At 33.8% G+C, this 144,179-nt stretch overlaps 9 protein-coding genes, 1 long non-coding RNA gene and 1 other non-coding gene across 11 annotated transcripts; 5 read left to right on the top strand and 6 right to left on the bottom strand.

Annotated features, from left to right (window-relative positions):
- Positions 1 to 14,842: 14,842 nt before the first annotated feature.
- On the top strand, positions 14,843 to 19,439 carry LOC120081913 (proline transporter 1-like). The gene is made up of 8 exons (XM_039037093.2): positions 14,843 to 15,262; positions 15,385 to 15,580; positions 15,955 to 16,179; positions 16,261 to 16,355; positions 17,427 to 17,616; positions 17,956 to 18,077; positions 18,449 to 18,664; positions 18,776 to 19,439. Exons 2-8 carry the CDS (start codon positions 15,505 to 15,507, stop codon positions 19,151 to 19,153), a joined length of 1,302 nt encoding a protein of 433 aa, XP_038893021.2. The 5' UTR covers positions 14,843 to 15,262; positions 15,385 to 15,504; the 3' UTR covers positions 19,154 to 19,439.
- Positions 19,440 to 20,619: 1,180 nt separating this feature from the next.
- Positions 20,620 to 22,735, top strand: LOC120081024 (uncharacterized). Its single transcript, XM_039035704.2, has 2 exons — positions 20,620 to 21,877; positions 22,065 to 22,735. Exons 1-2 carry the CDS (start codon positions 20,620 to 20,622, stop codon positions 22,733 to 22,735), a joined length of 1,929 nt encoding a protein of 642 aa, XP_038891632.2.
- A 5,295-nt stretch (positions 22,736 to 28,030) lies between these two features.
- Positions 28,031 to 28,972, bottom strand: LOC120081768 (17.8 kDa class I heat shock protein-like). Its single transcript, XM_039036924.2, has one exon. It carries the CDS (start codon positions 28,636 to 28,638, stop codon positions 28,159 to 28,161), a length of 480 nt encoding a protein of 159 aa, XP_038892852.1. The 5' UTR covers positions 28,639 to 28,972; the 3' UTR covers positions 28,031 to 28,158.
- A 9,420-nt stretch (positions 28,973 to 38,392) lies between these two features.
- Positions 38,393 to 39,265, bottom strand: LOC120080789 (17.6 kDa class I heat shock protein 3-like). Its single transcript, XM_090315156.1, has one exon. It carries the CDS (start codon positions 39,046 to 39,048, stop codon positions 38,569 to 38,571), a length of 480 nt encoding a protein of 159 aa, XP_090171282.1. The 5' UTR covers positions 39,049 to 39,265; the 3' UTR covers positions 38,393 to 38,568.
- A 12,189-nt stretch (positions 39,266 to 51,454) lies between these two features.
- Positions 51,455 to 51,573, bottom strand: LOC150035115 (5S ribosomal RNA). Its single transcript, XR_016531011.1, has one exon. It is a non-coding gene; the product is annotated as a 5S ribosomal RNA (ribosomal RNA).
- A 9,740-nt stretch (positions 51,574 to 61,313) lies between these two features.
- On the bottom strand, positions 61,314 to 62,165 carry LOC150035116 (17.6 kDa class I heat shock protein 3-like). The gene has a single exon (XM_090315149.1). It carries the CDS (start codon positions 61,967 to 61,969, stop codon positions 61,490 to 61,492), a length of 480 nt encoding a protein of 159 aa, XP_090171275.1. The 5' UTR covers positions 61,970 to 62,165; the 3' UTR covers positions 61,314 to 61,489.
- Positions 62,166 to 72,944: 10,779 nt separating this feature from the next.
- Positions 72,945 to 112,104, top strand: LOC150035117 (uncharacterized). Its single transcript, XR_016530877.1, has 4 exons — positions 72,945 to 73,129; positions 102,581 to 102,687; positions 102,769 to 102,854; positions 111,845 to 112,104. It is a non-coding gene; the product is annotated as an uncharacterized LOC150035117 (long non-coding RNA).
- A 604-nt stretch (positions 112,105 to 112,708) lies between these two features.
- LOC120081805 (17.8 kDa class I heat shock protein-like) lies at positions 112,709 to 113,370 on the top strand. Its single transcript, XM_039036974.2, has one exon. The coding sequence runs from the start codon at positions 112,851 to 112,853 to the stop codon at positions 113,289 to 113,291; it is 441 nt and encodes a 146-aa protein (XP_038892902.1). The 5' UTR covers positions 112,709 to 112,850; the 3' UTR covers positions 113,292 to 113,370.
- Positions 113,371 to 113,587: 217 nt separating this feature from the next.
- Positions 113,588 to 114,239, bottom strand: LOC120081804 (18.1 kDa class I heat shock protein-like). Its single transcript, XM_039036973.2, has one exon. It carries the CDS (start codon positions 114,237 to 114,239, stop codon positions 113,760 to 113,762), a length of 480 nt encoding a protein of 159 aa, XP_038892901.1. The 3' UTR covers positions 113,588 to 113,759.
- Positions 114,240 to 132,876: 18,637 nt separating this feature from the next.
- Positions 132,877 to 133,796, top strand: LOC120081738 (17.8 kDa class I heat shock protein-like). The gene has a single exon (XM_039036840.2). It carries the CDS (start codon positions 133,149 to 133,151, stop codon positions 133,626 to 133,628), a length of 480 nt encoding a protein of 159 aa, XP_038892768.1. The 5' UTR covers positions 132,877 to 133,148; the 3' UTR covers positions 133,629 to 133,796.
- On the bottom strand, positions 133,768 to 135,618 carry LOC120081737 (7-deoxyloganetic acid glucosyltransferase-like). The gene is made up of 2 exons (XM_039036839.2): positions 134,904 to 135,618; positions 133,768 to 134,826 (listed from the first exon to the last, which is right to left on the bottom strand). The coding sequence occupies exons 1-2, from the start codon at positions 135,397 to 135,399 to the stop codon at positions 133,871 to 133,873; spliced, it is 1,452 nt and encodes a 483-aa protein (XP_038892767.1). The 5' UTR covers positions 135,400 to 135,618; the 3' UTR covers positions 133,768 to 133,870.
- Between the last annotated feature and the right edge of the window lie 8,561 nt (positions 135,619 to 144,179).

Raw genomic sequence — 144,179 nt, forward strand, 5'->3', positions numbered from 1 at the left:
TTTGGAGGAGGAAGACGATTGAAAAGAAAAGCACTATCGCACAGAGTTTCGTTCAATCGTGTAGGCAATCAAGTCTATTGCATAGACTCTCTAAGTTGATCGTATAGTCTCTCAATCGTGTAATTCACATTATTATAGAAAAAAAATAAAATCATATTTTATTTATCCCAAAAGCCACAAAAAATCGATTAACCTCCCACCAAGGTGGTTAGAGAGAAAAAAAGAAATTAATTATCAAATAATTAATAATTATAAATAAATATGATAACTAACTTATATACTATATTTATAACCTATAGTTTTAATATTGCATCATATACAATATAAAATATAGTTCTTTTTATCTATTTTATGACATTTAATATAAATCATATTTATATTAAATTTAACAACTATGAATCTTATTCATAGAAAATATATTTGAATTATATTCAAATATTTGTTCCACCAATTAAACTATAATGTATCATATACATTATGTTAATTATATCATATATAATTGAATCTATTTAAATATATCACATATAATTAATTCCCTCAATTAATTTGAACAATTCAAATTAATCCAAAAACTGATTCTCATTAATTCCGGGGACCTCATGGACCTGTAGCTTGAAGTACCAACGGTACGTGAATAATTAATTAAACTTCTTTAATTAAATTATTCACCATCCGTTAATTGTCGGACACTCCACTAAATGCCGACAGTTGCACTCTTCACCCTACAGATATATTTCTGTGTCCACTGAATATAACCAATCAATAGTACAATAAACCTTCACAAATTACTTGAAATTATAGTTGGGCCAAGTACAGTTAGGCCAATATTACCGTTTTGCCCCTGTAGTTATATCCAACTCCTTAAGTATCACTGATCCCTATAATGAACAATAAATCATAGTTCAATTATGACCAAACCCCTCTCGGGCCAGGTGAGGGTGTTACGCCACATTGTTCAAGCCTCGAAATCAGCCCTTAAGGGAGCAATTTATCTAATTACCCCGACGTTGGGGAAAAAGTGAATTTCTTTTTGTGTAGCTATGTTCCCAACTCCCCAATCAGACAAATCTCCACAATGGTAGGTTTGTTGAATAGACGATCTGACCACTCTCACCCATACAAATCAAAGGACTGCCTTTATAAGCAGGAGTTCACAACTCACTCAGGATTCAGATCATGTTAGCTATGGTTATCATGCTGAAATATAAGTCTTTATTATGAACGACGTTATTTAATGAGACTAAATATTTCGTGGTTCGGTCTTATACAAACTTCTTTGTATAGAATATCTCCGCTCACATGTCTCCACATGAATGATCATGATCAGATCATTTGTAACACTTTACAACAATTGTAACATCTACAAAACGAGTCATATTCATAGTGTCACCAGTATAAGGTATCCAGCCTTATCCATCCACTACAGACCATTTAGGTTATCACTTAAACATGATCCACTTGTATGTCTCTACATACATGTTTAAGCTACAAGATAACTTTGGATGTTAGTTTTTTGGTCTGTGGTTAATGCAACTAATTTTAAAATAAAACATCATATATTTTATTACATAAATAAAATGTTTGTACAATATAATTACAAATTATAGAACCTTACGAGATTTAGGACATCAACCTCAACATAGATATGATTCAAAATTAATTTATGAGAGAATTAAATATTTAAAGGAGTTCAAATATTAATTTAATATGAATTGGATTCAAGTTAAAATTATCGGTTAAAATTAATGCATATTGGATGCATACTAAAACAATAGGTTGTGAGAGAAATACAATTGAATATGATTCAAATAGGTTAAACTAAATATATGATATTTAATTTGGTAATTAATTAATTAATAGAAGAATTAAATTAAAACTATAGATTATGTGAGAGATGTTCATTAATATGATTTAAATGAAATTATTAACTTAATTAGATTTAATAATTAATTAATTAATAGAAGAATTAAATTAAAACTATAGATTATGTGAGAGATGTTCATTAATATGATTTAAATGAAATTATTAACTTAATTAGATTTAATAATTAATTAATTAATTAATATTGATTTGATTTAATTTAATTTAATAAATTAAACAATAATAAAATTAAAAACAACTCATATACGTGAGAGTTATGAAAGACGTGGAACATTGTCCACGTTTACCACTTTGTCTCTCCAATAACCTCTCACGCATGATATACCTGTAAAGGTGAAAAAAAATTTATATATATAAAGAAAGATTTATTTGAGAAACAATGACTCTAGAATTCTCTTACAAATATCACATCATTCTTGTGAATTTGAATCCCAAAAATTTGAGATTGGTTTCTACAAACCAATAGCCTCATTTCTCAGAGAATAGGAAGGTTCTCGAACGGTGGTGTTCACGTTTTTTTTTTTTTTTTTGTCATCACACAGTACAAAGGGGTTCGTGATTTCTAGCCCAAGGAGAATTAGTGATTTCATTTGAGTTGTCAACGAGAGTAAGTGAAGACATTCTCTTCTCTGTAAGATTAAATCATAAAAAGATAAAGCATGTTTAACTTGAATTATACAGTAGATTGAGAATTTTAGTTCTTTGTTCATATTCTATATGTTTTACCAGTGTATTTGTATTTTGAATTCTAAAATTAATTACGAGTTGATTCTTGGTTTTTCCGTTGCATTAGGCCTTCTATCCCTATAGTTCCATCCAAGATTGGTGGACGCGAGGTTGAACCGCCTTCTTTGATTCTTTCCATAGTTAAACACCAGGATCACAATACCAAAGATAATGGTGGCCCATTGTTATACTAATTGAAAATAATATAGAAGTACCTACCGCAATTAAGGATGTTACAAACTATGTCAGAAAATTCACTGAACATTCAGCAAACAAAAATTCCAAAACAGAAATAACATCAGATATTGTTAACCCAATTTGGTGAGTAAAACCTACGTTCGCGGGGCAATGTGCTTGTGGAAAGATAACTTCATTAATATAAATGATAAGTGATTACAACATAGTACTTATCTGTATTGACGACTCGAATATAGTGACCTTTGTAAAGCTTAACAACTCAACCGTTCACCTGGACTTCTCCTAGATGTGAGACTCCCTCTCTAGAATATTTAGGCTCTCCCTAAGCAATAATATAGTGAAGAATGTCTTAGGCTCCCCCTAAGGCCGAGATTTCCTCTCGGCTACACTCAAGCTCTCCTTAAGTCGTGAGAATCCTTCTCACTTGCATTCTATCTTTTCCTTTCAAGCAAAGACCACTTCACTCGTTTAGCTTAGGCTCCCCCTAAGCTTGAGAATCCCTTCTCATATGGTATACTGATGAAGCACACAATTATCTTGGAGTAAGTAAACGACACTATAAAATCTTTCTTCAGAACAGCCAACCCTAAACCAAAGGCTAAGTGTTTTTATATACACATAGCTTATCAAAAAGACCAATCCTAACTTTCAAAAATACTTATAACGGAGAAGGAAAAGGTCTGCAAGAATACTTAGAATATTCTACATAAGGAAAATATTTTGCAGTGTCAACATTTCCAAATAACAACGGTAACCCATCAAGATCAAATGTAGAGACATTCTTAATGACAACAGCCAGACTTAAACAAATATTGTCAATACACAAAGTGTAATAATTATGTACTTTTTATCAATGTTTTGAAAACTAAAAAAATAGTTATTAAAATTTTATTTTTATTTTTAGAATTGTGGTTAATTAAAAAAGTCAACTCTTTTACTAAGGATGAGTCAAACCACTCTAATAAAATCAAAAGAAATATACCTAATTTTCAAAAATAAAAACTAAAAGCCAAATAGTTGGAATTTGCTATTTTAAATGGTTATCAAATGAAGCCTTAGACTAATGGGAATCATGAATTGTAACCTGACTTGATGTTTCGATTGGTTGGTGAAAAGCATATTGACTTATGTTTCAATGCATATCGAATCCGTTCCCACACGCCATTCCATTTTCCTTTTTCATAAAATAATTTATTTAATTTTACAGGGATCAAGGTATAGATCTTTTTAGAAAACTTCGTTGAGATCAGGTTTCTCATTGGAAATTTTTCTTCGTCTTGATTTTTGTTTAAAAAAAATTCGATTAATTAAAAACTACTATTGAAGAGTTTAATTAAATAGTTACCTTTTTTTAAATATAATTTTATAGTAGAAAGAAATAATTATCTATCAAATTATCCTTATATATAAACTAATTTTAAATGTTCAATTCTAACATATTCATTACATTGACCATTAAATAATACAATTTAAAATTTAAATATCATATTTATATAATAGGATAGTGAGAAGATGGGGAATGTTCTCCATCCTTTATATTTACCATTTATATTTACCCTTAAACGTTGCGCCATCAACTATAACGACAAAAAAGTCCTTTATATTTACCCTTCAACATTACACCGTCAACTACAATGACAGAAAATGTTGAATCGACCTTCTCAAAACATTTTAAAACCACACTTCTACTTAAAATCGGGATAGGGATTTGCAGATCTAGTCGGGCTAGATTAAGCATCCCTATCATGACATGAAGGTGAGAGGTTCCAAATTGTTCTTTGAATGTATAGGGCTCAATTTCTCATGTTGCATTGACTTTTTGAATTCAAGTTAGGGCTTTGCAAGTTTCATCGGACTAAGTGGAATATCCATATCGTGATCGAAAGGTGCTTCATTGGTGAACATATTTAGCCATCGAGCTACATTATTGAAATCGAACCAGGGACTCATTAAATGCGTCAGACTTGCGTGATCCTCCCTATTGCGAGTGACAGTTCATGACAACAACCGTTAAAGATTGAAGTTCACGATTGGAAATGTTATCGAGCTAGGGACAATCCATCGTTGGACTGGAAATTTTAGTCCAAATGCAATGGGCCCTTTAATGCGGAAAAGTGCCTATGATGTCAACGAAAGGTTAGATAATATACATTAGTGGGGAAGTTAAATTTCAATAGCGCGTTTGAGAGAAGGTCATCCGTACAAAAAAACTTCATCTCTAAGGGTAAATCTAAAAAAGGAATTGAGTTCAAGTTGATCGTTTTCAATGATACTGATTTGATTGTTGCCCGTTTTTAACTGCTATTGTTATGATTGCTAATAGAGTGGTTTGTTTCCTACCAAGTTTTAATTAAATAGGTAAAAAAATTAACCAATAAAAGAAACAAATTAATCTAAATGCTCAAATGCAAATACAATATTATTGGCAAAAGAAATTCGAAAAATGATGCGGATAAAGTGAGAAATCGAATAAGATTCGTATAGAATAAAATCTTAGGAAAGGAAATTCAAAGAATGGTCCAAATTAAGTGGGAAGTCGTCCCAAGTGAGAACACTTGGCCCTTTGACATTTTTGCCTGCCATTAAAATGGATCAAAATAATAATAATAATAATAATAATAATAATAATAATAAGCCGAAGAAAAGAAAAACGGGCATTATCGAATATTTTTTTTATTTTTTTTATTTTTCACATGAGTCGAATCGTATATTATAAAGCAAAAGTCTAGAATATAGCGTCTTTTTTATTTTCATTTGACATGCTTTTTTGAAAATTGTACAAGTTGTTAGTTTGAAGGATGAGCTACCAATTTTTGCTGAGCTATGCTTCTCCTCCAATATTTTTACCAAAGTAACAATTGAGTTTTGACAAAATATTAGAAGAGCAAATTACTCCACATCGGTTAAATTAAAAAATAGGGATAGACTCCAAGCCTATAAAAAGAGTTATGCCTCTAATTTCAAGTCATTCCAATTAGAAATACTTTAAATCTAGTGTTTTAACTCTAATTAAATTTCTTTTGTATTCTCTAGTTGGAGATCATTGGAAAAAATGTGTGAGTAGTCAAAAGTTTTTAAAGAGATCATTGTTCTATGTGATTGTAACAATTTTTTACATAATAGATTTATTTCTGGTGGGTCGTGGTTTTTCTCCGGGTTGAAAGTTTTCCACGTAAATTATTGTGTTTTTAGTTTTATTTATTTTTTTTATTTCTCTGTTATTTTTGCTTATTCCTATGATAAAAGTGGAAGGTTTTTTTTTTCCAACAATAACAACTTTAGTTTTTGTATTTGTTGTCGATGAATTTGGACTTAACGAAATATGCCAAAAATCACACGAAAAGATAAGTGAAGATAAATACAAAATAACGTAGACTTAATTCAAATAAGTCCAAGTGTAAATTAATCAATTATCTTATCATATCTAAACCTAACTTATTAGGATTAAGATTCAAGACGAAAAGGTAAAACTTTATTTCATTATTCCTATAAATATATCATTATATTCATATGAGATAACTTGATATGAGAGCTAGATTTTAAGCTAGAACTAAAACTTCTCATCTTTGACTTTGGCATCAGAGTTTTTTTCCCTTTGTTTTGCAAGTCATCTCTTCCTCAAATTATAAATTAACTGTTGCTATCACATGAAAATCAAATGCATTTTCTCCAATCCAAAATTGGCATTAACAATACTTTTATGGAAAGTAACAATTAATTAGTCTATAATAACTTAATTTTCAAAGTTTTAAATTTAAAATAATTTAGTCTTTACTGTATAAATTCTTTTTATAACTTTGGGAGTTTTTTTTACCTACATAAATTTATAAGCTACCTAAGATCAAATTTGTATATAAAAAATACATAGATCAAATTATTTAGAAAAAGAAAAATGTACTTCTCAACTTGTTAAGATTTTTTTTATATAATTTTTTTTTTATAAAAAATATTAGTTTTATGATAGGGACAAAAAAACATAAATGACTAAATTGTTGCTAAAGTGTAGTTGTATAATATTGAAATCGTTTCATACTAAAGTACATGACTACATTGATAAGACAAAACTATTTTTAATTAAACTATAAAATGTGAATGAAAAAAAGTAGTTGGCCGTTCATGTATTTAATGGTTATAAACATATAATACAATTAAAGTCTCGTTGGATGACGTTTTTGGTTTTAAATTTTTGAAAACTAAATCTATAAATACATTTATACCTCTAAGTTTATTGTTTTCTTATCTACACTTGAACGATGTTTTAAACACTAAGCTAAATTTTAAAAACTAGGTCTTTGTTGCATTTGTGTGTATGTGAACTTATTATGTGTCTAGTAGTAATTAATCATGTGCTTGTCACAAGTTTTTTTTATAGTTCGTCAAGTATAAATCGAAGAAACCTGATTAAAGATCCTTGAGTGGAAGCAGATCGTCCCAATTTTCAAAATTTACAACATTTAGATTTTACAAAAAAGGACATAAATTATGCATTTAAAAAAAAGGAATTTACAACACGCAAAAAAAAAAAAAAAAACAAAACAAAAATACAAGAATAAATTAAGGTTTGAAACCCTTACCTTTGAAGACTAATCTTCAATAGAAATCCCTCAAACAATGGACACTATCACAATGGCTACCTCGGTATTCTCTCATATGAGAACCTTGGAGTTGTGGATCCTGGTTAGTTTGGATGAGAGAGATTTTTAGAAAGGGTAGAAGAGAGGAGGAGGAAGGGATCTCACAGTGTATTTTTTTCTTCACGATAATTTCTGTGTCTTCACATAGAGGAAGAAGAAACAAAAAACTAACCACCCATTATCACGTAATGAAGAGAAAGAGGGGGAGCCTCCAAAAATTGGGAAAAAAAGTAATTTATTTAATAAATCACTTAATATATAATATATATGATAACTAATTGATCATATATTATATATTAGACTATATGTTATATCAAATATAACATATAACCTATAGTTTCTATATTGTATCAAATACAATATAACTTATAGTTTCAATTCTCTCTTACCAATGACTTTTAATATAAATTCTATTTATATTAAATTTAATTATATGAATTAAATGTTGGAGTATATCAGCAAGCAGCGGAAGTAACAAAGATCAATAAGCACTCTAATTCATTAATTTTGGTAGTAACTAAAGCATGCTCAAGCTATAATAAGAGGGTTTCAAGTCATACCTTTGTAGAACTTCTTCAAAGCTCAATTTTCAGCTGCAAACTTCTCTAAATCTTGTTGTAGACCACCTCAAGATCTTCCCCACTATTCTCTTAGAGCTTTAGATTGAATTGTGGGACTCAAAATAAACTTGAATGAAGGGAACTTAGAGAAGAACTCACAACAACAACCCATTTGAAGAATCACTTCCTCAACACGAATTTTATTGAGACTATCATGCAAAGAAGATGTCTGCATGAGATGCAACTCATGCTTGGAGTTATTGAAGCCTAAAGAAGTGGGTTTTGTGTAAGCTACTTTGAAGGTGTAATAGAAAAAACCAAAATTCCATTTGTGTTTTTCTAACTTTTCAATTTTTACAAAAAATGATTTCAAAAATCAAATTGATTTCTAAATTTGAAAATATTATTAATTTTACAAAATTAATCTCATAAATTAATTTTCTTAATAAAATTAATAAATAATTATATAAACAATCTAAATAATTCTGATTAATTTAATATCAAATATTAAATTAATTTTACACAAAACCACCTTCATATGTTTAAATCATATTTAAAAATATTAATTCTTCAATTCTGTTTAATTCTTAAAATTAAACGTGTAATTATACCTCATATAATTACTAATTCCTTTAATTCTAATTTGAACGTTTCAAATTAACTTATCACGCTACTCTAAAGTTAATCCATTTACGAGCTAGTAGGGGGACTTCACGGACTTACAGATCATGGACACTAACGATCTGAGATTAATTGACTAAACTCATTACATCAAATTAACCCTCATTCGTTAACTAATGGGTTACTCCACTAAAACCCATAGCTGAACTTCCCTCTCTGTAGATATATTATGTCCACTCGATATAACCATGATTAGTAAGTTAACCCTTCACAGGTTGTTCGTAATAACAGTTGGGTCAAATGTCTGTTTTACCCCTGAGATTACCTCTTGCTTCTTAAGTCCCACTGATCCTCTAATGAAAAATTAATCTGTGATCCAATCAACAAACCGAGTCCCTCTCAGGCCAATGAGAGGGGGGGCCCCTTGTTTAAGACTTAGAGTCAGCACTTAAGGGAACAACCTCTCTACTATCCCTAAAAGCGGGTAGGAGTGAATTCCTTCTTGTACTCATGTCCCCAGCTATCTACCCAGTCTTACCCCTGAAATTGAGGTTTATTGAGCCGACGCTGTTGAGCCTACCCTCACCTATGCAAATCTAAGGATAATCTTGAATAAACAGGAGTTCGTAGTTAGCTCAGGATTAAGGTCAACGTTACCTAGGTCTTCGCTTTGAAATAGTCAATCTTAAATAGTAAACATCGTTATAAAGTAAGATTGACTGATTTCGTAGTTCCGATCTTGTACAATCTTATTTGCACAGGATGCCCCCACTCCTCATCTCATAACATGTACGAATTAGGATCACTTCGTTTGTAGCACTTTACCACTCTTTGTAACAACTACAGATTAGGTCGCATCCAATAGTGTTACTAGAATAAGGCACCCAACCTAATTCATATACTATAGATCATTTTGACTATTTACTCGAACCAGATCCACTTTTATGTCTCCACATAAAGTTCAAGTACATATGTAATAGTCGAAGGTCTTTTAGGTTTATTGGATTTCTAATAAGCAATACATATATTCAATAACAACTTATTGAATTTTCAGAATAAGTTTTATTGTTTACAAACCACGAGTTTTAGGACATAAAACCTAACATTAAATTCATATAATTAATATTTGAATCACATTCATATATTTATTTCCTCTCAAATAAACTTTTTATTATAATGTATCAAATACATTATAGTAATTATATCATATATAATTAATTTAAACAATTCAAATTAATCTAAAAACTGATTCTCATTAACTCCTGTTGAGCTACCAAGGGGACCTTATGGACCTGTTGCTTGAAGCTCCAACGGTACGTGAATAATTAATTAAACTCTTTAATTAAATTATTCATCATTTGTTAACTGTCGAACACTCTACTAAAGATCAACAGCTGCACTCTTTGCACTACAGATATATTTTTGTGTCCATAGGATATAACCAGTCAACAGTACGACGACCCTTCACAAATTTCGCGTAAGTACAGTTGGGCCAAATTTACCGTTTTTTTTTCCTTGTAATTATATTTAACTCCTTAAGTACCAATGATCCCTCTAATGAACAATAAATCAAAATCCAACTATGATCGAACCCCTTTCAGGAAAGGAGAAGATGTAGCTTCAAGAACAAAATGGTTATTCAACGGAGCCTAAAAGAAACAACTTTAAAAAAATTGTTTTTTGTTTTTGGAATTTAAAAAAGTTGTTCAAGCTCCAAAATCAGCCCTTAACGGAGTAATTTATCTACTTACCCCGACATTAGGGCATGAGTGAATTCCTTCTTGTGTAGTTGTGTTCCCAACTCTCTAATCAGACAAATCTCCAAAATGGTAGGCTTATTGAATCGACAATTTGGCACTCTCACCCATACAAATCAAAAGATCATCTTCATAGGCAAGAGTTCACAACTCACTCAGGATTTAGGTCATGTTACTTATGGACATTCTGGTTGAAATGTAAATCTCTATTATGAACGACGTTATATAATGAGACTAAACATTTCATGGTCTAGTCTTATACAAATTTCTTTGTTTACAATATCCCCACTCACATATCTCCACATGAATGATCAGAATCATAATATATGTAGCACTTTACAATAATTGTAACATTTATAAAGCAGGACATACTCGTAGTGTTACAAGGATAAGGTATCCAGCCTTATCCATCTACTACAGACTATTTAGGTTATCACTTAAACATAATTCACCCGTATGTCTCTACATACATGTTTAAGCTATAATATAACCTTGGATCTTACTTTATTGGTTTGTGGTTAATGCAACTAAAATTGAAGTAAAACATCATATATTTTATTAAATAAATAAGATGTTTGTACATTACAATTACAAACTATAGGACCCTACGAGATTGACGACATCAACCCCAATATAAACAAACTATAAGTTTCTTGATGTGAGCCAAGGTTGAACTCAGAGATTTGTACTATGAATGTTTGGAACGTATGTGAATGCGAAAAGAACTAAGATAATTATAGAAGAGCAAAAAATCGTGCGATTAAACAAATCTATGCGATAAAAGTATCTAAACAAGCAAGGAATACTTCGAGTTTCGTTCTAAGAAAATTAAGATAGACAACAGCTTTAATGTGTGTAAAATGTATAGAGAAGGTAGGGTTTGGGGGAAATCAATGCCGAATCACTAAGTTTAACTTTTAAGGCTAATCTTGCCATGCAACAATAGTTTATCGCACACCTCTCGGTGGCTAGCTACACTTGTCATATTTCTATGATGCGTGAGTGAGATTTCATTGAGCATAAGATTATTTCTATATCTAGAAACACTTCTTATTTTGTTTAATGAGATCCACAACTACTTACCCTCTTGGGTAGTTAGTTATAGCTGATTAACTCAATGAGTGATCATAGGCAAGCAATTAAATAGTCATACACTAAGCAAATAGGGTTAACCTTTAAAGGTTCAACTTAGTTCATAGCATTAACATTCTCCCTTACCCCGTGAAGATTAGCAACTCATGGTAAATGAAAAAGTGAAGGTAAAGATAGAGAAGATGATGAAAATAGACATATTGATAATGTAGATAGAAATAGAGTTGTTGTTTATAAAATGAATATTCTCTTAGTCACAATGCAATATAACAATAAGCAAGAGTAAAGAAGTAAAGGAAAGAGTAGTTGTCAGCAATTTCTTGCTTCCAACAGATGTATGTCAAGACTGCTGATGATGAGATGGTAGTGTGAAGTGGAGAAGGCCATCTCAGACTCTTGCTCTAGTGAAGCTCCGATGATGAATTGGGGTGCCGTTTGGAGATGGAAGTTCTAAAAAAAAATACTCTTTATTCTCTCTTTGCTTGTGGTGCAAGTATCGGGGTTAAGGTTTCTCTCAGGCAAAATCTTAACTCTTGAACATTTCCTTTATGGGTGTCAAGGCTCTATTTATAGAATCATGCATTGGCAATTGTTCGAATTCCCGCTCTGATTAATCGTCATCTCTGACACGGTAGGTGAGGATGTCAGCACCGCTATCATAGTCAATATTCTGAAGGTTTCGGCAGAAGATCTGCTGGCACAGGGTCAAAGATCCTAAGGCATGTGATCAATTATTTGTTCATCAGGTAGAAGATCAGCGTATGCGAATAGATCTTGCGGTCAATTGCAAAATAAACATTTTGGTGCAATTTACTCATGATATGCGGTTAGTGGGGGTTTTTAGTATATTTTAACATAAGTATAGTATTATCATGAATTCTTAGTATAATCAACACATATCTTGTATATCTACTCTCATTATTCTAAGTAAAAGGCTACAATAACTTGTATTTCTACAAGTTATGAGTCTTGTTTGCTAATCATTTTATTTTTTGTTTTTGGTTTTTAAAAATTAAACCTATTTTCTCTCAATTTCTTACAATGATTTGCATCATTCTTAAGTGCAAGAGTTGAATTTTAGCCAAATTCTAAAAACAAAAACAAGTTTTTAAAAACTATTTTCTTATTTTTAAAAGTTAGCTTGATTTTTGAAAATATTAATAAAAAATAGATAACAAAGCATGAAATTTAGAAGTAAAATGAGTGTTTATATTTTTAATTTTCAAAAATGAAAAATGAAAAACAAAATGGTTATTCAACGAAGCACAAAAGAAACAACTTTTAAAAAAATATTTTTATTTTTTGAAATTTAACTCAAAATTAAACTCTCATATTTAAGAAAGACACAAATCATGATAAAAAAAAATTAAGAGAAAATAGACTCCATTTTTAAAAAAAAATTATATTAGGTAGAAAAAAAAATCTACCAATATAATACCATTTAAAAATAATTGCATATTTGACAAATGTTAACCAACCGCTGTTCATTTTTTTTGTTTAATTTTCAAGTTTGCCCTTATCTATCCCTCTTCCCTTTCTTTCTTGTTTATTTTTTTTTTCTCCTCCTTTCCCCGTGTTCTCCATTTTTTCTCTTTTCCCCCCCTATTTCTTGTGTTCTCCGTTTTTTTCATTTGGCTTCACTTTTATTTTTTTTTCATAGCTTACTTTTACTTTTTACTTTTTTTTTTCTTTCTTTTTTCGTTGTTAATTTTAATTTTCTATCTTCAATTTTTTTCATTGTTTTTTTCTTGCTTACTTTAACTTTTTAATTAAAATTTAATTAATTAAAAAAGAATCGATAAAATTAGGTTTTGAACCAAGAAATTAAAAGAACTATTTTTCTCAATTTATGAAAATTGAGATATTTTTTAGAAACGAAACGGGAAATGGGAACATTACAAGCCGACCCTTTTTTCTTTTGTAAAACTTTAAAAGTATGAAATTTAACCGTAATAAAGTTCTATCACTGATAGCCAGTGATATTAGTAATAGACTTACTCTATCGATGATAGGGTTTTTTATCACTGACAAACTACGTGAATTAGAGATATAACTTAGGTAGATATTGTAATATTTGTGTATCACAATTATCACTAATATTAGTGATAGAACTCAGATGGATATCAATCATATTCATATATCAATGGTATCAGACTTAGGTAGATATCAGTGTAAAAATCTATTAATGATAAAAGTTTATTATTGATAATTATGATAAAAGTTTTTCCATAGTAGCCATTGATAGCTTTGAGTATTAATATTTTAAAATTGATAGTCACTAAGGAAAGTCTACAATAGCCACTAATATTTTCTATCATTGATAGCTAATTTAGTGAGTTTAATTAATGAAGTTGAATCTCTAACTAAAATGTAAGCGGGATGCTTCACTTATAGAAGTCTATCATTAATAGCCAACTTAGTGAATTTAATTAATAAAGTTGAATTTCTAACTAAAGTGTAAGTGAGATGCCTAGAAGTTATCATAGCATATTATTTGATGGTAAAAAGGAATGACAGAACTTAGGTGATATCCATAAATTGACGATATCAATGATATAAAAGTAAATTTCATTTGATGAAATTCTATCATTGATAGCCATTGATAGAAGTTATCATTAATAAACGTTATCAACGATATAACTTAGATATATATCAATTAAATGAATGATATCAATGATATTAGTGATATGACTTCTATCGGCGATAGAAGCTATCAACGATAGTTATCTATAGACCTCCCATTGGTAGACTTCTATCACTTATAGCTTTAAATATTAAGTTTTGAAAGTTGATAATTTCTTTTCAAAACTGATAACTACTTATAAAAGTTTATTTGATAGTCACTAATAACCTTAAATATTAATATTTCAAATTTGATTTCAATTGATAAAAGTGTATCAATGATAGTCACTGATAACTTATAGCAATTAGAAGCTAATATTTCAAGTGTTACTATTTGAAGATTGTATTAATATTTCTCAAATTGAAAGCTATCATTGGTAGCTACTATCAGTGATAGCTTTTAATTTGAGAAAACCAAAAGAAGAAGTGCAAAATTGCAGACTATGCGTGGGTTTTTAGTCACTAATATTGGTATAACTAACAGCTATTATTAATGATATCTAACACTAATTTTGTGACTTATCCCTAATATGTTTGCTACCTCTTTTATCATTTGGGCCCGATTTCTATTTGTACAACCAACTCTTAGAAAAAAATAATAATAATAAAACACAAAAACGTAACGTTAGCAAAGGAGGTTAGTGATTGAATTTTTCTTCAAGTAAAAAGATGATAAGATCTTTTTTTAAGTGGCCCACGTACACTGCACAAACATTAAAATATAATACAAAATAGGAAAAAGAATACGTTATGATTATTTTTCTTTTCAAATATTTTATAGATCTTTGATTCACCATTTGCTCGAAAGTATCTAAAAATTTTCAAAGAAGATTTGAGTAATTTAAACATAAAATGCCCATCATTAAATATTATAAAGAAAATTGTAAGGTGTAGAAATAAAGAAAGAGAACATCTATTTTCAATGGGAAAACAAAAAGAAAAAAAAAGGAAATAGCTCTGTTTGAGGAATATGTTAAATTGACCCATTACCCTTCGATTCGCATTTCCATCGGAGAAATTTTAGTCCATACAGAGATTCTTCTTCGTTCTTCTTCTTGGGTTGCGTAAAGAACTTACGGCCCTTTCATATACCCGCCAGCTCCAAGTTGCTATGTGAATTGTGAGAAGAAAAAAAAAAGAACAGGGGAAGCGAACAGGGACTGAGATATTTGTAAGCGCGCTCTCTCTCGCTCGCTTTTTTTCCAGCAGAGATGTGTTAAATATAGATTTTCCACAAATGGGTGAATCTTAAATACGGGAATTTTGCTTCTTTTGGGCCCTTTGGGAACAAAGAAGGTGCAGCAGAGCGACGAGAAGTTCGCCCTCCTGGATTTGAATTGCATATTCGAACAGCGGGAGGCAGAGAGCGAGTCGCTCCTAGCTGTACGCCGGACAGTGGAACAACACCCAGTTATGGCACCAATCAACGATGTTGATGTGGAAAGAATGGAGGTTGCCGTACCGGAAACTGCTCATCAGATTAGCAGTGGTTCGTCTTTCTTCGTTTTTTGTCTTCCCTTTTTGCTTTTCTGCTGTGGGTCTCTCTCTTTCTGCAATTTGCTTCGATGGCGTCTTTATGGGAATCATGGGTTGCTTTAGATTGCTTTAGAATGCCCTTTTTCGCTTTTACTTTTGTGAAATCGAAGGATTTCAATGACCAATCGCCAAATGTTGGGATATGATTTGTCTTCTTTCCTCTTCAAACCCTAGTAAATAAACCAAGTTCATCTTCATTTCTTATTTGTCTGCTTTTGGGTATTTAGATTTCAGTGGAATTTTCCCTTCAACTTTATCCTGATATTGGGGTTTGTTCTCTAAATACCATCTATCAGCTAACTTCTTGTGTTCTTTTTCAACGCTCAGATTCATGGTTTCAAGTAGGTTTTGTCCTTACCACTGGTATCAACAGTGCTTATGTACTGGGATACTCAGGTACCATAATGGTTCCTCTTGGTTGGATAGCTGGAGTTGTTGGTTTAATTGCAGCCACAGCCATTTCATTATATGCAAATACTCTTATTGCCAAGCTCCATGAATTTGGTGGGAAGAGGCATATCAGATACAGAGATTTAGCAGGCTTTGTATACGGTATGAGAAGATAGTAAAGTAATGGAATGATTGTTTTGGCTCCTTTTTCTTTATTCCTTCCTGATGGCTTTCTTCTTGCAGGTAGGAAAGCTTATTCTCTTACATGGGGATTACAATATGTCAATCTTTTTATGATTAACGTAGGATACATCATCTTAGCTGGTCAAGCCTTGAAGGTCAGATTAATAGAACTATACTGATCTTGCTTTCAAACTAATGAAATTGCTATTTCTTAGTAGTGGAAAAGTCAAATAACTTGAAAATATGAACAATAGTCTAGTGTATTGGGGTAGGTATCTTGGTTTGACTATGATCCTTCCTTGCTCCATTTTTTATGACTCTCTTAATTTGACTGCACAAGAGTCGAGAATATTACATCTATGCGTATACTTTTGAAACACACTAATCTTCCTTTTGTTGCCATCTGCGGTCTTCTCATCCCCAATATCGAACTTAATATTTCTTTTGTTTCCCATGGAAAAGTCTTACTTTTGACCTATTAAAATCTAGTCTGATAACAGTATTAAATATGTATAAGAAAATGTCGATAATCTAGGTACTTTAATAGGCCAGGACTTTAGGGAAAGTAGATTAAGAAGATCAATCATTTTGGTTTTATTGAGATAAACTTACTTCCCTTCCCCTCCCCTTGTTTAATATGGATCAAAGATGGTCTATCTTTTCCCAGTCATATATTGAACTGTACCAAAATGTCTACTATAGTACCATTAATTAACTGATGAGGAAAGGAAAAGGAAGTTAATATCTAGAGAAAAGTTTGGGCAGAGTAATGGAACTTTATTTCAATATGGAAAATACTCAGGTGCATTCCTGGCAGCACTTATCTTTGTGCATCCCACCAAATTGTCCTCTCATACATTGCCACATGGAAAATTCCTATTACTTTTTTAATAAATAATTTAAGTTCATTTTTTTTAATGTGTGTGATAAGAGAGAGATACATAAAGAGATGGGTGCATCTTGGGATGCACTAAGTATTGCTCTTTCGGTACCACTTTTCTGACAAGTATAATTAAAGAAAGAATGTAAAACACGAAAAGAAAAGGTCAATTGTTCTGATTAACAACCTAAACAGATCACTTTTATCAGAATCCAAGTTTAGTTTTCAATTTATTTTGTTTGTATACCATGTCCTCTTATTGGAGACTATGAAAGTGGAACTAATATTTTGTTCAATATAGAATTCTATATTATATGACTCATGAGATTACTTGTCTGTTCTGCAGGCTGTTTATGTCCTCTTCAGTGATGAGCACGTTATGAAGCTTCCCTATTTTATAGCCATTGCTGGCGTTGTTTGTGCCTTGTTTGCAATATCAATACCCCATTTATCAGCTCTAAGAATTTGGCTGGGATTCTCAACTGTTTTCAGTTTGATATACATCATTGTTGCATTTGTACTGTCTCTTAAGGATGGTAAGTTTCACTTTCCATTGTCTAGTTCTGTCAATCTTTGCAATTGACTTGTTGCAACTAGAGTTCAATACATTCATTTCAAACCTAAGAAATTGAAATTAAAATTTTTTCTTGAACGCATAATATGATTTGAGCTAGAAGAAATTTTATTTCCATGAGAGAAGCTTCAGTTTTATAAAATCTCTGGAAATTTTTTTTTCCCACCTATAGTTCAGTTATCTCACGTTAATATCTCTTCCTCACATCATTGTTCTTTGTGCTTTCTCCACATTGGTTTTTGTTATCTAGCGCAAGACAATGAAACTCAATGAAATTCTTTTTCGGTTTCTGCTATATCAGGAGTCAACACATCTGCAGATTATAGTATTCCAGGATCGTCAACTAGCAAAATTTTTACGACGATAGGAGCAGCTGCTAATTTGGTTTTTGCCTTCAATACTGGAATGCTTCCAGAGATTCAGGTATGGCAAGAACTTACTTGATCCCTTGTTTTCTAAATTACATTACACCCTTCTTTTGCTCCCGGGATAAGATTGTTACCAGATTTTAAGCTCATAAACACGATTCAACTGTTGATTCAATAGAATCCTAGCTGAATTAAAATAAATCCAACAAAATCCAAGGTTTTGAAATTCTTATCCAGTTCTCCATTAAGTTCTATATGTATAAACTATAAAATTTTCACCACCTAAGTAGTAGGCAAAGGGCAAAGCTCCCGAGCAGCCTTTATTGTTTCCTTTCACATCTTTTCATCACTTATATACCATCTATGTTTAAACTTAAGATATACATGCTTCCGAACTTATCTTCTTCAAACCTTCATTGCTCACAGGCAACGGTGAGGCAGCCTGTAGTCAAGAACATGCTAAAGGCTCTCTACTTCCAGTTCACCGTTGGAGTCTTGCCCATGTATGCCGTTACTTTTATCGGATACTGGGCATATGGATCTTCCACCTCAACTTATTTACTCAACAGCGTAAATGGTCCAATTTGGGTGAAGGCAATAGCAAATATATCCGCTTTCCTTCAAACAGTCATCGCTCTGCATGTAATTCTCATCAATCTTCTCTTCTAACTATACTGTGCCTCTTTTTTCTTGATCGAGTATACGAGGTTCTCAATCCGTTTTAACTTGATGGTCTTTGTATTTTGCATTCAGATATTTGCCAGCCCAATGTACGAGTATTTGGACACAAGGTACGGGATCACAGGAAGTGCACTGAATGTAAAAAATTTGTCATTCAGAATAGGTGTGAGAGGAGGGTACCTGGCCATAACCACACTGGTCTCAGCTATGTTACCTTTCCTTGGAGACTTCATGAGCCTTACAGGAGCAGTCAGCACATTCCCACTTACATTTATACTTGCAAACCATATGTACCTTGTGGCAAAGAAGACCAAACTCAGTTCTCTACAGAAGCTTTGGCATTGGTTTAATGTTTGTTTCTTTAGCTGTATGTCTTTAGCAGCAGCGGTTGCAGCTTTAAGGCTCATAGCAGTAGACTCCAAAAACTACAATTTATTTGCTGATCTATGATCAAATTTACATTTTAATTCTTTTCAGATCTTGATATCTCTCAGTTTCTTCATAGATATGCTGCTCAGCTCTTTATTCCTAGTCTTAACATCGAGCTTTCACCAGATAATAATACCTATAGTGTGGCCTAGCTAGATTGCACTCTGTTCCCTCCGTCATTGTTTCCAAGTCTTTTTCCCTTTTAATCTTTTGTTGCATACTGAGTTTTGTGCTGTACTTTGTATTGATGAAAAGTGGAACAATATATATAGATATATATAAGAAAAAGAAAAAGGATTTAGCTTCATTTGATTGGCTCATTTTGATGTGATTGTTTGCTGCCTTGAATTACATCCATAAAGTATTAATTGTTTTCAATATTTTAAATTGCAAGTTGCAAGGAAAAAAATTATTAATTTATTGGCAAACATGTTTAAAACCTTGAAACAAAGGACACCTGAGTGCTTTTTACCTTAAATGTTTCACTTGTTATCTTTAGAGAAAATTTGTACGGATGACCCAAAAATTGGGTCCAAAATGTCAAATGACCCTTTTTAAAAAAAACAATGTCAATTAATCCTCTGTTGACATCATCGCTATACCAAATTATTTAATTTGCCCTTACACCGGTCTCAGGAGGTAAATCTCGCTATTGTCTGATGACACGCTCTCGCTTTTGTTCTCGCTTGAAATTCCCAGGTTGATGTGATTGCACATCAGTGTATTGTTGATTTGACAAAATGTCACGACGGAAGCCTCAAATCAATAATACCTAAACACAATACAATGAGGATTTTTTTAAACTCTAAACTCCATTTCAAAGTTGATTACTTCTCTGGTTTTCGACGGTGTTTTGTTGAACGGAGCTTTTTCGAATGGGAATTTCCAAGACTAGGCTTTTTCAACAAGGAACAGAACAGTTTTTTCCGAAAGGTGAAACATTATGTTGAGTTTGTTTAATTATTTTTGAAGGGTAGCATTACGAAATTTTGTATTGGGAGAGAATAAGAAAGAGGAAGAGTAAAAGAAAGAGCGAGATTTTGAGAGTGAGAGCGAGATTTTGAGCGAGAGCGAGATTGAGAGAGCGAGATTTTGAGAGAGAGCGAGAGTACACTTCAATTGCTTGTACAACTTAATGACAAATGTTCTCTTGCTTTGTAGGATGACAGGAAAGTGTCTATTTATTCGATTTGGAGGTACTTGGGACGAGAAAGAAAGTTCGTATATTGGGGGATAATTGAAAGGAATCGTTGTGCTCCCTACAGTGAATTATGAAGAACTTAAATCTCGCATTTACAAGGCTACAAAAATTAGTTCTTCAAAGTTTGATCTTATCCTGAAAGTTAAATATAATCTTGAATTTGAATCCCCTCCACAATGCATAACGGATAATGATGATCTTGAGTTCTTTCTTTTGCGAGAATAGGTTAGTAGACTTCAGATAGATAGCTGTAACGTTGAAGTCTAAACAGAACGAAAGGGTTGGAATGGAGTTTGGAGATTTGAGTCATGATGATACGGTTGTGGACAGACAATACGAGGAATCATATCAGTTTCATCGGAAAGAGGATGATATTCCATTATCTACCAACACTGATATTCCACTGTCTACCAACACTGTACCATCAACATTCGATTATATGGATTGTGGTCCTTCAGTGGATTTGGATGTGAATGAGCAACCGACAGGATTGAATGAAATAGATCGTGATCATGGAGATGTGCGTCATTCTACAACAGCTTCAATGGTTCCACCATCTGTGTCTTCAAGTCATAGGACAGAGTTGATTATGCCTGGCACTTCTTCATCTGGGACAGAGGACGTTGAAGTTGGTCAACTATTTTTGAGCAAAAAGGACTTGAAAATGAGATTGTCTATTCTGTCCATCAACATAAATTTTGAATTTAAGGTCAGAAAATCAACCAAGTCTCTATTCACTATTAAATGCATTTGGGAGACATGTAAGTGGAGCCTTCGTGCAGTCAAAATGGAAGGGCCTGATATAGTTAAGATCACAAAGTACTGTAGTTCGCACATATGTTCCATAGGAATTTTGAATCATGACCATAGACAAGCAACTGCTACGGTTTTTGGTCAACTCATCAAAGATAAGTTCACGGGCATAGAACATGTTTATAAACCTTGTCATATCGTTGAGGATATGAGAAGAGATTATGGCGTGAACATAAGTTATGATAAAGCGTGGCGTGCAAGGGAAGTCGCGTATGATCTCACTAGAGGTACTCCAGAACACTCATACTTCATACTACATGACTATGGAAAAGTGCTAAAAATAGAGAATCCGGGTACAGTCTTTGAGATCAAACTTGAAGATGAGGTGCATTTCAAGTATATGTTTATGGCATTAGGGCCTTGTATTAGAGGTTTTGCAAGCTGTCGGCCTTGTATTATTATTGATGGGTCGCACTTGAAAGAAAAATACAAAGGCACCATGTTGGTTGCGGTTTCTATGGAAGGGAACAATCAGTTATACCCACTAGCATATGCAATAGTGGATAATAAAACCGATCGATCATGGAAATGGTTTATGTCAAACTTGAAATGCAGTATCAGAGAACCCGATAATCTAGTGTTTGTGTCTGATCGGATGATATCTATTGGCAATGCTATTCATGCATTTTTTCCCACAGCATTTTATGGATTGTGCACATGGCATATAGAACAGAATCTGGTTATAAACTTTAAGAATAGCACGGTTATTGGGATATTTAGAGATGCATACGGTTATTGGGATATTTAGAGATGCAGCAAGAGCATTTCACATGATAGAGTTCCAGACAAAATGGGACGAACTCCGCAGTTTTAGAGACAGTGTTGTCACGAAATATTTAGAAGATATCAGTCTTCAAAGGTAGGCACGAGTTTACCAAACAGAACGAAGATATAATAACATGATATCCAATAGTGCAGAGTGTTTCAATTCCTTAACTAAAGAGTATCGATTGATGCCTATAGTATGCTTGATCGAACATGTTAGAGGAATGCTCCAATCGTGGTTCTACGAACAGAGGAATTACTGGGCATCTCGAACGACATTGCACTCTAACTACTGTGAAACCCGATTGGCAAGTGAAACTGATAAGGGCAGACGATATCGGGTAGAGTCCATTGATTGTTATCGGGTACACGTGCGAAATAATCGATTGGATGGTATTATCAATCTTCACACAAAAGAATGCACGTGTAAGGAATTTGAATCACTTGGTATCCCATGTTCCCATGCAATTGTTGCTGCCAGAGAAAGAAATATACCCATCCACGGTCTTTGCAGTCGATTTTATACAGTTGACTCTTTAATGACTGCGTATGCGGAGCCTATAAATCCACTTGGCCACATATCTGAATGGAAAAGACCTTCTGGATACGTAGAAAAGATTATCCTTCCTCCGAAGTTTGTGCCACAAGCTGGGCGACGGAGAGTGAGAAGAATACCATCAAGAGGAGAATTTTGCAGACAAATGAAGTGTGGTCGGTGTGGGAATTATGGACATAACCTCCAAAATTGTACTGAACCGCTTACAACCGTGCGACGTGCCAAAAATTCCAGAGACCGAGACACAAACACCCCTCATCCAGTTTAGTTATAAATACCATTGACCATTTCATATGTCATACTTGTAACATACTTCATACTTTTTCATACTTGTAACATACTTCATATTTGTAACACTTGATACTTCATACTTTCATCTTGTAAACAAAAAAAATAAGAAGTTGGAGTATTTATATAATAGCAATATTCATACTCTCTCAATCTTCATACTTTCATTGTCATACTCTCTCAGTCTTCATACTTGTAACAAAAATGGATAACTTCATACTCTCTCAATCTTCATACTGAAAACAAAAAACAATAATTTCATACTCTATCAATCTTCATACTTGTAACAAAAGTGGATAACAAATACTCTCTCAATCTTCATACGTGTAACAAAAAACAATGACTTCATACTCTCTCAATCTTCATACTTGAAACAAAATGGATAACAAATACTATCTCAATCTTCATACGTGTAAAAACAATGACTTTATACTCTCTCAATCCTCATACTTGTAACAAAATGGATAACAAATACTCTCTCAATCTCGCTCTTTCAATCTCGCTCTCTCTGAACATCTTGCTCTCTCAATCTCGCTCTCTCTTACAATCTCGCTCTCTCTCAATCTCGCTCTCTCTCACAATCTCGCTCTCTCTGAACATCTCGCTCTCGCAATCTCGCTCTTTCAATCTCGCTCTCTCTTACAATCTCGCTCTCTCTTATAATCTCGCTCTCTCTCAACATCTTGCTCTCTCAATCTTTGAACTTTGAACCTTGAACCATATAATGTTCTAAGCTCAATTATAAATGTTCTGATAAAATTTTGATGTTGAACTTTGAACTTTGAACTTACATGTTCTGATAAAATTCTGATACTGATAAGAGCAGTAGCAGAACACATCCAAAACCAATTATACAATGAATGTTTTTACAGAACACATACTTGAAACAAAATGGATAACAAACAAAGATTATACAATGAATATTCTTTCAATTGGATGTGTTGTATAATTGGTTTTGGATGTGCTCTGTTCTGATACTGATAAAATTCAATTATATAATGAAAAGTGCAGTAGCTCCATTATACATAAAAAATGCATGTTCTGATAAAATTCTGATATTGAACTTTGAGCTTTGAACTTTGAACTTTGAACTTTCATAAAAAATATATGTTCAATTATACAATGAATGTTTTTACATACATAAAAAATAAATGAATATTTTTACAAAGAATAAAAAATACAATGTTCTATACATATAAAAAATATGGAGTGTTTGCCCATAGCTGACACGTTAATTGCATCTTATATTCATTCATCTTTTCCTGAGTGATTACGGATGGATCAGCACCAGTCACCAGGTGTTCTAGAAGTTTTATTGCGAAGATGCCACAATCAAGCGACCCGTGTTGTATGTCGACGTTCTTAGGTCGTGAGATTTTCCAACGGGCTATGGACAGGTCCGACTTTGATCGATCCACATTATAGTAGTGAAGTAGGGATGGTATTGTGACTATCAATGGCTCTAGCCAATTCACCAGCTTTGTCATTGGTGTGTACGACAGAAGTGAATCGAACACGAATATGTGGCCTCTGTTAATGTCCATGGCAAGGACCTTCTAGTGGTCATTGATATTCATCGCCGTGTAAACAAAATCCACATCTGCCCATTTGACATCGAATTTACCGATGACGTAGTCCTTATACGTGTCTTCATCTTCCCAAGCTAGGGCAGCCTCCAGAAGTGACTTATTCTTTATTCTTTTAAATATCTCGCCACGAGCATTGAGGTGACTCTGTCAAATAAAATGAGAAGTTAAGTAAAGAAGTAAAGACCAGGAAACTTAACGAAATGAGAAGTTAAGAAACGAAATATCAAAATTTACTGTTACACCAATTGGCAAGATGGTGAACTTATGCATACACATGTCGGGTTGGGTATACATTTTATCTTTCATAAAATAAAATAAAGTGTTTATGGTCTGCACAATAAAAGAATATGTCAATAAAAGTACAAGATAGCCAACATGTAAAAACGTAAAGACTAGGACACTTACATCGCACTCGACCAACGAATTCGGGGTAATCAATTCCTTGAAGAATTACTTGTCGAGTGGTTTGAAGGAGTTCTCTCGAACCTCGTTGTTTTTATTGTCGTCCGAGATCCAACCCATCATTTATGTCATGATATTGTGTAGAATGGCGTGTGCTATGTTATATGTGACGATCGATCTGGATGTTGACGTAGCTACACCTGGGAGAGGATGTTTAGCCACACTTTTCTTTTTTACTTGGGCTGGGGGTGTATATTTATCAACCGGTTTTCTCTTACGACTAATTCTTCAAGAATCCTACATAAACAGATAGCAAAACGTTACTCATTAAGAAATATAAAAATATAAACAAAGATTACTAATCAATAAATTACTCACCAGTGGAACTCCTTCTGTGGTCGTAACAATCCCAGAAGTTTCTGCCTCTGGGATGTTAGACATGTCAGCCTCTGTAGGTGGCGTGATGAGTAAGGTAGACATGTCGGGCTCTGTCTGTGGGATGTCGGCCTGTATAAGTTCAACGTCAATCGATGATGTCATGGTAATGATGGTTTCGGGCTGTATAGGGGGTTGGGAGTAGGTGAAGGGGTGGTATCGGGCTGTAGAGGGAGGATGGGGATTGGAGTGTCAGAAGCAGTCACAGTCGTATCGGGCTCCCGAGATGGGATGGGTGACCTGGTCATCTCCTCATTCACCGTGGAACCCTTCAATTAGTAAAGTAAAATGGTGAGTTCACGAACACGTAAAAGCTAAACACATAAAGAAATAAAAGGATGCAAACCTTGTGCATAGACTGCAACAATGAAAGGATGGTCGACAATTGCCCTTTCATGTCAGTCATGTTTTCCTCCATACTGAAGACATGACTATCTAAACCCGATATATGACCATCCAACCTCGATAGTGCGCTGTCAATGGACCACAGGTACGAATAAGTAGACTCGTCTGCATTGGCTCCCTCCCTGCGGCGGGCAGCATACTCAGGACACTCCTCATCCACAGGATGCTCTGTACCGGAGTCCGCATGAAAGACATCAACTTGGTTTAACTCGTCCTCCTCGCGTACGTCCCTCATCATATCATCACTACGTGTGTATGTCCTTCCTTCCACCCTTCCATATTCAGCATCCTCGTGCTCAGAATGCTCGGGATCATCCTCTCCCTCCACCCTGATAACCTCATCATTGGCATCTCTATGAAGGTCATCACCGTCACTTTCACTCTCGGGACTACCCCCCTCACTCGTCGACCTTGAGCCACTTTCGAACTATCATCATCCGCACCTAGCTCAAATATAGGTTGTCGTTCCACTGGGGTATCCCGAAACTCCCTTTTAGCATTTGACATCACAGTGCCCTCTTTAACCTTTATCTGCATTAACAACCCAGTAAACTGGTTAGTGTCAATTTAACAACCAGATAAACATGTTATGCATAGAGTAAACTTACATTGTTAGACTTGAATATCTCTCTCTCGAGTACTTTGAAGGACACTAAGTGGGAGCATGACCATCGTAATATGCGTGGCAAAGCCACCTTGCTCCTTCGCTCCGCAATGTTCCTAGCTATCAATGAAGGTAGGATTTCGTATGCCCATACCTAAATAAAATTTAAAATATATTAAGAACAATAGTAATGTTAGATCAAACAACACGATTATTATGTTAATTAAATTTACCTGGAACGCTTTTGGAAATCCACGTAAGGAGTACTTCACAACGTAGTTTTTATTTGATTTGACCCTCGTCTTGTATAGACTGCTCTTATCATTCAAGGTAATCTTTAGGGCATCCAATGTCCTCTCCCAAATAATGGAATCCCAATCAAGACTATTGTAGTACTCCAAGCTTTGAACGTCCTTGAAACGTTTGAGGTCGACTGCATTTTTCTGCTTGTTTTTCCCCATCATTGCGATCTCAGTATAGTAAACTAGGTTGATCTTCACAGCATCATCATCGTTTTCAAACTCTAAGTTCTTGTATTTTTCTTCAAGTTCACGGAGGTGTAAAGTGTCCTTCGTCACTCGATTACCAAAATACTTGATGGCAAGCTCATATGAGGATTGCTGGTTCCGATCAACTCGTGATGGGGATTGCCACAAACCAGTCATCACCAAAAAGTCATCCTTCGAAAAGGTGACAACCTTCCCACAGACAGCGAATGTCATTGAGTCTAATTTTGTCCTCTTCACTTCTCTGAGCAACATGTGATGGACAATTGGGTTGTTGAACACCATATCAACGACAACAAATTGCCCAAAAATTGTTCTCTTGAACATGGCCAACTGCGTTGGCGTGAGCTTCTCTTTGACAATCTTGTTTGCATTGACAATGTGGGCCAAGCTGGTTACTTGACCGAGAAATCTGTCAGCTTCAGCTATTCTGAAACGTGTAGCCATCTTAAATCACTTATGCATTTATTAAAAAATTCAATCAGTAAACTCCTTCAGAAAAAAAATATAAAACAACATTCTGTTTAAATCTCGCTAGAATGGCCCTCGCTGGCATTGCTCTCGCTCGCTGGTATCGTTCTCGCTAGAATCGATCTCGTTAGAATCGCTCTCGCTGGTGTCGCTCTCTCCGGTGGCGCTCTCTCCGGTGTCACTCTCCCTTATCTCCCTCATATTCTCTCTTTTTACTCGTCTTCAATCACATAACACATCGAAAACCAGAAAAACAAACAAAAAAAACCATAGGTTCACTTATCTCTCCAGTGTCGCTCTCTCCGGCGTCGCTCTATCGATTTCACTCTCACTTATCTCGCTCACAAACTCTTTTTACTCGTCTTCAACCACAGAACACATCCAAAACCCAAAAAAAAAACAAAAAAAAAACCATATTGAAAGAAAGATTTACCGATAAGATTCGATTGAAAGCCGGAAGTAGAATCGTTTGCAAGCCGAAAATAGTTTTTTTTGTTTATGAGCAATACGAAGCCGTTAGCCTTGGAAAATTTGAATGAATAATAGTTTAGTTTTGGTGGATTTTCTCAGTAAAAGGGTAAGAAGACGAAGTAAGGGCAAATTAAATAATTTGGTATGGCGATGATGTCAACAAAGGGTCAATTGACATTATTTTTTTAAAAATGATCATTTGACATTTTTGGATCATCTGTACAAATTTCTCCATGTTTAGGATGTAAGCCTGCAACAAAAAATCTAACCTTTTTTTTTCTTCTGCCGAAAATGGGCTGATTTGGTATAGAAACTCCCACGTATGTTTTCTTTATGAAATTTTAATGTCCACACATATTTTTTTAATATAACAACTGTTTAAAACATTTAAATTAGTACCCAAAAAAATATTTAAATTAATTTTTACATATTGCAATATTAATGTAATATTTTTTTTAAAAAAAAGATGTCAATGGACTTCATTTTAAATTACATTCTCAACCTTTCACTGAACACAACTTTAACCAGAGATGTCAATGGACTTCATTTCAGGCTTCTTCTCTTCCATTTTGGGCACTGTCACAGTCAGCACTCCATTGTCCATGTTGGCCTTCACCTCCTCAACTTTAGCATTCTCCGGCAGCCTGAATCTCCTCAAGAATTTCCCACTGCTCCGTTCGATTCTATGCCATTTGTCGTTCTTCTCTTCCTGCTCTTTGCTCCTCTCACCACTAATTTGCAACACCCTGCCTTCTTCCACTTCAACTTTAACTTCTTCCTTTTTGATTCCAGGAAGATCGGCCTTGAAGATGTGGGCTTCCGGGGTTTCTTTCCAGTCGATACGAGCGTTGGCAAAAGCAGAGGTCTCACGAGCAGAGGAAGGGAGGTTGGCTAGTGAAGTTGAAAATGGGAAGCCTTCGAAGGGGTCCCAAACGTCCAATGAAAAGGGGTCGAAGACGTTGCTCCGGCGGCCACCAAAAATGCTTGGAATCAGAGCCATGGTTGTTCAAGTTTAAGTAGCAGAGGATGTTTTATTAAGAAACTGAGAGTGAACAGAGAATAGATGATAAAGTGGCTTGATATGTTGATTTGTCTGCTGGGATTGAAACATTTAAATAGGAGGTTATACAACATACTTGAAATTTCTGGAAAAATCTTCTTTCTGGTTTCTTCTAGGAGGAGAAGAAGATGATTTCAGAAGCTTCTACAATCTTCTGGACACTCTTAATTGAGGCTCCCTTAATTTTGTTCAGATGGGGAGTCTGACCAATTTCTTGGCCCTTTCATTTGGCCTTTCTTCCCCCGGAATTGAAAGGGTTTGATTACACTTAAATGTTAAAGGAAATTGAATTTTTTAGCATTAGATTTGGAAAAATAGCAAAATACAATATTATTTTGAGTTGTAGCTCATAACGTGAGTACCTTTATTGTTAATCTTAAAGTATCCTCATCGGCTTCTTTAATTACACTGAAATTAATCCAACGATTCACTTAATTGTATTGTAATTAACCCACAGATTTATAATTCAGATTGTATTAGTTTCCTTTCAAATTTGCCGTGTGAGCTAAGTTTCTCTTTCGAAGAAGATACTTTTACATAAATTTTGTTCATTGATTTAAAAATTTTCCAAATTTATATCTAAACAATCTTCTATTTTCAAATGTTGATTTCAATTTTCAAATCTCATATTGTATTAGTTTTTTTCTAACTCACTATTATATTTTTGTCATTATCTTTATTACAATTTAGTTTTAAACATTAAGTAGGAGAATATATCTAGTTTTTTTTTTTTTTTTTTTTTATAATTAATTATTCTTATTTTAAAACTGGAAATCATCATTATCTTTATTTTAAGTTCATTTATAAACATAAAATATAGTGTTGAATATAATTAATCTATTATCGTCGGTGTATGGAATAGCTTTGGAACAATGTGTCTATGAAGAGTTTGATAATCGGTTGATGGTGAGATTTGGCATCTATTATCGTTGCTTTTAATTTAATTTAATTTAGTGTAGTTATCAATCTTTCTTAATAAGGTATTAAGATCTCTTTTTTTTTTTTTTCAATTCGTTTGTCATTTTTACAACAGGAAAGTTGGTTTGATATTTTTCTAAAGGAAAATTAAAATATGTTATTTTTGCCCTTCTTTAAATTTCCATTTTGAAAAGTAAAACGTTTTCATGTTAGGGGAAAATAAAAAATCATTTTCTTATATAATTAATTAGTAATTAATAGATTTCAAAAATGCACCCAAAGTTCATATAATGAATTTATTAAAAAGTACACGTTTTTAAAATCATACCAACCAATAATTTCTTTGTATTAAAAATAAATTTTATCCAAATTAAAATTTTTGAATTATTAAGGTCTCATTTTGGTAACTATTTGGTTTTATGTTTTTTGTTTTTGAAAATTAAGTTTCGCTACTTCTACTTCTAAATTTTTTCCTTTATTATATAATTTTTACCAATAGTTTAAAAAATCAAGCCATATTTTAAAAATTAAAAAGAGTAACTTTTAAAACTTGTTTTTGTTTTTGAAATTTGGCTAAAAATTCAACTATTATATTTAAGAAAGATGCAAATTGTTGTAAGAATGAGGAGGAAATAGGCTTAATTTGCAAAAAAAAAAAAAAAAAAAAAAAAAAAAAAAAAAAAAAAAAAACGAGATGGTTGCCAAACAGGTCTAAATTTTCACTCTAAATATATTTTTTTTCCATTTAAAAGATTTGACTTGGTAATTTAGAAATTCTAACAACCAAATTCATGATTACATACTTGAGAGTGGATAATTCTATAAATAAGGGACAGAAATTGTTGAGAATAAGAAAAGAATTATGAGTTAAGTATTTTTCTTTCCTCTTCAATCTTCCAATTTCGAATTCACCATTTTTGTTTCGTTGATGAGCTCATCTACAAAGGTGAACTGCTTCCTATAGATCTCTATGTAGTTGGGACAACGAGTCAACTCGGTATTCATATGGCAAAAAATCACAACTCCGATCCTAATTAATTTATAGAATTCCACAAAGTAGAGTAAATACTTCTCACTATCTTCAGTATTTAGAGAAAAATAGATAAAAAATAATCTAAAGCCTGAAAATGTATTAAGATCATCTTGAATAAAGACAACTCCCAACATAGTGGACTAATTGAACCACTTGAAAAACTCTTTTTGTATTTCTTCATCTCCTTTCTATTTTTTCTTTCGAATCTAATTTCTGCAAATCGGATCGTCTTCAAGGTTTCTTCTTCTTCGCCAAAGTTGCGAGGAATTCAAAGAGTAAAGTGAGGAAGAGATTGATTTTGAGGTTTAAAAGTAAAAACGTGTGAAAGATAAGTGTTTCTCAATACTTAGTGTATAATATGTTATCAAGGTAATGGATTAATCAAGTTGTAAATTTTTTTTTCCTTTCAATTGTAAAATCGATGAATATGTTCTATTTAATTGCAATGGGAAAGAAAAGTATTATAAACCTTATTAGATATTCTGTACCAAAATGTCAAAAGTTTAAAGGGAGACGATAATAGTGAGGTATCTCAAGATGCACCAATCTCTATGTTTTTTCTCTCATCATTCATACCAAAAATGAATTAAAATATTTTAAAATGAAAATAAAAAATTTTACCACATGACAAATTATGATTGGATAACTTAATAGAATGCACAAAGATAGGTGACTTTGAGATGCACTAAGTATTTTCTTAAAAAAAAAATAAAAAAGTCCTTAAGGATTACTAGGATGCTTTTTATTTTTAAAAGATTAATAAGAATGTCAAAATACAAAATGACTATTTTGCCCTTCAATATAAAAACCCTCATAATTATCTTCTAAAACTTTTATTTTTCATTTCACCCTCATCTCTCTCAATCAAGTCTCGAATTCTTTTTCACTAGTTTCTTTTTAACTCTCTCCGGCTCTAGTAATGTTTTCCATTCTCCCAAATTTATACTAAGAATTTACATTATTGCTATAGATTTTGGATTTTCTATTTTTTTCTCAACATTTTCTATTTTTTTACAACTTCATCCTCTTACTTTTTCTTTGTAACTAACAAAGTGGATTTTTTTCATATTTGCTATAGATTTTGGGTTTTCTTATTTATTTTGTTCTCAATATTTTTTCCAACCTAATTCTCGCACATGTTTTACAACTTACCTAGATTATTATTATTATTTTTGAGTTTTCTAACTTATTTTAATTTTACCATTTTATTTTTCCAATTGCATTCGTTTACATTTTTTTTTTTCTAATTTAGTGGCTTTTTTCCTCATACCTTATTGATGCGAAAAATATTTTACAGACCATTTTGGATCTTTTTTTCTTTCATCTTCTTGTGAAAAAAAAAATCTATCAACAATTATTATTTACGTACTAAAATTTTCTCCATTTCTTGATAAACCTACTCATTTCACTACAAGCAAAAGATATAATTTCAAATTGGGTTCTACATCTTGTGGCGCTTGAATTTTTCTTAAGACGAGAAAGTGCGAAAAGATTTACATAAACTCAACCTTTATATGCTTGATTTTTTTTTCTTATAGTTTCTTGCATTTTTTTAGGCTTTTGAAACTTTTCTTTTTTGCAGGCTATGAAAAAAAAAATTTATATACCAAAATTTTAAGCTTTTTAAAAAATTTATCGCACCTTCACATTGCGAGGATATGCAATAAAATTTTTATGCACGAATTCTCGCACTTGCTCTTTGCAAGAAAATTTTCGGATCTTTAATATTAATATTGTTGTTTTCAAAACTTATTAGAGAAATATTGTTGTTTTGGGAGTTCGAGGGTTGAGGATTCGACTAATGTAGAGGTCGAACGTTGAGAACTCGAAAAACAAACAAAAACTTGGAAACAATATGTAAATTAGGATTGTCGAGGGTTGAAGTTTTGACAAACAAAGAAACACTTTAGGGTTGTCGAGGGTTGAAGTTTCGACATACATGGAAATCTCGCTAATTTTGTGATGAGGATCTCGCTCTAGAAGGGAATCTCGCTAATTTTGTATAGTCGACATACATAAGTCGAAACTTCAACCCTCGACAAGGAAGATAAGTGGGTGAAGCAGATTGTAAGAGAGAGCGAGATTGTAGAAGAGAGCGAGATTTATAGAGCGAGATTGAAGGAGAGAGCGAGATTGAAAGCGAGATTGTAGGAGAGAGCGAGATTGAAGGAGAGAGCGGCCATGACTAATGCTCTTTACACAATCAGGATAAGCTTAGTCTAATTAATCCTATGCAATCATCCCATATCATCAACATTTCTCATACATACGTTGTTAAAAGGTTTTAACTATATCATTAATGGATGCTATGTTATCATTAATTAGTACACTTTGAATTAACTCAAGATGTTACATATATGTAAGGTAAAATGTTCAAACTTCCATCTTTTATATAATTAAACTAAAAACAAAGGTTTAGTTATGCAAGTTACCACGCTTGAGAATGGACTTTCATCTAACATGATTTACATACAAACAAAATAACCAATATTCTGAGAAAATAATGATAAATTCTCTCAGTAGGCAACGGTGGAGATAAATTCAATGATTGAATAAAATGGCGAAAGATTGATTCTTAGAGATGTGTTTGTATATTACTTCCATTGGAGCTTCCATTCTCAGAGATTGTAGGAGAGAGCGAGATTGAGAGAGCGAGATTGAAGGAGAGAGCGAGATTGAGAGTATCTCGTTGAACATCTCGCTCTCTCTGAACATCTCGCTCTCTCCTACAATCTCGCTGAATATCTCGCTCTCTCCTATTGTATATTTAATTTTTTTATATTATAAAGTTGTACATTATTCTTTTAATTAAATTGTACATTATTATTTTAATTAAGTTGTACATTATTCTTTTAATTAAGTTGTACATTATTCTTTTAATTAACTTGTACAATATTCTTTTAATTAACTTGTACATAGCTTTTAATTAACTTGTCTTGTAAATTATTCTTCTAATTAAGTTGTACATTATTCTTCTAATTAAGTTGTACATTATTTTTTTAATTAAGTTGTACGTTATTCTTCTAATTGAGAAACAAATATTTTTTTAATTGAGAAATAATTTTTTTTTCAGATCATGGCTTTAAACCCAGGACCTGTTGATCCCGATGTTTTGTACGACCAGTCCATTCATCGATCATCTATTGTATGGCGAGATCGTAGTACTGGAGAAATATCTTGCAGGCGTTCGAGAGGCAGTTCTCCAGCACACTATCCCGCTCCACCCTCGAATACTACTGCTACTGCACACATCTGGATTCTATGGGGTTGCTAGATTAGTATTTATTCAATTGGACTGGCATCTGATCAAAGCCTTGGTCGAGAGATGGAGGCCCGAGATGCATGAATTCTATATGTTTGTTGGAGAGTCTATCACTCTACAAAGACATAGAAGTGTTGTTAAGGTTACCTATTGACGGTGAGCCGGTCACCGGAGTGATGTATGATGATTGGTTAGAAGTTTGTCAACTTCAGTGTGACCCCACCTGCCGACAAGACTAAAGGATCGAGGTTAAGTTTAATATGGTTAGGAACACAATTTTGTCAGCTCACAGATGATGCAGACGAGGAAACCGTCATAAGATATGTGCGAGCATATATATTACAAATGATGAGTGGAAGTCTCTTTTCAGATAAATCAAGCCATTTTGTTCACTTGATGTTCCTGCCACTGTTAGCTAATCTCCATGATGCGGGACAGTATTTGTGGGGTGAAGCATGCTTGGCATGGTTGTATAGACAACTATGCAAAGCAACAAGACCTGAGGTTCGAGAGATAGTTGGGCCTCTCATACTTTTGCAACTATGGGCTTGGGAGCAATTTCCAACAATGGCTCCGCAACTACATGTTAATGACGCTCAGTTAGTTAGACGAGCCTACAGTTCTCGATATGTTGTTTTAATTCAATTTAATTTTTATATCACTGATCTAGTTAATTTAAATTCTAAATTATCAATTTAAAAATTTAGGTGGAGAGACAAATTTTATGTGACTAGAACAGCCATACATATAGTCAGCCAGTATAGATACATGTTTGATCTGCTTCAATCTGAACAGGTACATTACACTGAACCTAATTGATTAGTTTATACATATTTTTATTGTATTTGTCTTTAATATTCTCTAATATAATATTTTGTGTTTCAGGTTATTTGGGAGCCGTACAAAATTATTATGCATACTTTGTCTAATTTTTGTACGAATGGTCAAAACATATGGCGGACGATGAGTCCTCTCATATGTTTTCACATTGGTGAGTGGTATCTTCCTGACAGGGTGATGAGACAATTCGGTTTTCAGCAGGATGTCCCATCGCCTTGTAATACCGAAGCCGTACTGCATGATATTGATCTGGCTGGAGAATGGTCCCAAAAAGTTGCACATTTGGTAGTGCAATGGCACTATCGTGCAAGGTTTATTGCAGTGGGGGTTTCTCTTGAACAGTTTGACACAGATGTCACTCGTCCGGGAGCAGCTGTGGGTCATTTGGTAAATGAATATTATTGAATTATTTTTAATTTAAATTTATTTTAAATATTGTCTAATTGTTTTATAATTCACAGAGATCGAACAACCGTAGACTCCGTGAGGTAGCGAATGATCCGAACCAAGTTCTTGCTATATGTAGTCACAACCAAAGCTATATGGAGGAAATTCATTATATGTACGATATACCTATTATTCCTCTACTAGCTCCTAGACGTAAAGGACCTGTTCGGGAAGAGGATGAGTTTGATGAGGTTGCACATAATGCGGAAGAGTTGCCCCCTATGATGCAGACGCAGAGTCAAACTGATTATGTTAGTCCTATGATGATGATGCCAGCATTTGGTTCAGGACATTATGATTCAGAGGCTGGTCCTTCGTCTTCATACGTGCATGGATATGGTCGGGGTCGTGGAAAGCATAATGAATATTTATATTATGAAGTGCCTACAGAGATACCAGAGCAACATCAAGAAGAACACGAACAACCTCAAGTTCGAAGTCGACGACGACAACCAGCTCGAAATCGACGACGTCCGCCTTGTGGGACACATTGATTTTTGTAATTATTTTTATATATATGAGATATTTAATTTATATTTTTTTATTTTTATGAGACATTATTTTTTTAATTTATTCTTTTTATATATTATGAATAGTAATTATTTTGATATAGAAACTTTTAAATGTCACTGACATAAATAATAACATCAGATAGTCTAAATCTAAAAAGTAGGTAAGTAAAAACTTCAATATTCAAATTTACATATTTTAGATAATAATTTGAGGACATAATAAATCAAATCAACACTCAAAACCTTTACAAGTCTATAAATAAGACTAATTGATATAAAGAACAGAAATTTTAATCACAGTAGTGAGGTCAATAGTCTAAAAGATTTTATAATAATGATCTTGGATTCCTTTTGTACATTTGGTACCAAGATTTTGATGGAGTTTTTTTTTTTTTTTTTTAAAAAAAAAAAAATTATAAATAATAATAAAATATTTTTAGAAATTGTTTTTATAAAATGAAAAATTAAAAAAAAAAGGAAGAAAGAAAGAAGAAGGTGGAATAGGGAATTAAATAAAGAAAAAAGGAAAATTTGTACGGATATCTCACTCTCGCTAACATCTCGCTCTCGCTCAAAATCTCGCTCTCGTTCTCAGGATCGCGCTCTCGCTCTCAAGATCTCACTCTCGTTTTCAGGATCTTGCTCTCTCAAACTCTCGCTCTCTCTCCAATCTCGCTCTCTCTTACTCTTCCCTCTTTTGTTCTCTCCCAATACAAAATTATTTATAACACATTAAATAATTATGAGTGTTATGAGGAAGGTCTTTCGTTCTCTCCACATCAAATCGCTTGAGATGAAAAAACTACCATTCTTAAAGTTTCCAAAAAAAAAAAAAAAATCATACCAAAAAAGAAAAAAACTGGAAACTCCCAAGTTAAGAAGTTTCGTGTCAGATATGCACCAATGAATGGGTTAGAAAGAATAACATATCAAGCTGGAAACTCCCAAGTTAAAAAGAAAAAAATTGGAAACTCTCGCTCTCTCTCAGCTCTCGCTCTCTCTCAATATCTCGCTCCCTCTCTTACTCTTCCCTCTTTTGTTCTCTCTCAATACAAAATTATTTTTAACACATCAAATAATTATGAGTGTTATGAGGAAGGTCTCCGGAATGAGGAAGGTCTTTCGTTCTCTCCACATCAAATAATTATAAGGAAGGTCTCCGAAATGATAATTAAACAGACTCAATAATAATGTTAGGACAAGGTCGAGGGTTGAAAATTCGACCTTCAAAGTTCGACCTATGTAGGTCGAATTTTCAACCCTCGACTTATTTAAAAAAAATAAAAAACAACAATATTTTACAATTAGTTTGAAAACAACAATATTTTCCTAAATAGTTTCTAAAAGGACAAAATTCTTTTAATTTTTTCAAATTTTATCAACCAATTTTTCAACTTTTGTTTGTTTGTTTGTTTTTTTTTTTTTTTTTTTTTTTTTTGCACATTAAATTTTCTATTAACTAGTTTTTTGAGTTTTTGGATTTTTTTTCATGTATTCATTCTTATTGTGAGAAAAAAGCTTAACTTTAATTTTCAATGTTTATGAATAAATACGACAAAAAAATTCTATCATTAGTTGAAACAATTTCTTTTCTTTCTAATAGGGAATTGAATGACATATTCGCTGTAAATATGTAAGTTTTCTAGCACTTTCTTGTTACGAGAAGCTGCAAGAAAAATTTCAACACCTCCTTTTAGGGAGTTTCTCGTAGCAAGAAAGTGTGAGAAAAATTCACCGAGAAAATTTTGAGTTCATTTTTCTCTTACTTTTTTTTTTTTTTTTATTATAATTTTTCTCATATTTTCTCAATTCAAATTTTTTCTTTTGAACTTGTTTTATATTTCGCTATCATATTCTAAAACTTTAAAACATTAAAGGAAGAGAGAATTAGGGAGAATTAGGATGAATGGATAAAATAATCAACTCAACTCCACTCACATTTAAAGTTGGTTGTCAAAGTTGATAAAAAATATCAACTCAACCCAACTCTCTTCATTGTCAAATACAATATATATAACAATACTAACTAGTCTAAAAGATTATTGAATTTTATCTAATATATGACATAAAAATATAAAATTAGATTATTTTCTAAAGACATATTGTTATATGTAAAATAAATCTCTCACAAGAAAAGATCTAAAAATATCCTAATTTTTTCATAGAATCAAGAAATTCGAAAATTCCTTTAAATAAGAATAATCTAAATATCTAGAATATTTAAAAAAAAATCTTTTTAAATGACTTCAAGGATCTTTTTAAATGTTCATCCTTATATATTTTAAATAAAAATTTCTTTTTTCAAAAGAGACCGTTTCTCTTCCCAAAAGTCTACAATCAAGTCCATTACAATCTCTAGATAGATAATAGATATGTATAATCATATTCTATTCTATTATATTTGAACATATACTTGTTTGAATAAATTCTATTTCGTGGATCGTTTGAAATTTTATGTGTATTATTAAATATCTAGAATTTTAAAATATCTCATAAGGTTGAGACTTCAATTTTTTTTTTATCTGGTATGCTGATACTAATATTATATTAAATTTTGTATCTTACCAATTTACTTTCATCCTTGATCCTAATTTATTCAATTAGAAAAATCTGAACTTTGATAGATGAAAGTAATTCATATGTAACATTTGCTGAGTAATATGTTGGAGGAAGAACAGAAACTTAAGAAACAAATTTAGATTATATTCATTCTCATAAAATACAGTCAAATACTTTTCATGTATACAAAGTTATAAACATTACAGAATACACCAATAAAACTCATTATTCCACAATTTATTTAACAAAGATAAGCAGAAAGCAGAGTACAGAACTCAGAAAGAACAACGTGGTGATGTCTAGCCAGAGATGTCGATCGACTTGATTTCTGGCTTCTTCTCCACCATTTTGGGCACTGTCACAGTCAGCACTCCATTCTCCATGTTGGCCTTCACCTCCTCAACTTTAGCATTCTCCGGCAGCCTGAATCTCCTCGAGAACTTCCCACTGCTTCGTTCGATTCTATGCCATTTGTCGTTCTTCTCCTCTTGCTCTTTGCTTCTCTCCCCACTGATTTGCAGCACTTGGCCCTCTTCCACTTCAACTTTGACTTCTTCCTTTTTGATTCCAGGAAGATCGGCCTTGAAGATGTGGGCTTCTGGGGTTTCTTTCCAGTCGATGCGAGTGTTGGCAAAAGCAGAGGTCTCACGAGCAGAGGAAGGGAGGTTGGCCAATGAGCTTGAAAATGGGAATCCTTCGAAGGGATCCCAAACGTCCAATGAAAAGGGGTCGAAGACGTTGCTCCGGCGGCCACCGAAAATGCTTGGAATCAGAGCCATGGTCGTTCAAGTTCAAAGCAGAGGATAACAAGAGAGAAGAAATGGATTTAATTGACAAAGTTTGCTTGAAATGGTGTATTGTTTGCTGCTAACTCCCAAGGATGGCTTCCTAGTGGGGAGTTGAAACATTTAAATAAGTGGGCAGAGAACATATTTTAGAAATTTCTGGAAAGAAAAAGTTGCTTCTGGTTTATTCTTGGCGAAGAAGACGATTCCACGAGCTTCTTCTACCATGTTCTCGACCCATTTGGACTCTTCAATTGGGGTTCAGTCATACCATTTTCTTGGGCCTTTCAATTGGGCTTTCTTTCATCCAAATTAAATAAAAGAAACATTTTTATATAAAAAAATCCTCTTTTCGGTCATATATATCATAAATACTTTTACATGTAATTTTTACAAAAGGAGGGTTTTAGTGTTAATTTGGAGAGAAAATGCATTTAATACGATTTTTTTTTTCTATTTTCAATTAGAGAAAGAAAATGAAATTTAATATCTTTTTATTTTCCATTTTATTTTTCATGTTGATTTTTATATTATAGGATATATTTTATTGTTTGTTTTGCGTATTATATGATATATCGCTGGTATATGCAATATATTCTATTATTTATTTGGAAATGTTCTAACAAATATATGAAATATATTTGATATGTACTCAAATACAATTGGTATCACGACAACTTATTGGTTTTTCTAGCGGATTCATGGTTATTTTTAAATATACCTTAGAACATGGTATTAGATATTTAGAAATATTATAATCAATATATGAAATATAAATGTACTCAAATAGATGGTTGTACCATTCAAAAGTTTCGATATAATTGTCACATACGATAGTACAATATAAATCAAAATATACAACATAAATTTTATTTACATATTATATATGATATGAAAACCCTATATTTTGAAAATTAGGAACTCCAAATGTTGAACCCCTAATATCAAATTCTAAAACTCCCAATCAATTTTACAACAATTCCAAAGTGAAGGATTAGATTTAGATTATCTTTTGATCAAAGACTAAGAGATGAGAAGAACTAGTTTTTTACTCCAAGTTCAAACATTCCAAAGTAATAAATTTATACATTTCTAACCTTACTAGTTTGGAGGGTAAAATTAAAATTATATTTTAGTTTTTAAAAATATTTATGAAAATGTGGTACTTTTATAAGAATATTTAGAAATATATCGTAGTTTTCTAATAATTACATCCTCTCTTCTCCCTCCTAATTTTCAATAATCTCTCACCTTCTTCTCTCTTTCTTCTTTCACTTTCTCATATAGGACTGGCAACCCTAAAGGGGTGAATAGAGTTTAATCAAACTAATCAAAACTTTTTACTAATGTGAGCTCAATTAAACAAATTAACAAACTTTTTGCTAACAAGTAATTTAAACAATAAATTTATACAAATAATCACTTTGAATTAAATAAGAAATTAATCATCACACTTTAAAGCACAATTTTTAAATGATTCGTCAAGGATATATAAATTTAAGAATAAATATATATGAGCAATTAAATTTAAGAACAAAAATTACAAATAATTTAAAGCAACAAAATTTAAGAACAAATTAATTGCAAAATTAAATAGTTGAGGTATAGAGAAATTGACATACGAGAATTTTATAGTGGTTCGGCACAATCGGCTTACATCCACTTTCCAAGCTCTTTCTGGGTTTGTCACTCAAATTTGACTTTTTCCATGGCTTAAAGTCGAATCGCTACAACGTTTTTTTTTTCGAGCGCAAGAACAAACCCGATCGTTTTCACAGTACAACGACTCTTTTTTCAGATCAAAAGCAACCCTTACAATAGTTTGAAAAAATAAATAGTACACTCAACAAACTTTTTAAAGGAGTAGATTTATAAATTTTGAGCTTACAATAAATCTCTCAAGAATAAAATGAAAAGGAAAAAAAAATGAGAGGTTTGAGAGAATAACAACGGAAGCTTAATAAATTATGGATAATTGTAAAAAGATGTGAAATTAATTCGGAGAAAATGAAGTGTTTAGAAAGAGAGAGAAGATGTTGAAAACTAAAATCAATTTGAGCCATTGGATCTAGGAAAAAAAGAAATTTAAAGGTTGAGATTAAAAGGAAAAATAAATAAATATAATATATATTAAAACACTTCCAACTGTAACATGCAAAAACTTTATTTTTTTAATTTTTTTTAATCAAATGACTCGATGGTCATATATGTATATATAATATATTTTCCTTTTTAAAATTCCATTTTCATTTTAAATTCTTTTGGTTTTTAATTTAAATTAAAATCAAGCAAAAATCAAAATTCATTTTCTTTTTTGAATCCAACTAAAGCACACCAAGTGTCACTTCTTCATTCATCCTCATATCACCTTCTAATTAAGTCCAATTTGATTAATTTGGCCGCCATATCATTGACACAAATATTTTTCCGTTAAGCTTATTTCAGATTTATCTTGTTTGAGCTATAGAGATTCAAATTGCGTTGGATCCATAAATTCGAACCTTACATAATGGACTCATCCAAATACTAAAATTGTTAGTAAATAAAATCAAGTTTGTTATCATCAAAACATTAATTAATTAATTTAAGATTAAAGACCAAAAAACCAACAATCTCCCTTTTTTATAAGAGGTGTTTGATATGAAATATGTACTTGAATAACAATCAACACGCATATATAATTTCAAGTTACTTGAATACAAATGATATATTTCAATAACAAGTTTTCATTTTTCTAATTACCTCTCCCTCTTTTGAAATCGATAATAATAATAATAATAATAAAAAAAGAACAATAAAGATTTTGAACATAATATTTTGCATATTTCTTCTCCTATCAATATTCCTTCTAAACATAAGCAATGACATGTAAATTCAAGAGGCATTACAAATAATCAATCAAGTTTAGGATAATTCACTACAAGAAAATTGATCATTTTCGAAGGTCACAACCTTTGAAAAAATATTTCGAAAATTATTATTTTCAAAATTCAAATAATTATTATTTTTCAAAGGTTTATTAACCTTCGAAAATTTTTTTTTTTCAAAAGTCAAATACCTTTGAAAATTATCAAATTATTTATCGACAATTATTTATTTTCAAGTAGTCTTTTTCGAAATGTTTCATATATTTGAAGGCTTATAATACTATTTTCAAAGGTTTTAAAGCCTTAAAAAATACTTATTTATCAACAATCGTAAATCCTTCGAAAATTCTCTCGTAAAATATTTTAGAACTTTTCAATTATTATTGACAAATCTCAAGAAGGTTCTTTTTACTAATTCACCTTCCTGTAATACCCTAAATTACAAGTCAAGGGAATGGAATGGAATAGAAAGAATAGGAAACTATATAGATGAAAGAACTCTTAGATTTGTCATAAAAGTGCACAAAAAGATTTTCTAAATTATGGAACATCCAACTATTGCATTCAATCAACTAGAAACAAATTGTTTACATATATCTACCATCATTGTTAGAAATCTATCCTCACAACGAATTTCTAATTTGATAATTGATGCTTGAGTACTTGCATCTCAATTTTTCTTTGTCATATTCTTGAAGACGTTCAGACTCATTAACAAATCTGCTTCAACATCATCTCTTACATGGACACAATGTTTTAAGTATTGCATTATTTCATCTCTTGCATGGACAAGATAATTGACAGGGGGTTGCATGCATTAATGCAAAATTTAAAATTGGTAGGGACAAGATCCTCAAACTATCTCCATAATGGTATGATATTGTCCACTTTGGGCATAAACCCTTATGGCTTTGTTTTTTGTTTCACCCAAAAGGCCTCATACAATAAGAATGTGAAACCTCCTTTGTAAAAAGCAAGAGACTAACAATGAGTGTATAATTTTATTACATCAATGAGTCAAATAAAAGTTGCAGTCTCTATATGTCTATAGTTCAAAAGATAAAACTATAGTCTCTATTAGACATCTACTAAATGTAACCAAACCTTGTAGGTCATGGTGATGAGCCATCAGTTCAATAAGGAAATGAGTATTAAAATTATGATGATAATTGCGGCTAAGATCAAGTTCTTAAGTATTGACATAGGTGAGAGAGATTTAATTTGTTTGGAGTTTGAAAAAAAAAAAAAAAAACAATAGCTAGGCATAACCTGCTTCCAAACAAAATGTATTTGAATACCATCAACCATTCTACTTAATCGGTAAATGAAACCAAATTATTACTTTAAGCTAGTTTATTCATCAATGAGTACGAAAATTTTGTAAGAATAACTATTATCAAGATGTCAACATCAAAAAGAAAATTGAAAGATGTAGCAATTAATAACTCAACAACTCAAAAAATAAAAGGGAGAGAATGAGTACTTGGATATCCCTTCCTCAATCAATAAAATCACTGACAACAAAAGCCCTATTCTCGTTGACTAATCAATCATGTGGCACAATACAAGGGGAAAAGTTGCATCAAATTGGAGAGGGGAAATGCCCTTTTTCCAGTTGCAATAATAAGTTTGTTCTCAAAATTTAGGTAAAAGAAATAAGTTAAATACCAAAGTTAACAAGAAACACGCTGCAAAATTATCATTAACAAAGGGTAGGAATGATTAATTTGTCAAAATAGGTGATAACATGCATTAGGTTATAACATCCATCCTTTATTTTTCTCCCGGTCTAAGTTACCCTTTAGCCGAGTTTTTCTTGCTGGATAAAAGGACATTGCACAAAATTAATGAATTGACATCATTAAAAGTAAGAAACTCAAAGTAAAATATGAAGGAAATTCAAAAAACAATTGGAAAAATCCTAACCCACAATGATAACAAAAAGTTACATTATGCAAACTGCATCAATTCTCATGAGCCCTTTAATGGCTGATTCGAACAACTACCTTTCCTAATTATTAGGCTTATATGAATAAACAGGATCGAAATGAAACAATGATTGTCCAAAGATCGATTACACAAGCAGCATGGTTGCTCGAGATAGCCCTGCTCTCCTCCTACTACACATTATTGCTCAAGGTTTCAGAAAACTATTTAGCGAGGCCTCAACAATATGGTTGCCTCAATAGCCATTTGACGTAGATTACAAAATCTACATGTTTCTTAGCAAATCTGCGGTGACCTAATTAAATAAATTTTATATGGCTTCCTAGCCATAACAAGAAACTAACACTCTCTTTCTTCTAACAAATTAATTATTCCTACCCGTTTTATACCCCAAATGACCTATTTTTACCATTGGAGATTAAGTTTTTAATCATTCTATAAAGATATCACATCTTTCTTCTCCAAAACTCATAAACATGCTTCAATTTACTTTTTCTCTTCTTTTTTCCCCTCACAGCAGATTCTGATTATGAAGATGATGGATAACTTCACATAATCAGAAGAAGACATATAGAAACGAAGAACATTCATGTTGATCACCTTGCCATTACTGAAATTTGACCTACAAGTTATAGTATACATTGTTTCTCTATCATAATTCTAGTTCACGAGATCTAGTAAATCTTATTGCAATGATTATCATGCTTCGCCATAGAAATCCAATTGTGTCTAAAAATGAGGTTCGTAGTACATTGCTTCGTGGAATATGCTAGGCTTCCAGAATTGAAGAGATTCAAAATAAACAAGAGATAGTACTTACGAGAAGGAGAAACACCACATTTGAAGCATTTAAAAAATCGATTGATGTTGTCCTCCATAGTCGATGCCATTTTCTCTTACTTGGGTCGTTGGAGCTAAAAAATGACTGTGAATCCAAATACAATCAATAAACAAACAAATTTAAACATTCAATGATTCAAAATCCAGATCCAATTAGTTGAGATGAGAACTTCGATTTCGAATTAATTACATTGAATCATGTATCCTTTTCTCATAATTTTGCTTTCATCGTAGAGTTTATTGAATAATAAAAATCGCCTAAGTCCATACCTCATGATGAAACTCGAAAGGCAAAGGAAAGAAATTGTCGCCACACTGTTGAGCGACAATTGAGCAATGCGATCGAATGACCTTGAAAATCGAGTTGGAGATGATAAGTTCAATAGAGGAAGAAAATTCAGCCCTATAAAAGTGAAGACGAAGTGAGAATTATACCCTTAAGAAAAGTTTTTTTTTTCTTTTCTAAATTAAAAAATATAAAAATTTTAAATGAACTTTTTTTTCAAATGTTTAAAATTCCTTCGATAAATGTACATTTATAAAGATTAATACATTTTTTCTCTAGAAAAATTTAATACATTTCTTAGTTAATGAAATAATTTTTCAAAAGTTTTAAATAATTTTTTGTAAGAATATATTTTCTTACAGGGTTTCTTTAAAAACGTTCCATAAAGACAATATATTTTTCAAGGGTTTTTTTTAAAGTAATTTGATAAAAATGTATTTTTTTTCAAAGGTGTTTAATAACCTTCGAATAAATATATAAATTTTCATGATGCAGTGGTAGTGGCAGTATAGAAAAAATCAATAAAAAATCATAACCTAAACTAAACAGAACTAATCATAAACGTCCTATTATTGACAAAATCAAAGTAATCAATGATTACCAAAGCAAACAAAAAATAGAGCCATTTCAATGATTACCTCTTTTGTCGAAAATCCTCATTGTTAATCAATGAAATCAGATCCTCATTCAGTTGGCCTCAAATCCTCCTTGTTAGCTGATCAAGTTGAGATGATGAGCTTCTCCAGAATTAAAAATCGTGGGTAAATGATGAAATCGTGGATGAAATTGAAAAATATAAAAGAAGAATCATAGTAAAAAATAATGAATTTGTGAAGATTTTGAATATTTTGAACGGAGAAGAGAGGGACATGCGGATGAAGACTTTGAAGCCCCAGTAGAAAAGGTAGAGATAAGAATGAAAACGAATTTATTTTTAACAATTTTGAAATATTATTGAAAACTAATAATTACCTTTATACAATGGTAATTTTAAAAATATATTTTTTTTATCAATTGAAAACTAATAATTACCTTTATACAATGGTAGTTTACTCCCTTTCAAGCATGGAGTTGTTTTTTTTCTAAGGATTCGTATCCTAAGACTTCTCAAGAAATTGAGGAAATGAGATGGATCCCTTATGCATCGGCTGTTGGCAGCCTAATGTATGAGATGTTATGTACTAGACATGAAATCTGCTATACGGTGGGGATAGTCAGTAGATATCTCTCTACTCTAGGATATGATTACTGAACTGTCGTTAAGAACATCTTCAAGTATCTATAGAGCACGAAGAACTACATGCTCGTGTGTGGTTCTAAGGATTTGATCCTTACAGGATACATGGACTCTGATTTCTAAACTAATAAGGATTCTAGAAAATCCACTTCAGGATCAGTGTTTAATCTTAACGGAGAGGCAATAGTCTGAAGGAGCACCAAGCAGGGGTGCATTGCTGACTCCACCATGGAGGCTGAGTACATAGCGACTTGTGAAGCTGCTAAGGAAGCTGTGTGGCTCAGGAAATTTCTAACTGATCTAGAAATGTTTCCAGACATGTCAATGCCCATCACCATTTATTGGGATAATAGTGGTGCTGTGGGTAATTTTCGAGAGCCTTGGACTCATAAATGCGGGAAGCTCATAGAACGAAAGTATCATCTCATCTGAGAGATTGTGCATCGAGGGGACGTGAACGTCACGTAGATAGGTTCGGAGTACAATGTTGTTGATCCATTTACAAAGGCCTTCACAGCTAAGATGTTTGAGGATCATCTGTAAAATATGGGTTTAACGGACATGCCACATATAGTCTAGGAAAAGTGAGAGATTTTGTACTGGGCGCATTTTATGCCCTAGTTGATTTTTGTACTTGTATATTACTATGACTTGTATATTGTACACCCCACTAACTTAAGGACAAGTGGGAGATTGTTGGGGTTGATGCCCTAAATCTCATAGGGTCTTGTAGTTTGTAATTGTATTGTACAAACATTTTATTTATTTACAAAAATATATTTTGAACATGATTCCCTTAAAAAGTGTTTCTGAAACACCGTATGAGTTATGGAAAGTACGTAAAGGTAGTTTACATTACTTTTGGGTCTGAGGATGTCTAGCACAGATGTTGATACAAAATCCTAAGAAATTGGAATGACGTTCAAAATTATACCTCTTTGTTGGATACCCAAAAGAAACAAAAGAAGGATTGTTCTATGATCCCCAAGAAGATAAAGTATTTGTTTCAACAAATGCTACATTCTTGGAAGAAGATCATATTAGCAGTCATCAACCGCACAGTAAAATAATATCGAAAGAAATGACCAAAAATACTACAAATAAATCAACAAAAGTTGTTGATGAAGTTGGTCAATCAACAACGGTTGTTGCTCCATCACATTCTTCTTAAGAGTTAAGAATGCCTCGACGTAGTGGGAGGATTGTTCATCAACCTGAACACTATATGGGATTAACAGAAACTCAATACATCATACTTAATGATGGTCTAAAGGATCCATTGACATTTAAACAAGCGATGGAAGATATTGATAGGGAACAATGGATAAAAGCCATGGATGTAGAAATGGAGTCCATGTACTTCAATTATGTTTGGGATCTTGTAGATCAACCACATGAGGTTAAAACTATAGGTTGTAAATGGATTTACAAGAGGAAAAGTGACAAAACTGGCAAGGTGCAAACCTATAAAGCCAGACTCGTGGCAAAAGATTTTACCCAAAGGGAGGGGGTTGACTATGAAGAAACCTTCTCTCCTGTTGTCATGATAAAATCAATAAGAATACTCTTATCCATTAGCGCATATTATGACTATGAAATATGGAAAATGGATGTCAAGACAGTTTTTTTTAATGGCCATCTTGATGAAAGTATTTTTATATCTCAACTAGAAGGGTTCATTAAACAGGGTAAAAAACAAAAAGGTTTGTAAGCTTAAGAGATCCATTTATGAGTTGAAGCAAACTTCTAGATCTTGAGATATAAGATTTGACACTGCGATCAAATCTTATGGCTTTGAACAGAATGTTGACAAACTTTGTATATATAAGATGATAGACAACAAAAGGTAGCATTCTTGGTACTTTATGTTGATGATATCTTGCTCATTGAGAATAAAACAAGTTACCTTGCTGACGTAAAGAGATGGTTAGCATCACAGTTTCAAATGAAAGATTTGAGAAATGCTAAATATGTTCTTGGGATTCAGATATTTCAAAATTGAAAGAACAAAACTTTTATCTCAGGCATTTTATATTGACAAAATGTTGTCAAGATATAACATGCAAAATTCCAAAAAGGGTATGTTACCTTTTAGACATGGATTCATCTGTCAAAGGAACAGTGTCCTAAGACACCTCAAGAAATTGAGGAAATGAAAAGAATTTGATATGCATCGGCAGTTGGGAGTCTAAAGTACGCTATGTTATATACACGTTTTGACATATGCTTTGCAGTTGGAATCGTTAACAGGTTCCAATCTAACCCAGGACACAGTCATTGGAAGGCTGTCAAAAACATCCTTAAGTTTCTCAGGAGAACGAAGAACTATATGCTTATGTATGGACCTAAGGATTTGATCCTTAAAGAATACACTGATTTTGATTTTCAGACTGACGTAGATTCTAGGAAATCTACTTCAAGATCAGTTTTCACTCTTAACATAGGAGCTATAGTGTGGAGAAACATTAAATAAAGTTGTATAGCTGACTCCATGATGGAAGCAGAATATGTAGTTGCATGCGAAGCAGCTAAAGAAGCTGTGTGGTTGTGCAAGTTTCTAACAGATTTGAAAGTGGTTCTAAATATGCACCTGTCCATCACTCTATATTGTGATAATAGTGGTGCAGTTGCTGATTCCAAGGAACCTATAAGTCACAAACGTGGAAAACATATCAAAAGAAAGTACCATCTCATCAAAGAGACCGTACACCGAGGAGATGTGATAGTCCCGTAGATAGCCTCAGGAGACAACCTTGCTGATTCGTTTACAAAGGCTCTCTCGACTAAAGTGTTCAAGGGCCACTTGGTTGGACTAGGACTACGACCAACATAATCTAGGACAAATGGAGAATGTCAAAGGGTATTTTGGATGCCCTAGTTTATTGTATTTTTCTCTCTTTATTTCTTGACATTGTAAACATTATATATTTATATGTTTATCTCACTAGAGTGTTAGTCCAAGTGGAAGATTATTGGGAAATTCCTAAACTAGCATTTCGTAAATGTTGTTAACATATTCTATTTATCAATAAAAAATGTTGTTGGGTTTTTTTAATCCAATAAATTACTATTGATATTCCATCCTTTTATGAAAAACTAATAAATGAATCCATGGCTATAAATTGAATACATTAACTTTATGTGGTGACATAAAAATAAATCAAGTTTTAGTATGTAGCCAAAATGGTTTATAAGTATACGGATGAGACTAGGTACCTTATCCTGGTGATACTATTGGATGAAACCCATTTTGTATACTGATATAAATGATGTGATCCAAAAATCATTCACGTAGAGACATGTGAGTGGAGGCATCTTGTGCAATGAGTTTGTAGAGACATGTGAGTGAAAACATCGAAATAGTCACTTTTCTTTATAACAACCATTTACTGTTAAAATTGACTATTTCAAACTCAATGACCTAGGGTAACTCGATCTTAATCCTAAGCTAACTATGAACTCCTATTTATTCGAGATTATCCTTTGATTCGCATAGGTGAGAGTAGTCCAACAACACTACTCAATAAGCCTTTCATTTTAGGGATAAGACCGGATAGATAGCTGGGGACATAGCTTTGCAATATGGAATTCACTCCTACCCGATTTAGGGTTAGCAGATGGGTTGTTCTCTTAAGCGCTGATGCCTTTTCTTGAACAATGGGGCCCTACCCTCTCATGGAAGAGAGGGTTATATTTATAAGTTGGACTATAAATCAATTGTTCAATGGAGGATTAGTGGGAGCTTAAGGAGCAAGATGTATTTATAGAGGTAAAATGGTAATCTTTTACCCAACTGTAAATACGAATGACCTATGAAGGATTGACTTACTGATTATGGTTAAAATTGACAAAAATATATCTATAGTGAGGAGAGTGCAACTATCGAGCTATAGTGGAATGTTTTGGTAGTTAGGGAATAGTAATTAATTCGGTTTAAAGAGTTTAACCAATTAATTACAAGTCGTTGAAGCTTATGATTTTTAGGTCCATAAGGTCCCTTTACTAGCTCGTAATTTGGATTAGTAAATTGAGTAATCTTGATGAGATTTGAAATTAGGGTTTAGAATTTGAAATGTTTAAATTCAATTAGGGTTTTTATTCATTATATTCGATACTATTGAAATGTTTAATTTTATTGACATTAAACAAAATTGGAGAATCGATTAATGTTTAAAATATGATTTAAATATTAATTGTATAAAATTAATTTCATTATAGTGGAATTGGTCTTTTATTAATTTAATATTATATATTAAATTAACAAATTAATTTAAAGATTTAATTAATTAGTTTTATTTAAAAATTAATTGAATGAATTAATTTTATATATAAAAAAATAATAAATCAAATTAAATTAGTTTATTTAAAAAAATTGGTTTTAGAAATCAATTTTTGGAAAAACTAATTTGAAAACAAAACTCAACGTGGAGATTTCCAGAAGTTGGAAATCTCCACTGTGGTGCATGGCACCTTACTCATCCAATTCCATTTTCTCCATGAAGTAGGAGTTGGCCTTCATGCAAGCTATGAATTTGCATGATGAAAGCTTTATAAATTGAAGTGTTGGGTTGAATAATTGGATTAAGCTTTGAAGAACTTTGCAGAAACCAAAACCCTCTACATATCTTCATAATATCCAGCTCAATTTAGTGATTCCACCACACAATCCTTGCAAGAGAATAGTAGAGAAGATCTTTATGGTAGTCTACTTGTAGATTGAAGCACTTTTATGTGGAACTCAGCTGGTATTGAAGAGGAATCATCAAAGGTATTGTGTTAAGCAAACCCCCTTCTGTAATAGTTACTTTGAAGCATGTTTTAGACTCAAATTAAGTATAATTAGAGTGCTTATTGATTCTAATTTTCTCTGCTACATGTTAATATACTCTTATCATGAAGGCGGTCCTTTAATTTGTATGGGTGAGAGTGGCTAGATCGCCGACTCAACAAGCCTACCATCTTGGGGATTCGTTTGATTGGGGAGCTGGGAACACAGTTACACAAGACACAATTCCATTTGAGCCATGCGAGACGCGTCGCGCGGGCACGCTGAACCGGTCGGAACGGCCATCAGGGCCCGCACGGGCACAGGTACGAGCACGAGCACGGGCATGAGCGGAGGCAGCTGCACGTCGTGGAGGCGGGAAGGGAACAAAAAAAATCAAATGGCGAAATTGAAACGATTTTAAAAAACAGAAGAAGAAGAAGAAATAATGACAAAAAGGGGTGTAACACGAGGACTTCCCAAATGGTCACCCAACTTAGTACTACTCTCGCCCAAGCACGTTTAACTGCGGAGTTCTGATGGGATCCGGTAGATTAGTGCTGGTATGATCGCACCCAACATGGAATGCGCACAAATTCCATTTGAGCCATGCAAGACGCGTCGCGCGGGCACGCTGAATCGGTCGGAACGACTATCGAGGCCCGCGCAGGCACGGACACGAGCACGAGCACGAGCGGGGGCGGTTGTACGTCGTAGAAGCGGGAAGGGAACAAAAAAAATCAAATGGCAAAATTGAAACGATTTTAGAAAACAGAAGAAGAAGAAGAAATAATGACAAAAAGGGGTGCAACACGAGGACTTCCCAAGTGGTCACCCAACTTAGTACTTACTCAAGATTCAGGTCATGTCACCTATGGTCATCCTAGTGAAATGTAAGTTTCTATTATCAATGGTGTTATATAAAGAGACTAATCATTTCGTGGTTCAGTCTTATACAAACTCATTATATAGGATACCCCGCTCGCATGTCTCCACATGAATGATCAGGATCAAATCATTTATAGCACTTTACAACATTTGTAACACCTATAAAAGAGTCTTATCCGTAGTGTCACCAGGATAAGGTACACAATCTTATCTATCTACTATAGACCATTTAGGTTATTATTTAAACAAGATCCACCTGTATGTCTCCACATACTTGTTTAAATTTATATAAAATAACCTCGGATCTTAGTTTATTAGATTAAGTAAATACTTATAAAATAAAACTTATTTTATTAATAACAATATGTTTACACAAAGTTGATAAACTACAAGATTACAAGGAGATTTAGGACACCATTCACAACAGTCTTCCACTTGTCCTAAAGCCTAGAGAGACTAATGTACAATACAAAGACAGTACAAAATACAATAAACTAGGGCATATACTATACTCTAGTAACATCTCCCACTTGCCCTAGCCAAGGTGCCACATATCTCGTAGACCTAGACTTTCTAGATGGCCCTCGAACACTTTTTCCGTGAGAGCCTTTGTAAATGGATCAGCAACTTTGTGCCCCGACGTGATCTTCGTGACAATCACATCACCGCAATGCATAATCTCCCAGATCAAATGATATTTTCATTCTATGTGCTTGCCTCTTTGGTGACTCCGAGATTCATTAGAATTTTCCACAACACCACTGTTATCACAATAAAGTGTGATTGACAAAGACATATTTGGAACAACTTCCAAATTAATAAGGAACTTCTTAAGCCAAACAGCCTCTTTAGCAGCTTCACAAGTAGCTACGTATTCGGCTTCCATAGTGGATTCCGCGATGCATCATTGCTTGATGTTTCACCATACTATAGCTCCTCCATTCAAAGTGAACACTGACCCTGACATTGATTTTCGAGAATCTTTATCAGTCTGAAAGTCAGAGTCTGTGTATCTTGAAAGGATCAGATCCTTATCTCTATACACGAGCATATAGTCCCTCGTTCTTTAAAGATATTTGAGGATTGTTTTGACCACTGTCCAGTGATCTAATCCTGGATTGGACTGATATCGACTAACAATCCCTATTGCATAGTAAATGTCAGGTCTAGTACATAATATTGCATACATAAGGCTACCAATAGCTTATGCATAGGGAATCTGTCTCATTTCCTCAACCTCTTAAGGTGTCTTAGGACACTATTTCTTCAACAAAAAAATTTCATGCCTGAAAGGTAATAAACCCTTCTTGGAATTGTGCATCGAATATCTAGCAAGGATCTTGTTAATGTACGATGCTTGAGAAAATGCCAACCTTTTGTTCTTACGATCCCTTATGATCTGGATAAAACAAACTACGTCTCTCCCAAATCTTTCATTTGGAATTGGGTAATTAGCCATTTCTTAACGCTAGTCAGAAAACCTACATCATCCCCAATTAGTAGGATATCATTCCCAAGTAAACACAAAGCTCATCAAAATTCTGATCAAAGCCATAAGATTTGATCGCAGTATCAAATCTTATATTCCAAGATCTAGATGCTTGTTTTAGTCCATAAATGGATCAATTAAGCTTGCAAACCTTTTGCTCTTGATCTTGTTCAATGAATCCTTCTGATTGAACCATGTTGATGTTCTCGTCAAGATTACCATTCAAAAAGGCAGTATTGACGTCCATTTGTCATATCTCATTATCATAAAATGTGGCTATGGATAGGAGAATCCTAATAGACTTTAACATGACAATAGTCCACTCCCTCAACCTGGGTATAACCCTATGCCACAAGTCTAGCCTTAAAAGCCTGTACCTTTCCATTTACACCTCTTTTTCTCTTGTAGATTTATTTACAATCTATAGGTTTTACCCCCATCAGGTTGATCTACAAGCTCCCAGACAGAATTGAAGTACATAGACTCTATTTCTTGATTCATGGCTTTAATCCATTCATCTTTGTCAACATCTTCCATCTCTTGTTTATAAGATAATAGATCTTCACCTCTATCATCAGATATGATGTTTTGGGCTTCTGTTGAACCCATGTAGTGTACAGGTGGGTTCACAACTCTCCCACTACGTCGAGGCAATCTCAACTTTTGAGATGGTTGACTAGATGAATTAAAATCAACAACTCTTGTTGATCTATCAGCCTGTTCAACAACTCTTGTTGAAATCTCAATAGTCTCATTAGAAATCTCATTTAAAACAAGTTTACTTCATGGCTTATGATTTCTTACGTGGTCTTCTTCCAAGAAGGTAGCATTTTTCGATACAAACACTTTATTTTCACTTGAATCATAGAAATATCCTCCTCTCGTTTATTTGGGGTAACCTACAAACAGGCATACTTTCGAACGAGGTTCCAACATTTTAGGGTTAGCCACAAGCACATGAGCTGAACATCCTCAAATCCTAAAGTGGCATAAACTACCTTTACAACCTCTTCATAACTCAAAAGGTATTTCAGAAACACTCTTTGAGGGAACATTGTTCAAAATATAAACTGCAGTCTCTATTGTATATCCCCAAAACGAGTCTGGAAGATGAGCATAACTCATCTTAGATCAAACCATATCCAACAGAGTTTTGTTTCTTCTTTCTGATACACCATTCTACTAAGGTGTATCTGGGGCTGAGAGTTGAGACATGATTCCATGTTTTATCATAAAGTTTTGGAATTCTAAGTCCATATACTCTCTGCAACGATCAGATCGTAGTGTTTTTATCTTTTTACCTAACAAGTTTTCGACTTTAGTCTTATACTCCTTGAATTTTTCAAGAGCTTCAGACTTATGTTGCATTAGGTATAAATACCCAAATCTAGAATAATCATCTATAAAAGAGAAGAAATATTCATACCCACCTCGTGCTCTTACAGTCATCAGACCAGAAAGGTCTAAATGTATATGCTTCAAGGTTTCCTTGCCTCTATAATCTTTTCTAGTAAAAGGTCGTTTGGTCATTACGCCTTCAAGGCAAGATTCACATACTGACAAAGAGTTTTCTTTTAAACCATTTAGAAGTCCATTTTTCACCAACTTCTCAATCTTATTGAGATTGATGTGATCCAACCTTGGATGTCAAAAATGGGTATTTTCTTTAGGAGAAACTCTTGGTCTTTTTACAGTTGTTGTTGTTTTGAACTTTTTAGTATTAAGCAAGACTTTTATGACTAATGGCCTTAGTACATACAAGCTATTTTCCATTGAACCAAAACCTATCTCCATACCATTCTTAAAAATAAACACTTTATTCTCAGAAAAGAAGATGAAATTATTTTGTTCAATCAGACAAGAAACTGAAATTAAGTTCCTCTTGATATGAGAAACTATATAAACATTATCCAATAACAGATATCGTTTCTTGTCCAAAAATAACTTAAACCTGCCTACAGCAACAACTAAAACGACCTCACCAGTACTGACTCTAAAAGTCAACTCTCCAGCTTCCAACTATTTCCAGGAACTAAATCCTTGATGGGAAGAACACATGTAGTTAGTAGCCCCTGAATCAATTATCCAGGTAGAATCATCATTCTCTACCAAGCACGTCTCCAAGTCAAATAAATCACATTTATCGTCTTTGGATTTCTTCCTTTTCTGGAGAGTAGTGGGATTAGTATCAGAACCTATCTTATAAACTTCAAGTTTCATTTCAGATGATAGTCCTCGTCAATGAACATTAGAGTCAACAACAATTGCTTTCTCTGTTAGTCCCTTGACATTCAATAAGGACTGAAAAATTATCTTGGGAACTGACACCACTGGTTTCATTGTCATCAATCTCATTTTGCTTAAAAAGTGAGAACTTACGTTCAAATAATTCTTGCAACGAGTCAATGATCTCACATGTAATGACCATGTTCTTAAACCTTCTAGCCAATGCATCAGGTATGCTTGCCAAAATGTGAAATCGGGCATTCGAATTAGCCTTCATCCACACCTCGTGTGCAGTATGAACATTTTGTGGCACATCAAGGGTTGGGACTTGAGGACAATCCTCAAACATGACAAACTCAAGGTCGTTTACCACGAAAAATGTTTTAATAGACTCTTTCTACGTCAAACCGATCAAAGTAGAAAAGGCATCTAACGGAAAATCAAACATTGACATTTTGCTAAAGACAAACATATTGATTTACATTAGATTTTAGCATAACTCTTTTAAAACAAATCAAATCAGGTTTAGCAAAATCTAAATGAACCCCATATTACATCTAGTTTTGCAATGACGCTTCAGTGATTTAGAACAAAAGCCACTGAAGGATGGTCAATTTCTCCCTTCACTGAATTGAGACACTATCAACTAATCATTACACCAGAATAACTCTTATTCCTATAACGATCAGCCATCATTGATTTGGTCAAGAAATCATTAACTTGCTAACAATTTCTCGTAAGTGTGACCCTTTATTTTAGATTCTAGAGTTCCGTCCCAAGTAGCCAACCAAAGGAAAAAACCAATTGATGCAAAAACTAAAGCGACCTTATCCATTTCTGGAGTTCGTCTTGATATTGACTAACTGCACAAACCATCCGAAGGAAAACATTCCCAAGGTGCCACGAGGCCGTGCAAGAAGGTCTCACGCTGCAAACCAATGAAAGGGACCGTAGGACATGTTGATACACATCCTTCTCCCTCTTACTATAAATACTCTCTCTTTTCATCTTGATATTGACCCATGCAAACACCATCTGAAGAGGAACGCTCCCAAGGCGCTACGAGGCCAAGCATGAATCTCACGGTGTGAACGAGAAATATGAGTGGAATCGACATATCACATATATCTTTTCCTCTCACTGAGTCTTTTAACAACCTAGGGTTTAATTTACTTAGAAAAATACAGCTAATTATTTTTACTAAGTGACTATTTAAGTTTGCCCAAAAGTAACACTTACTTTATAAAGTTAAATAATTTTTTTTATTAACATTCATTAAACACTTTAACAAATATTAATCAACAATTGCATGCTTATAGTAAATCTATCTAATTCAAATTTCCAAGTAAGTTCCCAGGTAGGGGTGTTCCGTTTCCGTCAGCTTAAATACCCCAGCCTAGCCAGAACCCGCCTTAGACAAAAGGTCTCTTATAGATAGATTTGTTACAAATTTAATCTTTTATTGAAATCAAATTAATCTTATTAAACCAATTTAAAATATTAATCTAATTTCTAATTGCATTAGAAATTTGTGAGCTTAGGTCTATCTCAATCAAATTTTAAAACTCTTTTAAAACATGATTAAAGCCTAAGTTTGCATGCAACTCTTTCTTATTGATTTTAATTCTAATTTCATTAATTATAACACTTATAAAAAATGAAACAACTAAAATCAACCACATTGCTAAGCTAGACATCCACAAGGTATTTATAACATTTATAAATAAACCTAAGTGTCATGCTTCATGCAATGTTCATTCATTACTAATATATAACTTTTATATATCAAGTAATGAACTAAGCATACATGCTAACCCTTATAAAATAACACTTATAATATAAGATGATGCATGGATATGCTTAATGCATGCATATATTATACCTCTAATATTATATGATGCATGAGCATGCTTTAATGTAATTTAATTATGTAAACTACTATATTATGACACTTATAACACTTATAATATAAAGATGATGCATGAATAAATGCATAACCTTTGGTGGGTTTTAAAACTATATGTCATATATTATGTCATATAATTAAACATACATCACATGTACATTAAATAAAAATTGATGGACCGGGATAATTAGCCTCAAAACTGGAAAGAAAAGCTAACTATTACAAAAAGCATCGAGTCAACGGGTTCAAACAGGCGAACCAAGTTTTGAACCTCGACACTTGATCAGGTAGCAACTCCTTCAAATCGTCGAGTACTGCCTATCGAGTATAAACGATCGTGTAGCGTGGATCGTGCAGCGCACATCGAGTAACACATGCTATGAAATCGAGCAGACAATGGCTATGCGATGAGCATGAGTGTCTAAACGATCAAGGAGCAAGCGTCGAGTATCGTGTACCAAGTGATCGAGTAGCTAGTGAACGATGAACATGCTAGCTTACACGATGGTTGAGCACGCATGCCATGCGTCGAGTATCAAATACTCTACGATCGTTTACCCCGAGTGTCTACGCGATTGAGTAGCCAACGCAACACGATCGAGTAAACTCTTTACTCAATCGCGTAGCATTAGGTATGCGATCGTTTAGCAAATATTATACGATCAAGTAGAACATTTCTACATGATCACATAGCAAAATCTAAATGATCGTTTATCTTCAGCTACACGATGCAACCAACTATTAGTCTTTTTCCTCGAAGCAAACAGCATCTCAATGCATCTGAAACTTCATCACGAACGACTCAAACAAAACAAAAACTTGAATACATACTTGATGGCTTGTTAATTATGCCCAAAAACGCAGGGGCCCTTACAAATTAACTTTGAGAAATGTAAAGAAAGCTATAAACAGAGGCAATTATCCCGAAAACATCTATCAACAACATCCACAACTACACTTAACACTTAAACGCATTGCAGAATACTTAAAACCCCACCAACATCGTAAATAACATTCAATACATCAATGGAATTTGGAAATCATAGCAACCTGGCTCTGATATCAATTGAAGGAACTCTAAAACTAGACGACCTTTGAACGTAAACAAACTGTTTTGAACTCCATTGTGAAAGAATTCAAACATTTACAATCATTCCAAACAAATTATGCATTAAACGATAAATTACAGCTTGCTTCTTAAATTAAATACAAAGTGATCGAGTGACAATACCTTTGAAGAACTATTTCTTTACATATTTTCCTCGATCAAACTCGAACAACACGAACGCAATGAGAAACTGGAAAATCCTTGATCACTAGCAAGTTAAACTTGATCCTCGATCCTCGAATAGAACTCGATACCACTACAAGATTACCTTGGTATTCTTGGTATGAGAATCCAGAAGTTGTGGGCTCTGTATGATTTTGGATAGAGGGATGGAGGAAGTAAATGATTGAGTAGACGATTGAGTATGCGATAAATAGTCGTATAGAGGAAGAAGTCTATCGTATCGACTTGATACTCGATCGCATAGAGGAAGAAGTCTATCGTATAGACTTGATACTTGATCATATAGGCTCTGTTAAGTTATCGTGTAGTAAAACTCCTTTTACTCGATAGTAAATTCTGCGAGATGTTTTCGACTGAATGATTTGAAAAACTACCTTTCCTTTTATCTCACAGTTATCATAAAGTCGTGAATAACCACCCACTTAAGTCGGTTATTGAGAAAAAGAAATATTTATTATCATATAATTAATAAATTATAAATAAATACAATAACTAACTTATCATATTATATTTATAACCTATAGTTTTAATATTACATCATATGCAACATATAGACCATAGTTCTTTTCCTATTTTATGGCATTTAATATAAATCATATTTATATGAATTCCTCCAATCTAATAATGTATCAAATACATTATATCAGTTATATCATATATAATTGAATTAATTGAATTATATTATATATAATAAAATTCCTCTTGTTAATTCGAACATTTCAAACTAACCCAAAATCTTATTCTCAACTTGAATCCATTGAGTTACTAAGGGGACCTTATGGACCTGTAGCTTGAAGCTCCAATGGTACGTGAATAACTGACTAAACTCTTTAATCACGATATCCACCATCTGTTAACTGTCGGGCACTCCACTAAACACCGATAGTTGCACTCTTTGCACTATAGATATATTTCTATGTCCATTGGATATAACCAATCAACAGTGTGATGACCCTTCACAAATCGCTCGTAAGTATAACTGAGCCAATTTACCGTTTTGCTCCTATAGTTACATCTAACTCCTTAAGTACCACTGATTCCTCTAATGGACAATAAGTCATAGTCCCACTATGACTAAGTCCTCTCTTCCTAAGAGAAGGTGTGACCACTATATTCAAGACCCACAATCAGCTTTTAAAGGAGCAATTTATCTATTTATCTTTGCATCGGGACAGAAGTGAATTCCGTCTTGTGTAGCTAAGTTCCCAACTCCCCAATCAGAAAAATCCCCAAAATGATAGGTTTATTGAGTTGAAAATTTAGCCACTCTCACCCATACAAATTAAAGAACCGCCTTCATGAGCAGGAGTCCACAACTCACTCAGGATTGAGATCATGTCACCGATGATCATCCTAATGAAATGCAAGTCTCTATTATCAACGGTGTTTTGTAAAAAGACTAATCATTTCGTGGTCCGATTTTATATAAATTCTTTGTATAGGATACCCTGCTTGCATGTCTCCATATGAATAATCAGGATCAAATCATTTGTAACACTTTACAATACTTGTTTCATCTACAAAGCGGGTCATATCTGTAGTGTCACAAGGATAAAATACTCAACCTTATCCATCTACTATAGACCATTTAGGTTGTTATTTAAACAAAATCCACCTGGTTTATTGGATTGAGTAAATGCTTATAAAACAATACTTATGTTATTAACAACAATATGTTTACACAAAATTTACAAACTACGAGATTACAAGGAGATTTAAGATACAATTTCCAATACTTGTCACAATTAATAGAATCATTGACAACAAAAAACATTTTGCCATTGACTAATCAATCCTGTGACACAATACAAGAGAAAAAATTGGGAAAAGTTGCATCAAATTAGAAAAGGAAAATGCCATTTTTCAGTTGCAATAATAAGTTTGTACTTAAAATTGAGGTAAAAAAAAGCAGTTAAATACCAATGTTAATAAGAAACACGCTGCAAAAATATTATTAGTAACGGATAGAAATAATTAATTTATGCAAACAGATGTTAACAGACATTAAGTTATAACATCCATCCTTCTTTAAAAGAGATTATTTCTCTTCTTGTCATGCTACTTTTCTTCTTCAATAGATTATGCTCAAAATTGAGGACATGACAAATCCATTGCAATCTCTAGATACATAATAGATATGTCCAATCATGTTCTATTCTATCATGTTTGAACATAATTGTTTGAATAAATTCTATTTCGTAGGTCGTTTGATACTTATGTGTGTGATTAAATATCTAGAAGTTTAAAATATCACATAAGACCGAGACTTCAAATTTTTTATATCTAGTACACCAATATTGATATCGTATTTAATTTTGTATTTAGTTATCTTCAAGTATCTTACCAATTTACTTTCATCCTTGGTCCTAATTTATTCAATTAGGAAAAATCTCAACTTTGATAGAAGAAAGTAATTCATATGTAACGTATAATTCTCCAATTTGTAATCAAAACATGGAGCTAACTGTAATTGGATGAAACATTTGCTGAGTAATATGTTGGAGGAAGAACAGAAACTTAAGAAACAACGTTAGATTATATTCATTCTCATAAAATACAGTCAAATACTTTTCATGTATACAAAGTTATAAACATTACAGAATACACCAATAAAACTCATTATTCCACAATTTATTTAACAAAGATAAGCAGAAAGCAGAGTACAGAACTCAGAAAGAACAACGTGGTGATGTCTAGCCAGAGATGTCGATCGACTTGATTTCTGGCTTCTTCTCCACCATTTTGGGCACTGTCACAGTCAGCACTCCATTCTCCATGTTGGCCTTCACCTCCTCAACTTTAGCATTCTCCGGCAGCCTGAATCTCCTCGAGAACTTCCCACTGCTTCGTTCGATTCTATGCCATTTGTCGTTCTTCTCCTCTTGCTCTTTGCTTCTCTCCCCACTGATTTGCAGCACTTGGCCCTCTTCCACTTCAACTTTGACTTCTTCCTTTTTGATTCCAGGAAGATCGGCCTTGAAGATGTGGGCTTCTGGGGTTTCTTTCCAGTCGATGCGAGTGTTGGCAAAAGCAGAGGTCTCACGAGCAGAGGAAGGGAGGTTGGCCAATGAGCTTGAAAATGGGAATCCTTCGAAGGGATCCCAAACGTCCAATGAAAAGGGGTCGAAGACGTTGCTCCGGCGGCCACCGAAAATGCTTGGAATCAGAGCCATGGTCGTTCAAGTTCAAAGCAGAGGATAACAAGAGAGAAGAAATGGATTTAATTGACAAAGTTTGCTTGAAATGGTGTATTGTTTGCTGCTAACTCCCAAGGATGGCTTCCTAGTGGGGAGTTGAAACATTTAAATAAGTGGGCAGAGAACATATTTTAGAAATTTCTGGAAAGAAAAAGTTGCTTCTGGTTTATTCTTGGCGAAGAAGACGATTCCACGAGCTTCTTCTACCATGTTCTCGACCCATTTGGACTCTTCAATTGGGGTTCAGTCATACCATTTTCTTGGGCCTTTCAATTGGGCTTTCTTTCATCCAAATTAAATAAAAGAAATATTTTTATATAAAAAAAAAATCCTCTTTTTGGTCATATATATCATAAATATTTTTACATGTAATTTTTACAAAAGGAGGGTTTTAGTGTTAATTTGGAGAGAAAATGCATTTATTACGATTTTCTTTCCATTTTTAATTAGAGAAAGAAAATGAAATTTAATATCTTTTTATTTTCCATTTTATTTTTCATGTTGATTTTTATATTATAGGATATATTTCATTGTTTGTTTTGCGTATTATATGATATATCGCTGGTATATGCAATATATTTTATTATTTATTTGGAAATGTTCTAACAAATATATGAAATATATTGGTAAATATATTTGATATGTACTCAAATACAATTGGTATCACGACAACTTATTGGTTTTTCTAGCAGATTCATGGTTATTTTTAAATATACCTTAAAACATGGTATTAGATGCTTAGAAATATTCTAATCAATATATGAAATATAAATGTACTCAAATAGATGATTGTACCATTCAAAAGTTTCGATATAATTGTATCAAATATGATAGTACAATATAAATCATAATATACATCATAAATTTTATTTACACAGTATATATGATATGAAAACCCTAGATTTCGAAAATTAAGAACCCTAGATGTTGAACCCCTAATATCAAATTCTAAAACCCCCAATCAATTTACAACAATTTTAAAGTGAAGGATTAGATTTAAATTATCTTTTGATCGAAGACCAAGATATAAGGAGAACTAGTTTTTTATTCCAAGTTCAAACCTTCCAAAGTAATAAATTTATACATTTCTAACATTACTAGTTTGGAGGGTAAAATTAAAATTATATTTTAGTTTTTAAAAATATTTATGAAAATGTGGTACTTTTATAAGAATATTTAGAAATATATCATAGTTTTCTAATAATTATATTCTCTCTTTTCTCTCCTAATTTCCAATAATCTCCATTTATGACTCACATTCTCTCTTTCTTCTTTTACTTTCTCTTATAAGACGTAATCCTAAAGGGGTGAATAGAGTTTAATCAAACTAATTAAAACTTTTTACTAATGTGAGTTCAATTAAACAAATTAACAAACTTTTTGCTAACAAGTAATTTAAACAATAAATTTATATAAATAATCACTTTGAATTAAATAAGAAATTAACCATCACACTTTAAAGCACAATTTTTAAATGATTCGTCAAAGATATATAAATTTAAGAATAAATATATATGAGCAATTAAATTTAAGAACAAAAATTACAAATAATTTAAAGCAACAAAATTTAAGAACAAATTAATTGCAAAATTAAATAATTGAGGGATAAAGAAATTGACATCGAGAATTTTATAGTGGTTCGGCACAACCGGTCTACATTCACTTTTCAAGCTCCTTCTAGGTTTGTCACTCAAATTTGACTTTTTTCATGACTTAAAATCCAACGACTACAACGTTCTTTTTTTGGGCGCAAGAATAAATCCGATCGTTTCCACGATATAACGACTCTTTTTGTAGGATCAAAAGCAACCTTTACAATAGTTTGGAAAAATAAATAGCACACTCAACAAACTCTCTAAAGGAGTGGATTTATAAATTTTGAGCTTACAATAAATCAATCCTCATAATACAATAAATCTCTCAAGAATAAGATGAAAAGAAAAAAAATGAGAGGTTTGAGAGAATAACAATAGAAGCTTAATAAATTATGGAGAAGATGTGAAATTATCATCACAAATTTGGAGAAGATGAAATATTTAGAAAGAGAGGGAAGATGTTGAAAACTAAAATCAATTTGGGCCATTAGATCTAGGTAAAAATAAATTTAAAGGTTGAGATTAAAAGGAAAAATAAATAAATATAATATATATTAAAACACTTCCCAACTGTAACATGCAAAAATTTTATTTTTTCAATTTTTTTAATCAAATGACTCGATGGTCATATATGTATATATAATATATTTTCTTTTTTAAAATTCCATTTTCATTTTAAATTCTTTTGGTTTTTAATTTAAATTAAAATCAAGCAAAAATCAAAATTCATTTTCTTTTTTGAATCCAACTAAAGCACACCAAGTGTCACTTCTTCATTCATCCTCATATCACCTTCTAATTAAGTCCAATTTGATTAATTTGGCCGCCATATCATTGACACAAATATTTTTCCGTTGTTATTCTTGCAATATTCATAATTTATTAAGCTTCTGTTGTTATTCTCTTTAGTCGCCTTCCCAATAAAAATCAAAATTCATTTTCTTTAGTCGCATTCCCAACAAAAATCTTTCGACTCTACTTCAATATTCTTGCAATACCGAATTTCTAATTTGCATCCAACTTCTATCCATGTGATATAATGTGCTCACAATAAGAATGTGAAACCTCCTTTGTAAAAAGCAAGAGACTGCCTGAAAATGAGTGTATAAAGAGAATTATTACATCAATGAGTCAAATAAAAGTTGCAATCTCTATATGTCTATAGTCCAAAAGATAAAACTATAGTCTCTATTAGACATCTACTAAATGTAACCAAACCTTGTAGGTCATGGTGATGAGCCATCAGTTCAATAAGGAAATGAGTATTAAAATTATGATGATAATTGCGGCTAAGATCAAGTTCTTAAGTATTGACATAGGTGAGAGAGATTTAATTTGTTTGGAGTTTGAAAAAAAAAAAAAACAATAGCTAGGCATAACCTGCTTCCAAACAAAATGTATCTGAATACCATCAACCATTCTACTTAATCGGTAAATGAAACCAAATTATTACTTTAAGCTAGTTTATTCATCAATGAGTACGAAAATTTTGTAAGAATAACTATTATCAAGATGTCAACATCAAAAAGAAAATTGAAAGATGTAGCAATTAATAACTCAACAACTCAAAAAATAAAAGGGAGAGAATGAGTACTTGGATATCCCTTCCTCAATCAATAAAATCACTGACAACAAAAGCCCTATTCTCGTTGACTAATCAATCATGTGGCACAATACAAGGGGAAAAGTTGCATCAAATTGGAGAGGGGAAATGCCCTTTTTCCAGTTGCAATAATAAGTTTGTTCTCAAAATTTAGGTAAAAGAAATAAGTTAAATACCAAAGTTAACAAGAAACACGCTGCAAAATTATCATTAACAAAGGGTAGGAATAATTAATTTGTCAAAATAGGTGATAACATGCATTAGGTTATAACATCCATCCTTTATTTTTCTCCCGGTCTAAGTTACCCTTTAGCCGAGTTTTTCTTGCTGGATAAAAGGACATTGCACAAAATTAATGAATTGACATCATTAAAAGTAAGAAACTCAAAGTAAAATATGAAGGAAATTCAAAAAACAATTGGAAAAATCCTAACCCACAATGATAACAAAAAGTTACATTATGCAAACTGCATCAATTCTCATGAGCCCTTTAATGGCTGATTCGAACAACTACCTTTTCTAATTATTAGGCTTATATGAATAAACAGGATCGAAATGAAACAATGATTGTCCAAAGATCGATTACACAAGCAGCATGGTTGCTCGAGATAGCCCTGCTCTCCTCCTACTACACATTATTGCTCAAGGTTTCAAAAAACTATTTAGCGAGGCCTCAACAATATGGTTGCCTCAATAGCCATTTGACGTAGATTACAAAATCTGCATGTTTCTTAGCAAATCTGCGGTGACCTAATTAAATAAATTTTATATGGCTTCCTAGCCATAACAAGAAACCAACACTCTCTTTCTTCTAACAAATTAATTATTCCTACCCGTTTTATACCCCAAATGACCTATTTTTACCATTGGAGATTAAGTTTTTAATCATTCTATAAAGATATCACATCTTTCTTCTCTAAAACTCATAAACATGCTTCAATTTACTTTTTCTCTTCTTTTTTCCCCTCACAGTAGATTCTGATTATGAAGATGATGGATAACTTCACATAATTAGAAGAAGACATATAGAAACGAAGAACATTCATGTTGATCACCCTGCCATTACTGAAATTTGACCTACAAGTTATAGTATACATTGTTTCTCTATCATAATTCTAGTTCACGAGATCTAGTAAATCTTATTGCAATGATTATCATGCTTCGCCATAGAAATCCAATTGTGTCTAAAAATGAGATTCGTAGCACATTGCTTCATGGAATATGCTAGGCTTCTAGGATTGAAGAGATTTAAAATAAACAAGAGATAGTACTTACAGAAGGAGAGACACCACATTTGAAACATTTAAAAAATCGATCGATGTTGTCCTCCATAGTCGATGCTATTTTCTCTAACTTAGGTCGTTGGAGCTCAAAAATGACTGTGAATCCAAATACAAGCAATAAACAAACAAATTTAAACATTCAATGATTCAAAATCCAGATCCAATTAGTTGAGATGAGAATTTCGAGTTCGAATTAATTACATTGAATCATGTATCCTTTTCTCATAGTTTTGCTTTCATCGTAGAGTTTATCGAAGAATAAAAATCACCTAAGTCCATACCTCATGATGAAACTCGAAAGGCAAAGGAAAGAAATTGTCACCACACTGTTGAGCGACAATTGAGCAATGCGACGACAATCAAGTTGGAGATGATATGTTCAACAGAACAAGAAAATTCAGCCCTATAAAAGTGAAGACGAAGTGAGAATTAAACCCTTGAGAATTTTTTTTTTCTTTTCTAAATTAAAAAATATAAAAATTTTAAATGAATTTTTTTTTCAAATGTTTAAAATTCCTTCGGTAAATGTACATTTATAAAGATTAATACATTTTTTCTCTAGAAAAATTTAATACATTTCTTAGTTAATGAATATAATTTTTCAAAAGTTTTAAATAATTTTTTGTAAGAATATATTTTCTTCGAGGGTTTCTTTAAAAACGTTCCATAAAGACAATATATTTTTCAAGGGTTTTTTTAAGTACTTTGATAAAAATGTATTTTTTTTCAAAGGTGTTTAATAACCTTCGAATAAATATATAAATTTTCATGATGCAGTGGCAGTGGCAGTATAGACAAAATCAATCAAAAATCTTAACATAAACTAAACAGAACTAATCATAAACGTCCTATTATTGACAAAATCAAAGTAATCAATGATTATCAAAGCAAACCAAAAATAGAGCCATTTCAATGATTACCTCTTTTGTCGAAAATACTCATTATTAATCAATGAAACGAGATCCTCATTCAGTTGGCCTCAAATCCTCCTTGCTAGCTGATCAAGTTGGGATGATGAGCTTCTCCAAAATTAAAAATCGTGGGTAAATGATGAAAACGTGGATGAAATTGCAAAATATAAAAGAAGAATCATAGTAAAAAAAATTGAATTTGTGAAGATTTTGAATATTTTGAACGGAGAAGAGAGGGACATGCAGATGAAGACTTTGAAACCCCTGTAGAAAAGATAGAGATAAGAATGAAAACGAATTTATTTTTAACAATTTTGAAATATTATTGAAAACTAATAATTACCTTTATACAATGGTAATTTTAAAAATATATTTTTTTATCAATTGAAAACTAATAATTACCTTTATACAATGGTAGTTTACTCCCTTTCAGGCATGGAGTTTTTTTTTCTAAGGATTCGTGTCCTAAGACTTCTCAAGAAATTGAGGAAATGAGATGGATCCCTTATGCATCGGCTGTTGGCAGCCTAATGTATGAGATGTTATGTACTAGACATGAAATCTTCTATACGGTGGGGATAGTCAGTATATATCTCTCTACTCTAGGATATGATTACTGAACTGCCGTTAAGAACATCTTCAAGTATCTACAGAGAACGAAGTACTACATGCTCGTGTGTGGTTCTAAGGATTTGATCCTTACAGGATACACGGACTCTGATTTCTAAACTAATAAGGATTCTAGAAAATCCACTTCAGGATCAGTGTTCAATCTTAACGGAGAGGCAATAGTCTGAAGGAGCACCAAGTAGGGGCATTCTGACTCCACCATGGAGGCTGAGTACGTAGTGACTTGTGAAGCTGCTAAGAAAACTGTGTGGCTCAGGAAATTCCTAACTGATCTGGAAGTGGTTTCAGACATGTCAATGCCCATCACCATTTATTGGGATAATAATGGTGTTGTGGCTAATTTTCGAGAGCCTTGGACTCACAAATGCAGGAAGCTCATAGAACGAAAGTATCATCTCATCTAAGAGATTGTGCGTCGAGGGGACGTGAACATCATGTAGATAGGTTCAGAGTACAATGTTGTGATCCATTTACAAAGGCCTTCACAGCTAAGGTGTTTGAGGATCATCTGTAAAGTATGGGTCTAACGGACATGCCACATATAGTCTAGGGAAAGTGAGAGATTTTGTACTGGGCGCATTTTATGCCCTAGTTGATTTATGTACTTGTATATTACTATGACTTGTATATTGTACACCCCATTAACTTAAGGACAAGTGGGAGATTGTTGGGGTTGATGCCCTAAATCTCGTAGGGTCTTGTAGTTTATAATTGTATTGTACAAACATTTTATTTATTTAAAAAAATATATTTTGAACATGATTCCCTCAAAAAGTGTTTCTGAAATACCGTATGAGTTATGGAAAGTACGTAAAGGTAGTTTACATTACTTTTGGGTCTGAGGATGTATAGCACAGATGTTGATACAAAATCCTAAGAAATTGGAATGACGTTCAAAATTATACCTCTCTGTTGGATACCCAAAAGAAACAAAAGAAGGATTGTTCTATGATCCCCAAGAAGATAAAGTATTTATTTCAACAAATGCTACATTCTTGGAAGAAGATCATATTAGCAGTCATCAACCGTGCAGTAAAATAATATTGAAAGAAATGACCAAAAATACTACAAATAAATCAACAAAAGTTGTTGATGAAGCTGGTCTATCAATAACGGTTGTTGCTCCATCACATTCTTCTCAAGAGTTAAGAATGCCTCAACGTAGTGGGAGGATTGTTCATCAACCTGAACGCTATATGGGATTAACAGAAACTCAATCCATCATACTTGATGATGATCTAAAGGATTCATTGACCTTTAAACAAGCGATGGAAGATATTGATAGAGAACAATGGATAAAAGCCATGGATGTAGAAATGGAGTCCATGTACTTTAATTATGTTTGGGATCTTGTAGATCAACCACATGAGGTTAAAACTATAGGTTGTAAATGGATCTACAAGAGAAAAAGTGACAAAACTGGCAAGGTGCAAACCTATAAAGCCAGACTCGTGGCAAAAGGTTTTACCCAAAGGGAGAGGGTTGACTATGAAGAAACCTTCTCTCTTGTTGTCATGATAAAATCAATAAGAATACTCTTATCCATTGGCGCATATTATGACTACGAAATATGGAAAATGGATGTCAAGACAGCTTTTTTTTAATGGCCATCTTGATGAAAGTATTTTTATGTCTCAACCAGAAGGGTTCATTAAACAGGGTAAAAAACAAAAGGTTTGTAAGCTTAAGAGATCCATTTATGAGTTGAAGCAAGCTTTTAGATCTTGAAATATAAGATTTGACACTGCGATCAAATCTTATGGCTTTGAACAAAATGTTGATAAACCTTGTGTATATAAGATGATAGACAACAAAACGGTAGCATTCTTGGTACTTTATTTTGATGATATCTTGCTCATTGGGAATGAAACAAGTTACCTTATTGACGTAAAGAGATGGTTAGCATCACAGTTTCAAATGAAAGATTTGAGAAACGCTAAATATGTTCTTGGAATTCAGATATTTCAAAATTGAAATAACAGAACTTTTATCTCAGGCATTTTATATTGACAAAATGTTGTCAAGATATAACATGAAAAATTCCAAAAAGGGTATGTTACCTTTTAGACATGGATTCATCTGTCAAAGGAACGGTGTCCTAAGACACCTCAAGAAATTGAGAAAATGAAAAGAATTTGATATGCATCAGCAGTGGGGAGTCTGAAGTACGCTATGTTATGTACACGTTCTGACATATGCTTTGCAGTTGGAATCGTCAACAGGTTCCAATCTAACCCAAGACACACTCATTGGAAGGCTGTTAAAAACATCCTTAAGTTTCTCAGGAGAACGAGGAACTATATGCTTATGTATGGACCTAAGGATTTGATCCTTATAGGATATACTGATTTTTATTTTCAGACTGACGTAGATTCTAGGAAATCTACTTCAAGATCAGTTTTCACTCTTAACATAGGAGCTATAGTGTGGAGAAGCATTAAATAAAGTTGTATAGCTGACTCCACGATGGAAACAGAATATGTAGTTGCATGCGAAGCAGCTAAAGAAGCTGTGTGGCTGTGCAATTTTCTAACAGATTTGAAAGTGGTTCTAAATATGCACCTGTCCATCACTCTATATTGTGATAATAGTGGTGCAGTTGCTAATTCCAAGGAACCTATAAGTCACAAACGTGGAAAACATATCGAAAGAAAGTACCATCTCATCAAAGAGACCGTACACCGAGGAGATGTGATAGTCCTGTAGATAGCCTCAGGAGACAACCTTGCTGATCCGTTTACAAAGGCTCTCTCGACTAAAGTGTTCGAGGGCCACTTGGTTGGACTAGGACTATGACCAACATAATCTAGGACAAGTGGAGAATGTCAAAGGGTATTTTGGATGCCCTAGTTTATTGTATTTTTCTCTCTTTATTTCTTGACATCGTAAACATTATATATTTATATGTTTATCTCACTAGAGTGTTAGTCCAAGTGGAAGATTATTGGGAATTTCCTAAACTAGCAGTTCGTAAATGTTGTTAACATATTCTATTTATCAATAAAAATGTTGTTGAGTTTTTTTAATCCTATAAATTACTATTGATATTGCATCTTTTATGAAAAATAATAAATGAATCCATGGCTATAAAATAAATACATTAACTTTATGTGGTGACATAAAAATAAATCAAGTTTTAGTATGTAGCCAAAATGGTCTATAAGTATACGGATGAGACTAGGTATCTCATCCTGGTGATACTATTGAATGCGACTCATTTTGTATAATGATATAAATGATGTGATCCAAAAATCATTCACGTAGAGACATGTGAGTGGAGGCAACTTGTGCAATGAGTTTGTAGAGACATGTGAGTGAAAACATCGAAATAGTCACTTTTCTTTATAACAACCATTTACTGTTAAAACTGACTATCTCAAACTCAATGACCTAAGGTAACTCGATCTTAATACTAAGCTAACTATGAACTCTTATTTATTCGAGATTATTCTTTGATTTGCATAGGTGAGAGTAATCCAACAACACTGCTCAATAAACCTTCCATTTTAGGGATAAGACCGGATAGATAGCTGGGGACATAGCTTTGCAATATGGAATTCACTCCTACCCGATTTAGGGATAGCAGATAGGTTGTTCTCTTAAGCGCTGATGCCTTGTCTTGAACAATGGGGCCCTGCCCTCTCATGGAAGAGAGGGTTATAATTTATAAGTTGGACTATAAATCAATTGTTCAATGGAGGATTAGTGGGAGCTTAAGGAGCAAGATGTATTTATAGAGGTAAAATGGTAATATTTGACCCAGCTGTAAATACGAATGACCTATGAAGGATTGACTTACTGATTATGGTTAAAATGGACAAAAATATATCTACAGTGAGAAGAGTGCAACTATCGAGCTATAGTGGAATGTTTTGGTAGTTAAGGAATAGTAATTAATTCGGTTTAAAGAGTTTAACCAATTATTTACAAGTCGTTGAAGCTTATGATTTTAGGTCCATAAGGTCCTTTACTAGCTCGTAATTTGGATTAGTAAATTGAGTAATCTTGATGAGATTTGAAATTAGGGTTTAGAATTTGAAATGTTCAAATTCAATTAGGGTTTTTATTCATTATATTCGATACTATTGAAATGTTTAATTTTATTGACATTAAACAAAATTGGAGAATCGATTAATGTTTAAAATATGATTTAAATATTAATTGTATAAAATTAATTTCGTTATAGCGGAATTGGTCTTTTATTAATTTAATATTATATATTAAATTAACAAATTAATTTAAAGCTTTAATTAATTAGTTTTATTTAAAAATTAATTTAATGAATTCATTTATATATATATATAACTAATAAATCAAATTAAATTAGTTTATTTAAAAAAATTGGTTTTAGAAATCAATTTTTGGAAAAACTAATTTCAAAACAAAACTCAAAGTGGAGATTTCCAGAAGTTGGAAATCTCCACTGTGGTACATGGCACCTTACTCATCCAATTCCATTTTCTCAATGAAGTAGGAGTTGGCCTTCATGCAAGCTATGAATTTGCATGATGAAAGTTTTATAAATTGAAGTGTTGGGTTGAATAATTGGATTAAGCTTTGAAGAACTTTGCAGAAACCAAAACCCTCTACATATCTTCATAATATCCAGCTTAATTTAGTGATTCCACCACACAATCCTTGCAAAAGAATAGTAGAGAAGATCTTCATGGTAGTCTACTTGTAGATTGAAGCACTTTTATATGGAACTCAGTTGGTATTGAAGAGGATAAAATTAAATTATTTTTATACTATTTTATTTCTTTTTAATATTTTGAAATTAAGGGAGGAAAATAACTTCCCTTTCCTAATCTCTCTCAATCAATGCATGTGAGTGGGAGTGGGGCAAGGGGTGGTTATCATCTTTTTCTCCATTTTGTTTTTTCACAGAGAACAATTCCTACTAGATTTTCTCCAGGAAAAATTTCTAGTTTTCCCAATCTCTCTTTTCCTCTTTCAACTCTCATTCCCTCTCCAAAAATCACGGAGCTCACAACTCCTAAGATTCTCATCTTAGAGAATACAGGGGAAGTCTTCATGGTGTTGACCGATTAGGGTTTTCAGTTCATTGCAATTCCAGAGAAAAGGAATTACGTGAAAAATGTTGATCTTCAAGGGTTAGTATTTCTTTTTCTTTTTTCTCAATTGATATTAGCATGTTGTATTTTTTGTTTTAATGCATATTGTTTTATTTGATTCTATAAAATTAAATGTTCTGTAAAAATTGGGATTTGATATAGATCCTCGTTTTCCCTCACGAACCTTAATCGGTTCCTTCATGTTTTTCTCTTAATTCATATGTAAATTTGATATATTTGATGATATTGATTCTCCATAATGTTTTATTGTTATGTGCCCCTCTTATGCATATTGTTTATTCTTTTAGAGGAGTAATTGTCTAGAGAGTTAAAAATATATTTTGGAATCTTATTTGATATTTATGCCTTCAAGTTGAACATTGTACTAAATGCCTTTTTGTCCCTTATTAAGGGGGAGTGTTCAATTGATTCAAAAAGGGGGAGAAATTTATGAAATTGGATTTAAATAGATCAGCTTGAGCTTGGTTAATTATTTTTTAAGCCATAAAATGTTATTTGTGATTTTTTTAGAATGCACGTCAATTGGAGAAGAAAAACAATGAATGTTCTTGTGTTTTTAGAGGAAGCTTTCATGTCTTGGTTTATTTTTCTTAATTGTCCTTTTTTTTATTAATCCCAAAAGGGGGAGAGATAATAAGTAAAATAAAAATATGTTATTATTGAAATAATCATTGTGTTCAATTGAATTTGTGTATGTGTGTTGATTGTGTTTCAAGTTCATATTTTATATCACACACCACTTTAGATTTCATTTTTCTTCAGTAATTTGTCATCATAAAAAAGGAAGATTGTTGGTTTTTTGGTCTTTAATCTCAAATTAATTAATTTTATTTAACTAATTAATATTTTGATGATAACAAACCTAATTTTATTGATTAACGATTTAAGTGTTTTGAAGTGTCTATTGTGTGGAGTCAGAACAACGGTTCCAACACAATTTGAATCGCTCAAATCAGAGTTCAAATGAAGAAGATATGACCAAAACAAGCTTAATAAAAAAAATTCCAAGTTGATAACGTTGAAGGAACTCTTATCCAAGAGAACCCATGAGCAGAAGCAAGATCTTTCCAAGCTCATTGTAAATTAATTAAAGGCATTCACAAACACACAGAACAATTATGCATCTTAGAACAAATTACGACATGCTTTAGTAATTAAAAACAAAGGAACGAGAGACATACTTTTGAAGAACTCTTATTCTACAAATCTTTCGCTCGCGTGAAGGCTTGGACAACAACCTCTCATTCAGATTGCCTACCCAATCGTCTAGTGATCACGAACAGTCTTCTCCTCGAACAAGCACCCTTCGACGCCACCACTCGGTAACCTTGGTATTCTCGAAGTGAGAATCTAGGAGGTCTGGACTCTGTTATGAATTTGGTAGAGGGATGGAGGAAGGCAAAAATCGAACTACACGACCAAGTAAGTGGGAGAATGTTTTGTCTATCGTTTAGACTGAGATGCTTGATTGTTTAGTAAAACTCGGTTAGTACACGATCGTTTAGTAAAACACGCTAGATCGTCTACACGATTGTTTAGTAAATCTCACTTAGCATACGATCGTTTAGTAAAAGGCACTTTACACGATCGTTTAGGCTCTCACTTAGAAGGCTATCGTGTAGTCTCTCGTTAGCTAAACGATTAGTAATGCCCTCAATGAAGCGATCTCTTAACAAACTGAAAAACACTTTTCATTTTATCCTTCAGTTATGAAAACTGAACATAACCTCCCACTTTCACAGTTAATGGAGAAAAATAACCAACCACAATTATCTCATAATTGTTTTAATTATAAATAAATATAATAACTAACTTATCATATTATATATATTAACCTATAGTTTTAATATGACATCATATGTAATATTTAAACCATATTTCTTTTCTCCTTTATTCAATATAAATCATATTTATATCAAATTATTCTAATTAATGTATCTCATAGATCATATCAATTATATCACATATAAACCAGTTTAATTATATTAGATATAATCAAACTCCTTCTTGTTAATTTGAATACTTCAAACTAACCCAAAAACTGATTTTCAACTTGAATCTATTGAGCTACCAAGGGGACCTTATGGACCTGTAGCTTAAAGCTCCAACGGTATGTGAATAGCTAACTAAACTCTTTAATCACGAAATCCACCATTCGTTAACTTTCAAGTACTCTACTAAAGACCGACAACTGCACTCTTCTCACAACAGATATATTTCTGTGTCCATTGGATATAACCAGTCAACAGTACGATAACCCTTCACAGATCGCTTGTATGTACAGCTGAGACAATTTACCATTTTGCCCCTGTAGTTACATCTAAATCCTTGAGTACCATTGATTCCTCTAATGAACAATACATCATAGTCCTACTATGAGTGAACACCTCTCGGGCCATGAGAAAGTGTGTGGCGTCACATCGTTCAAGCCCCAGAATCAGTCCTTAAGGGAGCAATCTATCTACCTGCTTCGAAGAATGAGTGAATTTCATCTTGTGTAGCTGAGTTCCCAGCTCCCCAATCAGATGAATCCCCAAAATGGTAGGTTTGAGTCAGCAATCTGCTCACTCGCACTTATGCAAATCAAATAACCGCCCTCATAAGCAGAAGTTTCCAACTCACATAGGATTAAGGTCATGTTGCTTATGGTCATCTTAGTGAAATGAAAGTCTCGGTTATGAACGACGTTATATAACGATACTAAATACTTCGTGGTCTAGTCTTATACAAAATTCTTTGTACAGGACACCTCCCTGCTCGCATGTCTCCATATGAATTATCAAGATCAGACCATCTGTATCATTTTACAACACTTGTAACATCTATAAAGCGGGTCGTATCCGTAGTGTCACCAAGATAAGGTTTTCCTCCATTATCCATATACTACAGACTATTTAGGTTATCACTTGAGGCATTATCCACTTGTATGCCTTCACATACATGCTTAAGTCACAACGATAGCCAGTGATTTTAGTTTATTGGTTTGTGGTAAATGCAACTAAAATATCTCATATTTCATAGACAACAGTGAAGAAAATATCTCATATTATTATATTACAAGCGCTTGTTCATATGACTATTTACAAAGTACAAGACCTTACGAGATTTAGGACATCAAACCCAACAACAGATGTAGTAAATTTTTTCATTAAAGTGGACCAATTGAAAGGTGCCACTTGGAGCAATAGAGAAGTGACACATTGTGGACTTTTGATTTTGGGATTGATTTTAAAATGAAAATGAATTTAAAAAGAAAATAAATTTAATATTATTTTAGATATGTGTCTAACGACTAGTTGGACACATGCTGAACTTTTATTTTTTGTTGGCTTTTCAAAGAAAATATTATATATATATATTATGCTTATATCTAATGGCTAGTTGGGTTTAAATCCCCACCATTCAATTTTCTTGTCCAAGATCTAATGGTCCAAATTAAATGTGGTTTTCAATAGTTTTTTCTCTTTATTTGAACTCATATTCTTCTCCAAATGTTTAGAAAAATTTTCATAATTTTCAATCCTCTCCAAAAATACAAAGCTTCCATTGTTCCTCTCTCCAAGCTTCAATTTTCTTCTTTTCATCTTCTTCTTGAAAGATATATTTTAAGTTGTGAGGATTGATTCATTGAGAGCTTTAATTTGTAAATCTACTCTTTGAGAGAGTTTTCCTCATATTGTGTTTCATTTCAAATCCATTTTAAGTGTTGCTTTTGATCTAAAAAAAAGAGTTGTAACAGTTTAATCCTCAACTGTGGAAATGATCGGGTTTGTTCTTGCGCTCGAAAAAAGAACGTTGTAACGGTTCGACTCTAAGCCATGGAAAGAGTCAAGTTTGAGTGACAAACCTAAGAAGAGCTTAAGAAGTAGATGTAGGCCGGTTGTGTCGAACCACTATAAAATTCTCGGTGTCAATTTCTCTGTCCTTCAACTATTTAATTTTACAATTAATTTGTTATTAAAATTTATTGCTTGAAATTATTTGCAATTTTTCTTCTTAAATTTAATTACTCATATATGTTTATTTTGATTGGTAGTTTTTAAATTTATATATCAAAATGAAACTATTTGTATATTTGAAAATTGTGTTTGAAAGTGTGATGGTTAATTTCTTGTTTAATTCAAAGTGAAACTATTTGTATAAATTATTTGTTAGCAAAAAGTTTGTTAAATTTTTTAACTGAGCTCACATTAGTAAAAAGTTTTAATTAGTTTGATGATTAAACCCTATCTACAAGTGCCACAAGGAGAATTTTCTAAGCTACACATATTATCAAGAAAATTCCAAATGTCATATGCATAACCAAAATGTAAAAGTGTATCACATATTTTTCTATCCAATGCACATATATGATATTTATGACTTTAGCATTAAAAGTGAGCAACTCATTATTCAAATATAATTTAGATAAATCATGCTCACAAACATACAAAATGTTAAAATCGATAGCAACCATAAAAGTTTTTATTCTATTTTTCTGAGCATCATAGTTTCTATTACTATCAAAGTAAGAAGGTCTATCAACACAATCATCATTTAAAGTTGCCATAGCTCTAGCAATTAAGCTTTTCAAATAATTTTTCAAAAAATTTAATAAAATATTTCAAGTACCAAAACAATATTTCAAAAATAATTTTATCAAAAGAGCAACCTCTTTAATACCAATTGTTAGAGTAAATAAATCAACGATAGGTGTCAAATGAAATAGCTCTTGATGAAAATTTTGATTAAAAACAAGAGCGACCTCGCTTTGATACTAATTGTAAGACCGGTATGGCAACCCTAGACGGGGTGAATAGGTTTAATCAAACTAATTAAAACTTTTTATTAATATAAGCCCAATTAAACAAATTAACAAACTTTTTGCTAATAAGTAATTTAAACAATAAATTTATATAAATAATTTCACTTTGAGTTAAACAATAAATAAACCATCACACTTTAGAGTACAATTTTTAAATGTAATAAAAGGATTGGTAAAGGATATATAAATTTAAGAACTACCAAACAAAATAAACATATATGAGCAATTAAATTTAAGAAAAAAATTACAAATAATTTCAAGCAATAAAATTTAAGAACAAATTAATTGCAAAGTTAAATAGTTGAGGGATAGAGAAATTGACACCTAGAATTTTATACCCTTTTTCGACGCTTAAAATCGTCGAAAAATGGTAAAAAAACGTGTCGAGAGATCCACTCCCGACGACAAACTAGTCATGGGGAGTTTGGTCGGAATATATCCATTGGGAGAACATCTCTCGACGTGGAAACATACCGTCAAGAGTTTGTATAAATTCTTGATGCGTGTTCTACGGCATCGGGAGTTTGAAACTCCTTACATTGTCTATACATGTGTCAGTAGTTCTCTTGTAACATCCCAAGTTTTAGAGAACTTTAAGTCAATTGTCTCAAATTATTGAGTTTAGTTTTCCTTTAATTTTTATTTAATTTTAGAGATAATTAAGTGAATTGGAGTTGATGTGATAGGAGGAAAAGATTAAAAATATATATATATAAATATAGAAAAAGGAAAGGGATTATTTAATATATATTAACGCAAGCGTGCGAAAAAGAAAAGAAAGAGAAGTCACTATTCATCTTCTTCTTCCTCTCATGTTCACGTGGTCTCTTCCCCTCACCCCCAAGCCGCCATTTTTTTCCCATTTCATAAGAACCCACGTCGCTGTCGGGGTTCAACCAACTGCCGTTCGCGTCTCTCAGCCCAACTGTCGCGTGCTGCCGTCGATGCTCCACCGTACCTGACGCCGTAGATCTGGGTTTCGCGCTTCTGTCCGCTGCCGTCGATGGGTCGCTGCTGTCGGTCATCCTTCGACTTTCGTGCGCCTCAGATTTCGCTGTTGTAGTTGTCGGTTTGTGGGTTTAGACAGATTTGTAGGTGTTCCGGTTTTGGTGAAGTCTGGGAGTGTTTTTGGCAAGATTTTTGGTAACTCAGTGGTGGATTTTTTTAAAGACGTCGACTGCCCATTCAATTTTAGTTTGGAGTTTAGGGTTTTGATCGTTGAATCTTGTTAGGTGGTTTGAAGTTGGTGGATTGGAACTGGTTTTGGTCCAACCACACTTTGGGCTTGATTCGGGATTCAAGGATTCTTGTGGAGTTTGTTGCTATGATACATACTATTTTGGGCTTAATTTCAAGACAAGTGTCTTTCTAGTGGCTTGCCTTTGAACTAGTCGTCGGCTACTTTGACATTATATTTTAGACTAAATGGACTAATTATACTGGATTGCTTGAACTATATATTTTAGACTGATTGGATTGGTTACTTTGCATTGCTTGGACGGTATATTTTAGACTGAATTGACTGATTACTCTACACTGCTCGGATTGTTAATTCTTTTGATTGATTGAATTGCATGATGTAATGATATTGAATGAATTGACTGTTTTGACCATGATGTTATGTAAAGATGACTGAGGATATTCTGGAAATTTGCCCCCTAAGATAAATGATTATATATATAACAAAGGAGTTATATGCAAACTGATGAATGCAAAGTTATAGGGTTCTTGTTAGCTTCTCTTATCTGGGCAGGTGTATACATTTGACTATATATGTGCACATTATGACTGATTTGTGGAACTTCAGGTTACACATATGATTGATGTGTACTCTCTCAAGACCAACCTACAACTAATTTGTGTACATTTGGGATACATACTATGATTGATGCGTGATCCTTCGGGATCGTGTTTATGATTGATAGGTGACCCATTTGGGATCACTACGACTAATATGATATGAATGTACACCGATGCCCAGACAAACTAGTTAATAGGTAACCTAGAAGGCCCAGTAGTGACTCACTTACTGGGTATTGTTATACTCATCCTTTCTTCCTTTATGTTTTTCAAGCAATGATAGGAAAAGCCTGACGAGTGACAGACGAGACCCGTGACAGAGCCATATAAGGACAAAAGAAATCTCTCACTTAATCTATGTTTTTTTTTCCTGTTATTTTAATGCTTTGAATGTTTTCTTTGTAAATGTTTTTAGGGGACCCTGAATAAAGGTTTTATTTATTTTTAAATTTATTAATTTATAAGTTGTTTTCAAAGTTGTATCTATTGTTTTTGTTGAAATTAGGGTTTCAGCCCTAGGGGCAGTTTTGTCTTTTCACTATACCCTAGGGTTTCCCTTTTTTCTATTTAAGCATGTAGTCTCTTTGTATCTTGAGTATCAAAAAGTATAATAAGAAAAACTTTGTATCGTAGTTTTTTCTCCTGTATTAGGTTTTTCCATGTATACCTGTGTGTTCTTTTCTTCTTCCTTCTCTTTTTACTTTTCATCATGGTATCAGAGCAAGGAGATGAAACCCTAGCCACCATCGAGGAAAATCAAACAGGGGAATCACAAGTGCCATCTGGCGCCACGGATATTACAGTTGTTGTACAAACAGCCATTCAGTCAATTGAAGCAGCCCAACCCAGAGGACAAGTAGTCGACTGGGTAAAAAATCAACCAACCCAGTTGGTTGATTGGGTCGACCATCAGATAGGACAGATCGGACACTAGCCAAAATTCAAAGGGGTTCGCGTCAGTCAGTCCGCGAGCAACAACCATCAACCCATACAAAACGTTCGTGCCAATCCCGTTCATGCCAACAAACTTGTTCGCGTCGATCAACCCATGAGCGGTGGCCACCCGAGCAACGAAACCCAATCGAACGATGCTTTCTAGGTTGATTCCAGTCGAGTGCAGCAACCCTTTCGACCCAACTGCCGCTCGGCTCCATGCGCAGGCCATCAGAACAGTTGACTTCAGCCTTACAATCCCATCCAACCGAGCAGCTCCAGGCCCGAGTCGTCCTATCTTTCCAGCCCCACCTGAAAAGGGTTTGCTTTCTAGCAGCTTCCTCATACTAGCTGAGGGGTGAATTCAGCCTTAGACCTACCAGTGGTAACAGATTGAAGATGGGTGGATCATCCTCATATCCGGAACAAAAATTTAATTATATTCAGGAACAGTTTACTCAACTTCAACTCCAGATCATACAGCAGAATGAGTCAGTACAATAACAGATGACTACTCTCGGAGAGGTGCTCGGGGCTACCTCTAATGGGTAGTCAATTCCCTCTAGCTTCCAGCTTACTCAGGAAGCCCAGTAACCTTTTTCCCTGCTTTATCTACAACAAATTTATTTTTCTGTGCAATAGGAAATACTGCTAGCTGTATTGTAGGGAAAAAATTAAATGGTCATAATTATTTTTCGTGGTCCCAATCCATAAAAATGGCCCTTGAGGGTCAACAAAAATTCAGATATCTAACAAGAGAGATACCGAAACTGAGACCGGGTGACCCTCAAGAACGTATATGGAAGGGAGAAAACTCCCTACTTCGGTCTATTTTAGTAGGGAGCATAGAGCTCAAATTGGCAAACCCCTACTGTATGTAGCCTCTACTCGAGATATTTGGGAAGCTGTACAAAAAATGTACTCCAAATGGCAGAATGCTTCTAGGCTTTACACCTTATAGAAACAAGTCCATGAGTGCAAGCAAGGAACAATAGACGTTACAGCATATTTCAACAAGTTGTCTCTTATCTGGCAAGAAATGGATCTATGTCAAGAGATGGTCTGGAATTGCCCATGTGGGGGAGTTTTACATTACTAGTCTGAGGAGACCGACTAAGTTTATGATTTTCTAGCGGGATTAAATTTGAAGTTTGATACAGTAAGGAGTCAGATACTGGAAACTCATCCGATACCATCTCTGATGGAAGTTTGTTCATATGTCCGCCTTAAGGAGGACATGTCGAGTGTTATGAATAATACACTGGTCTCGTCAACTGATCCAGCTGCTTTTAAAGCATTGAGTTCTGCTAATGATAGCAAAACGGTAAGCCGGCACTGGTATGTGAACACTGTAAGAAGCCCTGGCGTGCTAAAGATCAATGCTGGAAGCTGCATGGTTGTCTGCTAAATGGTAAGAGACATCAGTCAGGGCCTGGACGAGCACTGACCAGTGAATCAACAACCGGAGGTTCTCGACCTCAGTACCAGGAAACTAATCAGAGTAGCTCTAATATAATAGGTGTAAGTGAGATCGCCCAATCAGGTACACTTCAATCTTTTGGTCTTGTTAGTATTACTGGTAACAAGCCATGGATTCTAGATTCAGGGGCTACAGACCACTTGACTACTTCTTCCGACCAGTTTATTTCATATCATCCAAGTGCTGGGAATGAGAGGATCAGAATTACTGATGAGTCTTTCACCCTTGTAGCCGGGAAAGGCCGTTTATCACCCTTTGAGGGGTTGATTCTTCAAGATGTGTTGCATGTGCCTAAAATATCTTATAATCTATTATCTATTAGTAAAATTACAAGGGATCTGAGATGCTGAGTTGCTTTCTCACCTGATGCTGTTGTTTTTCAGGACCTGAACGCGTGGACGACGATTGACACTGCCCGGCATGATGGGGGGCTCTATTTCCTCACTAAAGATGCTTCCTCTAGGATATGTTATAGGACTAGTTTACTTTCTTCTTGTTTTTCTACCTCTATAACTGATTATATGTTGTGGCGCTATCGTCTTGGGCATCTTAGTTTTCATTACATGAAATATTTGTTTCCTCATCTGTTTCACAATGTTAAATTCGTCTAATTTAAATTGTGATGTGTGTGTCTAAGATAAACAACCACGTGCCTCACTAAAGCCCCAACCTTACAAGCCTTCTAAACTATTCACCCTCTTCTATAGCAATGTGTGAGGTCTGTCACCCGTTACTACCGCCACAGGCAAATGGTGGTTTGTAACCTTCACTAGTGACCACACTAGATTAACTCGGGTCTTCTTTCTTATTGAAAAATTTGAAGTCGCACCTGTTTTCAAACAGTTCTATAGTTCTATAGAAACCCAGTTTAATGCAAAGTTCACTATCCTTCGTAGTAACAATAGTAGGAAATTTTTTAATAACTCCCTCGGGGAATTCCTAGTCTCTAAAGGCATTGTCCATCAAAGTTCATGCGTGTATAATCCTCAACAAAATGGGGTAGTCGAGCGAAAAAACCGTCATCTGATCGAAGTTGCTCGATCTCTTATGTTGTCAATTTCTCTTCTATCTTATTTATGGGGAGATGCGGTTCTAACAACAACTCATTTGATAAATGAATGCCTTCCCAGGTCTTAAAATTCCAAACCCCTTAAACTGTTTCAGAGAGTCTTATCCTGATAACCGACTCATCCTTGATGTTTTGCTTTGAGTGTTTGGGTGCATTGAGTTTGTTCATACTCATGGCCCTAATCGAACCAAATTTACCCTCCAACCCTAAAAATGTGTCTTTGTGGGATACCCACTGCATCAACATGGGTACAAATGTTACCATCTTTCTTCCCGAAAGTATTTTGTCTCCATAGATGTGACCTTCTTCGAAGATCATCCCTTATTTCTCTTTAGTCTTCTTTATGGGGAGAGTACAAGTGAAAAGACTAATTAAGGTCCGAGTCTGTCAATTTTACCTAAACTGATTCCTAACAGAAGTGTCAACGATCCCATTCTACCCACCGAACAAGTCCCGTGGATCACATACTATAGGAGGAATCTCAGAAAGGAAATAGCGCTGCCTGTTACTTCTCTGGCTCCAGTCCATGAATCAGAACGGGTGTCAATTCCAGGTATGAGTACTCCTATACCTGATAATGGTAACGTTTATGCTGATAATGATGCTTGTGTTGAAAGTGACATAAGTAAAGACAGGAAAGAAAGTGACAGTACTAAGGACTGTACCGAGAGTGTAACTGATACAAGTGGTAACTGTGAAGAACTGATCCCAGCAGTGAATGTTGTTGACATTGGAGGAGATCCCTTAGAAGATAAGACACAAGAACAAAAGGCCAAAGTCAGTAGGGAGCCAGAAGAGAAGAAAGATCACAATGCCTCTCTTGATCTTCCTATTGTCTTAAGGAAAGGTACAAGATCATGCACGAATTATCCTTTATAGAGTTACTTGTCTTATAGCAACTTGTCTCCCATATTTAAAGCCCTCACTACAAGCGTAGACACAGTTACAATATTGAGCAGTATATATGCAGCAATGGAGATTCCCGAGTGGAGAGCTGTAGTCATGGAAGAGGTGGGGACACTTGAGAAAAATAACACGTGGGACCAGGTCATTCTTCCTAAGGGACGCAAAACAGTTGGGTGCAAATGGGTGTTTACCGTTAAATATAAACCTAATGGAACAATTGAAAAATACAAGGCTCGGTTAGTTGCAAGGGGTTTCACTCAGACCTTCGGAATAGATTATTCCAAGACTTTTTCCCCCGTAGCAAAATTAAACAAAGTTCATGTTCTTCTCTCAGTTACGGTTAATAAAGACTGGCCACTCCATTAGTTTAATGTGAAGAATGTCTTCCCTAATGAGGAATTAGAAGAAGAAGTGTACATGAGTCTACCTCCAGGGTTCGAGAAACAGTTCAATCACTGGGTATGTTAACTGTGAAAGTCCTTGTATAGGTTGAAACAGTCCCGAGAGCTTGGTTTGGCAGGTTCACTACTTTTTTGAAGTCACAGGGGTACAGTCAGGGGCACTCAGATCACATCCTCTTTACAAAGAAATCAGCATTAGGAAAAATTGCAGTTTTGATTGTGTATGTAGATGACATTGTTATTTCAGGTGATGGTCCTCTAGAAATTGATAGATTAAAGAGGAAAATGGTTGAGGAATTTGAAATCAAAGATCTCGCGAAGTTAAGATATTTTCTCAGAATAAAAGTAGCTAGATTGAAAGAAGGTATTCGGTGTCTCAGCAAAAATACACTTTGGATTTACTTAAGGAGACACGTATGACGGGCTATAAACCAGTAGACACTCTTATGGAAGCTAATGCTAGACTCAGTAACTTGAGTAATAGTGCTCCAGTTGACAAGGAGAGATATCAGTGACTTATTGGGAAGTTAATCTATCTCTCCCATACCAGATCAGATATATGCAGTCAGTGTAGTTAGTTAGTTCATGGAGTCTTCTTACAAAAAACATATGAGAGTAGTAGAGCGCATTCTGAGGTATTTGAAAACCTCTCTGGGCAGAGGGTTGATGTTTAGGAAGTCCGACAAACAATGTATCGAGGCAAACACAAATGCCAACTGGGTAGGCTCGGTAGTAGATAGGAAATTGATATTAGGATATTGTACCTTCGTGTGGGGTAACCTTGTGACGTCGAGGAGTAAGAAACAAAGGGTTGTTGCCAGAAGTAGTGTCGAAGCTAAATACAGGGCCATGAGTCTGGAGATATGTGTGGAAATTTGGCTGGAAAAGGTCTTAAGTGATCTCGGTCAAGGTCATGATGGACCTATGAAACTCTACTATGATAACAAAGCTGCAATAAGTATTTCCAATAACCCCGTACAGCATGACATAACAAACATGTGGAGATTGATAGGCATTTCATCAAGGAACGACTTGATAGTGGCAACATATGTGTTCCTTTTATTCCTTCCAGTCACTAGATTGCAGATGTTCTCATGAAAGGGCTTCCTAGACATTTTTTCGACTTATGTATTAGCAAGTTGGGCCTCATTGATATCTACGCCCCAACTTGAAGGGTGAGTGTTGAAGTTAGGGTTTAGCCCTAGAGGCAGTTTTGTCTTTTCACTATACCCTAAGATTTCCCTTTTTTCTACTTAAGCATGTAGTCTCTGTGTATCTTGAGTATAAAAAATTATAATAAGAAAAACTCTGATCGTGGTTTTTCTCCCTGTATTAGGGTTTTCCATGTATACCTGTGTGTTCTTTTCTTCTTCCTTCTCTTTTTACTTTTCATCAATGAATTTTACTTCAACGGTCAAAATGTTTTGAATGTAAATGTGTGTTTATGACTAACAGCCCTTGTCAGAATACTTGAAAGTTTGGGTCGTTACAGTTAGTATCAGAGCCTAAGTTTTAAGTTCTATAGTTTAACTAACGATGTAAGTCTTGGTTTTGTGTCCCTTAAGGCTATTCAACGATCCTTCTCCTTGCCAAGTATGTTCTATCATTGAATATTTTATGGAAAATGTGTTTAAAAGCCTTCATGTCCAAGCTTTATGTACTGATTTATTGTCATTGCTAGTTTAATGACCTGAATGAAGATAGTATGAGATGACTATTTTATTTTGGTATTATTCAAAGAAAGAAGGGTCATTATAATTCCATTTGGCACTAGGTTATTTCATGGAAGGACTGTTAGAGATGGGCATATGTTTCTATTCAAAGATATTGAAACTTGATAAAACTATGCAATGTTATGAACTTATGATGGGAAAGAAAGAAAGGATTTATTTGTTTTAGCCATAGAATACGGTAGGCTACTTGGAAATTCACTGAAGAAGAGTATTAAGATTTGCAATAAGAGGTAAAACTATTGGTGCTACAAGAAACTTTATCACAAGGCACGCATTCTTAGGTACAAGGTTGAAGTTTCTTTATAAGATAAGAAAGAGGTGAAGAAGACACTTTAGTTCTATTAAGGTTTACTAGATATTAGAGTCAAAATGTTTAGAGAGAAATTTTGGAAAAATAAATTGATCATATTCACTTTCATGGTGTCGAAATTAAGCAATAGTATGAGGAACTCTTTACAAGACTTGGTTAAAATGAATTGGTCAAGGAAAGCCAAGATGGTTGAAATTATAGTTGACTTTAAATTGGAGAAAATGAGTTGTTGGGTTGAATCATTCTTAGGTTATTTGGATTTTAAATATGTTTTTGTTGCAATGAAAAAACTCAAGTTTAATTACTTACATCAAGAGGAAGGATAGGTGTTTGGAGTTTAAAAGCAATGTTATCTTGTGGGGAATACCCTACGAAAGTTCCAAGTTTAGAATGAAATTTTAGATTTCTGGAAAAGGTTATAAAGGGTCACATGTCTTGGTTTATGGATTATATTTCACTCGGAAAGTGAAAAGTGCACCTTCAAGTTGTTGGGTTAAACAAGGATAAATGTGAAGAAAATAAAAGTATTTAAGGAAAGGTTTTATTAATTTGAGAGATAAATGGAAATTAATGTGTTCAAAACTCCCAAGTAGTTAAGTATGGTTTGGATTTTAAAACATGCTATGGGTGGATACAAGGCATTGGTTTTGGTGTAATGGAGGAATCTCTCATTACCATTTGGTACTTTGGACTGTAGTATGCACTATTTGGGAAAAATATGGCTTGCTTAGGTGGTTGGATTGTAGATTGTGAAGGGGTTTCGAATGGTCACATGTTTTGATGCAGATATATTTCACTAGGAAAGATAAAGGAGATGGAAAATAAAAGTATTTGAGGAATATTTTGTTGTTTTGAGAAGGTAAAGGGAATTAATATTTTGAGATCAAAGACTAGGTTTGGTTTGGCTTTCTAAGTTAAGAGTTGTTGGATGTTTACGAGCGTTTGGGTTTGACTTTAATTGTCTTGATTTAGAATTTGGAGATGTTATTTAAATGGAGAGAAGCTATAGATCTTTACGGGTAACTAAAGTTTGAAGTACTTATTCACTTAGATTGATGAAACAATTGAAACAAGAGGACAAGATGAAGACTATATCAAAAGTTATTTTTTTTAAAAGATTTGAACTTTCGAGGACAAAAGTTCTAAAGGTGGGAAGAATGTAACATTCCAAGTTTCAGAAAACTTTAAGGCAATTGTCTCAAATTATTGAGTTTAGTTTCCCTTTAATATTTTTGAATTTGGAATTAAATTGAGATAATTGAAAAAGTTAAATTGTTGAATGTGAATTCATTTGAGTAGAGATTTGAATTAATTATCTTGAAAATATTTAGTTTTAACTCCCTTTAACTTTAGATTTTGGAGCTATAATTAAATTAATTGGAAGGGATAATTGAATTATTTGGATAAGAGATTTTGCTTTTTTTTTTTTTTTTTTGGGATTTGGATTTTTTGAAGGAATTGAAATTTAAGAAGGAAAAGGGAAAATTATGGTTTTTAAAATTTTATCCCCTTTAATTTTGGACTTTCCATCCAAAAGTTAATTAAGAAATTAGGAGGAGATAATTGGTTTAATTGGAATTCATTCAATCAAATATTTGAAAAGATATGAAAATTTTAATTTAATTTAAAGTAAATTGGATAAATTATTTTGGAGTTTGAATTTATTTTTGGTAGAAATTTGAGAAAATGACATTTTGGGAAGAGATATGAATTTATGCATATATGTTGGATCGGAATCCCAATAGGATTTGGATTTAAGGGTTTTATTTATTTGTTAATTTATTAAATTTATAAGTTGTTTTGAAAGTTGTCTCTATTGTTTTAATGAATTTTACTTCAACAGTTAAAATGTTTTGAATGTAAATGTATGTTTATGAGTAACAACCCTTATCAGAGTACTTGAAAGTTTGGGTCGTTACATCTCTGATACAACCGTCGAGAGTTCAAATTCAGAAACTTAAATTCTGAATTTGATCTCATATCAACTAGTAACTCCTGACGTTTTTCGTTGATAGATTATCTTTTTATGTTAATTTTTTTAATTTGACGTAAATAACTTAAAATATGTAACATTATTAAGCAAATAAAAAATATTCATATAAGGAACAAAACAAACAGACAAAGACGATAGTATTCTTTATTACACAAGAGAAAAGTTAGTCTATAAAAGAAATATGTCTTGACAAATACATAGAAGAAAGAACTTTCAACATCATCTCCAACACAATATCTCCAACACAGCATATCCAATAACATTTTTAACATCATCTCCAAACAACATCCTATAAAACAAACAAAAGCCATAAGTTGAATTCTACAATCCTACAAAAGAAAGAAAATCCTACAATCCTAGAAAACATGATAGTCGTGTGTTTTCAGCCCCAATATTTCTCCATCTTTATCATTCATACATCGTGATATATTAGTTACGAATCCATCAAGAAATTTCACGGATTTCAAATACTTACAAAATGAAATCCGTTCACTATTAGCTAATGTGTACGCTGCATGTGGCTCTGCAAATCTATTATCGGCCTGTATTAAGTGTAAGTCCTTTCTTATCTTCAAATCTTGTAGGTCTAACCGAGTGTTTGTTGTATCCTTTGTTTTTCCTTCAATATTTAACAATGTGCCTAGCAAGTTGTTGCATATATTTTTTTCAATATGCATTACATCCAATTTATTTCGTAACAATAGCCTGGACCAATATGGAAGTTGGAAAAAACTACTTTTCTTAGTCCAGTTTAGAATTCATTTTCTTTTCTTGTCTTGTTTCGATGGGTATTTGCTAAACACAAGAAAGTTCAACATATTTATTTGTTGTAAGATCTCTTCTCCATTCCTTACGACTAGAAGAGATCTACGTTCAACTTTTTCATCATGTTGTGTACTTCGGTGCCAACTATAATTCTTTGGAAGATAACGTCAATGTCACATGAATGATATTTTTCCTCTTATCCCGAAAGACGATTTATCTTCTTTGCATATTGGACATGCTTGATAACCTTTTATACTCCACTCAGATAAATCACTGTATGCAGGAAAGTCATTAATAGTCTACAATAAGTTAGCATATAGTTGAAAAAACTCACTGGTAATACAATCATAAGTTCGCACACTAGTAGTCCATAATTCTTTCAAATCTTCAATTAGCGGCTGCAAATAAACATCAATTTCCTTTCCATGAGATTTTGGACCAAGTGTGAGTAAAGACATGAAGAACTTTGTCTTCTTTATGCATTTCCAAGGTGGCAAATTATAAGAGATTATCACCAAGGCCACATACTATACGAAGTACTCATATTTCCAAACAAATTGAACCCATCTGAAGCTAATCCCAAACGAACATTTCGGGGATCTAAAGCGAAATAAGAAAATTCACGATCAAAATGTTTACACCCCTCTACATCAGCTGGAAGTCGTAACACATCCCCCGTTTCAACTCAATTATCTTTATGTCATCTCATGTCAGAAGCGTCTTCTTTCGATGCAAATAATCGTTTTAATCTCGGTATCAATGGAAAATGACATAATACCTTATGTGGAATTTTTTTACCCTTGCCATCATTAACTTTGTACCGAGACTCACAACAAACGGGGCATTGTTGCAAATATGCACATTTTTTCCAATGAATAGAATCATAACCTAGGTCTAAGTCACACAATTTTCACTTAGCTTCATAAAAGGAAGTAGGCACAGTGGTGCCAGCTGGAAATGTTGCTTCTAACAATTCTAGCAACATATCAAACAATTTGTTACTCCAGCCATTGAGAACTTTTATTTGCATAAACTTCACTAAAAAGTTCAAGGACAAAAATTGTGAACAACCAGGGTATAATTCATTACATGCTTCAGATATTAAATCCTAAATAAGTTTGTGGTATCTCTTTCTTGACCATTAAAGGACATTTCATTCTCAATCCCTTCTTCATTTATATCTTCGTTTTCATTTGGAACTTGTAGATCGTTTATAAGATTCAACATTTCGTTTTCTTCAACAACATTACACTCTGTACTATTTGCTTCAACATTGTGTATTGAATGAGTTGTATGACTTTCAAAACCTCTAGATAAGTTAACTGGCTCTCCATGATACCCATTTACAATATGAGGGAGATATTCCATATGTTAATAGATGTTGACCTCCCAACATCTAATTTTTTCCACATTGAATTAATACAATTCTTGCATGGACATCTTATTCGTCCAAAATCATTAACATGAAACTTCGCCACATCTAAAAACTAGGATACTCCTTCTCTATACTCACTCGATAATTTATTTTAAGTTTGATTCATTCTTTATTCATCCTTAAAAATAAACTTTTTCAGACCAACTTATAATCCAAAACAAATTATAATCTATATTATTTGGATAAGGAATAGTACAAATATCAAATTCAATCAGTTTAATAGATGGTGGTTCATGAATAAAGAGAATGAGGAATAAAATCTAATCACATCATCTTTCCATTCAAGGTAAATGTAGCCAAACCTTATTTTCTTTGAGCAAAGTTATGTCTTATAGAAAAAATAATAATAAATAAATAAAAAGTTACATTCCTTAGGTTTTAACAATGCTTCCTACCTACATATATATATCCATCGAAACTGAAAATGTCATTTTCACTAATGGCTAACAAATTTCAATTAATGTTTAATTAAATTGACAAAGACCCTTCAGAATTGGAATCATTCCACTCTCAATCTCTCACTTGTATACACAAATAAACTAATGAATAATCACTCTAAACCAAAAATTAAAATTACTAAAATTATGGGGTTATGAAAATCATGCTCAACAAGCAAACTAAACAAAACTCATTAATTAACATCGAAACATATCTTAATAGAAGTCACAAACACCTTATCAACAAAGCTATAAGACAATAACATAGCAAAAGAAATTTGGGAGGAGGGTTAAAAGCACAACCATCTTCTAGGAACATCATAGCACTTCCAAATTTCTAACTTCAAGAGATAGAGATAGGGCGTACACGTTACACAAAAGATAAATATCATTCAAAAGCCTTTGTATATATACCTCTTTGATAAATCAAAATCTTTCAATGAATGATAAACTACTACATTACCCTCAAACTACCTCTTGTTTTTTTTCATATATGTATCATGGGTCCAAAGTCATTCCCAACTATAAGGTTGAGGTAATATTACAACTTTAAAAAAAAAACCCGCAACCCAACAAGTATGGCCCATCCCATTTATTCTTTCCTTTCATTACCCTTTCATCCGACAAACCTATTCATCAAATTCAATGCCAAAAGGAGATTAATGCAAAATTAATTTACAAATATCTTCATGTGGAAATCAATTTATTTATTTATTTACTTACTTTTTGTTCTTGTAAAGGAATCAATTCATTTACTACCAAAGTTTTAACACTTATGTCCATACAATGATAATGAATTATCAAATGTTAATTGAAAACAGTTTCCTAATTATGTGAAATTTATGGTACTAAACATCCATTATGATAGATATGAAATGTAACACCAAGGATATAAAATATAATATATGCTAAAAATTAAAAGCAAAAGAAGGGGAACGACTTAATTCCTAACCTCATATTTTAGGACACTTGAGACCCAAACCGAGCAAGGAACAACTCTAAGACATTGAGAATAAGAAGGATTGCAAAATTCGAGCTTGGAGAAAATCAGCAACTAAAAGCATGAAAAACAACATCAAAATTATGAAAACAACAACAAAATTAACTCATAACTGGACTAGTTTCATTATTTTCCCAAATTTTAAACAAATTACAACCTACCCAAGCTCAATTCCTTCAATATAAAAGTGTACAGTCAAAGTTTAACTCACCAAAAGTAGTTTTCAACAAACAAACAACAACCTGCCTTTAAGATTCAAGGACGAACGGACGATGGATGACGAACGACGGAGGAACGAATGGACAATGGACGAACAACTGGCTTCAATTTAAGGGTTTCTCATATGTGTGCTAGGGTAGAAGAAGGAAGAAAGTAGATATGAAATTGGGGTTCTATTTGGGGGTTTTAAAACGGAACTCCTGATAGGCTATTGTAACCATCGGGAGTTCCTACACAATTTCTGATGAATTATTTAATTCGTGGGGAGTTCCGCTTGTCCAGATTGGCCTTTCGTTCCCATCTCCTGACAGGCATGGTTAGGTGTCAGAAGTTTGATCGAACTTGTGACGCCTACTTTTGGTGCATCAGAAGTTCTTACCAACCGCCGACTAGTCACATACAGCATCGGGAGTTATTGAGCACTCCTAACGGCATCCTTTCGTAGTCAGGAGAGATTTTCACTCCTGATGATGTATTTCTTGACGGTTGTTTTAGGCGTCAGGAGAGTCTCTTTTTCTTGTAATGTAGTGGTTCAGCACAAACGGCCTACATCCACTTCCCAAGCTCCTCTTGGGTTTGTCACTCAAACTTGACTCTTTCTACGGCTTAGAGTCAAACCACTATAACATTCTTTTTTCGGACACAAGAACAAACCTGACCTTTTCCATGGTTGAGGATCAAATCATTACAATGACTATTTTCTTGAGTTCAAGAGCAACTCTTATAATAGTTTGAAAAAATAAATAACACACTTGACAAACTCTCTAAAAGAGTGAATTTACAAATTTTGAGCTCGCAACAAATCAATCCCCACAATACAATAAATCTCTCAAGAATAAGATGAAAAGAAAGAATGAGAGTTTTGAGAGAATAACAATGGAGGCTTAATAAATTATGGAGAATTGTAAAAAGATGTGAAATTGTTATCACAAGTTTGGAGAAGATGAAGTGTTAAAAAGAGAGGGAAGATGTTGAAAACTAAAATCAATTTGGGCCATTGAATCTAGGTAAAAAGAAATTTAAAGGTTGAGATAAAAAAGTAAAAATAAATAAATATAATGTATATTAAAACACTTCCAACAGTCATAAGCAGAATTTTTTACTTTTCATTTTTTTTTAATCAAATGACCTAATGGTCATATATGTACATAGGGATGTCCATTTACCCCGTATGATCGGGGCCCAGCAGGGACCGATCTCAAATTAGATGGGGAAGGGAACGGGGATAATTTTTTTCCCGTTGGCTAAACGAGGACGGGGACGAGGATTATATTCCTCGTCCCTGTCCCTGCCCAGCACCGATGACTATATTATATAATTATATTTATATAATAATAATTACTGATGGAATTTGAGACATGCATAGCGGAATAAGGACCTAATTACACTCTAATTGCTTTTAATCAAAAGGAAATTAACATGTAAAATGAAGGAAAAACAATAAATTAACTTACCTTTGAAGCTCCCGAAAATCGCTTTTCCTCGCTGAATCTCGACCCAAACTCTTCCGGACCGCCACTAGAGTTGACCTATTATCCTTTGAACTCAGAACTGGGTTGTGAGACCCGATGGATGAAGAACTCGAGAGAGAGAAAGAGAGGGAAAAAGAAATGGATTTTTCTTTCTGGGTTTGGGTTATCTTTTCCTCAAAATGGTGTTTTTTTCAAGCCCAAATTTGTAAACAATTTTGGTAAAATGGCAAAAAGTTTTTTCATCCAAATTGAAAGCCCAATTTATAGAAAAAAAAAACCATGCAACATTTGCATGAAATAAATCCATAAAACCCAACACCTATAACCCATTATCTTAGTGGGCTTAATGTCTCCACTATAAGTCAACACCTAACTCACTATTAGTGGAATTATCCAACAAAAGTTTGGATTTTCCCATTAACTTTAGTCAAAGGGCAAAATAGTCATTTTGTCAAAGTCAAACTTTGACCAAAAAGTCAACATTTTAAATTCCGCATTCATTTTCTCGAAATTCAAATCACATTTGAATATAAGGTCGGTCAAAGTTTGAATTTTCAAAGTCAAAAGTCAACTCCTTGACTTTTTACATCTTTGACCATTTCCATTATTTTCGAGCTTCCGAATATGAACGTATTCATATTCTTGATATTTAAATCACATTTAAATATTAAAGTTGTATATCTAAACTGAAAACCCGACCACCATATCACATATACTTGTCGGTTTCTCTCTCTTCACCTAATTCGAACAATTTGAATTATTCTATCATACTGTTCTAAGTTTATTTCATATGAGCTAGTAGGGGAACATAATGAATCTATAGATCATGGGCTCCAACGATCCGAGATTAGCTAGCTAAACTCTTTAGACGGAGTTAATCAACATTCTTAACTCACGAGTCATTCTACTATAGTCCCGTGGTTGCACTCCCCTCATTATAGATATATTTGTGTCCATTTGATATACATGATTAGTAAGCTAATCCTTCACAGGTTGTTCGTAATCTCGGCTGGGTCATAAAAACCATTTTACCCCTAAGACTACATCTTATTCCTTAAGTTCCACTAATCTTCTAATGAACAATTGGTTTAAGGTCCAACCTATAAATCGAATCCCTTATGGGCCAATGAGGGGGAGGGGCCCCTTGTTCAAGACCTGGATTCAGTACTAAAAAGAACAACCTATCTACTATCCCTATAACGGGTAGGTGTGAATTTTGTCTTGCACATTATGTTCCCAGTTATCCACCCGATCTTAAATTGGAGGCTTATTGGGCCAGCGATGATGAGCTGCCCTTACCTATGCAGATCTAAGGATAATTCCAAGTGAACAGGAGTTCATAGTTAGCTCAAGATTAATATTAAGTTACCTAGGTCATCAATTAACGAAATAGTCAGTTTTATACATAAAACGACATTTAGAACGTAAAAAGTGACTATTTCATGGTTCAGTCTTATGCAAACTCATTGCATAGGATGCCCCAACTCACATATCTCTATATGAACGATTCAGGATCACATCATTTGTACTAACTACAAAGTGGGCCACATCCATAGTGTCCCCAGAACAAGGCGCCCAACCTTATTCATATACTATAGACCATTTTGGCTATATATTTGAACTTGATCCACATTTATGTCACTACATAAAGTTCAAACTACATTAAATAGTCTCAGGACCTTAATTTATTAGATTCAAGATTACAATTTCAATAACAATTTTATAAAAAAATAAAGTAGAATATGTTTATTAATTTACAAACTACGAGTTTTAGGACATAAAATCTAACAAATACTTATCATTATTATTTTATCTATATACTTTTTACAAAAATTGTGATATAAAAAGTTAGTTATTTTCTAATTTTCATTTCAACATTTTCGTACTTTAATACATTTCTAAATTGTTTTAACATTTAAGACTTTTTACCTTAAGTCATAAATGTTTTAGTATTTAAATGGAAAGCTTGACTATGATATTATAATATTTAAATTTTAACTTTCAGAAATTATAGGATTAAATCAAATTTTTACACATATAATAGTATTGTTTTTATAATGAATTTTTATACTATTTTCTTTGAATGAAAAATTTATTGGAAATAACTAATTTAATATATATATAATTTTATTTAGTTGAGAATAAACAAAATTGCTAAAAATAAATATATTAAAAAAACAAACGGAGAAATTTTTCCTGTAGGGAACCCGATCCCCGTGAATTCCCCTAGGGACCTGCGAGGAATTTCGTAGGGACGGGAAAATAGGGGGGCTATACATATATATATATATATATATATATGTGTGTGTGTGTGTGTGTGTGTGTGTGTACATGTACAGATATATGTGTATACATGTACATATATATGTGTATACATGTACATATATATGTGTCTACATGTATGTCTATATGTACATATATATGTATCTATATGTATATATACACTTAATTTCATTTTCATATTAAATTCTTTTGGTTTTTAATTTAAATTTAAATCAAGCAAAAATCAAAATTCTTTTTTCTTTTTTTTTTAATCCAACTAAAACACACCAAGTGTCACTCCTCCATTTATCCACATGTCACCTTCTAATGAGTCCAATTTGATTAAATTGGCCGACATGTCATTGACACGAATATTTTCCATTAAGCTTAGTTCGACTTTATCTTCTTCGTTTGAGCTTCGATTTCAGTGATTCAAATTATGTTGGATCTATAAATTCAAGCTCTACATAATGGACTCATCCAAGCACTAATATTGTTAGTAAATAAAATGAAGTTTCCTCCTTTCTAGAATGCGTTGCATTCTGATATCTTATCGTTCCTCCAATCTCTTAATCCTCACCTCTTTACCAATCAAAGTAGCAAGAAGGGAGAACAAATATAATAAACAATCTCAATTTCAACATCTATATTTTGGGTGCCATCCATAATTGAAGTCTCCTTACCATAGAGTTACAAATAGAGCAAATTTGAGAAGCAACCATCATAAACATATGTAGTGTTGCATAAAAAATATCAAAATTCCTAAAAGAGAACAAATGCAAAAATAGATGATTAATTACCTTGATTATTAGAAGAGATATAACCCCCTTTATAGATTTGCACAAAAGTATATTTTGTTGAAAATTATTTGATTCGTGATTGATCTTTTCATAAGGAGGTAGTTTTTTCTCCAAATGTTGCAATATAAAAAGATATAAGGTTTTAGAAATTTTAGGTTAAAAATGAACGTAAAATTAAAGGAAGAAAGATATCTCATTATATGTGAGGATTTTTCCATGAGGTATGTGTAAGATACATACTTAACATGAAAGGGGTGTGAATATGAGGGTAAATAGACATTAGAAAAAAAGGTAGGGGCAAAGAGGAAAGTGAAAAATTCTCCCCTCTTAGCCCATTTTAATATAGTAGAGATATTCATTCATTCTTTTCTTAGTATACTCATATCTTCCTTTTTCTTCTGACAACGGGTTCTTGGTGGTATTTATGTGTATATACAAGGTTTATTTCAAATAATAACAATGTTATATCAAATATGTACGGAATTTATTCTAAATATATATTTAGAAGAAGTATAAATTTAAGGTTTTATATAATATATACTTCATATTTTAATGTTAATCTCGTTTCTATTGAATATATATTCCACATATTTTGTCATATATACACATGCATATTATATTAAGATAGATGGCATCCTCCGATTATTTGAAATATACCCATATATATTTGAAATTGAAAACAAAATGTACAAATAAATCTCATATATACTTTATATGCTATAACCTCTGTGATTTTCATGAGTGAGTTATTGATGATTGTCAGGTGTGTGAATATGGTATATAAATCCACGTGTATTTTTTTTTTCTTATTATTATTTTTCAAAATGTTTAAAATTCTTTTTTTTCCCTATAGAAAAAATCATTTAAGGCATGTGAACATATATTTTTTTTTTCATATGTGTCTTTTCTTATTTCTATTTTTCTTCTTATTATTTTTCAAAATGTTTGAAACTTGTGGAGGGTGACAGACATTTGGACTATACTTTTGTGTAATATTTCATCCCATTAGGCTATTCACGAAAAAAAATAAAGACAATTTTGTAATTAGACCTATATAATTATATTTATAGAAACCCCAAACTTAAAATACTTTAAATACTAATGTTAACATTTGTTTTTGTGGAAACAATATTTGAATAAATAATTTCTATATATTAACTTGAGATTTACATAGGGAATTTATATAAAGAACGATAACCAAAATTCTAAATTATGGCCTAAATATATGCATAATATATAAATTAAGGTCTAAATATCTCAACACCCACCTCAAACTCAAGGTGAAAAACCTTGAGTTTGCAAGCACATAAACTGAAACACTTGGTTGATAGAAACTGAAGAAGCAATTCTGAATCAAAACACAGTAGATCTAGGTAGGAAATGGAAACCCATGAAGAACTAGAACACAGAGAACTTCTGGGTTGCAAACATGAACTCACGAACTTCTAGGTTGGAAACAGAGACCTACATAGACATCTAAAACAAAACCCACAAACTTTTGAGTTGAAAATAGAGATCTACGAAAAATAGCCAAAGATAAAAATGAAACAGAGACTCAGCAAAATTTGAAAACTGAACAAAGACTAAAATCGATAAATGAATCAACTAAGAACCAAACTTGGCTGACTAACTTAAAATCACTGGGTTGACTAAATGAAACCAAACCAAGTTGATTGAACCCAATCAGTCCATCTGAACAGAACCGATCTGATTGAAACTGGACCAGTTTAAAAACTAATGCATGAAGGACGCAGGGTGGGGAGAGGGTTTGGACGATGAAGATCTCAATGGAAGAGTGGCAAAAGAGCAACCCATCTGAACCCATGGTAGGTCTTCATTAGAGCTATCCAGGCAAGGTAGATGTGGAATGGATTGAACAAATCTATACACAATGAGCATCACGAATTGGAGCAGGGGCGAGCATCGAGTGGGGGAAAGGGTTTGTTTTGCGGCAGATCTGGGTGAGCATCGAGTGGGGGAGAACGTTTGTTTTACGGCATATCTAGGCGAGAATCAAGTGGGGGAGAGGGTTTGTTTTGTGGCAGATCTGGGCGAGCATGGAGTGGGGAAATGGGTGATCGAACGACGATTAGTGGATCTATATGAAGTCAGATCTAGACGTTTGTGCATGTGGGTATTTCTGGGCGATGCAAAGCTTTGGATGACGGATTTGAGACCCACGACCAAAGAACTGAAACCCATGAATTGGTACCAGCGACAAACGACGAGCACGAACCAACGATGGAGCAAAGCGTACGACGACAAGGAAAAACAGGCGAAACTATGGATCTGAGGTGGGGGAGTGCGGTGGCGGATGTGCGGTGGTGAATTTGTGAGTCATCAGTGGTCTGGACAGACCTCCAAAATAGTGGGTGTGAAGTAGATCTACACTGGTGCGACGATTTGGGCTATTCGTTGGAGCTGTCTGGGCAAGGCAGATCAGGACATGTGGCAACGAACGGATCTATGTGTAGATCGGCTTCCATCGATCGGTCATCAACGGAGGTAGAGATTAGAAGCAGCAAAAAAATAAAAAATAAAAAACCCTAGTAATTAGGCTCTAATACCATGTGAAAACAATATTGGAATGAATAATTTCTATATATTAACTTGGGATTTACATAAGAATTTATATAAAGGATGATAACCAAATTTCCTAATTATAACATAAATATATGCATAATACATAAACTAAGGCCTAAATATCTCAACAATTTTAGCAAATGTCTGATAAAAATATTGATAAAATGTCTTTTTTATACTTTTTGACAAGTTAAAATGTTAATGATTTATATTATATTCATATTATTGACATTTTGGCGTTGTTTATTTTTATATTTCGTATTAGTTATTTTTACAATATAATTCATGTATTTATTTACTCCTCTGTTGATGTCGAGTTAATGGAATGTGAAAATGTTGATGAAATTTTAATAATATGTTTGAAATCCATACAATCACTCTTAACTTGCAAATCTAATGTATGTGTTTTGGCTGTTTCAATTCCATATGAGTTTCAAATAAAATTCACGCACATTATAATTAGAGTAATTCTTATAAATAGAAGAAAAACAAAAGTATTTACAATTTATAGCAAAAAAAAAAATTGTTAAAGGGAGCGAAGTTTTCCTTTTTCTCAAAATTCCTAAAATATCCTTGCGATTTGAAATCTACGCGTCCTCATTACGGTTTCTTCCTCATCATTCTTCAACTTCTTCCTCAGTGTTCTTCGTCAATGACATTTTCTTCCTCAACCTTCTTCCTCATCGACGACGTCTTCTTCCTCGGCGTTCTTCTTCATCGAAGACGTTCTTCCTCGACCACGGTATGACTTCTTTCCTGATTTTTTCTTGGATTTTCTGCTCGTGTAGGTCTATGGTTCATCCTCGATTCTCTTCTTTGATTTTATGCATGCATCCTTCTACGACTTCTTCCTCATCCACAACGTCATGGTTCTTCGACCAAGTTATTTGTCTTGTGAAGTTACTTCACGAGACAAAAGACATAAATGATGTAAAGTTGAGTTCGTTGAGTTCATTTCTCGTAACTTCATGAGACGAACTTCACGAGACAAAAGACAGAAATGACGTGAAGTTGAGTTTATTTCTCATGAAGTAACTTCATGAGACGAACTTCACGAAACAAAAGACAGAAATGACGTGAAGTTGAGTTCACTAATAAGATGCCTCTAATTGCTTTTTTTAATAGTTTTTATTTACATTTATTGAGATGCATATTGTTATCCTCAAATGCTTTTCTGCTCTTGCATTATTGTTTGATGTTCATGTTCCTGTTCCACTTGTTTAACCATACAATTATCAGTTTATATTCTATCATTAATTATCACTCACTATTATCATTCAATGAACATTGGTAGACTTCTGTCACTATGTATCACTTATAGACAGTGGTAGAAATCTATCACTGTCTATTGCAAACCATGAAATGTGATAGACAGTGATGGTTGAGTAATTATTGATGTAGTGGTAGAAGAAATATGTGGCAAGAAGCAGCAGCAGAAGAAGGATTAAGAAGAAGAAAAAGAGGACTAATAAGCAGCGGACGAAAAAGAACGTAAATAAAAAAAAAGGTGAAGCAGCATCGATGGAAGAAGAAGAAGAAGAAGAATAAATTGATTGAGAGAACGATGAAAAGGGGAGGATTGGAGTAGATGAAGCGACTTTCGTTGGAGGGAAAAATCCTCGGAGAAAATCACGTCAATTAATTATGGATAGGTCAGGTTCCGAGTCGAGTTATCGTCTTTTCTCCCTTTTCTTTTTACATTTGAGTTGGGCTTTTTCGGTATTTTACATCCTTTTTGGGTTTGGTTTGGGTTGTAACCATTTCTTGATCGTTTTTGCTATAAATTGTAAATACTTTGGCTCACTTTTCTATATATAAAATTCCCTTTATAATTATTGTGTATACCTATATAGTTTTAAGTAAACTTTTAACTATTTTAAACAAAAAGAAAAACATATACCCTAAACTATACGGTTATATAAAAATTTTAGAGGACTCAAAACTATGAACAATTAACTCAACTTATATAAATTGAACTCGATATATTTAAGAATTAATATTACAATAGAAATATATATCAATTTAATGTGGAAATTACTAGCAAGAACTTAGCTAAATTGACATATGTATATATTGAGAATCCAGAGATCCGTGGTTCAAATCCCCCACTCCTAATTTGTAATAAAAAAATTAGGAAACATAAACATTATTGAAAATGACTTGCTTCAAACCCCATAATTCATAAATATCTAATTTGGTCTCAATGTTAACTTGTTTTTCTTCAAATGCGTGAGACTCATTCCAATTCTTCAATGGCTTGTCTCTTTTGGTCTTAGCAACCTCATGTGCCTCCTAGAAAAATCAAGAAGTAGGTTGACTTTGATATCTTTCGTTACTTCAAAATACTTGTTTATATTAACATCACTTTTCCACAAGACTTTTGGGGTCAAGAGCACCCACAAAGGGCTAGTCGGGGTTGTAGGGACTAGTGAACTAGTCTACCTATGGAGGCTTATTGATTTATGGCGTTTTTAGCTTTTGCCTTAGTCGGAGCTATCTTCATCTATTGTCCCAGATGACTATGATCTTCACGTTCACAATCACAAAACACTCAGATTTAATGATCAATAACAATTCAAGAGTTAGGGGAGGTAGTTTGTAGAGGCTTGAAAATCTTCTGTCGTTTACCAAATGGTAGCTCAATCGTGTAGATGAAGCTCCAAGAACTAAACAATAGTTCAATTATATAAACGACAGGATGAAGCGCTAGACGATCATGTAGACGATAGTTGACTGGAGCTAGATGATCGTGTAAATGACAGCTGAAGAGCTAAACGATCGTATAGACGATTGGATGCAGAGCTAAACGATTAAGTACACGATGCGATAGGAACTACACGATCGTGTAAATGATACTTTAGTAAATGCTAAACGATTGTAAATTTAGAAAAAAAGACACAGGAGTTTAAGTGGTTCGGCCAAAGGCCTATATCCACTGTGCAAATCAGGAGGTTCTCTTTTATTACTTCTTCTTCAAAGTTATTACAGAACGAATGCTTTGCTCTCTTGTTTTCTTATTCTCTTTTATTCTCACATTATCTCACATTTGTTTTCTTTTTATATGCAGGTACAATGGTCAATGGTGAAGCTCTAATGGTTACAACACATAACAGAAAGATGTCGACAACGGTTCAACTGCCTTCTACATTGTTCTTCTTGATTTCGAGTCTTTCTGTAACAATCTCCACCTTTGTAAGCATTCAGAGTACCTTTCCCTCTTTGCTTATTAAGCTGACTTGTGCTAACCTTTTTCAGGTAACTCGAACCTGAGAAGGTCCAAGCATCTGCCAAGCTTGTTTAATGGAACAGTTTTGGTTAGCATATCAGCTGCATTGTCTGAGGTATAAATCTTCACTACCTTGATTTCCCCTTTTTTAATCTTCTATCTTGTAAAATGATATTTAATGTCAATGTGCTTGGTTCTGCTATGAAATTACTGGTTTTTAGATAGCCATATTATGCTCTTGTTATCACAATAGATTATGACCTTTGTTTTTGTTATGCCGAAATCGTTTAATAAATCTTTTAGCCACAAACCTTCGTTCACAACCTCAGACAGTGCGATGAACTCAGCCTCTATTGTGGAAAGGGCCATAACAGGCTGCAAAGTAGCTTTTCAGCTTATCAAATTGTTCCCCCATAAGACAACATAGCCTGATAGAGAACGTCTTCTGTCCAAATCCCCTGCATAATCTACATCTACATAACCATACACTTCATCATTGGATGGCTCATTCTATCTATATAAGACTCTTGCATCCTTGAATGAACATAGATACCTTAGTATCCACTTGGCTGCCTCCCAATGTCTTTTACTAGGGTTTACCATGTACCTACTAACCATACTTGTTGTATAAGACAGGTCTGGTTTGGTAGAAGTCATAAGGTACATTAGTGATCCCATGCTTGGGAAATAAGAAACAGCCTTCATATGGTTTAAATGCTCTTCATCTATGCTTGGACTATTTACTATTTAAAGCTTGAAATGAGGTGCAAGAGGAGTGCCAACTGGTTTAGCACTCTCCATTTGAACCTCTGCAATATCTTGGCATAATATTCAGACTGACTAACTAGCAATCAACCCTGTTTTTGGTCTCTTTCAATCTCAATTCCTAGGATCCTCCTTGACTCCCCTAGGTCTTTCATAACAAACTCTCTCTTAAGAATCATGTAGAAAGGTTGTCTTTACATCCAATTTCTCTAGCTCTAAGTCCTTTTGTACAACTAAGGAAAGGAGCAGCCTAATGGAAGTATGCTTCACTACTGGAGAAAAGACCTCATTGTAGTCAATATCTTCTTTTTGAGTGAACCTTTTAGCAACCAATCTAGCCTTGAACCTAGACTTTTGCACACCTAGAATCTCTTCTTTAAATTTATAAATCCATTTGCATGAGATAGGTTTGTATTCTTTAGGCAAAGGTACTAGTCTCCAAGTGTCATTTTATTTGAGGAACTTCATTTCATCATTCATTGTCTCAATCCACTGTCTAACATCCGAGTTGTTTGTTGCTTCTTCAAAGCTGGTAGGTTCATTATTACTCAAAGAGATGGCAGCATTTAATTTTACATTAGCAAAATTAGACTCTTGTTATCTAGTGTTGAGATTGGTGTCCTAATTCTCCCGGAGTCTCGTTTTTTTGTAAAGATACACATTATTTGATAAATAAAATAAATATTATTTAATTATGGTCTTCACTCATATCCAATAAACAAAGATGTGAACTTAAGTATGTATATGTGATATACAAGTGGATCATGCCTTAAATGATACCTAAATAGGTCTATAGTATAAGGATTAAGGTGGGATACTTGATCTTAGTGACATTATGGATATGGCCCGCTTCGTAGAGGTTTGCAAGTGTTATAAACTACTACAGATGGTAGATCCTAACCATTCATATGGAGACGTCCGCGCAGGGGTGTCCTATATAAAGAGTTTTTATAAGACCTAGACCACGAGATGATTAGACTCTGTATATAACGTCGTTGATACTAGAGACTTACATCTCACCTAAACGACCATAGGTGACACGACCTCAATCCTGAGTTTTGGGAACTTCTACCTTTGAAGGCGGTCTTTTGATTAGTATAGGTGAGAGTAGTCAGATTGTCAACTCAACATGCCTACCTTTTTAGGGACTTGTCTGATCTGGAAGCTAGGAACTCAATCCACAAGATGGAATTCACTCCTTTCTTGAAGCAGGGATAAGTAGAGAGATTGCTTCCTTAAGGGCTGATTCTGGGGCTTGAACATAGTGGCCACAACTTCTCTTTGGAATAGAAGACTCGGTCATAGTAGGACTATGACTTATGTTCATTAGAGGGATCAGTGGTACTTAAGAAGTTAGATGTAATTACAAGGGCATAACGGTTATTGGCCCAGCTATACTTACGAGCGATCTGTGAAGGGTTGTTGCAATTTTGATTCGATGGGGTCGAAACGTCTAGTCAACCAGCTCAAGAGTTGAGACTGTCTCGACGTAATGGGAGGGTTATGAACCCACCGGATCGCTACATGGGTTTGACTGAAGCCAACAATGTCATTATGAATGATGGGGTCGAGGATCCGTTTTGTTTTAAGAAAGAAATGAAGGATGTTGACAAAGATGAATGGGTTAAGGCCATGAACTAGGAAATGGAGTCTATGTACTTCAATAACGTCTAGGAGCTTATTGATCCACCTGATGGGGTAAGACCTATTGGGTGTAAGTGGGTCTTTAAGCGAAAGAGAGGTGTAGATGGAAAGGTGCAAACCTTTAAAGCTAGAATCGTGGAAAAGAGTTATACCCAGATTGAAGGAGTTAACTATGAGGAAACTTTCTCACTTGTTGTCATGCTCAAGTCTATCCCGATTCTCCTGTCCATAGCCACATTTTATGATTATGAAATACGAAAAATGGACGTCAAGACTGCCTTTCTTAATGGTAATCTTGAGGAAACTATCTATATGACTCAACTAGAGGGGTTCGTAGTTCCAGATCAAGAGCAAAGAGTTTGAAAGCTTAATAGGTCCATTTATGGGCTGAAACAAGCATCTAGATCTTGGAACTTCAGATTTGACACTACTGTCAAGTCGTTTGGCTTTGACCAGAACGTTGATAAGCCTTTTGTTTACTAGAAGATCATCAACAACTCAGTAGCTTTCCTGGTACTGTATGTGGATGATATCCTACTCATTGGGAATGATGTAGGGTATCTGACTGACATTAAGAAATGGCTAGCTGCCCAGTTCCAAATGAAAGATTTGGTAAGGCACAATATGTTCTAGGGATCTAGATCATTTGGAATCGTAATAACAAATGGTTAACCTTGTCTCAGGCATCGAATCAAATGTTGATCAGGTACAGGATGCAAGATTCCAAGAAGGGTTTGTTACCTTTCAGACATGGAATCGTTCTTTCTAAGGATCAATGTCTTAAGACACCTTAAGATGTTAAGAAGATGAGACGGATTCTCTATGCTTCTGCTGTAGGAAGCTTGATGTATGCAATATTGTGTACCAGACCGATATTTGCTATGCAGTAGGGATTGTCAGTCGATATCAGTCCAATCCAGCATTTGATCACTAGACGACAGTCAAGACGATCCTCAAGTATCTTCAAAGAACGATGGACTACATGCTTGTGTATGAAGATAAGGATCTGATCCTTACAGAATACACAAACTTTGATTTTTAGACCGATAGATATTCTCACAAATCAACATCGGGGTCAGTGTTTACTCTGAATGGAGGGGCTGTAGTATGGCAAAACATCAAGCAAGAATGCATTGTTGACTCCACTATGGAAGCCGAATACGTAGCCGCTTGTGAAGCAACTAAGGAGGCTGTTTGGCTGAGGAAATTCCTTTCAGTTGAAAGTTGTTCCAAATATGGATTTGTCTATCACACTGTATTGTGATAACAGCGGGGCTGTAACAAATTCAAAGGAGCCTCGAAGTCATCGTCGGGGTAAGCACATCGAACGAAAATATCACCTAATCAGTGAGATTGTGCATCGCGCTGATGTGATAGTCACGAAGATCGTATCGGAGCACAACGTTGTTGATCCCTTTACAAAGGCCCTCACGGCTAAAGTGTTCGAGGGTCATCTAGATAGTCTAGGTCTGCAAGACACGCGACATCTTTTCTAAGGCAAGTGGGAGATGATACTGAGGTATGCCCTAGTTTATTGTATATTTTACATTTTTATATTGTACTGTACATTAGTCTCCCGAGTCATTAGGACAAGTGGGAGATTGTTGGGATTGGTATCCTAATTCTCTCAAAGTTTCGTTGTTTTGTAAAGGTACACATTGTTTGATGAATAAAATAAATGTTATTTAATTCTGGCCTTTATTCATATCCAATAAACAAAGCTCCTTGGTTATCTTATGTGAACTTAAGCATGTATATGTGATATACAAGTGGATCATGCCTTAAGTGATAACCTAAATAGGTCTGTAGTATAAGGATTAAGGTGGGATACCTGATCCTGGTGACACTACGGATACGACCCGCTTTGTAGAGGTTTGCAAGTGTTGTGTTGTAAACTACTATAGATGGTAAATCCTAACGTGCAAGTAGGGGTGTCCTATACAAAGAGTTTGTATAAGAGTTGGACCACGAGATGACTATACTGTGTATATAATGCCGTTGATACTAGAGACTTACATCTCACCTTAACGACCATAGGTGACACGACCTCAATCCTAAGTGTTTTAGGAACTCCTGCCTTTGAGGGCGGTCATTTGATTAGTATGGGTGAGAGTGGCCAGATTGCCAATTCAACATGTCTACCATTTTGGGGACTTGTCTAATCTTGGAGCTGGGAACTCAATCCACAAGATGGAATTCACTTCTTTTCCGAAGCAGGGATAAGTAGAGAGATTGCTCCCTTAAGGGTTGATTGGGCTTGAATATAGTGGCCAAAGCCTCTATTTGGAAGAGAAGACTCAGTCATAGTAGGACTATGACTTATGTTCATTAGAAGAATCAGTGGTACTTAAGAAGTTAAATGTAACTACAGGGGCATAACGGTTATTTGCCTAGCTGTACTTACGAGCGATCTGTGAAGGGTTGTCGCACTTCTGATTGGTTAAGATTGACACATAATACATCTTTGGTAAAGAGAGCTCAGCTGTCGGTCTTTAGTGGAGTGCCTGGCAGTTAACAGATGGTGGATCCCGTGACTAAAGAGTTTAGTCAGTTATTCACGTACCGTTAGAGCTTTGAGCTACGAGTCTATAAGGTCCCTTTGGTAGCTCAATGGATTCAGTTGAGGATCAGTTCTTGGTATTGATTTGAAGTGTTCAAATTGACAAGAGGTATTTTGATTATATATGATATAATTGGTATGATGTATGAGATACATCTAGTGGAGGATTAATGTAAATGAGATTTACATTAAGCACCATGAAATAGAAAAAGAACTATAGTTTATATGTTTCATGAGATGAAATATTACAATTATAGGTTATAAATATAGTATGATAAATTGGTTATCAATTATATTTATAATAATATTAATTATTGGATAATTAATTCTTTTTCTCTAATAACCAATTGAGTGGGAGGTTATTGGTGGTTCATGGTAACAATGAGATAAAAGGAAAATTGTTTTCCTAATTTTAGGAAGGTTTTTAAAAAAAGTTGAAAAATTGGAAGCTTTCCTACGCCTTTAGCCACTCGAATTTTCGATATTCCTTTGAGTTTTTTTCTCTCGCAAAAAAAAAAAAAAAATTCACGGAGCTTGTCAAGTAAATACAGATTTATTAAGCGACAGCTTGAGCGAAGTAAACGATCGTGTAGTGTTTTGTAAGCGACAGACATTAAGCTAAACGATCGCTTAGCTTTTGCTAGACGATCGCTTAGATTTAGCTATGATTGGGCATCGACCTATTCGATAGGTTTCTGTCTTCTCCCACTTGCCCAATCCTGTACACGATTGTTCATTCCTGCTTCGTCTACCTTATTCCAAGTCCACACAGAGCCCACCCTTTGGATTCTCACACCGATAATACCAAGGTGACCTTCTTGGTAGTGTCTTACTCAACTCGACATCGTCGAGGTTCTGTGGCGGTCGTTCGTGTTGCTAGGGAGTTCGTGACCAAGGCAATCACGAAGTTCGAGTGCGAAGTGTTCGTGCAGTGTTGTGGTCGTGTTGCTCGAGCGTTCGAGTGTTTGTGAGCAAGGAGCGTGGAGACAAGTCAACAAACGTTCGTAGCATTCTCCTTGTTTATTTAATTGTTTATGCTGTAATTTCTGTATTGATTGCATAACTGTATGTTTGTTTATGACTGTAATTTGTAATGTTCATTCATGATTGTAATTTGGAATGATCTATTTTCCACTGCTCATGAAAATCTCAGATTCGATTTCCTTCATCTAGCCGGTGGCACAATAGTTCTTCTAGGTCTGTCTCTTCCTAATGGATAGTTGTTTAAGTCTCCATGTGTCTCAACTTGCTCACTTAACACATGCTCACTGGTTTCAGCAGTCTCATCACCTTCTAACTCTAGATTTTGAGAGGAAGTAGAAGCTTCATGATCATTTTGAGGCTCCACCTCAAATCTTATGCTACTTGTCTTGGTCATAGAAGTAGTTAGTTGTTCAGACATCATAAACATCTCATTTTCTTTGAAAACCACATCTCTACTATTCACACACCTCTTTTCAACTGGATGCCACAACCTATAACCCTTTACTCCTGATGTAAAGCCTAAGAACATGCATTTTACAGCCCTAGGTTTTAGATTCCCTTGGCTTTGATGCATATAGCCTACACAACCAAACACTTGCAAGTGTTCCAGCTTAGGTGGTTGACCTGTCCACCTCTCTTCAGGAGTTTTCAGCTCTATGGATTGATGTGGGCATCTATTAAGAGTGTATATTGTGTAGGAGACAACTTCAGCCTAATATTTTTCAGGCAATAAGGCATTGGACAGCTGGCATCTAACTCTTTCCAGTAATGTTCTATTCAATCTTTCAATACTCCATTTTGTTGAGATGTGTATCTCACGGTTCTATGCCTTACTATTCCATGCTCCCTGCAAAACAAGTTGAACTCTTCTCCATAAAACTCTAAACCGTTATCAGTTCTTAAATGTTTAATTTGTTTAGAGGTATGCTTTTCAATCAAGGTCTTCCATTCTTTGAATCTACTAAAAACTTCATCTTTTGATTTCTCTTCCTTGACTAATCATCTAAAAATTAAAGAAAGTACCTTGCTCCACTTAGAGATAAAGAGTGAGCTGGTCCCCACAAGTCTGAATGCACATATTCTAGGATTTTTTTTGAAGTGTGTTCTCCTTTGGGGAACCCTTGTCTTGTTGCTTTGCCTAATATGCAATGTTCATACAATTTAAGGCTATCTTTAACACCCCTTGGAAGAATCCCTTGTTTAGAGAGCACTTGCAACCCTCTCACACTGATATGAGAAAGCCTTTTGTGCCATAACTCATCTTCTGTGGGTTCTTCATCAGTTGCCAACAATGCCGAGTGTGCCATTTGCACATCTTTGATGACATATAAACCATTCAACTTGGTTGCCACCAAAACTACTTTGGAGTCCTTAATTATTTCAAAGGTGCCTCCCACACCTCTATCCTCACAGCCTATGGCATCAAACATCCCCAAATATAGGAGATTTCTCTTCAAAGTAGGAACATGCCTCACGTTCCTAATCAATTTCACTGAATCATTCTGCATTTTCAAGGACACTGACTCTATTCCAACAACTTTACAGGTGTTATTATTTCCCATATAGATCAGCCTACCATCCCATTTCTTGTAGGTACAAAACAATCCCTTGGATGGTGTCATATGGACTGAGCAGTTAGAATCTAACACCCAATTCTTAGTCTCCATAGTATTCTGGTCTCCATCTTCTTCAGTAGCAGCCAACGCATCTGAATAGACAAGGGAATTCTCCCCTACAATAGCCTCGGTCTGTTTTCCACCTTTGTTCTATTGGTTCAGTTTCCTCTTCAAGGCATAGCAGTCCTTTTTCATGGGCCTCATTTTGTGACAAAAATGGAACTTTATTTGTGACTTATCACCATTGTTATGTTTTCCCTTCCCGTTGTTCTTGTTCTTCCCCTTTGAGAACAAGCCTTCACCTCCTTGTCGATCCTTCTTACTCATTTGCAACTCAAGTTCTCTGATTCTCACAACTGATATGATTGCTTCTGGGGTTATTCTTTCTCTACCATACTTCATGGCCGTCTTCACATCTTTGAAAGATTTTAGTAGAGAGTTTAATAATATGAAAGACTCATCCTCTTCCCCAATATTGCCTCCCATTGATCTGAATTCCAAAGATAGTCTCTTAAACTCATTCAGATTATCCATGAGGGACTTTGCTGCATTCATCTTGTAGGTGAAGAATCTTTCCCTCAAGAAAGCTTTATTGGGCAGGTCTTTGTTGAGATATACCTTATTTAGTTTATTCCAGAGAGCATAGGCAGTAGGCTGGTCTACAATTTGCGTCAAAACACTGTCTGTGACATTTAAGACAATGGTTCCATATGTGTTTACCTCAATTGTCTCTTTCTCTGGCTCAGTAAGTGTTTCAGGGTACTTTGCAGGATCCGTAATGGCCAGTAGAGCCTTATGCTATCCCAAGAATGCTTTAATCTTTACTTTCCATAGTTCAAAGTCTATCTTACCATCAAACTTCTCAATTTCATATCTAATAGTTGTTATTCTTGATCTTCAAGATTGACTATTCTTAATCAAGAATTCAAATTTTGGATCTGTCTTGAACTGTTCACTGAGCTCTGATATTATTTGTTGTCCCAGATGACTATGATCTTCACGTTCACAATCACAAAACACTCAGATTTAATGGTCAATAACAATTCAAGAGTCAAAAGAGGTAATATGCAGAGGCTTGAAAATCTTCTATCGTTTGCCAAATGTCGGCTCAATCGTGTAAATGAAGCTCCAAGAATTAAATGATAGTTCAATTATGTAAACAATAGGATGAAGTGCTAGACGATCATGTAAACGACAGTTGACTGGAGCTAGACGATCGTGTAGACGACAGTTGAAGAGCTAAACAATCATATAGACGATTGGACGTGGAGCTAAATAATTAAATACACGATGTGATAGGAACTACACGATCATGTAAGCAATACTTTAGTAAATGCTAAATGATCATAGAGTTAGAAAAAAAGACATAGAAGTTTAAGTGATTCGGTCAAAGGCCTACGTCCACTGTGCAAATCGGGAGGTTCTCTTTTATTACTTCTTCTTCAAAGTTATTACAGAACGAATGCTTTGCTCTCTCGTTTTCTTATTCTCTCTTATTCTTACATTATCTCACATTTGTTTTCTTTTTATATGCAGGCACAATGGTCAACGGTGAAGCTCTAGTGGTTACAACACATAACAGAAACATGTCAACAACGGTTCAACTGCCTGCTACGTTGTTTTTCTTGATTTCGAGTCTTTCTGTAACATCATCTAAATGTCGATTCAAATTATTTATCCATAAACTCTAGTATGTTTTTATGGTAGAACATAGAACACACCCATCCTATAGGTGACACCAACTATTGATAAAAAAAAATGGTAAAAAAAAACTCACATGATCTTCACGTACCACTAACGGTGAATTTATAGTTTAAGAAAGAGATGACTAGGAATTAGGAAATTGGAGATAAGCGCGATCCAAGGATGATGCGACCTAAAAAAGAGAAAAAGTTGCACAACAATGTGGTGCTTACAATAGGTACTTCAATAGACCTACGAAAGAGAAAGAGTTGCATACTAATATAGTGCTTACCACAGGTATTACGATGTTTATGTTATTGTCTAATAAACATAAGGAGCTAGCCTTTTTTTCTTTGGTAAGGGAGATCAACTTTAAAGATGTACAAATCAACTTTTAAATTTTGTATATAATATACTCTAATTTTTTAATTTTATGTCTAATAAATTCTTAAAAAAATCATCTATAAATCAAAATGTAAATTCGAAATTTATGTCTAATGTAACTCCAAAACTTACCATTCTGTATATGGTAGAATCGTGAAATAATTTAAGAAATATTAAACCTAGAGAATGAGCATGCAAGTATGGAAATCCAATGACTGAACAGGCTCAAACTTCAAAAACTAAATTTGAAATTTATCTAAAAATGGATATTTATCTCCAAGAAAACGAACCCTACTATATTGTCCATCACACATTTAGGGACAATGACGGTAGCCATTAGCCAAAACAATAAGGACAAAAACCCCAGAAAATTAAAAGAACAGCAGCAGCCGAATACATCCCATTTCATTTCATTTAATTTCCACCAAATTTCCTCCAAAGCAGAGTGTGAAGAAGGACGTTTAGAGTGAAAACCATGTCACTGATTCGGCGGATGACTGGCGGACGGCGGCGGAGCAACGTGTACTACGATCCCTTCTCATTGGAGGATTGGAACCCATATGAAGAAACGGGCTCTGCTTTCATGGACACTCGAATCGACTGGAAAGAGACGCCAAATGCTCACATCTTCAAGGCGGATCTTCCCGGAATGAAAAAAGGAGAAGTGAAAATGGAGGTTAAAGAGGGCAGAATTCTGGAGTTGAGTGGGGAGAGAAGAAAGGAGGCAGAGGAGGAGAGCGAAAAGTGGTACAGAGTTGAGCGGCGGAGTGGGAAGTTCTTAAGGAGATTCCGGTTGCCGGAGAATGTGAAAGTGGAGGACGTAAATACGAGCATGGAGGATGGAGTTTTGACGGTGACTCTGCCCAAAATTGAAGACATGAAGCCTGAAATCAAGTCCATTGCAATCTCTGGATAGATATGTTAAAATCATGTTCTTTTCCATTATGTATGAACGTAATTGTTTGAATAAATTCTATTTCGTGGATCGTTTGAAATTTGTGCGTATTGTTAACTACCTAATTTTAAAACATCTCATAAAGAGTAAAACTTCAGATTTTTGTATCTAATGTACTGATATTATACTGAATTTTGTATTTAGTATCTTCAAATATCTTACTAATTTACTTTAATCCTTAGTCCTAATTTATTCAATTAGCAAAAATCTTTAGTGTGTATGCTCAAATTCATATGTAACGTATAACTTCCCAAAACTTAAGAAACAACTTTAGATTATATTTATTCTCATAAAATACAGCCAAAGACTTTCCATTATACAAAGTTATAAACATTGTAGAACACACCATCAAAACTCATTCTTCCACAATTTATTTAACAAACATAGGAAGAACGCAGAACACAGAGCTCAGAAGGACCCATGTGATGCCTAGCCGGAGATGTCAATTGTCTTGATTTCTGGCTTCTTCTCTTCCATTTTGGGCACTGTCACCGTCAGCACTCCGTTCTCCATGTTGGCCTTCACCTCCTCAACTTTAGCATTCTCCGGCAGCCTAAATCTCCTCATGAACTTTCCACTGCTTCGTTCGACTCTATGCCATTTGTCGTTCTTCTCCTCTTGCTCTTTGCTTCTCTCCCCACTGATTTGCAGCACTCTGCCTTCTTCCACTTCAACTTTGACTTCTTCCTTTTTGATACCGGGGAGATCGGCCTTGAAGATGTGGGCTTCTGGGGTTTCTTTCCAGTCGATGCGAGTGTTGGCAAAGGCAGAGGTTTCACGAGCAGAGGATGGGATGTTGGCCAGAGAGGATGAAAATGGGAAGCCTTCAAATGGATCCCAAATGTCTAAAGAGAAGGGATCGAAGACGTTGCTCCGGCGGCCACCAAAAATGCTTGGAATCAGAGCCATGGTGGTTGAATTTGGAATAGATTTGATCGCAAGAGAGGTGTAAAATTGGGACCTTTTGTGTTTGATGCTTTCCAGATGACGATCCACCGCTGGGTTTGAGGGGATTTAAATAGGAAGTAACAGAAGGTGGGAGTGGTTTCGTGGGTTTTCTAGTATCTTCCTTTTGCTTCTCAACTTCTATTTCTTTATCGATTTGGACCGTCTGGGCAGAGTACTTGAGGCCCATTTGATCTCGGCATTGTGTTCTATCATATTTTAATTACTTTACTTTCCATTTATTTAATTTAGTTCCTAAAAAATAAAAATAATATTTTTCAGATAAAAATGAAACCATATGAATATATTTTCAAATTTATAAATAGAAAACTTATGCATACCATTTTTCTCTAAAACAATATACCTAATAGTGATTCAATAAGACTTGGATAATTGTTTTAAATAATAAAATTGATTACAATATTTATAAATATATCAAAATATTTCTATCTATCACTAATAAATAATGATATTGTGTTATATTTATAAATAAGTTAATTCATTTTCTTATATCGATAAATAGCTCTAAAGATTTAATAAAAGTATAGAGATTAAATTTGAACATAAAAATAGAGAAACTCAAATTATAAGGTCTAAAATGATAATTTTAACATATATTGTTTTTTAGGAAATTTATGTTATGGATAATTTTGGATCAAAGAGATTAAATAAAAAATAGGAAGAAAACAAGACTGAAGACAAGATGAGACGAGCAAAGAATAACAAAAGAGATTGAGCCATGAGAAAAAGGAAATTGGCTTCTGCCCAACCTTCACCTCGACCTCAACCTTGAAGCCAAGGAGCCAAATTTGTCTTTGGAGTCTAGCATGTCCATGATAATTTCAGTAAATACACATAATTTATGAAGGAATCAGGATCAACCTTAGGTCAAATACTACTATAAATATATTGTTATAATTCCTAAAGTAACTAGAACTTGAGATCCACTCTTCCACTCGGACAAATTAACTATTGCTCTTGTGAAGATCCTATGCGTTGTATCCTACCAAAAATCTAGCATGACTCAATTGACATATGAGTGTGTTAAAAATCACGAAGTCTAGTCCAAATTTTCTACCCTCAATTATAATAAAAAAATTTGTTTTACCATGTCCAGATTTTGGTCATGACATTCCCACAAAATCAATAAAACATTTAAATAATAAAAATTAAAAAAAAACGCACGTGTTTTAAATGTTCTATTTTAAATTTGTAACTAAAAAAATACATCCCACCCCCAATAGGTTTGAATATTTGTATTATATCCTAGTTGGAATCCTAGTTTAAAATTTTGGTCGAAATTTCAAGATTTCGATCAACTCAAAATTTCGATATGGGGGGAAGTCGAATCGATTTTTTCCCATTCTTGCAATTTTGACAAAAATTTTGAGAAATCTCGAAATTTGGATTTTTCTTAAGCAATTAAGCTCAATAAAAGTTTTTTTTTAAAAGGTTTATAGTGATAAATGAGTGTCACATCTGCTGTAAAATATAACAAAATTTTCATTCGTTTTTTCTACTTTTCTCTTCAGCTTTCAAGTTCCACTATTTGGTTGTTAATTTGTGTTTTCTCTTTCATGGTTATTATGTTGGACCATTGATGCTACGCCATCTGGCATTTTATGTGTTAATAAATAGCGCTACACGACGAGCTATATCCTGTGTGGAAGGCCGATCGTTTTAATACATTTCTTCTATCGTTTATTCTCTCTACTTATCGTGTAGCTAATTGTCTCTATCGTCTACATCCTATCGTGTACTCTCCATCATATACACTCTCTACCCCATCGTGTAGCATCTTCCTCATCACCTACACGCTTAACCCAATCGTGCAGTCTCCTACCCTATCGTCTACACTCTCACCTCTATCGTGTAGATGCTTGCCCTTGTCATTTAAATATTTGTCAACAATCGTTTAGATACTTGACAACGATCGTTTAGTCTTTGACAACGATCGTTTAGCTTTTGCTATCTTTTACATGGTATCAGAGCTCTAAAGCATCCTACCCCTCTTCATGGCATCGAGCTCGGGAACATCTAAAGAAAACTCCACCTTACCAGTGACATCAAACCCAGGTATCCACTCAACTGTTCTACCTCCAACCATTATATCTATATATTCTCCGTCGTTTACCCTACCTGCTACTCAACGTGCCTCTTCCCTTGCTCGAATTCCATTCTCCCCTCCTTCCTTTCATCTACATCTAATACTCCGATTTATCTTCACTCTGTTCTTTACACACCTTCAATAACTTGAAATCTAATTAGCCTCGGTCGTTTATGTTATGATAATAATGCTTACATTGAGTTTATCCATGACTCCTTTGTTATGAAGGACCTTCAAACCAAGAGTCCACTCCTCCGGGGCATACTTGATCGTGGCCTATACAAGCTCTCAATCACTCCATCTGCTACACGATCATTCAATTCCTCCCCTCATCCAACTGTCTTCATCTCAGCACTCACAGACTTTTCTTTGTGGCACCGTCGTTTAGGAAACCCCTCCCCTCTAGCAATTCAATCTGTTTTGTCAAAATGCAAATTGAAGTACAAAAATAATACTGAAGTATCAGTTTGTGAACACTGTCAAATGGCCAAAAGCCATCGTTTACCTTTTCAATCTTCTAATTCTCATCCACCCTCTCCCTTTTATATAGTGTATGTAGATGTATGGGGTCCTTCCCCTATCAATTCAGGAAATGGAGATAGATATTTCTTGTTATTTATCGATGCTTTCTCTCGTTTTACTTAGATATATACAATGACAGCAAAGTCTGAAGTTCTCCCATGTTTTCTTAAATTTCAAGCAATGATTTCAAACCAGTTTTCTACTACCATTAAATCAATCCAAACTGATGGAGGAGGGGGAGTTCAAAGCTCTCTCACCTATACTAGACAAAATTGGCATAATCCATCGTTTATCTTGTCCTTACAAACCTCAACAAAACGACACTGTCGAGAGAAAGAACGGGCATGTCATTGAAGTCGATCTAGCCATGCTTGCCCACTTCTCTATTCCATATAGCTTCTGGACTTTTTGCCTTCCACACCGCCATCTACCTTATCAACTGGCTACCTACACCTCTCCTTGCAAACAAATCCCCCTATGAAACCTTATACTCTAAACCTCATAGTTACCAACTTCTTAAAGTATTCAGCTGCACCTGTTTTCCATTCCTTCGGCCGTTCAATGACAATAAACTTCAATATAGGTTTCATCTGTGTGTATTCTTGGGCTACTCTTCCTTGCACAAAGGATATCTTTGTCTCCATCGCACAACATGCCGCATTTATATCTCCCGACATGTCATTTTCAATGAAACTACCTTCCTTTTCCTTGATAATTCTCCATCAATCTCTTCTCCTTCACACTCTTCTTCTCCAGTCCTTTCCATTCCCATTCCAATCAGTCCTTCCCCCTTACATCAGGTCATTGCCAATTCCCAAGGCAACTATGTTCATCACCATCATTCCCCCTACCCCTCAACCCACACCTGGTAGTACTCCCCGTCTTCCCCAATCACCTGAATCATCAACCAATCCACCAGCTCCTATTATTTCCTCTCTCTCACCACCACCCACCTCCTGCTTCCCCACACCTCAGAACCACCACCATCCCTACCCCTCACAACCAATAACCACCCCATGATTACACGGTTAAAGATGGGCATTTTTAAACAAAGGCTTGGCTGTCCGAGGTTACTGACTTGGATAAAACAGAACCACGATCCTACAAGGAAGCCCTTCTTCATCCAAGATGGAAGCAAGCAATGCTTAAGGAATATGAAGCCCTCATAAGAAATAATACATGGTCTCTCACACCTCTACCTCAAGATCGCGAGGTAAATGGCAGCAAATGGGTGTTCAGACTCAAACAAACTCCATCAAGTAAGATTGCTCGTTTGGTTGCTCAAGGTTTCAACCAAGACTATGGCATCGATTACTTTGAGACCTTCAGTCCAGTTGTCAAGCCTACTACCATTCGAATTTTTCTATTAATTGCTTTGTTTCATAACTGGATCATTCGGCAACTTGGCGTACACAATGCCTTCCTCAATGGCGACTTATCTGAGGAAGTATACATCAAACAACCACTTGGTTTCATAAGTGACCAACACCCTGATCATGTGTTACTTCTGCACAAGGCATTGTATGGCCTCAAGCAAAGTCCCCATGCATGGTTCTCGAAGCTCAGTAACTGTCTGATTCAATGGGGCTTCTCCAATGCGAAATATGATACATCTATGTTCATTTTTCGTAACTCACATACTTTAATTATCTTTCTCATTTATGTTGATGGCATTATTGTAACTGGCAATAGCTATGCAACCATTCAACATTTCATTACTTGTTTAAACATTCAGTTTGCACTTAAAGATCTAGGTGATCTATCCTTTTTCCTAGGTATTCAAGTGGCTCGCTCATCAGATCACTTACATTTGTCTCAGTCCAAGTACATTCATAGTCTACTTGAACGTGTACAACTCACTGACTGCAAGCCAATTCACTCTCCAATGGCTGTTGACGCCTTGTTGTCCCTCACTGATGGACAATCACTGGACAACCCCTCTGAATACAGAAGCTTAGTTGGTGCCCTCCAATATTGTACGCTGACCAGACCAGACATCAGCTTCAGTGTCAATAAGCTATGTCAGTTCATGCATGCCCCAACAACTTCACACCTTCAAGCAGCCAAATGCCTCCTTCTGTACCTCAAAGGCACGACCAATCATGGTATTCTTCTAACCAAGTCCCCTATTTTGGCCTTAACTTGCTATACAGATGCTGAATGGGCTAGCTGCCTGGATGACAAACGAAGCACAAGTGGATTCTGTGTCTTTCTTGGTTCCAGCCTTATCTCATGGAGTTCATCTAAGTAAAAGTTTGTCTCTCGATCCAGTGCCGAATCAGAATATCGAGGTTTGTCCAATGTTGTTGATGAGGTACTATGGATTCAATCAGTTCTCACTGAAATTGGTGTCAATCGCATCTCCACCCCTCTGCTGCTCTGTGACAACCTCAGTGCCACATACATGGCCGCCAATCCTGTGCTTCACAACTGCACAAAACATCTTGAGATTGATCTTCACTTCCTCAGAGAAAAGGTTGCTTCTAAACAACTTTCAGTCAAATTCCTCCCCTCTGAGGACCAGCTGGCCGACATCATGACAAAAGCCTTACCAAGTCTTCACTTTCTCAGTTTAAAGACCAAACTTACAGTCACGGCAGCTCCTCGTTCGCTTGCAGGGGGATGATAAATGAGTGTCACATCTGCGGTAAAATATAACAAATTTTCCATTCATTTTTTCTGCTTTTCTCTTCAGCTTTCAGGTTCCACTATTTGGTTGTTAATTTGTGTTTTCTCTTTCATGGTAGTTATGTTGGACCATTGATGCTACGCCATGTGGCATTTTTTATGTTAATAAATAGCGCTACACGATGAGTTATATCCTGTCTTGAAGGCCGATCGTTTTAATACATTTCTTCTATCGTTTATTCTCTCTACTTATCGTGTAGCTAATTGTCTTTATCGTCTACTCTTCATCATGTACACTCTCTACCCCATCGTGTAGCGTTTTCTTCATGCAGTCTTCATCATGTACATGCTCAACCCAATTGTGCAGTCTCCTACCCTATCGTCTACACACTCACCTCTATCGTGTAGACACTTGCCCTTGTCGTTTAAATATTTGTCAACGATTGTTTAGATACTTGACAACGATCATTTAGTCTTCTGACCACGATCGTTTAGCCTTCACTTCTCAACAACCGTTTAGTCTTTGACAACGATCGTTTAGCCTTTGCTTCTCTCTATCTTTTACATATAGACTTATCTTGATTATATGAATTGCATAATTTCACACATCAATGTATAATTTCACTACAAAATTGAATTTTTGTAAGTTTTGTTTTTTTATCATCCAAAGCTTTCATTTCCAAGAAACCAAATTGGGGAAAAATAATAACATATATATATTTTTAACTTCATTCAAACATTTTCCCATTGAATTTTCACATCATTTCACCTCAAAATTGAATTGATGTAAGTTTTGTTTTTTTTACCATCCAAAGCTTTCATTTTCAAGAAACAAAAATTGATAAAAAAAAAAAAAAAAATTGAATTGATGTAAGTTTTGTTTTTTTTACCATCCAAAGCTTTCATTTTCAAGAAACAAAAATTGATAAAAAAAAAAATAATAATAATAACATATATTTACTTTTAACTTCATTCAAACCTTTTTCCATTAAATTTTCACATCATTTCATTTCAAAATTGGATTGATGTAAGTTTTATTTTTTTACTATCCAAAGTTTTCATTTCTAAGAAAACAAAATTGATAAAAAAATATATATTATTGAAGATTTGTTGATTGTCTTTATATTTTTCTTAAGGCGGTTTCTAGGGGTTTTCACAGTTGTCTCAAATGAAGTGTTAACATCTCCTCAAATAAATCATATTTCTGCAGAATATTTTTCTTTCCTAATCTGAAATTTATGTATGAAGTATTTTTATTTCCTAATCTGGGAAATCTCAATAGAAGTATATTAATCGATATTTTTCTTTTTTATGGTAGATCTTATCTTGACAAAAAGGAAAATATTTTTCTGGAAATTCTTTCCTTATTTAGCCCCACTTTTAGAAGAAGAATTCTGACCCTGCTTTTGTAATTTGAGGAAGACGTTTCTTGTTCTATAGTCGAACTGTGCAACATTTTGTTTTTTCTCTTTGCTCACTATATTCTATTGTGCAAGTTCTTCATCCTTAAGTGCAATACGTTAAAGATAATCATAACCTTAGGGGGAGCCTAAATCATTACAGTCAAGAAGGAATTCTCACGATCTTAGAGAGAGCCTAAGCCATTACTACTGAGAATGAGTTCTCCATCATAGGGGATCCTAGGATTCATTAGTGAAGGGAGTTCATTCATTTATAGGAAAGATAACAACGTTGAGAGGAGTCTCACACACTGCCAGAAGCCAAAGTGTGCGACACTAATATTATCAAACTTAGGAAGAGCCTAAGTTTATTTGAGAGAGAATCTCACATCTAGAGAAGCCTAGATGATCATTGAGTCACTGTAGTAGTCGTGTATTACAGATAAATACTATTTGGTATGAGTTTTATATGCTTGTGTTTGGGGTGCAGAGTTGAGTTTATATGTCTGGATATCTAATTCAGTTTTTTTAACTTTAAATAATATGCTTTTATGATTACTATTTTTGTTTTGAAAACTTTTTTATTCAATAATTCTATCATCTTTGTTTGAATAAAATATGGATTGTAATTTTTTTCTTTTAATTTTTAAAAATTTTCCTTCTTTCTTTCTTTTTACTGGCAATGAACAAAAACTAACTTGTTACATTTCTTGTAGAAATATGGTTAAATAAAATGAGAAACTAAAGAGAAATCAAAACTTTTGATTCCAGCTAATTTGTCTCCATAAATTTCATTATCATCTTCTTCTTTTTCTTCTTCTTGTTGTTGCTCTATATTTTTACTGTGTCATGAATTTTTTCTAATTAAATCTCCCACATCATGTTAACAGCCAATGAAATGTCATCATATTTTTTTCAACAATTTCAATTTCAATTTCTCTAAATTTAGAGGATCATCAGAGAATAAATCTCTATTTTTCACTAACTCTTGCCAGAAAATGTTCCTGGTTTTTTTTTTTTTTTCCATTTTATGGTTTTTTTTTTTGTTATATGTTACATACTTTTCAACTATATATATTCTTTTCATCTAAATATTTTTAATACTCATTTGATATGAATTCAATTAAATAAAAATAACTTTTTACAAATTTTTACGTATAAGTATTGCACTTAATGTAGACAAAACAATATTTTTTTTATATAATCAACAAACCTACTAAATATTTTGATAGTCATCAGTTTTATAGTAGTCGAAAATGGTTGTCGAAGTTGATTATCGAAGATCATTTTCGTTGGAGTTTGTAGTCAGAGGTGATTATTGGAGCCCGAAGTTGGTCGCATGAAGGTGGTATTGCAGTTGGTTGTCGAAGCTTGTCATCGGAGGTGATTTTCGATTCCAGGAGCTGGTCGGGCAAAATTTGATCATTGAAATAATTTTCGTCGGAGATTGTAATTGGAGGTGGGTATCGGAGCCCAAGGTTAGTCGCATGAAGGTAGTATTAGAGTTGGTTGTCAAAGTTTGTCATCGTAGGTGGTTGTCGAAGTCCCAATTTGGTCATCAAAGTTGCTCACTCAAAGTTGGTCATCGAAGGTAATTTTCATTGAAGTCTATAGTCGGAGGTGGTTGTCAGAGCCTACGAAGGTTATTGTCGGAGTTGGTCATCGGAGTTTGTTGTCGAGCCAATTGGTTGTCGGAGTTGGTAGGGTAAAAGTGGCCATCGGAGTTGGTCACCGGAGGTGGTTGTCGGATGCCAGAATTGGTTGCAGAGTTGGTCGCCAAAGCTATCAAAGGAGATGATTGTCGGAGCCCAGATTTCGTCGTCAAAATTTTCATTGGAGGTGGTTGTTAGAGCCTGGAGTTGGTCACTTGAGTTGTCATCAGAGGTGGTTGTCAGAGTCTGGAATTAGTTCCCAGAGTATGAAAGTCATCGATGGGTAGAGCCATTGAAAACATTGGAAGAAGGGAGAGTTGAGGGTGCATTGATGAATTCTTTCAATTTTTTTTTCTCGTTCCTATTCTTCTTTTTAAGAAAAAGGTGACTTACTAAATAAGGGATTATTTCATTTCCGATAGTCATTTATTTAATAGGTGGATAGGCGTATATGCTGGATCAGAATCATGGGGAGTATTGCCTGATCATTTATACAAACTTAAAGCCCCAATTCGTATAAATGAGTTGGTAAAATATAACAACTCAACTTCACCAATATTTAAAGTTGGTGAACCAAACAATGAGTTGGTATATTATACCAACGCAATTCATATTGGTAAATCGAACGACCTCTTAAGTTTAAATTGTTACACTTCTGAAAGTACAAATTTTAAATGGATATAATTATGAGTTTAAAGTTTAGAGTGATACCGAACTATAAATTGATATTTCTAAGAATTTTAAGACAGTTTTAACAAATTTTTATACTCATTAGTCTTTTTTTAAGCAAACAAAGGGGTTAATTAGATTTGTAGGGTTAATTTTTATTTTAATTAGGTAAAAAGGGTACTTTTGAACTTATTTAGGTAAATGGGGTTATTTTTTTGTCCTTATCTGAATGCGTCTCTTCTGGAATATTTTATTATTTTTCTTCCGGACTTGAATGTGTCTCTTGAAGAGACACATTCATTAAAAAAAAAAATTAAGAATGAGAGACACATTCATAAATAATAATAATAAAAATTAAGAATAGAGACGCATACAGTTTCGGTTAAAAAATGTATTTTTTATTTTTTATTTTATTTCTTTTAACAACCCTAAAATCAACCATTTCATTACTTGTTTTTTACAGTTATTAATATTCCATTTGTTTAATTATAAATCATTGTTATCTAAAATCAACTATCTCACTAATCTCGTTTTTTTTTTATTATTTTAATAGTAATAATACTAATTTTTTAATAGTATAAACAATAATGTTACTTTGAGATTAAGAAATTTCTATGATTGATTTGATATACTCAATATTAATTTTAATAGTATTCGATTAATTTAATTTCAAATCATTGTTTTTGTTTAAAGTTGTTAGAAATTTATGCAAAAATATAGATATTAACTTTCAACTATAATAAATAATATTCAAGGTTTTTTAGGATGTGTTGTAGATTGCAAGTGCATCTTGGTGTTTGAATTTCATTAATAAATTTAATTATATGTAAAATTTTCTTTATTCTTGACTAGAAGAAGATCCTCTATTACGCCTAGATCAATCATGTTGAGTCACATAGTATCCACGATCGTCACGACCTCTTACACTTGATGGTTGGCTTTCCTCTTAGTGTATACCCTCACCACGGTGTCGATATGTCACATACTGGTCATGGACATGTGAAGTTTGTCCTTCTTCCATACTTTGTGTACTGAGAGTTGTTGGAAAAAATTCAAATGTTGAGGGAGAGGGCATCATGGAAGTATGTGTAAAATGATCGAGTGGGATTGTTGGATATTCATTCCGAATATTAGGCCGAATAGGAACATCCTGATGTCTTGTTGGATCACCTTATTCTTCCATTGGAACGCCACCATCAAAATATCGCACTCGATATATAGAGGTGAGTCTATGCAAGGCCCTTTTAGCATATATCAAATTTGGAAGCTCGGCCTGAAAAAGAATTGAATAATAAGTTAATGACTTTAAAATTTATTTTGGTATGTAATGAAGAAATAAAATCAAACAATCCTAGTAAACAATAAACTCATACCAATAAGTGATAGGATGCTCCTGCTTTCGTTATGTATCGCCTGCTCACAGTAGAATACCATTCAATATATCCAGGCCCAGTATCTACACTGTTATTAATAAGAGGTCCATTAACAACCAAACTTTAACGATTTTCCCAAATTGAAATTTGAGGAGCCAAATCTGCAATCCAATTTCGCTCATGCATGCCCCTTAAATCGTGTGAATGGAGTTGTGCGTCTGTATTGCAAGGTTGAGGAATTTGTTGCAACATCCCAAATTGATGCATCACACGATCTGGGTGATGCCACTCCACAATGAAAAAGAATATGAGTGGACATCTGGATGTCCATATCTCATTACCATCGAGACAATATTGCAGCAATAGTTGGATGAGATGATTGTACAATATCTTTGTCTATAATTGCACCCTTGCATAGTTGCCTATATAACCATGCAAGACATCTAGCCCCCCAACTGTATGTCCCGACAACATCAAAATCTACTAAAAGAGGAGGATACATTAGCATTCTGTTGTTGGATTTGTTGGGAAATACCAATCCTCCAATCAACATGAGAATATATGCTCGAGCATATCATTGAAGTTCCTCTTCATCTACATTATCTGGTAGATGGGCAAAGTTGTTGAATTGATCATCTAACCATGGCAGGCTAAGACAACCTCCCTTAAGAACGACGTCATTCGTGGTTACGCCTAAAAGAAGGGCACAAAGTTGTTTCTAGTCATATTTTAGGACCCAATCAATGGACTTCCATTAATCGGGAGTCCAAATTGGATAGTAACATCTTGAAGTGTAATCGTACACTCTCCATGCAACATGTGGAAAGTGTGTGTCTCCTACCACCATCGTTCCACTAATGCCATTATCAGATGTCAGTCTAATTGTATAAATTTGATACAGGAGACTCCGTAGAATCCTGCAGCTCGTTGATAATTCAATTTACGAGGGTTTGGGTCCTATTGCCTTCGAATAACAGCCTCTCGTCGTTGACAATGCATAGCATCAATATGTTTGTCTTCCCAAACAACTTCAGATCTATGGTTGCGTTGTAAGTACAAAACCGAGTCGTTGTATGGCCATGTGGTAACATCCTCGTCCATCTGATCCCATAAAAATAATATTAAATTTTGTTGGGATTGGTGTCCTAAATCTTCTGATAGTCTCGTAATTTGTAAACATTCTATAAACACATTGTTATTAATAAAATAAGTATTATTTTATAAGCTTTTACTCAATCTAATAAACTAAGATCTATGGTTATTTTATGAAACTTAAGCATGTATGTGGAGACACACAAGTGGATCATGCCTTAAGTAATAACCTAAATGGTCTATAATAGATGGATAAAGGAGGGATACCTTATCCTGGTGACACTACGGATGTGATCCGCTTTGTAGATGTTACAAGTGTTGTAAAGTGCTACAAATGGTCTGATTCTAACCATTCAGTGGAGACATGCGAGCGGGGGTATCCTATACAAATATTTTGTATAAGACCGGACCACAAAATGATTAATCTCTTTCTATAACATTGTTGATAATTGAAACTTACATTTCACTAGAATGACCATAGGTGACATGACCTTAATCCTGAGTGAGTTGGGAACTTCTGCTCATGAGAGCAGTCCTTTGATTTGTATGGGTGAGAGTGGCTAGATTTCCAACTCAACAAGCCTATCATTTTAGGGATTCGTCTGATTGGGAAGCTGGAAAATCAGCTACACAAGACAGAATTCACATCTTCCCCGAAGCTAGGGCAAGTAGATAAATTGCTCCCTTAGGGGCTGATTCTGGGTCTTAAACATAGTGGTCACACCCTCTCTTGAGAAGAGAGGACTCAGTCATAGTAGAACTATGACTTATTGTTCATTAGATGAATCAATGGTACTTAAGGAGTTAGATATAACTACATGGGCAAAACGGTAAGTTGGCCTAGTTGTACTTACGAGCGATTTGTGAAGAGTCATCACACTATTGATTGGTTGTATGGACACAAAAATATATCCGTAGTGCGAAGAGTGCAATTATCGGTCTTTAGTGGAGTGCCCGACAGTTAACGGAAGGTGGATCTCGTGATTAAAGAGTTTAGTCAGTTATTCATATATCATTGTAGCTTCAAGCTACAGATCTATAAGGTCCCCTTGGTAGCTCAATGGGTTCAAGTTGAAAACCAGATTTTGGGTTAGTTTGAAGTGTTCGAATTAACAAGAGGAAATTTGATTATATATGATATAATTAAATTGATTCAATTATATGTGATATAATTAATATGATGTATTTGATACATTATTAATTGGAGGAATTAATATAAATGTGATTTATATTAAATGCCATAAAAGAGAAAAGAAATTATGGTTTATGTGTTTCATATGATGAAATTTTGAAACTATAGATTATAAATATAATATGATAAGTTAGTTATTATATTTATTTACAATATATTGATTCTATGATAATTAATTATTCTTTTTCTTTAATAACCGACTTGAGTGGGTGGTTTTGCACGATTTATGGTAACTATGAGATAAAAAGGAAAATGGTTTTCCAAAAATTAGAGGATGATTTATTATTATATCGTTTCACAAAAAGAAAAATGATCGAGTAAAAGAGTTTTACTAAACGATAGTATGTCACAACCTAAACGATCAAGTATCGAGTTTATTATACAATAGTTACTCGTAGCTACATGATTGAGTAGCAAGTCTATACGATAGGCTTCTTCTTCTATACAATCGAGTATCAAGTCTATACGATAGACTTTCTTCCTCTATCGCAGATTCGATCGTTTACCTCATTCGTTCCTCTATCCAAAGTCATACAGAGCCCACAACTCCTGGATTCTCACACCGAGAATACCAAGGTAACTATTGTGGTGGTGTTCTTGTTCCGTTTGAGAGTCGAGGATCGAGTTGCACTCGATAGTGATCGGGGATTCTTCAGTTTGTGCTGTTGGTTGTTCTAATCGTTGCGTTCAAGTTCTTCTTTGGACGCGTTGCTGATTGATCGAGGGAATACTAGAAGAAGGAGTTCTTCAAAGGTATTATATACTCAATCCTTTGTGTTTAATTAAAGAATCATGCTTGTAATTTATCATTTATGCATAATCTCTTCCGTTAGATTGTAGTTTTTGTGTTCTTTCTTAATGGACTTTGGAATGATTCACTTCCGCTCATTGGTTCTCTATTTAGAGTTCCTTCAAATTTAACTTAAATATTTACTAAAAATCAATGTGATTACAATCAATAAATACAATGTCAATTAATAAGGAATACATCCTTCATTGTTACCAGTTACAAAAAATGTTACAAGAACGAGTCAATAAATAAATAAGTAAAAGAAGTTACAATCAATAAGGACAATTACAAATAAATAACTTAGTAGCATCACGAGCTCGATTGGGACAATTCTGTCTATTATGCCCTTATTGTTTGCAAATTGTGCATCATGTTTTGTAACGTTCCCTCCAATCCATTTCATTTTGCATGCGAGAAGTACACGGTCTGCCAACTTTTCTAACTCATGATTTGTCTGGATAAATAATGGGAAAGTTAGGATTAGACCAACATTTTTTATCAGGGATGGGCTCGAATTGGGGTGAATAACAAGCCAGATAAATGGGAATTTTGTAATAGTCTTCAATGTAGTAAAGGTAGTCTAACCCAATGGTCTTACACGCAGCCATAGCGTGAGAATATGTGATTCCATAACTCTTCCACTTATTGCATGTGCATATTCTTTCACTTAATTTTATTCGGTGTGTGGTTCCACCCTTTAGTATTATTGGGTTGATTGAGGTGGTGACGTCACATAACCCTGTTCGATGGTCAAATATGTTAACGGAATGTTTAGTTGCAACCCATTGTTCCAAGTTATTTCTTTACCGCATACCTATGACAAATATGACAATTACTTAGAATACCTCTACAGTTAGTATAAAAACGTGGATAACTAAGATGTGAATAATTTACCTTATGGTACTCTCCTGATTCAAGAGCAATCTCTATTTCTACATGACGAGCAGCGAAATAAGCAATAGTTCGATAGAATGTTGCTTGGACTAGTGCAGTGATGGGTAACTTTCTGGCTCCTTTCAGAACAAAATTTGTACTTTTGGTCACATTTGTGGTTAACCATCCATAACGATGACCACCATCATGTGACTATGTCCACTGCTTAGGATCTATGAAAGTAAAATATCGAAAGCAATTAGGGTTTGCTGTTTGAAGTTCAGCAATACAGTCATTAAACTTTTGAACTTGAAATTTTGATCTTGCACTATACATCAAACTCTTCAATAGACTATTTTTACACTTGTCGTTAAAATTACTCTCCACATGGCGCAAGCAGAATCTGTGGTGTACTCCTACCCAATCGTTGTTAGGGTTTCTAACGGTATATATATAATGCCTTTGTGTCTATCTGAAATTAGACACATTCCCTCCCTTCCATGCGCCACATGATCCCATAAATTTCTCAAAAACCAGCCCCATGAATCAACACTTTCCTCTGGTACAATAGCATATGCAATTGGATAGACGTGACCATTTACATCGACTGAGGTAGCTATCAATAATGATCCTTCATACTTTCCATACAAATGGGTTCCAACAGTTTGAAGTAGCGGCCTGCAATGCTTGAAACCCTCAATAACCGGTCCAAACAACCAAAATACACTTTGAACATGACAATCCTTTCATTGATCCACCTCATTTAGCCTCCAATGGATAACTATATCGGGGTTTGTGATTTGTAAGATATTCATCCATCTAGGCAACAAATTTTACGATTCGATTCAAACTTCGAATATTTTTGCAATTGCTTTTCTTCTTCCGTCCCACACTTTCCAGTAACTAACGGAATAACCATACTTTTTCAAGATAATATCTTGTAATGTTTTGACATCATCTGACATATATATATATTTAACTATGCTGCTTACCTGAGACGCAATTAGATTTGAGTCCGATTGATTATGATCATGACTTAATCTTGCACACACACAGGAATAAGGGCTATTATACTAGGTAATTTCAAATTTACCGTGTTTTTTATGGCAGACAGTGCGAAGTCTCCACGTGCACCCATTGCCATATCTTTTACACCTAACATCCCATATTGTTTTCTTCGACTTAATGACTTCAAAATTTTGATGTTGAATGATGGAATAGCTTTTCACTACATTTCTTAAATCCAATTTGGAATTGAATATCATCCCCTTAAACAATGAATCATACCCCATATTACTTTCTTCCTCCGTTGTCAAATCGAGTACAATGTTCATGTCATTCAGGTTTATCTCAGTAAAAGTTTCAGGGACTTCATGGATGCCATAAAATTGACCAGGTAGTTGATTTAAATTGATATCATCATCGTCTATTTCAACTTCTTCGTCGTTTGTGGCAATAGTTGGATCACAATGCTCATCCTCCACATTATGACTTTCCAACTCAATAGTAGTTTCAACTTCTTTTCTCGTTGAGGTTGGACTTGGGACACTGGGTTGGGGATATATACAGTTCAACTCTATTTTGAGGGTATGGAGCGTTGCTCATCATGAACTGTATATCAGCTTCACTTCGTAATGAGATAGAGATATAGAAAATAGATCCCGCTACATAACTACCATATCTAAATATTACCTCTACCCCCATCTCTATTTATTGATAATGCATCACATAATCCATCGATTAATGTGTTGAAGTCAACTTGACGATGCATGTTTATACGAAGAGATGGTTGACTATCATATTCTATCCCGCTTGGCAAAATTCAACAATGTCCATTGTAGTTTGCTCAATGCAATTTGATATTTATCATAATATATGTAAGTATATATTAGGCCAACTATATTAAAAAAAATTACACTCAAAATGAAATTTTAATTTGACCATTTAAAACATTTAATAAGTTTTCATTTCTTTTGTTTAATTAGGCCAACTATATTAAAAAAAATATTTAATTTTTTGGTTGTATTCGTTTCAAACAATGGGTTGAAAATGGAAAGTAATAATATAAAAAATAGGTACAAAACCATAATAAACAAATAGGTACAAAATCATGATAAATAAGTATGAGTTATTCCTTTTTTATAAAAGGAATGTTTTTTTTAAAAATAATATCTAACTTCACACAAAATAATAATTAAAAAATGAGAACAAAATCATGATAAATAAGTATGTGTTATTCCTATTTTTACAAAGGAATGTTTTTTTAAAACAATAAAGGAATGTTTTTTAAAATAATATCCACCTTCAAACAAAATAATAATAAAAAATGGGTACAAAATCATGATAAATATTGTTACTAAAGACATGCATCATCATTTGATCATAAATCAATGATAAATATTCTTTTATATTGACATGAATCTTTGTTTTTTAATCATCATAAAGTTTACAATATTAAGGTGAATAATCCAAAATAAATTGACTAGATAAATGGTAAACATAACAATAACAACAATAATACTAACATTAACGTTCAATATTCAATAATCAATACATCATTCCAAATAATAGTAATTAACTATATACATAACCTTTGAATGACTTGATTGTAGAGTTTTTCTCATAAATAAAAGCCACTGTAAACAAAATAAAAAAAAAATCAGTACAAAATTATGGACATTTTACATTTTTGTTTCATTTGAGAAATAAAACGTCTAACTAACCGACTATAAAATAAATTCTCCAATTAATCCACTATAAAATAAATTCTTCAATTAATCCACTATAAAATAAAATGTCAATGTTTCTCCAGTTAATCTACTATAAAATAAAGAAATAATATACATTATTAAAAAAAATTTAACATAAAAATATACACCAATACCACTATTAACTTTATATTCTTATTTAAATACCTCTCTTTAGATTTCATTTTCATTCTTTAATTCTTTTTATAAAAAAGGTATATCATTGGTTTTAGTTTTTTTTTTTGTTTTCTCCACAAAATAAAGTAATATCATCATTTTTTCCATTAGGAACATATTCTTAATTTTATATTTAAAACTACTAATAAATTTTAAAATTTTGGCAAAATGAAAAAAGATGTTTGATTATGCTTCTAATTGCAAACCTTTTTTTTTTTTTTTTTTTTTTACGTGTAACAGATATAGATAGGTATTTAATGTGAAAGATAGATTTTTAGATAACATTAGATTTTTTCTTTAAACGTGAATTAAAGATAAATTTTAATTTTTAAAAATTTGAATTAGTTTATTTTTACTAAAAGTAAAGAGAAAATGCGATTTTTTTTTCTTGTAAAAAAATATCTCAGTTTATATGTGATGCTAAAAGATATGGAAAATGTGAATTTTTTTAAAATTTTTTTTTCTCTTACGTATGATGCTAAAAAATAAGAGAAAAAGAAATTATTAATGATTTAAAATGTAAAATTTTGTTGAATGTGTCTTTCAAAGCTAAGTATTTCAATATGGACAAAAATAATGCCCTATTTATCTAAATAGTTTTAAAAGTGTCTTTTTATCTAATTATCTTTATAAAGTACCTTATTTTTCTAATTAACTCGTTAGTACATTTGATTTTGAATTTATTAGGTCATTGACTTAGTGAATATTTTAAAAAATCTAGAATCATTTAGAAGTCTAATAACCTATTTTTAATAGTTAACCCGAACATATTTAACACAATGCCAATCACATGTAATTCTTCCTTATGAAAACTATGAAATTAAACCAATATAAAAAAAATTATGAGAATCAATACAAAAGAAATTAACCCACTACAAAAAAAAATATATCAACTTATTAAAAGAAAAATATTGTACTTCACCAAGAAAATAAAAAACTTTGAATGATGGTTTGTAGAACTTTTCTTTAATATAATATCCACTGTAAACAAAATAAACATTAAAAAAATCAGTAAAGATTATTAAAAACTTAATTTTTTTTGTTAAATAACAAAAATATATAAACTTACTAAATAAAATATTGCACTGAAACAAATTAATAATATGAAGGTGGACTTAAAAATATAAAGACCGACTTGACAACTCTACTTTTTCTAACCCACCTAATGTATCTATTGAACAGATGCATTTAGACATTTTTTTTTAATGAATTGAAAAAAATAATATAATATTTCAAAATCAAGAGATACATTCGGATGAGGACAAAAAAAATAACCCCATTTACCTAACTAAGTTTAAAAGTATCCTTTTTACCTAATTAAAATAAAAATTAATCCTATAAACCTAATTAACTCGAGAAAAAAAGAAATTGAGTTTTTAAGGACAAAAATGGGAATTTGAAATTCCATGGTCCAGAGGGTTAGAGAACAATATGGAAGTTTCTACAAGTTCTCACTCTTCCACCAACTTCTGATAAAAAGGAACGAAAACACCAGAAAAGTGGCGAAATATCTAATTCTCTCTACCGTTCTATTTAAACCACCTTCAGTGTGATTCTTCACCATCAGCAGCAAAGCAAACAACAAACAAATTTCATTTCACGATCCACATTGTTGCACTCTTTTCACAAGCTTTCAAGAATCAAGAACACCATGTCACTGATTCCAAGCTTTTTCGGTGGTCGCAAGAGCAACATCTTCGACCCCTTTTCATTAGACGTTTGGGATCCATTCGATGGATTTTCATTCTCAAATTCGTTGGCTAATGTTCCTTCCTCTGCTCGTGAAACCTCTGCTTTTGCCAACACTCGCATCGACTGGAAGGAAACCCCACATGCCCACATCTTCACTGCCGATCTCCCTGGAATCAACAAACAGGAAGTCAAAGTTGAGGTTGAAGAAGGCAGAGTTTTGCAGATCAGTGGAGAGAGAAGCAAAGAACAGGAAGAGAAGAACGATAAATGGCATAGAATTGAACGAAGCAGTGGGAAGTTCATGAGGAGATTTAGGCTGCCTGAAAATGCTAAAGTTGAAGAGGTGAAAGCCAGTATGGAGAATGGACTTCTCACTGTGACAGTACCAAAAGTGGAACAGAAGAAGCCTGACATCAAATCCATTGAAATCTCTGGTTAAAGTTTTCTGTTAACCTCTGTTCTTCTCTGTGTCTGTCTACCCTGTAATAATGTTCTGTAAATCTCCTATGGTTTTAAGTTTTTGTTGAATGTTTCTACAAATCCCACTTTGGTTGGGTTTCCATTTTCTTCTACTAATGTAGTGAAAGCGTATGACTTCCTTTATTAATTATGTTTGCATATCCAACTATCAACTGCGCACAATATATTACATAGCTTAAAACATACAGAGAAATGAAATGTTTAATCAATGGCTTCTCTCTGCCGTTGGCAAAGCAATTGAATATCGTCAATCATCCGCTCCAAATCACAGTAGGACGATCCACCTTCTTCCACACTTGTCATAGCCAATTTTGCAGTCTCAATAACAGAACCCATCAATTCATTTCTTCTATTTTCCATCACATCGTTCACCATCTTCGCCACTGTTTCTCTGTCGCAAACGTCCTTCATATCCAACCCAATTCTCCAAACTTCACTCACATATCGGCTGTTCGTCTGCTGATCCGCAAATTGAGGCCAACAGATCATCGGCACGCCGGCGACCATTCCCTCTAATGTCGAATTCCATCCACTGTGAGTCAAAAACCCTCCAATGGCTTCATGAGCCAACACTTCCACTTGCGGCGCCCAACCCACCATACACCCTCTTTCCTTCGTTCCTTCCTCCAACTCCGTCGGAACCTCATTTTCCCCATCTTTTCCGGCCACCAAATTGGACCGCACAAGCCACAGAAACCGCTTACCACTATCCACCAATCCATGCCAAAACTCCCGAAATTGGTCATCCCCCATAACCACAACGCTACCAAAGCTAACGTAGATGACAGATTTCGAAGGCTGAGCGTCAAGCCACGTCAAGCAGCTCCGATCAACCTCCCAAAGGCTGTTATAGGACTCTAATGCCGGCGGAGATTCTTCACCGGAAAGCCTGGATTTCAGGTGTGCGTGGAGAGGTCCGATCGCGTAGACATTTGAGCATCGCCTTCGAAGATGTGACAGAACAGAGCCTTCCAAGTCCTCAAATGTGTTGAATATCAGAGCGTGGGCTTTAAAGCTTTTTCTGGTTTGCGTGACGCTGTATTGAAGAGTTGGATCAAATGGGTCTTCCAATCGGCAGAAACTAGGGAGATCTCTGCATCGAAGAATATTTTCCATCCCAGCCATACCGTCGACGATTCTATCCATGTCTTCTTCCCCTGAATTGGAACATAGATCAATCAATTCCCTCACCACCAAACAAATTGGGGGAAATTGCAAATAGATCGTTGATTACCTTTGATCGGAAGCTGACCATCTTCAATAAGTTTGGGAACGAATGAATAAGCCCAGAAAGAACAAGCACTGATAGTCCGGAAACTGAAAACAGGAATCTTAGGTTCAGCGTCAACATCTATGATGAAATTGAAAAGCCCATCAAGAATTATGCAAGTGGGAGTCGGACCCAATTGACCCGAGACGAGCATCTGCATGAGGAGTGGCTTGGTGACGGATTTCAAACGGTTGATCAAGTCAGAGAACTTGCCGATGGGGCGATTATCGGCCGAAAGGCCGTCCGTGATGGTTTGGAATTGGAAATTGGGAAAACGAGAGAAACGAAATTGGATGTCTGTGTGGAGAATGAGTTTGTGGTGAATTCGATGGATGTTGAGGAAGGTGATACGGAGGCCGGAGAGGGAAAGAAGCTCGGCGAGTTTGAGCATGGAGTTGACATGGCCTTGAGCTGGAAAGGGGAAGATCAGAACATGATGCTCTGGTTTTTCGTTCTCCATTGTTTTTCTACAGTTCACTGCGCTCTCTCTCTCTATCAACTCAATTTTTAAAGTTCATATACCACTTTTGGGTTTTGAAAAAAATGGAGAACTTTGAATTTTTACTGCAAATTTTGGTCGATCAATTTAAAGCACTTTCAATTTCATCATTTGAAATTTATGAACTTTAACAAAGGGTGTAATTTGAACTTCATACATTCGATACCTGAACCATTTTGTGCAATCGATTGTTGGTTTTTTACCAGTTTTAAACCTCATATTTAGGTTTTTGTATTTTCAATCCTTCTCCTCTTATCCATTTATTTTAGTCTTTATATCCTTAACTTTGATTCATTTCAATCTTGTAAAAGTAATCCTTTTGATAGGAGTTTTCTATAGAGGGTTCAAATGTATATTAGTCCAAGGTTTAAAAATAATGAATTTTGGTCTTATACTTGCATCACCAACACATGAAATTACTATTTTTAACCTAAGATGCGTCAAGATTTTTACCCTAACATGCATACACACCCACACACGTCCATATATTTCCTCGCTCCTCGCTTCTTGTATCCTCCTTCTCAATATGCTCTCTATAGTTCATTTTTACGTGGTTAGAAATTTTCTTAGTCCTCGTTCCTTATTTTTTGCTCTTGCTCCTTCTATCTTCATTCTCAATTCGCTTTTTATGGTTAGAAATTTTCTCTCTCTCTCCTTGTATCCTCCTTCTCAGTACTTTTTTTCTATAGCTAGAAATCCTCCCACTCTTCTTATTTCTTTAAAAAAATCCGGATTGAGCCAACAAAGACATGAAGAATAATTGAAGGAATCGATTAAAGAAGAATAAGAAACAGAATCGGTAGATTGAAGAAAGTAATGAATAGATTTTTTTCTAAAAAATTGCATATTATAATTTTTTAAAAAGAGCAAAAAGAAAATCGCAAATTATATATGCATCAAATTTATATCAACACAAGTTCAACTACACAAAACACATTTCTTTGAAAATCACGTGCAGACCTCTTAATTATTCTTAAATTTGTTTTATTATCTTATTATTAAATTATCACATGTTGCAATCTTATTGGATCATTATTCGCCACTTTTGACCATTAGAAAATTGTCCTCATCTACCATGTGATCGTGTTGACCGTTGGCCACCTCCGTATCAAGTGTCATGTCAATCGTCTGATTGTTGACTTCATCATGTCAATTGCCATGTCATCACTAAGTAATGATTTTTATTGATTTTTATTTTGACTATTACTTCTTCGTTTAAGCTCTGATTTGAGTTATTTAAATTGCTTTAGATTTGTTATTCAAAGCATTATACAATGGTCTTTTTAAATTACTAAAATTGTTAAGTGAATAAAAACAAATTTATTATCATCCAAATATTAATTAGTTAATTAATTAATTAACTTGTGATTACCGGACAAAAAGCCCACAGTGTCATTTAAAAAAATAATAATTTTATTCATATCTTCCAAATCTTTTAACTTTGAACTTTTAAATTGCCTTAAAAAAATTGATTTTTTATTAAATAAAAAAATGAGAATTGATGTGATAATGAAGTGTAACAGAAGAATATTTTCCACATTATTAACCATTCAATTTCATATAAAAGGGTGAATTTCTTAACATTTTAAAAAACCTTTTTCAAATTGAAAAAACATACAACTCAAATTGATAGCAATATTCCTATTTTCTAAAAAAAACTAAAAACCAAAAACCATTTTAGTTATCAAATGACCCCTAATTTTTTAGTTATAAAAAACGTTTTTGAAAACATACTCAAGCAGTTAGTGATAAAGCAGAAAAAAACCATGGGTAAATAAAATATCTGTAATTTTAATTTTTTAAAAAAAACATTAGAAAAGTCCAAAATATGATGGAATATGAAGCTGAGAATACTTTTTAGTTTTTAAAACTTAGTTTACTGTTGAAACCATTAGTAGATGGTGGATAAGAACGAAAAAATATATAAATATAAATTAGTATTTATAAGCTTAATTTTAAAAAATCAAATATTTATTAAATTAGATGTACTTTAAATAATAGAATATAGAGCATTTGTGAGGTTAAGTTGATGATTGCTTTGTACATAGTATTTGCTTTTGCATGAATTTAATAAGTTAACCATTACAAGGTATATGTGTGGGGTTTGATGCATAATTTAGCTATTACACGATATGTGTGATGAATAATTTAGGTATTACAAGGTATGTGCGTGGAATTTAAGTTATTTTTAATATAAAAGGTGTGACAAAACATGAAAATATTCTAGATATTACGAAGTGACAAAATATGAAAATATTCTAGATATTACGAAGTATTTGCATGTTACATACCAACCAGAATTTAAAATAATAAGTGTGAGCCTTCATTAATAAAGTTTTTGGATTCTCAAAGCTTTATTTTGATTTGGTTATTCAATGTTCTTCTACAAACAACGAAAAACTTCTAATTTTTATTTTCTTTGAAATTTTTTTATCTCTTGCAAATTCCAAAATCCACCCCTAGAATTGTGAAAATCACCCTTAAATATGGTAGTAATAGCAATTACACACTCAAACTTTTAATCATAAAAATTGGGCCCTCAATTTTTATAAGTGTTAAAATTAGAACCCAAACTTAAAATAATTGTAGAAACTGGATTCCCAAATGACAAAAATTATACCCTCAGACTTATACTATTGTTACAATTTCTACAATCATCTAAGTTTGAGGGTTCAATTTTAACACTTTATAAATTTGAGGATTCAACTTTTACAATTGAAAGTTTGTGAGTATAATTGCAACTATCATTATACTTAATAGGTAATTTTTGTACATCTATATCACAAATTCTTATATTTAGAAACAACAATTCTTAGATGCATTGTTTGCAACTTTTCCTACTTTCAATTGTCCAATTTTACGCTCTACACGTTCAATAAATCTTAAAATAATAATAAATTATGTTGGTATTATAATATCTTGCATGAAAATATTATTATTATTTAACCAATATCTAAATTTAAGATTTATTGAAAATACATGAAGCAAAATTAGAAAATTAAAAATAGGACTAAAATTGAACAAACTTAAAAATATAGGCAAAAAAATAGTATTTTAGCCAAAAAGAAATTCTTTTGTTTTATTTTTATATCAAAATGTGGCATCAACAGATCAAATATCTTCTAAATGCTAAATATAAGTGACATCTAATTTTTTTAAAGGTTAAATTACAAATATGATTTTACAAATATGATTACTATGGTTTAGAGAAAATCAGAATACGTATGATTTTAAAAGTTGGAATGTACGATTTTTTAAAATAATGTTATTTTAATAATTAATAACAAAAATAGGATTGAGGGAAAAATATTGACAAAAATAGAGTTGTTTAATTGTGGACCCAATACACGATTAGGTGAAAACGTGTACTTAGTTCACAAAGTATCTAAATGAACTATGGACCGATTTTCCCTAAATTGTAGACTCGATCCACGATTTTAACTGCACATAGATTCACATTCCACCCGTTTGCTAGATAAGAGTGCTACGTTTCACGATAACAATCTAGTATCGAGTACACGTGTACGAAAACCCTTAACTGTCAAAGTAAACCTCTTCATTCTGAATTCTTTAATTCGGAATGAATCAAATCTCCCAAAGTAGGATTCGAACCTATGACTAATTGGTTAACAATTGATCGCTCTATAACTGAGCTAGTGAGGAAGGCTTGCACCTCTATTGACTAATGCCTGAGTCGCAACATCAAGGTTTGACCCAAATTAAGCAAATCGGCCACTTCGGTGCAGTTTCTTCTCAAAGAACAAGATTTTTTTTTCATTCTTGAGAAAAGAGAAGCCCGTAAATCTTGTGCTAATGGCTTTTTCAATCAAGTGATGTTGTTATAGATAGTTGCTCCCCAAAAGCTCATCTGACCCCAAGGTAGAACGTATCCTGTAAAAGCTGTCACAATCATTAATAGGAAGATTACAACTTTGAGACACTGAACAAATTCCCTAGGACTGCTATAACTCACATGATATAGACCACGAAAAATACGTGCTCCTCCTTGCTCACCGACTTAAGAATCTAAAAGTGACCTTTGAATGTTGTCGTGATGCTTTGGTTACGAAGGTTGTCAAGGTCTAGGTTTATGGATGGATTCAGTTAATGAAAGTCCCCCGATTGGGTTTCGGTTAAGTAATCTGTCTATCCATCTGGTTCGGTTTCGACCAAAGTATGGTTGGGGTTTCGTAGTTAAGGATGAGGATTTGGGGGAAGAATACTAACTGAATTCAGGTTCTTGACTAATCCAATAAAAAATTGAGGAGGTAGGATAGGCAGTTGGTCAGATCTAGTATGGATCGTACATGAATGATAGTTGGAGTTAGTGACTCTCTTAGGGTTCCCTCATCTGGGATCCCTGAGGAAAAGGATCAAGTTGGCCAGCAAACGATCGAGATCATTCAATACAATGGTATGAACATGATACCAAGGCAAACCCATGAAAATACCCCTTTATCAACGAGGATCCCAATTCATGGATTTCTCGATTTAAGAAGTCAAAATAAAGAGGATCGAACTATTTCTTCTTACCCTTTTTCAAAATTGATAAATGTTAGAGCAATTTCAATAATCGGGTTCATTGATATTCCTGGTATAGTAGATGTTATCACACATACAATCATACTCAATTCGATGGAATTATTTGATCTTAAGAAAGATGTACAATGCTCGTTGAGTGCACTTGCAAAGGACCGACAACGAGCTATATAGAGGATATGAGAAAGAATCCCTTATTTATATACTACAAAAAAGAAAGTGTCCAAGGGTTGGTTAAGTTCAGTTTCCTCTTGAGTCGAATGTGGGATTGATCTCTTCTATTTTATGGGTGTGACATTATTTCTGGAGAAGAGGTCATAAATTAGGGGTTATCGGGACTAATGTTGCGAGCTTCTGGAATACCATGGGATCTTCATAAAGTTGGTCATTATGAGTGTTATGACAAATTTTATTGGGAAGTTTAGTGGCAAAAAGAAGAAGATTCATTAACTCGTTATTTAGTTAGACTTGTTAAGATGACAGAATCCGTAAAAATTATTCAACAAACTTTGGAAGGAATTCTAGGGGGACGTTATGAAAATTTAGAAATAGGATATTTTGATTGAGGGAGGTCTCTAGAATGGAATGACTTTGATATCGATTCATTAGTAAAAAAACTTTCGCCAATTTTTGAATTGGTGAAACAAGAACTTTATTTGAGAGTCGAAGCCCCTAAAGAAGAAGGGTGTGACAGGTGGTATATACAGGACCCAAGTACATATTCACTGCGGCATGCTGATCTACACTCTAGGATCGTTAACCACCTTCTTTGCATACTTTAATGTCGACTGGGCTAGCTGTTCTGATAGCAGATGGTCCACTACTGGCTTCCGCGAAAACTTTAGGAACCTAGGTAATAGTATCCTAATCAAAGAGCTGATAAAGGGGATGAACTAAACAGGGAGTCTACTAGACAGGGTTCAACTAGCGGAGACTCTTGGAACAACTGGAGTAAGAAGTCCCCAAGTGAGCGTATTATGGGAGACCGTCAAGCACATCGGCAAGGATCAAAGGGAATCTCGCTGTTGCATGGCTCAGGTTATAGCAATGCGCCATCAGAAGTTCAACAGCCAGTTTCACGATTGGGCATGAGTGCTCGAAAGTTGTCATTGTATACTCCCGTGGGTTGGAAGCGGCAGAGGAAGGTTTTTTTAGCTTTCTTCAAGATTTGGCTTGAACTGTTCGGCAGATTCCCACGTGGCGCATTTGTTCGCCACTTTTTTCTCAACTATTCCCATCGCTTTTGAAAGGCGAGACAAGCTACCTTTAGTTAAAGCCTCTCATATATGTATCTATTTGATTCAGAGGGGAAGAACTTGCATCAGTATCTTAATTTCAATTCAGCTTGAGGCAAGTGCTTGATAGTGGATCGTTCGATAAGGCCATTGTAGTGTGGTTAATCGAGGAACTTCAAGGCACATTGTCAGCCCTAAGATTTTGGGTAGTGAGTTCCAATGAAGAGTTGTAAATCGAAAAGTTTGAATGATAAATTTGAAAATACTGTTAGAACTGAAATTGAAATGTCACAATATTTTTTTTATACATGTCAAAGTGACAGAAAAGACATAATAGTTTTTACACATCCACTTAGTGTAGTAACTTTTTTTTTTTTTTTTGAAATGATAGAAAAAAAGATATCTTTGTTCACAACAGAAAAACTTTCTTATGATGAGTTCAATAATCCTTGGAATTATCTTAATGAACAAAAAAATCAATTTAAACAAAAAAAATTATAAATAGAATTCAAGTTATGGATAAGGGATCCCTTACTCTAGCTCGAGATGTACGGGAAAAAATGACTCAATTAGTTAATGATAAAACTAAAAAAAATACTATTTACCAAAAACATATGATCTGTTGTTGAGTGGACCTAATTACAGACAAATCCATTTTGTTTTTTCATTCTCAATGATAAATGAAACTTCTAGAAAAAAATTATATAAGAATGTTTGGACAAATAAGATTCATGCTATCTTTCTTAATACTAATTACCCACAAATTGAAGATAAAATCGAGTCAGAAGATCGAATAAATCCTTAAACTCTTTATTCGATGCAGTTATAACTCCTTACAATGCTAAAGCAAGTCATCAAAACTCGATCGAAATAAGAGAAATTAGTTAAAAAAAAAAAAAGTTCCTTGATGGTCATACAAATTAATCGATGAGTTAGAACAATAGGAAAGAGAAAATGATGAAATTATTGTGGAAGATCATGGAATTCGTTCAAAAAAAGCCAAACGTGCCATAATTTTTACTGATAATCTAGAAACTAGAGATACTTATACTAATATCAAATATAGTAGTAATCCTGATCAAACAGACAAAGTTGTTTTGATACGATATTCCCAAAAATCGAATTTTCGTCAAGACGTAATTAAAGGCTCTATGCATGCTCAACAACGTAAAACAGTGTTCCTCGTCATCAATATGTTTGCTCGCAGTAATTGTGACCTCTCGGGAGAATAGATGACTGCATCAAAGATGCTACACATGTCGTTTTTTAGGGGGCCTATAACCATTATGTGGCATAGGGGTTACATCTCGTATGAAACTTAATAGTATATCGCTTCCACAAATAGCTCTTAATGTTGCATCTCTTCGGAGACTAAAGCCCTTTATCATAACTTCGGCTCATTGCATACCGTGATCCACTTCTACTCGAATAGCATTTCCTGCTACGGTTTGAATGGCAAATGGTGTCCCTTTTATTGTACCTTTGAATCCACACATACCGACAAAGGACCAAAAAATTACCCGACCCCATACATCTGTAACAGTCACAATCGTACTATTAAAACTTGCTTGAACATGAATAATGCCCTTTGGTATTGTACGCGTACTTTTACATGAGCTAATACATCAATTTCTACATGAACCGATTCTTGGTATGGGTTTTTTCATATTTTATCATCTCATAAATCTAAGTCAGAGATATATGGATATATCCATTTCATGTCAAAACGAATCCTTTAATTTCATTTTTATGTGTATATTGTGGGTGGCCTTTAGGAGTCCTTTTTTTTTTTTTTATTACTTTTTTAAAGATTATCCGTGTCTTTGTTATGTCTCAGATTGGATCAAGTTATCATAATTAATCTCCGCCTACAGATCAAGTGACATTTTTCACAAATTTTCTGAATGGATGCCCTTATTTTTATATTTGTCATTTCTTATCTTAATTTCGAATCTACTTATTGGAATAAAATAAGTTTCTTGAAATTTTCTATTTCGAATTGTATCCCTAAAAAAAAAAGAATATTGCACGTGAAAAGAGAAAGGTGCTTAATTCCGAGAGCGTTTTTAGGCTTGAAGAGTGGGAAAGGGAAGCATACTTAGGACAATAGGCCTCAAAGCTGTTAGCAAGTAGTCCTCGATCCATCTTTCCATGAATTACTGAAAATGAAAATAAATTCATAAAAATTCAAGATCTAATAAATCAAATAGTTCAAAATTACTTTTAAAATTACTGAGTTTTTGACTCCCGATTATCCAATTGATTAATTAATTCTTTATAATGATTTGATTTTTCTTTGATAATTAAGAAAGTAATCGTTGGCATTCTTCGGAAATTTTATGTAGATCTCTTTGAGATAAATAGTCTTTTTTGTGCAATTCCAAATGTGAAGTAACTAAGCGGGTAATAGGAAAACCTCTCTTGTGGCCCTTGCCTATACTAAAAAAACATGATCTAAAGCCTCTTTCCTACAAAGCCTTGGCAAGTAGTCTCCTACAAAAACACTCTCCATTTGTGCTTTCATACCCCTACTAGGTTAAAACAAGCTCACCGTTCATTCCACTATCAAGTGGGTAACAAGTAATCGTGTACTTGGTGCACATTTCACTTGCTAAACCGTGGATGGGGTCCACGAGTTCTTGGTCCTCAAAACCCATCGAGGACCCAGATTTGTTCACTTGCCTCTCCATTTTTCTTTCATTCTCTCTATTTTCTTCCATTTCATGTATCACCATTGTCATTTGTTGTCTTTTTGGCCTTTAATCTCAAATTAATTAATTTTAACCAATCAATTAATTAATTTTTTGATGATAACAAACCTGATTTTATTTACTAAAAATTTTATTAATTTGAATAGTTCATAACATAGAGCTCAAAATGATTCCGACGGCTTTTGAATCATCCAAATCATAGTTCAAATGAAGAAAATATAGTCAAAAGAAGTTTAATGGAAAAATGCTCGAGTTA

This window comes from Benincasa hispida, chromosome 7 (genome assembly GCF_027475165.1).
Source record: "Benincasa hispida cultivar pf3 chromosome 7, pf3_genome.v1.1, whole genome shotgun sequence".
Lineage (NCBI taxonomy): Eukaryota > Viridiplantae > Streptophyta > Magnoliopsida > Cucurbitales > Cucurbitaceae > Benincasa > Benincasa hispida.

What these genes read in the sequence shown, in the direction of transcription:
- LOC120081913 (XM_039037093.2), top strand. Translation starts at nt 15,505, where the DNA reads ATGGCACCAATCAACGATGTTGATGTGGAAAGAATGGAGGTTGCCGTA. An exon ending in TTTAGCAGGCTTTGTATACG is followed by an intron (nt 16,180 to 16,260) that starts GTATGAGAAGAT and finishes TTCTTCTTGCAG; the next exon opens with GTAGGAAAGCTTATTCTCTT. An exon ending in AAACAGTCATCGCTCTGCAT is followed by an intron (nt 18,665 to 18,775) that starts GTAATTCTCATC and finishes TTTTGCATTCAG; the next exon opens with ATATTTGCCAGCCCAATGTA.
- LOC120081738 (XM_039036840.2), top strand. Translation starts at nt 133,149, where the DNA reads ATGTCACTGATTCCAAGCTTTTTCGGTGGTCGCAAGAGCAACATCTTC.
- LOC150035116 (XM_090315149.1), bottom strand. Translation starts at nt 61,969, where the DNA reads ATGGCTCTGATTCCAAGCATTTTCGGTGGCCGCCGGAGCAACGTCTTC.
- LOC120080789 (XM_090315156.1), bottom strand. Translation starts at nt 39,048, where the DNA reads ATGGCTCTGATTCCAAGCATTTTCGGTGGCCGCCGGAGCAACGTCTTC.
- LOC120081768 (XM_039036924.2), bottom strand. Translation starts at nt 28,638, where the DNA reads ATGGCTCTGATTCCAAGCATTTTTGGTGGCCGCCGGAGCAACGTCTTC.
- LOC120081024 (XM_039035704.2), top strand. Translation starts at nt 20,620, where the DNA reads ATGGAGTTTGGAGATTTGAGTCATGATGATACGGTTGTGGACAGACAA. An exon ending in GATATTTAGAGATGCATACG is followed by an intron (nt 21,878 to 22,064) that starts GTTATTGGGATA and finishes CCAATAGTGCAG; the next exon opens with AGTGTTTCAATTCCTTAACT.
- LOC120081805 (XM_039036974.2), top strand. Translation starts at nt 112,851, where the DNA reads ATGTCACTGATTCGGCGGATGACTGGCGGACGGCGGCGGAGCAACGTG.
- LOC120081737 (XM_039036839.2), bottom strand. Translation starts at nt 135,399, where the DNA reads ATGGAGAACGAAAAACCAGAGCATCATGTTCTGATCTTCCCCTTTCCA. An exon ending in TGGTCAGCTTCCGATCAAAG is followed by an intron (nt 134,827 to 134,903) that starts GTAATCAACGAT and finishes GTTCCAATTCAG; the next exon opens with GGGAAGAAGACATGGATAGA.
- LOC120081804 (XM_039036973.2), bottom strand. Translation starts at nt 114,239, where the DNA reads ATGGCTCTGATTCCAAGCATTTTTGGTGGCCGCCGGAGCAACGTCTTC.